Source organism: Pleurodeles waltl, chromosome 9, assembly GCF_031143425.1.
Source record: "Pleurodeles waltl isolate 20211129_DDA chromosome 9, aPleWal1.hap1.20221129, whole genome shotgun sequence".
Classification (NCBI taxonomy): Eukaryota; Metazoa; Chordata; class Amphibia; order Caudata; family Salamandridae; genus Pleurodeles; species Pleurodeles waltl.
Window position 1 is genome coordinate 1153446555 of NC_090448.1, and position 130595 is coordinate 1153577149.

At 45.0% G+C, this 130595-nt stretch overlaps 1 protein-coding gene across 2 annotated transcripts; it reads left to right on the forward strand.

Moving 5' to 3' along the window:
- Positions 1–18141: 18141 nt before the first annotated feature.
- Positions 18142–115781, forward strand: ARHGAP11A (Rho GTPase activating protein 11A). 2 transcript variants are annotated; one of them, XM_069209000.1, is made up of 12 exons: positions 18580–18845; positions 27835–27905; positions 59478–59574; positions 64924–65180; positions 74882–75045; positions 83724–83870; positions 84386–84460; positions 87120–87290; positions 101589–101724; positions 106637–106742; positions 110226–110358; positions 112389–115781. In XM_069209000.1, the coding sequence occupies exons 1-12, from the start codon at positions 18702–18704 to the stop codon at positions 113978–113980; spliced, it is 3093 nt and encodes a 1030-aa protein (XP_069065101.1). In that variant the 5' UTR covers positions 18580–18701; the 3' UTR covers positions 113981–115781. The 2 variants fall into 2 exon arrangements, with proteins under 2 accessions (XP_069065102.1, XP_069065101.1); XM_069209001.1 differs by lacking the exon at positions 84386–84460 and having other exon boundaries at positions 18142–18845.
- Positions 115782–130595: the final 14814 nt, after the last annotated feature.

Here is a 130595-nt window from a genome sequence, read left to right on the forward strand (position 1 = left end):
TGAGTGGCTCAAGAAGGCATTTCTCACCAGAACACCTCACTCTGGTCTGGATGATGACCCTCAGCTCTCTTGGCCCCTGCGCCGGACAACCCGGCCTTGACCCATACCCCCCATATCCTCACAGGGATGACAATGACTCCCCTGGGGACTCTAACAAGAAGACGGGCCCCTCCAGCCCTTGGCTCCCTTCCCCAAAGTCTACACACTTCTCCTCCCATGATGACCGAGAGGGCACATCGAATTTGCTAGATCCAAACGATCGTATGCACCCCAGATCGACAGAGTGGTCTCCTGCCCCTAAAGTCTCCAAGTATGTAGCTGACCACATTCGCAAGCCCCTTGACAAAGAGGTGCATGCTCACCTACGAGCTGAGTGCCTACGTCCTTCCCTGGCAGATAAGGTGGCTCTCACGCCAGATATGGATCCTAGGATGGCCACCTTCCTGGTCAAATACATCCGCGACCCTAAGAAGGGTGTTGATAGATCCTGGAGGTCCTGGCAGGACAAGCTTTTGGTTGTATTGGGCCCTTTAACTAAAACACTGGATATGACAGAGGAAGCTAAGACATCAGGTTCCCAGGTTTCACTGGAGTCCCTTTCCGGTTGGGCACAGCACCCCATAGTTTTTCTAGGGAGTGCGAACTGCGCGATCTGCACAGCGAGGAGATGTTCTCTTTCGATGAAGGTAGACCCCAAGCTGGGTGACTTAACCCCAACAAAAGCAGGACCGGTGGCCTGGGCAGGTTTGTTTCGGGACCCATTCATTAAGGAGCTAGGAAAGTTTGTTTCCATGTTTACCGCCCGACAAAGCCCAGGCCTCAAAGAAGAACATTTTTCACCCTTGAATTTTTGTTGAGGTCGATCATGGTAGAGGGCGCTCGACCGGCCGCTTCTACCAGCAAGCCCCTACCAGAGGACAAAGCTACCATAACAGCCAATGGCAGGACCAGCCCAGGATAAAGGGAGTTGTTCCCTTCCAAGAGAGGACAGAGAGGTTGACGCCAAGGGTCCTTCAGAGGCCAGGCGCATGGCACGCAAGCTGGTGAGTATTTGTCCTTCTACCCTGCAAATGGTGGGAGGTTGGGTAGGTTTATTCAGCCACAATTGGGAGAGGTTCACATTGGATGCCTGGGTCTTACAGACAGTTCAGGGGTTCCACATGAAGTTTAAGGGTTCCCCAGTACAGCACTGCTGCCCTCTGGTTTTCTCAGAGTCCCAGCTCACCCTCATAGGCCAGTTGGTGGTGGACTTCTTACGATAAGGGGCTATTGTACCATCGTCTTTCCATCCCAGAGGTTTTCTGAGCAATATCTTCATGGTGGAGAAACAAGATGGAGGTCAGCTCCCGGTGATCAATCTCTAGGAGTTCAATGAGTGGTTAGTTTACCACCATTTCAAGATGGAAGGCATCTATCTATTGCAAGACCTGTTGCAGCCAGGAGATTGGATGGCTCTCCTCGACCTCAAGGACACATACTTAACAGTCGATATCTTCGCGCCCCACTGCAGATTTCTACAATTCATATGAGAAGGGCAGGTTTTCGAGTTCCAGACTGCCATTTGCCTGTTGGACAAAAAGAAAAAAGGGAGCACACTGCCTCACACTCCAGCAAAAAGTTAGCCCCAATGCATCATGGTAAATGCAGTCACTTTGTTTTGTGTTGAAAAAGTAATCAAAAGTCTTTCACCTAAGTAGGTGCAGCAAGTGCTGTGTATCTCTGGACACGTGTTTCTAGGTTTAGCCCGTCATCAGCAGAGAGCAGCCAAAGTCTGTGGGGTTGCTTGAAATGCCACCAAAAGTCTTCTCAGGTTTATGTACCACTCACTGGCGCACAGGTGCCTCACCAGAGCTCGTTAGCTCAAGGGAGCAGTCATTGGACAAAAAGAAAAAAGGGAGCACACTGCCTCACACTCCAGCAAAAAGTTAGCCCCAATGCATCATGGTAAATGCAGTCACTTTGTTTTGTGTTGAAAAAGTAATCAAAAGTCTTTCACCTAAGTAGGTGCAGCAAGTGCTGTGTATCTCTGGACACGTGTTTCTAGGTTAAGCCCGTCATCAGCAGAGAGCAGCCAAAGTCTGTGGGGTTGCTTGAAATGCCGCCAAAAGTCTTCTCAGGTTTATGTACCACTCACTGGCGCACAGGTGCCTCACCAGAGCTCGTCAGCTCGTTAGCTCAAGGGAGCAGTCATTGGACAAAAAGAAAAAAGGGAGCACACTGCCTCACACTCCAGCAAAAAGTTAGCCCCAATGCATCATGGTAAATGCAGTCACTTTGTTTTGTGTTGAAAAAGTAATCAAAAGTCTTTCACCTAAGTAGGTGCAGCAAGTGCTGTGTATCTCTGGACACGTGTTTCTAGGTTTAGCCCGTCATCAGCAGAGAGCAGCCAAAGTCTGTGGGGTTGCTTGAAATGCCGCCAAAAGTCTTCTCAGGTTTATGTACCACTCATTGGCGCACAGGTGCCTCACCAGAGCTCGTCAGCTCGTTAGCTCAAGGGAGCAGTCATTGGACAAAAAGAAAAAAGGGAGCACACTGCCTCACACTCCAGCAAAACGTTAGCCCCAATGCATCATGGTAAATGCAGTCACTTTGTTTTGTGTTGAAAAAGTAATCAAAAGTCTTTCACCTAAATAGGTGCAGCAAGTGCTGTGTATCTCTGGACACGTGTTTCTAGGTTTAGCCCGTCATCAGCAGAGAGCAGCCAAAGTCTGTGGGGTTGCTTGAAATGCAGCCAAAAGTCTTCTCAGGTTTATGTACCACTCACTGGCGCACAGGTGCCTCACCAGAGCTCGTCAGCTCGTTAGCTCAAGGGAGCAGTCATTGGACAAAAAGAAAAAAGGGAGCACACTGCCTCACACTCCAGCAAAAAGTTAGCCCCAATGCATCATGGTAAATGCAGTCACTTTGTTTTGTGTTGAAAAAGTAATCAAAAGTCTTTCACCTAAGTAGGTGCAGCAAGTGCTGTGTATCTCTGGACACGTGTTTCTAGGTTTAGCCCGTCATCAGCAGAGAGCAGCCAAAGTCTTTGGGGTTGCTTGAAATGCCGCCAAAAGTCTTCTCAGGTTTATGTACCACTCACTGGCGCACAGGTGCCTCACCAGAGCTCGTCAGCTCGTTAGCTCAAGGGAGCAGTCATTGGACAAAAAGAAAAAAGGGAGCACACTGCCTCACACTCCAGCAAAAAGTTAGCCCCAATGCATCATGGTAAATGAAGTCACTTTGTTTTGTGTTGAAAAAGTAATCAAAAGTCTTTCACCTAAGTAGGTGCAGCAAGTGCTGTGTATCTCTGGACACGTGTTTCTAGGTTTAGCCCGTCATCAGCAGAGAGCAGCCAAAGTCTGTGGGGTTGCTTGAAATGCCACCAAAAGTCTTCTCAGGTTTATGTACCACTCACTGGCGCACAGGTGCCTCACCAGAGCTCGTTAGCTCAAGGGAGCAGTCATTGGACAAAAAGAAAAAAGGGAGCACACTGCCTCACACTCCAGCAAAAAGTTAGCCCCAATGCATCATGGTAAATGCAGTCACTTTGTTTTGTGTTGAAAAAGTAATCAAAAGTCTTTCACCTAAGTAGGTGCAGCAAGTGCTGTGTATCTCTGGACACGTGTTTCTAGGTTAAGCCCGTCATCAGCAGAGAGCAGCCAAAGTCTGTGGGGTTGCTTGAAATGCCGCCAAAAGTCTTCTCAGGTTTATGTACCACTCACTGGCGCACAGGTGCCTCACCAGAGCTCGTCAGCTCGTTCGCTCAAGGGAGCAGTCATTGGACAAAAAGAAAAAAGGGAGCACACTGCCTCACACTCCAGCAAAAAGTTAGCCCCAATGCATCATGGTAAATGCAGTCACTTTGTTTTGTGTTGAAAAAGTAATCAAAAGTCTTTCACCTAAGTAGGTGCAGCAAGTGCTGTGTATCTCTGGACACGTGTTTCTAGGTTTAGCCCGTCATCAGCAGAGAGCAGCCAAAGTCTGTGGGGTTGCTTGAAATGCCGCCAAAAGTCTTCTCAGGTTTATGTACCACTCACTGGCGCACAGGTGCCTCACCAGAGCTCGTCAGCTCGTTAGCTCAAGGGAGCAGTCATTGGACAAAAAGAAAAAAGGGAGCACACTGCCTCACACTCCAGCAAAAAGTTAGCCCCAATGCATCATGGTAAATGCAGTCACTTTGTTTTGTGTTGAAAAAGTAATCAAAAGTCTTTCACCTAAATAGGTGCAGCAAGTGCTGTGTATCTCTGGACACGTGTTTCTAGGTTTAGCCCGTCATCAGCAGAGAGCAGCCAAAGTCTGTGGGGTTGCTTGAAATGCCGCCAAAAGTCTTCCCAGGTTTATGTACCACTCACTGGCGCACAGGTGCCTCACCAGAGCTCGTCAGCTCGTTAGCTCAAGGGAGCAGTCATTGGACAAAAAGAAAAAAGGGAGCACACTGCCTCACACTCCAGCAAAAAGTTAGCCCCAATGCATCATGGTAAATGCAGTCACTTTGTTTTGTGTTGAAAAAGTAATCAAAAGTCTTTCACCTAAGTAGGTGTAGCAAGTGCTGTGTATCTCTGGACACGTGTTTCTAGGTTTAGCCCGTCATCATCAGAGAGCAGCCAAAGTCTGTGGAGTTGCTTGAAATGCCGCCAAAAGCCTTCTCAGGTTTATGTACCACTCACTGGCGCACAGGTGCCATTTGCCTGTTGTTGGCACTGTGGTGTTTCACTAAGGTGCTCAAGCACTACATTGAGGTCCTCTAAACTTAGGGTTTCCATTTGATAATCTACTTGTATGACCTCTTAATGAAACAATGCCCAGTACGGCTGCAGGAACACCTCCAGACAAGAATCCACTTGCTGGAAAGCTTGAGATTTGTCATAAACAAACAAAAGTCCCTGTTGATGGATGAGACAAGGTGCGTTTCAACTCCCTTCAGATCTTTGCCATTTTCCAGAGTCCTGTCTGTAGAATTGATGACAAACCCCAAGAGGGTTGCCTCTTGACCCTGTCCCAACAGACAAATTTCTTGGAGTTTGTCATCAATTCCGCAGACTGGACTCTGATCCTCCCCTCAAGGAAAATTACAATGATCCGAAGGGAGCTGAAAAGCACCTTTTCTCATCCATCAATGACTCTTCACCAAGTGGCTTGGTTCGTAGGCCTCCCATCGTCCTCCATTTAGGTGATCTTCCTCGGCCCCCTGCATTACAGAGCTCTTCAGAAACTCACAACATTTCACCTCCACAGGGGTCTGTAGTACTCTGAGCAAATTCCTCTGCTGGAGGAGGTTCGGGAAGAGCTGCAGTGGTGGCTCACGCATATGGAAGCGTAGAATGGCAGGACCATTTTTGTCTCGGATCTGGGTATCATCATAGAATCGGACAAAAGCAAGTCTGGATATGGGGCCCATTGTGGGGATTCCTTCACAGGAAGAAACTGGTCTGAATCGGAACAATGACAACTTCACATCAACGCTCTGGAATTAATGGCAGACTCCTTTGCAGTCCGGTGCTGGACCAAGGAGAAAGTGACCTGTTGCGTCCTCCTCAAGATGGACAATATGTCCACGGTCAGATATATCAACCATCTTGGGGGGTCCCAGGTCGAAGCTTCTGGCAGAATTAGCCAAGGAGTTTTGGATGTTTTGCCTATTCCACAGCATATCGGTCATGGCAGAATACTTTTCCAGGGTCTCCAACGAGGTAGCAGACTGATGTTCAAGGGACTGGTCAGACATGAGTTTGTGGCAATTGGACCCACAAGACTTCCTGTAGATCAGCAATCGGTGGGGTCCATTTACAGTGGATCTTTTTGGCTCACCCTTTGATCATAAGGTGGATCTATTCTTCAGTTGGAAGCCAGATCCTATAGCATCTGCGACAGGTGCTTTTCTACAAGGTTGGTCAAGGGAGAAGGGGTTTGCTTTCCTTCCCCTTTGTGATGATCATGAGGCTCTCCACTCAGGAGAGGCATCAGCAGGTGCGGGTAGTCATTGTGACGCCTCTTTGGAGGTCGTAAGTTTGTTTTCCGGTTGTTAATGGAACTTTCTGGGGATCTTCCAGTCCTTCTACCCCATGCTCGAGATCTCCGACATGATCCTCTAGGGAAATCTCACCCGTTAGCCCTGCAAGACCGCCTTCCCGTAACAGTGATAAACAACACAGGTCAGCGTGGTCGAGGTGGGTTCATTGGAGTGAACAAAAAGGTTGTGATCCCTTGGGGTTTGACATAGTCCAGATCATTAATTTCTTAGCATCCCTGGCTTTGCAAGGGATGGCCTACAGAACAGTAAATACCTTTAAGTCAGCTATCTCGTCGGGTCATGTCCCAATTCAGGTCTATCAAGTCGGAGAGCATCCGATGGCCTGTAAGTTGATGAGAGGCGTCCCCTTCTCTACCACTGGAACCAAGATATCCTGGCCCCGAAATTACTTTCCCTCTCATAAGCAGATTTTTGGCAAGCTAGTGATGCTCTTATGTCTTGTATCCTATCATAGGGTGTTGGATGTACGGGCGCTTGATCTGACGGGATGGGTTTTCACCACAGAGGGTGTGCCATTTCATATTTCCCCTTGGACTAAATCCAACTCACAAATGATTTCGTATCCAGCTTTTGATAAGGTACATAAGTTCTGTGTGGTAAAATGCTTAAAGGCCCATGAGAGCATGACAGAAAAAAGTATGCCTCCAGGAAAAAGGCAGTTGTTGACATCCCTTCAGAAAACTTTCAAAGTTGTGTCCTCTCCCACTAACTCAAGATGGATTCAATGGATCAAGCAAGAGGCTGGCATTGACGTGTTGAAATTTGGCGCACACTCGGTTAGAGGTGCCATGGCTTCCAAAGCATTTAATGTGGGTGATCATTTGGAAGATAGTTTTAATGGTGCTGATTGGTCTTCTGCACAGGAGGGGGTGTAAGGAGGAATGGAGCTTTATAATGAACTAAGGAGGCTGTGATAGCTTTAAAATGTGTAGTTCTTTCCCCTTCCCGTTGCCCCCCTGCCCCTCCCCTTGATATCTGCAGCAGCCGCCACTGACTAAGGCATTGGCAATGATGCCAGGAGATGTAGATTCAAAGCAGCACCTCATGAATAAGGCATGTCCACACCTATCGTAGAAGACCTGGCATCTTGACTGACAGTGGGGAAGCAGTCCTGAGTGAGAAAGAAATTACCATTATTCGCCTCAAGGGCATCTTTCTTGCAAATGAGGTTTAGCATTTTGAGAGGTGGGTTCCTTCCACCAGCCGGTCTTCCCAGTAGCTCAAGGCCAGAGATTAGATAATGTCTTGAGTTCATGACCCCTGTGCAGGGTGTGAGAAGCCTTGGGCATGAGGGCAGGGTAGAAAGCATTAGGTATGTGGTCAAACAGGTTGAGTAGCAAGGGCGTAGCTTCAGGGGGGTGTTTGGGGTGTTGTCCTATTAAATGTATTTTGTGATATTATGTTGTCAGTCTGGTATGGTGAGATGTCTGTTGGATTTCACCAAGAATTTTCATACATGCAGACAAAACGCACACATACTCTCCCCTTCCCTCTATTTGGAAGGACTTAAAAAATGTTTGCTATTTCACAAAATAATGTGTTTTCTCTCACTTCTTACCCCACCAATGTGCATTCCTCTCCCTTTCTACTGCCCCTCAAGCCCCTCTCATGCACCCTGCTTGTCGTATAGTGTATTTTAACATTATGTGCCAGCTTGATTGTTGGGAAATCTGAAGCTCACCACCCATCTCTCCCCCCCCCCCTTACTGGCCAAGCTACATCCCTGGTGAGTAGCTGGGGACAAATAAACCTACTCTGTCAGGAGCAAGTGTAAGCAACATGATACGTATGAGCAGTTGACCTTGGCCCACAAATAAGCTGTAGACATTTAAAAATAATTGAATGAAGAAACAAAAACATTTAAACATGACACCACAATTTTTAGGCTTTTGTAAGAAGGAGGCAGATCCATCTTCTTCATTTTTTTAAACAGGACCCGACCTGCATTTCTTCAGTATGGTTTGCCATATGTCATCTTTAACACTCTTCTTTCAGTATAGTGCTATTACGCTTGCCTCCTCAACAGAGTTCAGCACTTTTTAAATCTTTTTTTTTTGCTCAGTTGTGTTGTTTTTATCTTATAAACACAGAAACCAATAATAATATCCACGGACAGGTATTGTGGACCACTGGTGATTACTCAGGCTGCATCCCAGTCCATCGGCATTTTGCACACTATCCCACTTCAGTTTGGACCCAGCTATATCCAAATCAGTCTTAACCCTGCTCCAGTGGGAACAGTTCAACCTGAACTGCCAGGCTGGGCCCTCCCTAAACTGGAACACAAGCAACCAAGACCGTTTTCAACCTCACTAGGGTTTATCAGTCAGGTATAGCTTGGTTCCAATGACACTGTGCACGGGGCCCACGTTTGCACAGAATCGTCTCACTTAGGGCGACACACTAAAGTATACAAAAAGTGATGGATGAAATGCTTGAATTAATTTCAGCCACTGTTAATTACTCGGGTCACATCCCAGTCCATTGTTATTTCACTTTGCTTTTGATGCCCTGAGTGTGACGGGTATGCACAGACTCGGATCCCGTGCTCACTGCGCCACTGGAACCAAGCTAATCCTGGTTGATGAACCCTAATAAAGGCAAAACCGGTCCTGGGTTGCTCTTGTTCCGGTTCGGAGAGGATACTATGACATCACTTCACAGAATAAACTACAATTAAAAAGCTTTGAATTTTCTACTTTGTCCACCACAAAAATTATTTTGTGTGCATTGTGTCTTATGTGGAAGTTGGGAAAGCTCACCTGTTGTACTCATCTAAAGCTGACACACTTCATGGCCAACAGGGCCAGAAAAATAAATATTTGGGAAAAAATGGTATTTAAAAAAATCTAATTGTTTTGACATGCTATGAGCATTGTTAAGTGCCAGAACAAGCCTAAGTGAAATCAAGAATCAGCTGTTTTACTCCATTAAACATGCATGCAGTCCCGTGCTGTGCACTGCAGCACCATGAATCCTATTTTAAAAGAATATTCAGTTTCATTGTCAGAAATATTGGGTGTTACAACTCTGTCGTTCCATTTCCAGGGGACGCTGTAAGGGGACTGTCGGAAGCCTGGGAATCACCTTGAACACCTATCTAGAGTCCCTTGCTGACTCCTGTTTGTTTCTCTTTTCGCCATGGTATACTTGTGTAGTACTACATTTGCTTCCTGGGACTGCAACTCCCATAATGCACAGCCTGGTAGTCAGGAAAGGCCGGATTCTGTTTCCCATTGTTTTCTATGGGAGAAGTCCAGTTTCTCCTTTTCACTGGATCCTTTCCTCCAGGACTTGCAAGTGTCTGAAACTACACACACCTGAGACCTCTCCTGTGCAGCCCAGCTTGGAACTGCTTATAAGCAGCCCTTTCCTCAAGATCCCCGTTGTGCATTGGAGTTCGATTCCTTCGTGTTACAGACCCTTTGTCGGATGGTGTTCCAGTTTTGTTCCTGTTCTGTTCCAGCTTGATCCTGTTTCCTGTTTCTCTGCCCTGCTCCTGACTGTTCCAGCCAGAGTCTGCTCCCTATCTCTTAGCCTTGTACCTGTTTGTTTCTTCCAGAGCCTGCTCCCTGTTTCTCTGTCCTTCTCCTGCCTTTTTTCACCCTAAACCTTCTCTCTGTTTCCCAGTCCTGTTTACTGCTCATTTCCTACTCCCTGTATTCCAGCCCTGTCCTTGCCCGTTCCAGCCAGAGCCTGCTCTCAGTTTCCCAGTCCTGTCTCTGTTTGTCCCAGCCAGAAGTTTGCGCCCTGCTTTCAAGTCCTAGTCCCGCCTTTGCTTCAGCATGAGCCTGTTCCTAGTTCTTGCCTCTGCCTCTTAGTTTGTTCCCTTCTGTTTCTGTTTCTTCTTGGTTATGGTTATTTGTGTCTGGAAAGTGTTCTATCAGTCTTCACCAGTGTATAAGTGTCCTCCTTTGTTCTGGGGTTGGCTCCTGGTTTCCAGGAGGCAATTCCAGCCCCCATCCTTGTCCAGTATTATACGTTGTCTTTCGTGCCTAACAGTGACAGTGTGCTATTGCTGTTTTCTCAGGAATCGCCACTGTGTTTCCAGCTGGACCCACAAGAGCGTGTCTTGTGTATGTAAGTCCTTTCCTTGTTTGTGCTCTAGATTCCAGAGACAGAATCACTTCTGCTGCCTCCTTTCTATGGGGCTGGCAGGGTGACTATCTGTAAGAGCAAACTGCACAGAGGCACTGACATTCCCTGTCACTGTGGGAGGTTCTGCGCCTTACGCTGTGTACAACCCCAGCGTGTTTGTCCATTAGTAATCGGTTTCCTGTTTGTTCACACAAGGGTTGCTATGCTTTTAGTTTCCTGTGCCTGTCCATAGCTGTCCTTTCCGTGTATGCCTTTAGCTGCTCTTCTTCCCCAGTACACTACCTCTTTAGGATATTCGATGACCTCAAGGGGTGTCCCAACCAGAGTCCTGATCAGGCCCGCCCGAAAACGTGACATTGGGTCACCCTGCACTCAAGGTGCCTAATTCACAAAGATAAACATACACTTTGGGGTAAGTTTACTCTTTTCGGTATTCACAAAACTGCAATTTAGTTGTTAGTTTGAGTTGAAGCTATTGGCATTGTAAATGCATACCTGGACTTTTTGTCCACCTTATTTGGTCACCCCTGCTGTATATTTTGGTCCTTTCTGCCACATAATTTCAGTGGCCCTGCATATAACTAAAGGGCTCGTAGGACTACTGGAATATTTTTTAAAACAAGGTCCTTAAAAAACAAACTGAATGCCAAGAGTGAACAGAAAAATCAATTTATTTTACTTCTACTGTAATCAATCTTTGTAGGAAGCTGGCCTGGTGTGTGGTGAGTACCTATGGTATTATCACCTAATACCAGGTCTAGGTATCCCCTATTAGTGAGGTGTTGTCAGTGTCTAGGAAGACAGACTCTCTAGAGGTAGCTGTGGATGAGCAGCCAAGACTTATTTAGGAGACATGCAAAACGTATGCAATACCACTGTAGTCACACAGCATTTACAGACATGAAAGAACCACACAGTGTTACAAAAATAAAGGTACTTTGTTTTAGTGACACAAATACTAAAATACTAGATAGGCAATACTCCAATAGGAGGTAAGAAAACGCACCACTATATGTACAGTAGCAATCAGAAATTGGCATAAAAAGTAGTAGAAAACAGTGAAAAGCAATAGGCAATACTGAAGGCCTGGGGAGGACCAAACCATATACTAAGAAAGTGTAATGCGAAAGATGCCCCCTCCCCCCCAAGGAAGTGGAATCAGTAGATGGGAGCTGAAGGAACTAGGAAACCCAAAAGGTAAGTACCAGAGTGCCCCCCAGCGACCAGGAGAGAAGAGGTAAGTTACTGGTTCTACCCAAACCAACCCAAAGGACTTCAGAGAAGGATATTGCAAGACCCAGACAAGACTGCAAGAAACCAAAGGTGGATCCTGGAAGAGGAAGGCCTGGAAAAGAAGGGGACCAAGTCCAGTACACGTTGGAGTGTCCGGTGGTGGCAGGAGCCACTACCCACCTGTCCGTGGATGCAGGAGTTGGTTGACTTCGAGACGTAGACTGTAAGCAATGCAGCACTGGAGCAGATGACGAGTTCCTGGGTGATGCAGTCGACATCCCATGCAGGATGAAGAATTGCAGTCAGTCTGTGGTGTGGAAAAACCACCAACACGCCTTGGCAAAGGCAAATGTTGCGGTTGAGTCGCAGAGAGGCCCACGCAGCACACCTGAAGAGAGGTCCCACGTCGCAGAAGAAGCACGCAGAGAGCTGTACGTCGCAGTGAAGAGTGCTGGGGCTACAAGAAGCCTGAAGATCCCTTGGAGGAGATGCCAACAAGCATTGGTAGATGCAAGAGACGTGGTGCACGGTGGTACTGTCCTGCGTGGGAAGGCAAAGGCCTACCTTCACTAAAGTTGGACAGCTGGTAGAGAGGACCAACGGGACCACTCCAGACCACAACCCGTGATGCAGGATCCTCGCTGCTCAGGACAAAAGGAGATCCACGCAGCCAGTCGCCGTTGCAGTTGGTGCCTGCAGTTGCAGGGAAGTGACTCCTTCACTCCAAGGGAGATTCCTTCTTGCTTCTTGTGCAGAATAAAGACTTGTGCCCTCAGAGGATGCACATCTGGGGAAATGTTGCAGTTGCTGCAAGGAGCCGGAGAAAAAATGTTGCAGAGCAGAGTCATCGCTGTAGCTGCAGATTGTAGGTTCCTGTGGAGTCCAGTTGCGGTTCCAGTGGCCAGAGGTTGAGACAAACGTTGCAGAGGAGTCCTGCTGGAGTCTTGCACGTCGCATCTGAGGACCCACCCAAGAGGGAGACCCTGAATAACCCTGGAAGGGGGATTGGTTACCTATCCAGGTGACTACCTATCAGGAGGGGGCTGTGATATCACTTGCCTGCCCCGGCCACTCAGATGCTCCCAGAGGCCTCTCCCCACCTTGGATTTAAGATGGCAGAATCAAGGGGCCATCTGGAGAAGCTCTGGGCACCTCCCTTGGGGTGGTGATGGACAGGGGAGTGGTTACTCCCCGTTCAATTGTCAGATTTTGCTCAAGAGCAGGGACTGGAGGTCCCTGAATTGGTGCAGACTGGTTTATGCAAGGAGGGCAATCTGGCAGAAGAGGAAGGCGTGGTGCAATCCAATCCAAGCCAAGGAAGGGCAGGAGCCAGGCAGCTGAGAGAGGGCCCAGAGAGCCCACAAAGGCCAAATGTGACTAAAATAGTCTGATTTATAGCCTTGTGTATAGCTAAGCTAAACTGAGAGCAAGATTGCTCTGAGAAGCTTCCCTGGACACGAGCAGGAAATGAAGAAAAAAAAAGTCCCATAGTTACCAGATAAACCGGGCAAGGTGTAATTATACAGTAGGTGGTCCATGCTCCCAAAGAGAACAAGCATTTGCAATGCAAGAGGTCTTGCATTTGCTTGAGTTACAGCTATTGGCATTGTAAATTCATAATTGGACTTTTCTTGCCACATAAATTGGTCAACCCTGCCTCATAATTTTATCTTTTCCTGCTCTATAATTTCAGTGGCCCTGAATATAACTAAAGCACTTCCATTTACCTGCTTCCTCTATCTGCAGCAAAAAAATGAAAATGTTGGCATTTAGCATCCTAATTTAAATCTGCCATGCTAATTCCAATATAAAACCACATGGCCCCCACCCACTCCCAACATCAGAGTTGCTGGCTGGCTAACACAGTTCCTCAAAAAAAAGACACGAGACAGCCACAGAGGAGAAATAAACTAGAAGAGTCACCCAAACGTAGCAGAGTGTTCAAACAGTCATAGTGTAATAAGGATTTTAAGTTTGCCTGAATCATGGTCATAAATGTAATATGTAGATATTATTACATATGCAATTATTGTATGAACCTTTATCAGAAATAAACTTTTGGCATTAGAATGTAATGCTCAAAAGGGCCCCTAGTGGGCACCAGAACAAAAATATAATTTGTAAGAAACATGGTCTTATTGTTAACCCCTAAAGGGCATTTCTCCAGGAACAAAATACAGGAGAAAGTAATGAAGTGTAACCATATACTTAGCCCCCAGAGCGTGTTTTTAGGGCTAGCAGGCCTACTGCAATGATATTACGAACAAGGCCTTTAAAACAAAACTTCTCCCATCTGTAAAACAAAAGTTCTAGCCATGAGAAAGATTAAAATACACTGAGTGGTGGGAGGGGTTATTATTTTGGGGTCCCCACTATAACCTAGTGTGCCCAGGCATGATGTGTTTTGAAGGTTGTCCCATTGTCCTAGGACCACTACAGGCTGAGTTATGAGCAAAAATGTTTTGTAAAAGTAATGCCCTGCAAAGCATTATGGGGCGAGTTTCCCCGAGTGCAGTGAATGTTGTAGTATTGGCTCTCCCGCTGTGCCAGGAGAGCCGCTTTTGCTTTGAAGATTTGTTTCATGTAAAGCATTTACTAATTTCAACTGTTTTGGGGAGAGCCACAAGAATTTACTCTGATAAGTTAACTGTGAACAATGTGACCAGCGATCTAATACTGTCGACCGAGTTAACGCTGTTGTGCCTGTTCATGCTGTGAGCGCCAGGGCCACCTTGCAGCACAAAGGGGAGAGACAAAAGAAAAAAATAGTTTGTCCATGCTTAAGTATATCGGCAATCGTGCAATAATCCATGGAACAGGGGCCGTCTGTAAGGCGTGACAAAAACAGCCTCAAGCGGGTCAAATGTTAAGCATTTACCAATGACATCAAGTGATTTTTGAAAGACAAGCCCACGAACAAATGAAAGTGATGGGTGTTTGGTGGGCGTGGTTAAAAGCCCACAATACTTACAACAGGTCAAAGCGCATGCACGCTTACCATAAAAAGGAGGGACTAAGATGAATGACTGACCACTAGCAAGGAAGGATTTTTAAATGACACTGAAACAAGCAAATGAAATCGCTTTAAACCCCACAGTAAGTGTACTAAAGTATACAAGAGGCTGTAGGCTTAAGCTCGACCTAAAAAAGGGAAGGACATTGCTGAGAGTGGAAGCGGAGGGTGGAAATGCCCTTGAATTTTGATAGGACGTAGAGGAAATTTTTCCCAAAAGCGCCATGTTTCGTTCCATTTATTTTTGGAACTATTGCTTCTGGAAGTTCCACCATTAGGTTGTTGATCCTCCCAAGACTATTGTATTTTTTCACAGCACTGCCCATAACTGTATCCAAGAGCTTCTTTCAAGAACTGGACGGTTTACTCTTAGGGTTCATATGGGGTAAGGAAAGACATTGTATGGCACTATCAATTCTGCAACGCCCACTTAAGGCACCAAATTTTGAGCTTTACTATGCTGCAGCGCAACTGCAGTGGCCCTTCCACTGATTGAGCGCCTCTGCTGACGCAAACGTTGAATGGGTGGGGGCACACTTAGGAGCAGCCCCTACATACATATGACTCTCGGAACGCAGGCGATTACGAGTTGATGACAATATTCTAATGAAATCTGCCCATGCTTGTTGGCGCCGTTATGTGCAGGGTTGGTCTCCCTCCCCTCCGTACTCCCCTCTAATTCCTATTGACCAAATGCCACAAAGCACACACTTGAACAGGTCTCATGACCTTACTCCCTGGATAGAAGCGGGGATGGAGACAGTAGGAGACTACTTTGTTAATGACATCCTAATGTCATTTGAGGCCATCAGGGAACTCACTTCCCTGGTTTCGGGACATTTCCTGACGTACTGTGCTATCTACCGACTACTCAGAGCGGCTTGGGGGAATAATGGCATGGAACCTTCACACTCTACTATTCTTCACACACTATTATCAAGCAGTGGCTCAAAAAAAGTAATTATACTCCTGTACGGCGCATTATTGATATCTGATACTACACAACCGGACCTGGCACTCAACAGATGGAATAGAGTTCTTCTGCAGCCTATGTCGACCAAAACTTGGGCAGAGGCTCTCCAACAAGTAAGGAGGGTGTCCTGTAACCCCTGATTCCGGTACACACAGTTTAACTTCTTCCACAGACATATCTGTCTCCACACCATACTAAACGCATGTTCCCTGCCTTGAACCCTAGTTGTCCACGCTGTGGGACTATTGAGGCAGGCTTCTACCACATGGTATGGGAATGCCCCTGGTTGTTGAACATGTGGCAGGTAATTGTGGCAAACATATCTGACATAACAGATTGTGTATTTGACTGCACCTTAGAGTCCTGCGTATAAGGTATTCGTCTCCGACCCAAACAAGACAAACATCTCCACAGGTTTGCTGATCTGGCATTTACCATGTACAAAAGACAAGTTGCCATGAGATGGAAAGCACCCATGCCACCAGAGGTTATCGGTTGGTGCCGGCTGGCACTGAACTGGGCATGAACTGAGACGTGTATTGTAAGTCCTTTGTGACAGTGGTCAGCTATGCGCAGGCTAAGATACATGGGACAAGCTTATAATGAAACTTGAGGCTAAGAACGATATTCGTTCGCCCTGAAGAAGCCAGCAGCTCGTAGGACTCCTTGAGCACTCATATCTACTCTCCTTTTCCGGACTACCAGAATACCCACACTAACTGCTCCCAAATACACACACCTATAAAGCAGGACAATGTTGACTTGAAGTGAGTTCTATTGGAAGTGTAGACAGATGTGATCGCTGTTGAAATTGGTGGAGGAGCGATTTGAGCCCTAAGGGCTTGGTCTGGGAGAGTCATGGATGCATGGCGCTCAAGTAACATGTGCATCTGTAGTGACAATTGTTAATATCTGTATAACTTAATTTATTAGGGAATTATGACCACGAATGACATTGGTGCCTCTCTCAGATGATATTGTAGATGCTGTTCTTATTGTGTGATAAATCGTCATGTATGCATTCCCCCTTGACTATGTTTTTGACAATGTATTGCATGGCATATCCGACTCCGTAATTGTTAGTTGAAATGTTTTAAACTAATAAAACAGATTTTTTAAAAAAGTTCCACCGTTAGGTTTTATTTGCACTTTTGGTATTATCGTTCACGTGAATTTTATCTTTGTAAAAACACGGGATCACGAGGTAAGCTCCATTTGCATCGGGCGCCTAGTTATTCGTGTCTCTGTTTACTTTTACACTGTCACACGATGTGTGCTTCCTTTGAACAGCTTCTGTGTGTCTCTAACTCCTTCAATAAAGCTTCCCTTGTTGAAAAATAAAACATGGCGGCGCTCGCCTGGCCTTGGCTGCCCAATCAGCGCCGGGCTCCCCGCCTGACAGGCGCGGCTCGGGCACCTCTGTCGCCGTGGTGACAGCGGGGTCCTGAGATTTGAACCGCTGCTAGCCAATGGGAGCAGAGGACGGGTAGCTGCGCGGGGGGCTTGAAGCTGCTCTGACGAGAAGGAGCTGGGAGGGATCGGGGGACAAGAGCGAGGAGAGGGAAGGAGGGCGCCCGGGGGGCCGTAGGGGTAGGAGCCGCGACGGAGGTTGCCCATGGGCTGATGGGGGCTTGACCGCTGCAGGGGTGGGGGAAGCCTGTGAAAGTGGATTGAGGCAGGGCGAGGATTCTGGGATCGGGAAGCTCATGGGGTTGAGGTGTACCAGGGAGCAGCAGACAGACTGTCTGGGCAGACCAGGCCACACAATGGCAGGAGAGTGACGAGGTGGCTGGGAGGGATGATGGTGCTTGGACGGTGAACAGGGGTAACACGGCTGGGCAGAGGGGCCAAGTAAGTCAAGGGTTGGCAGGAAGTGGAGGTGACACTAGTGCCCAGGAGTGCACCAGGGGGTCTGGGCTGAGTAGGACAAGGGTTGGCAGGAAGTGAAGGGGGGTGACACAAGTGCCCAAGAGTACCCCTGGGGGAGGGGGCCTGTGCTTAGTAGGGCAGAGTTTGGCAGGAAGTGGAGGTGACACACGTTTCCAGAAGTACCCCAGTGGATCTGGGCTTAGTAGGTCAAGGATCGCCAGGAAGTGGAGGGGACGGACACAAGTGTCCAGAAGTACCCCAGGGGGATCTGGGCTTAGTACACAAGGGTTGTCAGGAATTGGAGGGGACGGACACAAGTGTCCAGAAGTACCCCAGTGGATCTGGGCTTAGTAGGTCAAGGATCGCCAGGAAGTGGAGGGGACGGACACAAGTGTCCAGAAGTACCCCAGGGGGATCTGGGCTTAGTACACAAGGGTTGTCAGGAATTGGAGGGGACGGACACAAGTGTCCAGAAGTACCCCAGTGGATCTGGGCTTAGTAGACAAGGGTTGTCGGGAAGTGGAGGGGGCGGAAACAAGTGTCCGAAAGTACCCCAGGGGGATCTGGGCTTAGTACACAAGGGTTGTCAGGAATTGGAGGGGACGGACACAAGTGTCCAGAAGTACCCCAGTGGATCTGGGCTTAGACAAGGGTCGCCAGGAAGTGGAGGGGACGGACACAAGTGTCCAGAAGTACCCCAGGGGGATCTGGGCTTAGTACACAAGGGTTGTCAGGAAGTGGAGGGGACGGACACAAGTGCTAGAAGTACCCCGAGGGGAACTGGGTTTAGTAGGTCAAGGATTGGCGGGAAGTTAGTGAGTGGGGGTAGAAGTGAGTAGATTGTTCAAGTAGTGTGCATGCGGTGTTAAGGAGTGAGAATGTGTTAAATTATTGGATGAAGGGTCGTAGAATGTGATGAGTAGTGTAAGAAGTACGTTTCTGGCTGTAAATAAGTGGCGACCGAAGGGGGCAGGCTGCTTAAAACGTAAGCGCTGGTAATTGAAGATTTGTGGTGCCCAAGGATATGCATAGTTTGTGAACAAGTAGCAAGATTGTGAGGCCGTGCGAGAAGTTGACTTTTAAAAGTAGGCCGAGTTTTAGAAATTGGACTTTGCTCTGAATCTAAGGTTGAAGGGAAAGCCTTGGTAGGTTGACTGTCACTAAGTTGTTCCGAAAAGTATTCAGGATGATCTGTAGGTTGGCGGGTAGTGAGTGAGTTTATCTATAGGTGGGTTGATAATGCATAGTCAGTGTGGATAAAGACTGTAAACAAACTGAAGTGTTAGAAAACACTCTCTTACTGAAGAAGAACCCAGTGTGAATTAGGGGTTCAGTTCATGTGCCATTTCCTGTTCGATTGCAATATTCGGAGTATCTGCACAGATCACAGGGCCTGTTTGACTCCTACGTTGTAGATGTTCTTTGGAGTGCTTCAGAGGCTAACCAGTAGATAAGTAATTTTCCTGTAAAAAAGGCGACCCAGCTTCCCCTTTAAGGTATCAAGTATGAAGCCTCTGACTGATTACAAGAGTCTTTTGCGCCTTGCAGTGGTGCAGCAACTGCGAGGCTATGGCATCAAAGTAAAGCATTGGAACAGCAAGCAGCGGCTGGCTCCCGAAGAAGTGAGATCTGTGGGGACCCCTGACAAAGTAAGTATACACACATTGCTCCGATGTTCGATTGGGCCGAGAATTTGTCAGTATGTCAGAGAGAATTTATTATATAAACCTTTGTCACACATGTGCCGATTAGTGTTGCTCTTAACAATTGTGTGCACTTTAATTTACCGATCTGCATATAGATTGCAGGCTGAGTTGCCCTTTTTAGGATTCACTCCCGTGACATGGAGATTATTCCCTGTATCTACAATGAGCCTCCAACTTACTACCCGCTCTCCTAGCTGATTAACTAAGCTACCCAGAGACAGCTGTAAAGGTGAAGATTGTTGTAAGGCAATTGTGAGGTTTTAACTGTCCTGTCATATGAAATGCCCCGTGACTGTCGTGTAATAAGTTTGTTGCAGTTAAAATGGAGCGAAGATTCATTCCTTAAAGGCTTTCTTATCAATTATTGAAGACGGCCAACTCCTCAGTCCTGCACGCCCCACTCCAAAGTAGCCCTCAGCTGTTGGGCGTCCCGGCCTGAGGAGTTGATTATCTTCAGTGAGTGCCTCTCTTGGTAATATATGCACAGCACTCCGTTACTACCCAGCTAGTCGTAATTTATAAACAACCCATCTCCGAATAGTTGCAGACGAGCCTTCCCCCTTAGTATAATACCTAGAACCTTATTCTGTGGTTGCCGAAATAAAATTAAACCCCTGAATCCTAGCAGTGCAGGCTGAACGGGTTGGAGGTGATTAAAGTTCATTTATTTCTATATTCTCACGTGGCCGGCGTGAACGAGTTCATTACACCTGTTATGGTTCTCACTGTGATGTGGTCACTTCGCCTAGAAAGCGCTATCTTAAACGGCTCACTTGTTGACTTTCACAGCCAAAAAGTGAGTAGCACTTCTTGCCCTAAAGAGCTTGACAATGTACTCAACACTCTTCACCTTTTGCTGTGTGGCAATCATCAACGTGGGTGAGGAATATAGGTGTAAAGTGCGGTGATGAACTGGCTGTTTCTCGTTAATGTTCTTTATGTAGTACACTGGCAAAAAATGCACTTTAAAAAACTTGGTAACTGAGTTTTGTAAGAGAACGCAAACTATTATGTTGTAAGAAGGTGGCTCAATCCATTGGATAATTTGGTATTTGAAAGATCAACCTCAGCAGCCTAATTAAATCCTAGATCATGTTGATGCAGGAGCCTGGTCCCAGCCCAAGTATCCCACGTGGCAGGCAAGATACCCAGCACTGCTTGAGTGGCATTGACTGAAGTAAATTCTGGACCTTTCACTTCTTATAAGAGAAGGATCTACCTTTGTACATGTGCAAAGTGTTCAGGTAGAAGCTCGTGTTTTTACAGCACACGCTCAAATAACATAGGGTGGAATTGTATGAGCTTAATGTTGGTTTATCAAAAGATCCAGCGAAAACATTGTATAATACACATGCAGATCAGTGCCGTACTACAGGTACGTTTCACTTGCCATGATCTGCTCTTTTGATGCAATTTGTTTTGAAGCACATGGTATGTTGTCTGGCTTTTGGCTGCGATATATTATTTTTCACAAATATATCTGTATCTCTGTATAAATATATCTAGGTATTATGGTGAGGTTATATACATTACATGCATATATGACATAATGTGTAGGTTGTTTGGTTTGAAGTCTTGAGGCGTTTCCTATAGGGCAGTTTTGCTTTTACTAAGATGTTTTAACTATTTTTGTGGACTTCTTTTGTGTTTGTACTTTTGATTGGTAGACAATCGCTTCAAATCTTGTCAATTTTTCCAATGTGCTAGAATACTTGACCCCCGATCTGGGAGTTCATGGGGACTTAGCAGCATTTAGAGTCCAGCTCCAACAGGCATGGCCACGTTTTGTTCAGGCTTTGGGGAGCACTGTTCTATCCACATTTCTTAGAAGCAGTGATTTCAAGCAATCCTATATGTTCATAAGAGATTTGGTTGGATTTTGAGGTCTTGTCAAGAGGTAGTAGAAGATGAGAAACGTTGAAAATGACATCTGGATGATTTTGTTGACGAGTTTTATTATGCTGTTAGAAAGTCCTGTGACTTCCTTGATCTGGTGCAGTAATGAGTACCATGGAAGAGGATTCCCAGGTAATCTGTATGGATGATGTTTTGTTCAGCATCCCTGATGGCGAGAAGGTACTGAATAGCTACTAGGTGGTTGCGCTTTGTAGATCCTATTATTATGAGATTCACCTTCCCATTGTGACTGACCTAGTTGTTGGCTATTAGCTGCTGGATCTAGGCGAAATTTGTAGCAATTCATTGGATATACCATGCACCATTCATAAGCATGTTGAGTAGTGTGGTAGGCTGTAATGAAGGATGAGGACAGAGTGAAGATGTCATGAAGTTTATAGTGCTGACAAACAGTCCAGCCAGCTCCAAACTGAAGCGCCTAGACCTTCAACATGGTTTGGAACAAGCACAGACTCGCACAGTGATGCACTGCTCCTTTAAAGATGCAAAATAAGGATAGGGGATAACTGAAGAACCAAGGGCCAGATGTAGGTAAGTACGGGATTGCGACTCGCAATTTGCGAGTCGCAATCCCATATATAGGATGGTGTCCCTGACACCAGCTGCGAATCGCAAGGGGGTCGCAAAGACCCACCTCATTAATATTAATGAGGTGGGTCCATAGGACCACTGCCTGCTCTGGAAAAAATATTTAGAGAGCCATTCACAAAGGGGGAGGGGTCCCATGGGGACCCCTTCCCTTTTGCAAATGTTAGCACCCACTTCACATAGGTGCTAACTGCGAATTGCTTTTCAACCACATTCGCGGTCACACAGCAATTCTGCATGGTGGTGCGAATCGCAAATAGGAAGGGGAATACCCCTTCCTATTTGCCAGTCGCATTCCCATTTGGGAATGTGCATCGCGATGCGTGTTTTGCATGGCGCAAACTGCGAACTTCGCAGTTTGCGCCATGCAAAACGTTTCCTACATCTGGCCCCAAGTATTCTTTCCACGACTCGTGAGGCGGTGTGTGGATTTTAAATAGGAGCGAGCTCTGGGGCAAAGTCATGGAGGACTCTGGGTCCGTCTGGTACAGGCTCCATTTCAGTATGTCAAATGGGATTGGTAAATGGTCATGGTGGCATCGAATCTGTTGGGCTGCTGCGTGTTTTAAAAAAAAAATTTTTTTTTATCTAGATTGGTAGTATGTGAATTTAACAACTAAAAGAAGAAATGGGTTTCCGTCTGCTGGAATTGTTGGTTCTATTGAAAGTTGTTTGAGGATAGATTTGCAGTAAGTGGTTACCTTTTGACCTGGTTGTGTGGTGCTGGTGTTCATCAGTTTGCAGGCTAGATCCACGTGGTCTAACTGCATAATAAGGTATGTAACCTACCTCCATATTAATGGAATCTATTAATACGTAATGTGAAAGTAGAGATACTCCTACTTTTAAATTAGTGCACACCAGTTAAAAACATGGTCTCGTCGCCCTGTAACTGTTCATGTGAGATAGTGATTTCTTATTAAAAAAAAAAAAAATGTAAATGTTTACATATTTTCTTCCTAGACTAGTGAGTTGCATCAGACACCTGCTAACATTTTTACATTGATCTGCGCTCTTTAGTGTTCAAAATTCCTGATCAACAGTCTTCTGTTTGATCTGGGGTTACTAGGCTCATTCAGTTTTACTCAACATTGTACTAGTTTCGAATCCAGGAGCAGCCCCTGGGCCATATGACTGATAAATTAGTTTTAATGTAAAGCTTTCCAAATAGTACAGCTATTTGTACTGCAAGGACATCCACTCTGCATAAGTGCTAAAAGCACGTTGCTGCACCTTTTTAATTTTGCATTCAAATTCTCGTTCTTGGTTAAAATAGTGATGGGCGTCTTTAAAAGTAATTAGTGAACGTTGAAGTGTGTGAAATGCGATTTTTGAACCTGGCCCGTCAATCTTTAGAGCCCTTTGAATCAAAACTGTGTTCCTGCAGCCGTTTCCTCCATGAGTCATTTCCCGGACACTAACTGGTCCTTTGTACAGTGGCGAGGGCCCCAGTTTTTGCACGTAGGAGAGGGCCGGTGCTGGGATTTCCTGAAATATTTGTGATGGGGAAATATGGCAGCGGTGCACTCTTTCCTGACCTGGCAGACGTGGTCAAGGGGTTGGGTTTAGCATTCATGGAACATCTTCACTGACAGTGAAGCTCCTTGTCTGGCTGTCTTAGCACCTCTAGGATGCTGCATTGGAAACAGCACTGAATGAAGCACACTTGGTCGGTTTCTCCAGAGTAGAGCTTGTGCTGCTTTCTATGATAGTATGTGCAGGTCTGTAACTTCATGCGAAGGTATTTGATAGTTAATGATTGCCAAATCTGGCCTAAAGCTATTTTTGAAACGCTGCTCACGTGCTTCTGGCTGTAGGATGTGAAACTGTCTCTTGAATGTGCTGCAGGATCTGAAATAGGATACAGTTAAATCTCTACATAAACTGTTAACTTCTATAATCCGTTTGGAACTCCTCTACAGCAGACTCTCACTTAGGAACAGGATTGTGTCCTTACAAGTCTATGGTGGCTGGGGAAAAAGCAGTCCTTAGTCTAACTTTTTCCTGTGTCTCCCAAGCCAGACATTCTATGCATGAATACATTTTTTGGTACCATCCATTTAAGGTGTGTAGAAAGCTAAAGAAAAAAACATAACTAAAACCAAAATCATGTTACACATTTCAAAACAGAAACCATTCTGTGTCCCTGATATTTGCATTTACTTGCTGTCTGCTCTGATGAGTTTGAGTCTATAACTAAGCAGTTCTGCTTGCTCTCGGCACTTACTCTCATCCCAGCCACCCCTTACATCGATTACCTCTCGCTCCCTGGCTCCTACACGGGCACTTGCTGCATAGCCGCACTCTTGCCGTCTGGCATTCTTAGTCCCATGCGTTGGTTTAGTTTCAAATCAATCTGTCCCTATGTGTAATGTCCTAAAAAACTGAGAGTTGCATTTTATGCAAAAATAAACACGCTGCTTCAGGGAAAATAATGAATTGGTGACTCGCCCTCCAGTGTAACGCATTTCTTTCTTTTTTCCTCTATTTTGTCAAGTTTAGTTTTCCTGAAAGTATATAGTGCTTCGCAGTGTCCAGTTGAGCACCTCAGACCACGAGGAAAGGAATGCATTAGACAGTTTGCCTTTCAAATGCTTTCGTGATGTAAATGCACAATTAAATAAACAATTTTTGCAACAGAGAAATTTCACACAAGGGCAGCCTGTCTGGATGGCAACTGAAGTTGAGCAGACTCAGTCGCTTGTTTTAGCTTTGGCCGCCATGCTTCGGACTATCCCTACCCAAGCCCCACACTATTGCTATTCCGTCTTTCAACTTTACTTTTTTTTTTCTTCAAATTGACGCTTTGTTACTTTTCTGGGCAGGACACAATCAAGCATTTTTTCCTTTGTGCTACTGATTCAACCATTGGTCTAAACAAAAAATCAGAAGTCACTGGCTTTGTTAGGTGCATTGGCTTTCAAACGCTGATTGGAGCATGGAAAATCCTCCTTGCAGCCTGGAGCACAGCAGAACATCATAGCCCCAAACAGATCTTCACCCACCCAATAAATCACCTTTGGAAATTGTATACATCATATCTCTAGCTATGTACCTTAGTTACCGACACCCTTTGGCCATCAAACCCTGAGCACAAACTTAATGTATTCTAAAATATGTGACTTAAAAAATAAATTAAAAAAAGTACCCATTATGCCCGTCAGGCTTAAAGTGAGCAGCAATGCCGGTGTGTTGCTGTATACCCATCATTTCCTGTCGCGCTGAAGCCCTTCCTACAGGCAGTCTTTGCTATACGTCATCCATTAATATCCCCATTAGAATGGGAAGACAGTGAAGTAATGCATCGAACTATTTTGATAAATTGTTTTATAAGAAAGGCATACACAATAACCTTGTAACCTGTATCGCACCTTGAATATATTCGCTTTTCCAAAATTAACTCTGCAGATGACTAGTTTAATACTACGGCCATATCTCTAAAACAAACACAATGATTTGTGCAGTGCAGATCTGGCAAGCAGCTTCTCTGGTGCCAGTCCTTGTTAAAGAGCATCATAGGTGGCCTGGCCCCAAAATGAAAATGTTTCTTGGAGGAGAGGTTGCTGGGTCACTGGTACGGACTTGGTGAAGCAATGCATATTGCCCCTGTGTCCAAGCGAGCTTTGGCATGCTCTTTTTTGCTTGTCCCATGCATCGGCTGAGAGTTTTGTGTGGGTCTCGAAAGGCCTCTGGAGTCACATTTGTCCCTAGTGTTAACTCGTTTTTTTATTTTGAAAAAAGATCACATTTATAATCGTGTGCAACCATTTGATTAATGTCTTATTGGTTCCTTCATGCATTGTCTGCATGGGTCGTTGGGTTACAAGTCTTCTAAACGTCGGTGTTTCTTGCAGTTTCAGTGCAGAAATTGTTTTTTTGGTTGCAATTTGCTGTAGTTTGCTGTCTGTAGAAGCGTTGCATTTCCTCTGTGTCCTTAATACAACCTATCGCTTTATTACCCTTTACTTTTCATCTTGCACCCATTACCTGTTTTTTTAAAAATGTTTACACATGCAACACAAGAACAATTTAGGCACAACACCGGAACATTTTTTTGCTACATCATGTTTTAAGAGTTAGGCACTGGTGAGGCTGTCGGGAGGCTAGCCAAGGGTCACCCAGGAGTGATTGTCGAAACCAGTTTAGCGTGCGTGAAAGGACTGTGCTAAGAAGTAAAAGAATGAACAGAAAATGGGTTCTATACGTGTGTTTAGTCGAGGTGAGCAACAAGTAAAGTAAGTGCAATTTTTGACAAAGGTAAAAATCACAGTAATAGTATCTGGAAGGGTGATGCCCCTGCGTTCATACTTGGCAGAAGTTAGGATTCCCTACTTCTACTACCTTAAACTATGCTAAAGCGCTTTATTGGTTTTTCTATAGGGTTTTATAACCATTAATGAACAGAATATTACTGCCTATACCACATTGCTAGAAGATCCTGTGCACATAGGAACACCTAATAACCTTGTGTGGGTTTGGCCTTGCTATGGTCCCTGGTCCCCTGATGATAAAAGGTGTGAAATAAACAACAAGAAAGTAAACTTCCCATTTGTTGTATTAAATTGCATTCCTTAGCCCAGCTGCCACTCCCTGACTGTAGCCGGACCAGATTTTTTACCTAAGGCTGCAGACCTTCCCTTGCACCATAGCAGAAGCGGCTTCAGTGCCCAGCTGTCACTTGTAGCTGTGCCCTTCAGATGTATATGTCCGCAGTGTGATTCTGCAGGTAGAAAGGACTAACACCAGAGACTGAGATGCTTCTGCGCATCTTCCTCTTCAAGTCCTTTGTTCTCCTCTGGGATAATCTTCTTGCACCACAGTGCAGCTGCACTATCCTCTCCTCTTACATATTTCCTGGTAGCAATGAGGCGATCATTGCCTGTGTTCGTCCTGGTTGGCCTTGGCTCTTGCCTCACCTTTGACTAGGAAGTCCAGTCGAGCTAATGAATCCATTGTAGAGCTCTGTCAAGTACCTGTGATGGTCATGTTTTATATCCCAGTGGTTCTGCTCCGTCTGATCCTTTTGCAGTTGATGAAGCGCAAATACCAGAGCTGATTGCTAATAAAACCTGCAGTTCATTCCTTGAGACGATTCAGTTCTCATTATGAGCTGTGTCATTAGTTGCTTTGGAGGACTGCTTTACTGAGCTGCAGACTGAACATTGAGGCCCTCATTACGAGTGTGGTGGTCTTAAGCCCGCCACACTCACGGTGGAGGTCTTACCGCCGCGGGCCCGGCGGTAAAGACTGCCGTATTTTGACTTCGGTGTTTTGGCCGAAGCCAAACCGCCACAATACCTCCAGGGTGGTCGGACTGCCAGGCCAGAGGTGAGGACCTCCGGCCTGGTGGCAGCCGTAACACCACCAGTGATATTACGAGTCAGCACACCGTCAGACTTTTCGTGGTGGTTGCACGGCCATGAAAACCCTGGCAATAACGCACCCGGTGACCGGAATCCCCATTGCTGTTGCCGATACACGCACGCCCACTCATCCATGCACTCGCTGACAAACACCCCACTCACTCGCACCCAAACATGCACATGAACACCCCCATTCGCTCACAAACATGCACTTGTACATATACCCTGACCCCTCTGCGTACAAGCACACAGACACCCCCATCCCCACTCATCCACACACTTGCAGACACCCCCACCCATCCACACACTTGCAAACACCTCCCCACACTTGCAGTCCCAACCGCATGCATATATCCAGACATCAACATACTACCTGACATAACCCCCAATCGCTCACAAGCACCCATACAGACACCCCTACTCGCATGCATCCCAATTCACACACCTACTCACTTGCACCCCAACACCCCCTACACTTCCATTCAGACACACACCCTCCACGCACACATACGTACACGCATGCGCACCTATCCCGCTACAATTACACATACACACCACACACATGCACACAACAACCAACACCTAACCCCCATTCGGATGTGGTCCACTTACCTGTCTTCGCGCAGTGGTCGTCCGGGAGGGGATGGATCTCAGCGTTGTCCAGCATCGCCGTTCAGGAAACCCCTGCGCCGTATTACGTATCGTAATATGGCGTGCGGAGTCCTGTTGTGGCGGTGGAAAACACCTCTCTTCCGCCATCGGCCAGGCCGACAATGTCTGATTTCCGCCCGTAAACGGGCGGAGATGCAACTTCACTCATAATATGGCGGTCTTCTGACCTCCAATACTGGCAGTCTTCTGGCGCCCACAACTATGGCAGTCTTGTGAAAAGACCGCGGAAGTAGTAATGAGGGCCTAAGTGTCTCATTCAAAGGTTGGTTAAATGTTGTTGTTGCTATGGACTTGAACTAACAATTCATTTCTTTGAAGTCCTTGTAGGATGGTATGTTGTCAGAGTAACCTAAGTGATTGAATAACATTAGTTCATTATTTTTCAATTTTAGGGTAAAACCTTCGGCACACCCCTTCATGAGCTGCCTCATGCCTTTGTGCAGGATTATGGGAACATTCCCAGGTAAGCAAGGTTCGCTGTTCACTATCTTCATAATGTGTGTGGTCTGATTTAAGGTCTCTCTTCTCTGAAGCAGTCAGAGCTCTGCCTCAGTAACTGATTGGCTTGTCCTCGGTGCTGTCGAAACAATAGGAATATGATTGTCCTTTGGCATAGCTGGCAAAATAGCTTTGCGTGTTAATGCGCCTGCTTTAGGAATCACAAGCTTGTATTTCTGATATTTTTAGCCATCTCATGATGATGATGAAATGAGTACTGTTGAGTTGGTGGGTTTATTCTCTGTTATTACCGTACTTGGGTAGTCCAGTAGGTTTGTCACTCTACAACTGTGAACATTATGTGCATAGTGAACATCTGCCAACATTTTCATTTAAGTTTGACTGCTGGTGTCAGAAACCTGACTATGGGATAGATTATTGAATCGGTCTGCTGTTAATTTGTTGAAATACCCCATATTTTGTGCGTCACCGTCTGCTTACATATCAAAGGGCGAGTGATTTTGTTTGTGTCCTTCAGTCAGGTCTTTTTCCTCACGGGGTTGTTGGAATGCACTCGGGTTCAGGGGTGATACTTCAGGACTTTTGAGCACAAATGTATACAGTCTTCTCTTGCTGTTGGTTTTAATTGTATTCCTTCTGAAGTGTGCTTGGTTTACAGTGTCCTCTAGATGTTCAAGACAGCAAACATTATTTTAGCAATGTGAGGGTTGTTGAAGTTCAAGCCTACAAACAATTTGAGCTTGTATCGTAGGTGCCCACTACCTTTCATATGGCCTACACGCTTGGTGCCTATCATTTGAAGGTTGAAAATGCTCAGCTCTATTATATTTAATGGCACTATGGAAAATGCATTGGTATGTATGTATGTTTAAAGAAAAGTACTACTCTTTTGAAAGTAGCTGGATGCTTCACATATCCTTGATTTTCATGAGTGTGCTCAAATGTTTTCCTTCGCTGTAAGCAATGTGGGGCAATAGTGACCCATGAAAATACATCCTTCAACGAAAGTAGCATCACAGCCCTTCCAGTCAGGGTCTAGGATTCAGTACGTTCTGGCTTCTAGCTCCCAGCATCTAATGCACCTTGCTGGTGATGCCCTACCTAATACTTGGTAGGACACCTGTCTGCACAGCATCCTCACTGTTGGTTCACGCTGTCATCAGTTGCTGTGTTTTCAGTTATATTCGACTGGTGTCCAGACAGGAACGAAGCTTTCATTGGTGTTAATATGATACAAACTGCTACGAATGACAAAATAATTCCTGCTGATGACTACATGGAACCTTACCTCTGTAAATGACAGAAGCTTGCACTTCTGATGCCCACGAGGTAGCGGTTCAGTGTTTAAGTGAAGATTTAGTAAACCTTTCTACTGTAAAAGACAAAAATATTAGGACTTGCAGATGCATTTAAGGTCTGGCTTGGTAAGTTAGTGGGCTGCTTACCAATAGTTTACATTCTACCTATAGTGGGGAGTATTCTTGTCTTGCCTCATGATATTGGCCATTTTGGTTCCACCTTCAAGAATCACTTCGATTGGAATGTTTAATTTCTTTATATCCTGTTTGCATAAGATACAGAAAGCATTCTATTTTTTTCTACTTTTTCCCCCAGTGTAGGTAAAGAGAATTGGCAGGCTTTGTGATCAGCAGCATTTGTGAATACCTGTTTTTACATGTGTTGGCATGGTCAAGCAAGAAGTCCTGCCTTAGCTAATGCTGTAGTAGATCTACTGTTTCCTATGTAGGCTGCACGATTAATCCATGCCTGTGAGGCTGCAGCTTGCTTGCCTCTCAAACCCACATTCTGTGCTTAGTCAAGCAATTCAGTGCTACATTTCCTGAAAGCTGATGAAGTTAGTCCTAACTCTTTCTTTGCTACACCGTTAAGCTTACTCTTTAAAGTAAATATGCTTATGTGAATGGTCGTTGCCAACAAATGGTGTTTGCTCCTCTGTATAGTGTGAAAATTGTGCTAACTCAACCTGTACGTCTTAATTTTTTGCATAGTCCCTATGAAGCATTTTTGGCCTAAATATGTTTTATTAATTTGTTCTACTTCAGATACACCCACCTACAACCACTGGTCAGTTAGAGAACATAGTGGATTATCATCATTTCATTATTTAATTAAGCATGACCGTTCCACCCCACCCATCCAAACCTCCCTCTCAGTTCCCTCCGTCACTTTCAAATGAGTAGATAGTTTGACACTCATAGTCATGTTTGGGAGTCTTTGTTATAGACCCTTTCACAGGGCCCAATATTTTTCTCATTACATAGTACTTAGAGGTGGTAGTAGCGTGTGGTCCGTAGTCTGAGACTGTGAGGCGGATCATTGCTAAGTATTTGGGGCATGTGATCTCTCTGAACTCCTGGAACAGGAAAGCTATGAATGTACTCCATTTGTTTCTCAAAATGGACTTTCCTTCCCTCCAAAATAGATGAAAGTTTCTTCTTAGCGGAACTTCCCATAGTCTTTTAAACCATGGTTCTAGGGCTGACTCTTATCCCATAGTGCTGTCATCACTTGTTTAGCTGTTTATAGGGCTAATGTGATGGCTTTGCCTCGTGCATAATGTAGTGGGTGTGTTTGACTGTTACATAAACCTAATTTGGATGTATGCTGGGATTTGGGGATATATTATTGTGAATAGTATTGACGCTGTCAGGTAGGCTTGAAGTATTTATAGAGAGACGTGGAGCCAGAGTACTCTCTGGATGGTGTGATGACACATTAAATGGAATCTGTTGCATTTGTCCAGAGTTCTGTGACTCTGAGTTTGTTTAAAGAATAACTTTTGTCACCTTCCTAAATATTTGGAGAGACATAGCTCTTTGTCATCAAGGCACCGTGTTTCCAGTCTTGGTCAGTCATTTGGCAACAGAATGCCTACAGGTAGTTGAAATCTTGGTTTGCTTCTAAACGCGCCTGCTAACATTGATTTCTAATGGAAAACCTTTACACTGCAAGCTGTTATTTCAACCTAGAGTTGTGTGACAATCCTACTGGCAGTGGTCAGGGGCATGGGTGGGTGACATCAGTGGGACAGACATCTGTTATGCCACTAGAATGAATTTGCTTACCTTTTGGGGTCCCATACAATGGTTGTGACTTTCCTCTGGGTTGATTATTGCACAGAAGTGACTTCTAAGCCAATCATCACTTTTAAATTGGTGCACAGTGCTTTTTGGAATGCAGGTGTATTGATTTGAAAGTGATTTCATAGGGGCCCGATCAGATACTACACAGCTGAGATGTGACTCTTCCCCCCCCCCCCCCCCCCCCCCCCCCCCAGTGCTTGCTCTTGGTGTTTGGGATTTACTAGAGAGCTCTGAACATTTCCTAGGGTTTGGGTGATGCCAGTGATGCTATTGGGTGAAATGCAGTGATCAAAGGGGCGAATATGTGGGCTTGCATGACTGATGTCTTGATGCACTTGAAGGAGCTGTACAGTTGTAGTTTTTGGAGTAGCTTAGGTAGCCAAAACCCAGGACAATTGTACATAAGATTTGTTTCAGGCCACGGTGCTCCCAACTGAAAATGATTGCAACAATAAATTACTTCATATTTCTAACTCGGACTGGTAGTGCAAAGTCTTAGCAATGTCTGTCCCACCACCTCCCCTCAGAAGAGTGAATGGAATCTGCTTGGGTAGGCTGGTATGTAGGACCAATTAGGAACTTTCCTCAGATGAAAGTAATGAAAGCTGACTTGCTCTCCTGCTGACCGTCTTGTGTCCCTGCATGTTATGACTGCACAGTGTCTTGTGGCTGGGACTGAGTACGTGGCAAAATAAGGGTGAGCAGTGTTGCACATGTGGTGATGGGATAGTTGAAGTATCTGGTAGAATGAACTGAATGTTCTAGGGTCATTTGCTTAATGTTAGGCTGGTAATTGCAATATTTTTGGAGTGTGTCTCTATCTAAGATTGTGTCTGCAGTGAATTCCCTGCTAGAAGATTGCAGAAGGACGAGCCCAGTGTAGATATCGGTGGGGTTGACTGGAGACGTGAAGTGTGTATTGTCAATAACCCTTAGAACTTGAGTGATTATTTCTAATGTGCTTGACAAGAAGGTACACTCCCTCAAGGGTTTTGATGTTGCTCATGTTGGGTTCTACTCACTCCTTCATGAATGGCGGCTAGGCAGATTGCCAACAATTGTACATTGACCGTCCCTTTGATATAGAGCCACGCTATTGTAAATAGTTTTAATGAATAGTGTCTTTGTTTGTTTTCATCTGTAGCTTCTTTTGTTACAACTGCATCTTACGTTTTAGTCTTGCACGCCATGGTATTGTATCCCAAAGCCCTAGTTCTTCCAGAATAGCACATTGATACACCTGTAGCTGGTTTGAATATGAAGACCGACATTTGATCTGTGTACTGCTAAATGGAAGCATAGCTTTCACAATTCCTGGAACAACAGGCTCCTTGAAATCTGCATAGTTCAGTATTGCACGTTTCCAATTGTTTTCTAACTGCTCTATAAAAAAATAAAGCTCCATGCAAATGAACTAAAATGCACTGTGTGGAAAAGTAAACTGACCTAGTTCAGAAAGCTGAGCAGTCCTGTAGGGAGTGTTAAAGATGTGGTATAGCATGCTCCCATCCTGTTAGTTGTTTAGAGTTCACACATTTTCTCTTGTCACATCTCCAAAAGAGTGTCTCTGTTGCACTCGATTGGATTGCAAACACATTGAAAGTTAGTTATGAACGGAATTCACCTCTGCAAATAGGTGTGGACTGTTTGCAGTTCTGTGCTCAAAATGCCTTCGAGGCACGTTCACTGATTGTATAGCAGTATCCAGGTAAACCTATCTAATTTGACCTTTTACTTGTGAATCTGGTTTGACTTCCTTAATCTTTGGCAATTTTCCATCTGTGTTGGTTGCGTGTAAAGAACTTAGCTTGTGGGATGCTCACTAATGCATGTGCTCTGTGTCCTGCTGAGATCTTTGTAAATGACTTCTAGGGCAATAATTTCACACCGTTAGTCTCACACAGCCCTTTAGTTTTTTAGTTGTGCACATTGTTAAACTACCAATTAAATACACTTTTTTATTTTTGTCTTGACTGTTCTTTGGTGTTATTAGCGGGACTCCTGCAGTGGTATTCAGTATAGCAGAAAATGGTCAAAAGCTTGGTATTTTGTGCACTGATAAACTAGTGCATGCATTTGCAGTCTGTCGTCTCTATATGCTTTTTGTTTGGAGGATGGATGAATGATTGCCTTCTCCCCATATTGAATTTGCCTCCTGTGGTGATTTGGTTTAGAATTGTGAACTAAGTAACCGTCTTGAAATGTTACTTTATTTATAGACTGCAACAGCAGCAAATTACAAGATGTGACGTTCTGGAACACAGCCCTTATCCTTTCAGTTGTAGAGGTACATACAGTGAATAACTCAGTCACCTGACAGTGTGATTCATGCACCTTACCTTAGCCTGTCTTTCCTAAAATGCCTTCTTCAGATGTATACGTAGGACTTCCTGCCATGGCATAGTCTCCCACTTACTGAGCTCTAAACAACCACAATCCCTGTTCACCAATATCACACATTCTTTCAGAGTCTGCTACCAACCTTCTTTACCTGCACACCTTTTTTAAAAAAAATATTTTTTATTAACATTTTATCATTCAATAAACAGTATTATGTTTACAGCACCATCTTGTTTGCTTCGTGTTAGTGCATAACAGTGTTAATATCACTACTGACTACATTGTTTGAATGTTCTACTTCATTAATTATTCGATAACCTTTATACTTTAAACGTATGCAAGAATAGAACATCAGTGGCGCTTCTTCTCGTATGGGTTGCCCAATTGGCCTAGTGTAGCAGAGTCATGTTTTTCTAGCTATTATACAACACCTTTAACTCGTTTCAAACATTAATTAACTTAAACTTAAACACGGTGGCAAAGTAGTGGGTGGAGGCTGCTAATGCAGGGGGATGCCATTTCTTGGCTTTTCCAGTATGTATGGTGTCATTACTCATAGACTTGTCTGGTTTCAGGTGGGTGGGGCGTCTACCGGGTCCAGCCTGTCTGTTAATCAATGTCATGGGCTCTGTCCCCTGTTGTCCGCCTTTTGTTTAATCTCGGCCTTATCGTGTCTTCCCTTATCATGTCCTAGAGGGCGAGGCAAAATTTCCTCCCTTCCTATGTTTATCCAGTCTCCACTCCTGTTTCGAGTGTCTGCGTCCGCTGTTCTCAATATATTGTCCCAGCTTGTCATTGCTACTTCCCATTTCTGTGCTATAGGGTGGCGACGCAGTCCCCTCCCCTCCTCGCTCTTCAGGACCTGGAGTTCGGCTCTAGCCCATGTTGTAACGTCTTGTCTCCACCCAACCCGGGGGGGCCGAAACTGTGCCTTCCAGTTCTTTGTGATCTGTCTCCTATATAATACCAATGCCAGATTCAGAAATCGTGTCTCCACTCTTCCCCGCGGCAACCCATTCCCAAAGCCCATCAAACATCTGTCAGGGGTCGGAGTCAGGTTCATATTAAGGAGTCTCGATAGGTCGGACATCACCTCTTCCCACCCCAGTTGGATCTCTGGACAGGTCCATACCATGTGGTCAAAATTTGCGTCTACATTTTTTACATCTGGGACACACCCTAGGAACTCCCCCATAGATTACTGTTAGCCGATGTGGGGTGAGGTACGTTCTGTGGAGGTAATTATATTGTATATATCTCAGGCGCGTGCTGCGAGCGACGGACCGGGGGTAAGCCAAAGCTCTGTTCCATTCCGCATCTGACGGTTCCCTCCCGACTGTCCTCCCCCATCTCTCTCTCAGTGGCCGCAGGGAATCTAGTGCATCCTCAACTTGAACTCGGTATAATTTAGATATCAGATGGGACTCATCTCCTGATGTCAATAGGAGATGCAGCACCCTGTGGGTGGCTGGTTCCGCGTTGACCGTGATCCAGTGCATTTTCAGCACATGTATCAGTTTATGATACATAAGGAACTGACCCGGGGAGACTCCACTGTCAACAAGATTAGTAAAGGACCTCAACACTCCCTCCTGAAACAGGTCTCCCACCGTTTCTATTCCTGCTCTCCTCCAGGTTCCGAGGCTCATGCCTCCCAGGTTCCTCTCACCAGCCTCGATCGTAAGTACCGCCAGGGGTAGGGCCGGAGAGTACGGGGGGACAGTGCCATCCCTTTTCACGCACCTCTTCCAACATGCTGACGCCACTTTTGTCATCGGGCTGTGCATGTGGGAATTAAGCTTCCTATTTGTCATTCGAGCAATGAACTGATTTATGTCCTCCACTACTTGGTCGGCGTACCTCTCCAGGTGACCCTTACCTGTGAGCCACCCGGCAACCCATTGCAGCTGGGATGCCAGGTAGTAGGCTTCAAAATCTGGTGCTCCTAGACCCCCCTTGTTAGTTGGCCTGCATAGTATCTGGAGCGAGGTGCGTCTACGGCCATCATCCCATATAAGTTCCCTGAGTAGGGTGTTTAGTTCACGAAACCACGCTGTTGGAATCGGAAGGGGCAGGTTAGCGAAGTAGTATAGAAGCCGGGGCAGCATTACCATTTTGGACAATGCTACTCTGGCCATTATCGTCAATTTCAGCGATCGCCAGAACCCCACCGAGGACTTCAGAGATCGTAGAGCTCTGCCCAGGTTACCCTCGCGCAAGTCTGCCCTGTCGTGAAACACCTGTATGCCCAAGTACTTAAAGGTTCGAGGGGCCCAAATCATATCCCCAGGGCATGTTGTCGGGCGTTCGCCGCCCGGAGCCATAGGGAACACGCATGTCTTGCTACGGTTGAGGCAAAGTCCAGATATGTTCCCTTAGTTCTCCAGCACTCCCAGCGCCCATGGGAGATCCTTCTCTCCGTCCCTAAGGTAGACAAGTATATCGTCAGCATATAGCGAGATGATATGTTCTTGGTGTCCCCATTCCACTCCTCTACCCACTCCCTCCCGCCGCATCTGGGACGCCAGCGGCTCGATGGCCAGGGCGAATAACAGTGGGGACAATGGGCAACCTTGTCTGGTTCCCCTGTGAATTGGGTAAGTTCCGGATACTGTTTTACCTGTTCTCACTCTTGCCAGCGGTGACGTGTACAACAAGTCCACCCATTTGACCCAATCTTCACCCATTCCCATACGGAGCATCACTGCTCTCAAGTAGTCCCATCTGATCGAGTCAAATGCCTTCTCAAAATCCACCGCGAGCAACACCCCTGCTGCAGGTTTCATGTCGCTAGGCATATTCAGGACCGCAAAGAGACGTCTCAGGTTTAAGGAGGTGCTGCGATTCGGGACGAAACCATTCTGGTCTACATATACCAGAGTTGGTACAAGAGGGAGTAAGCCAAGATCTTGCTTAGTATTTTAAAATCACTGTTTAGCATTGACAGGGGGCGGAAGTCAGTCACCGAGGGTTGCCTAGATTTTGTCTTAGGGAGTGGGACTACCATTGCCTCTCTCATGGTGCACGGCATTATCCCATTCTGTAGCGATTCTGTATACATCTCTACCAACTGGGGGGTCAGTTGCTTCTCGAATTTTTTATAAAAGTCCATGGGGAGGCCGTCTGTTCCCGGGGTCTTCCCTGAGGCTAATTGAGCTATAGCTTCACTGACCTCCGCCACTGTCACTGGGCCCCCCAGCCTATCCCTGTCTCCGGCCATCAGGCTCGTTATAGGTATATGTTGTAGGTAATTATCAAAGACCTCCGTACTGATTTCAGCCGGTTTTCCATATAAAAAGGTGTAATATTCCTTGAATGCATCATTTACAGGGCCTGGTCTACTTCTGCATGACCCTTCCTTATCCAGCACATTTGTGATGGGCTCAGCATCTCCACCCGGCTTCACCAACCAGGCTAACATTTTCCCAGACCTACCCTCTTCAGATTGTAGGGAGGCAAAGTATTTTTGTGTGCTGTGGCATCTAAGTTGTTCTTCGATCTGGGAATGGTCTCTCTTTGCCTGAGTATATTTCTCATTTACTAGTGTGCCAGTCCCCTGAGTAAGTTCTCCCTCATGTATTATCTTCTCTAGCGTAGTCAGCTCCCTTTCAAGTGTGCGTCTCACTCTGGCCGATTGTCCAAGACAAAAACCCCTTGTCACCACCTTGAGGGCCTCCCATTCCGTAGATCTAGAGGTGGTGGATCCACTGTTAAATTGAATATGGTCAGTCAGATGCCGTCTCAGGGCGTCTCTATATGCTGGGTCCTCAAGTGCTGTAGGGGACAATCTCCAGGTCGGAATGGGGGGCCTAATCTCTGCTGCCCTCCATGTTACCAATAGGGGGCTGTGGTCGGACAGTGTACGGCCCAGATATTCTGAGTGAACCATCCCACGTGCAAGGTCTGCCGTACACGCCACCCTGTCGATTCTGGTGTGGAGTCGGTGAAGGCCCGAATAATATGAGTAAACCCTGTCGTGTAAGTGTTGTTCCCGCCATATATCCACTAGCCCCCAGTAGCTCATCCATTCACTAAGTTTCCCAGCTATCTTACTTGACATTGCACCCTGTAGTGGGGGGGAGGATCTATCCAAGTCTACATCTAATATACTATTGAAGTCCCCTCCAACCAAAAGCTCTCCTCTCCTCTGGCGGGTGAGGTGGCTCGATAATCTCGTCAAAAAGGGGATCTGGTCCTGATTTGGGGCATACACGCAGCACAGGACAATTGGTGTGCCGCATAGCTGTCCCTCCAGAACCACGAACCTCCCCTCACGATCTATGTTGGAAGCTTCTATCTCTAGGGGAACCCCTGCACGGATCCAGATCATTACACCCCTTGCGTACGCTGAGTACTCTGTTGCGAACACCCGCCCCCTCCACCTACGTCTCAATCTCTCAGGTTCACCAGCCGCCAGGTGGGTCTCCTGTAGCATTGCTACCTGTATATTCCTCCTTTTTAAATAAGCCAGTATTTTGTGTCGCTTGGCCGGTGACCCCATCCCTCTAACGTTCCACGTTAAGAAATTGTATTCTGCCATGTTGGTGATTTTTAAATTTACATTGGCTACTCTTTGCTACTTTTACCATCTGCTGTCCCCTGATCCTTAGTGAAGCACTGTTGTTACGCAACCATTCACCACCCCTTGCCATCCTAACTAGTAACTGCTTATCCCAACTCCCCCTCCCCAGGGCACCTCTCAAACAGTAGGCTGCCCAAAAACAGAAAAAACACCCGTGCAACAGTGCAGCATGTTTCATCTTTTAGTTGCAGTTCTCGCCAGTCCACCTGTACAGGCGAGATTCCAGTAGGGGGGTGGCCCTGCACGGAGGGGCCATTAGTGCACCATTTGCGCCCGCCCCGGGGTATCCGGTAAGCCTCTGGGCCTCAGAGGTCATCTGCAGGGGGGGGGGGGCCTGCCCGGCGCCAGGGGCCTCGCAGGCACGCAGTGCGCTCTTTCCAGAGTGTAGAATGAAGTCAGCCGGCCCGGTGCCACCACTGTGCTCAACCATTTTTCCAGGAATTCTACCATATTTGATCCTTCTGCCCCCTCCGGGAGGCCCACCACTCGCACGTTATTCCGCCGGCTTCTCCCCTCTGCGTCCTCAGCTCTTCGCTCTAGTCGCATCACTCTATCTCTGAGATGCGACATTTCGGCCTGCAGGTCTTTTTGTTTTGGTGCGATGTCGGCCAGTGTGGTTTCTGTCTCTTTGACTCTGTCCGATAATTTGTGATGGTCAGCCCTCAAGAGGCCCAGTTCAACCGCGACCTGATTGATGTCGTGTTGCAGTGTTAACTTAGTGTCTTCTATCGCACCCAATATTTTGTCCAGGGTGTCCTGTACATCGACCTGCAATGGACGCCCGGGGGTCGCTGTGCCGTCCATGACTTTAGCCCTGTGGCGGTTCTTAGGGGACATCGATTACGTAGGAGATCGCCCCCCCCCCCCCCCAGTGGCGAATCCGACCACGGTGCGTTAGCTCAGGGGATCCCCCATCTAGGACTTCCGTCTCAAGCGCAGTTCAAGGCCCGCAGGGGCCGCCAGGTAGAATCCCATCAGCACCAGAGACCCGTGCTTTCTCGCTCAGGATCTCCGTGGACTCGGGGCGAGTTGCACCAGGACACGATGCACCACACCAGTTCGATCACAGTAGTCGCCACTTCAGGGGCCGGACCGGTCCGGTCAGGCAGGGCGGCCCTCCCGGGGCCCGGCCCGTTTCGCAGGAGTGTGCCGGTGCTCAAAGTGGGTGTCCGCTACACCAGAGGCCCCCTCCGCCAGACACAGCGTGCCGCACGCAGGGTCGGCGCCACAGCAAGGCTCCCGGCAGCCGGTCCCCCCGTCAGGCCCAGGGGCTCCGGTCGTTTCTCCTTACTTGCGAGGGTGGGGCCGGAGGGCCCGCACGCACCCCCGGTCGCCGTCACACCGTCCTCCGCGGTCTCGGGAACACAAGGCCCTCCACGAGCAGCCCTGCAGCAACCCCCAGGCAGGAGGGGGGCCGCCCCGTCTCCCCAGTCGCGGTCGGCTGGCTCCCCCTCAGACGGCGCGCGGTCCCACGCCCAGCCGCGTATCCGCTCACTCGCTCAGTCCGGCTCCCGACATTAACGCGGCGACAGGCCCAAGGCCGAGGGGCTCGCCGGCCGCCTCCGATGGGCTCCGCCAGGCTCGCTCTGGGCTCCACCGGTGCTCGGGTCGCCCACACGGGTCCCCGCACTCGCTCCCCGTCAATTTGCCCCGGGGGGAGGCCCAGGATAACAGAAGTTTAGGCCCCTCCGGAGCAGACGGATCAAGCGTGCGCCATCTTTGGCTTCGTGGCCACGCCCCTACCTGCACACCTTATATAGTACTTTTATACCTACCTCCTGGTCAACTAAAGTATTTTTTTCAAGAGTCTGGACACCTCAGTGAATGCTTGTGCAAACTCTTTCACGTATGACTTCCTCACCTCACCCATTAGGTACCTCCTCCTTCTCCAAGTCTTCTGCTGGTATGCACAAAATGTCCATACCCAATCAACTCAAGTGCTGCAAGGTACTGAACACAGTCCTTCTTTTTACCCCCCGGCTCTCCTTTAAACATTGTCCCCTCTCACTGAGATCACAATATGATACACCTCTACATCACCATCCCTTCTGCTGCCTTTCCCCTGCCTTACCACTTTTTACCAGGCACATCAACCAAAGTAAAAGCTTCACCTAACAGTTCACTCTCAATCTAAACAGTATTCACTACAATGCATCTTTCTCATTCCTTTGACTTGTTCAGCTATGTCCTTCCATCCGCACTTGACACATTGCATCCGGGGAACTTTGCGATGCCCATTCTTCTCTCGCTTTGAATGATCCCAGATATTTGCAGGTGGAGGTCCACCATAAGAACCAGGCACCACATACCTAGCAACCAAAGTGTTCCATCATATATTACTTTCTCACTTTCCTCATGACCTCCTTAATTTCCAAGATGTCACTTTTCTGCTCCCATATCACTACTTTGCGGTCCTCATTTCCCACTCTTGCACACAACATAGATCACCCACCTTCCCCTCCAACTTCTGAAATGATCTTACTCCCATCTAAGAGTAAGTAAACACATCTTGCTTTCCACCATTTCCTTTTTCCCCATATCTCATGAAGCCTCTGGGGTCTGTAACATACCCTCTTTGCCATGGATTTCAGTGATATTGCTTGTAGGATTTCAAGGGGCGTTTTAGGGTTTTCTTCTAATGCTGCAGGGGTTTGTACGGTGGTGAAGGCTTCCCAGAACTTAATATCCAATGCCTTTCATCTTTGGGTGCAACTGATGGGCTTTTTAACTGGTTGAACTGCTGTCTGTGAACACGGATGTGCTGTTCATGGGATGATCTGACCCAGGAGATGGTTTAGTGATCACACAGACTAGGGTGTTCCCAGCTGTGTGAGGTCGAGATAGAGATTAGTTGGGTGATCCCAAGGTGCTGATGGCTTTCACCTTCATAGGACTGTGGCTGCTGTAGTACTTCCACCTGCAAATGTAATATTCTTTTTCTTCTGTTTTTCTTTGCTGGACCTACGTTTGAAGAGAACCAGTACATTGGTTGCTAACCATGAATCGGATATGTAAAGAAAATGGTAGCCTTCCTCTTCAATTAAATCATTGACTTTGAGGGTATGTTTGTTTTTTAAAAGTGCATTTGATAGGTCAGTGGTGAATGTCTCCTGTGGGTCTAGTTGTTTTATTCTCAACAGTAGGTGGGTTTTGGAGGCTGTGTTGAGTGGGTAGGTGAGGATGTCGTGAGGCATTCATACATAGGCCAACAACCAGTTGGTGGAAGGTTTACCTGGCTTTGTTTTGAGGTGGTGGGCTGGTGGTATCTTAAGTTTGTATGTTGCAGAGTTTTGGCACATTGAGCTTGGCAGAAGCGACGTCTCATACTTTTGCAACGTTAGTTAGGGATCTTTTCCTCTTCTGTTTTTGGTTGACAGTATGTAGGTGTTGCATAGACATGCTTTCCTGGGAATGTTGATGATCATGTATTGTTGGGCGATTGGAACTGATCTGCCTAACAATTTTCTGCCAGCTTTCAGGAGTTTGAAGAGTCGAGCAAAGGCTGCAGCTTATGAAATACATGTCAAGGTCTTGCCTATCGCTTTGCTAACTCCTGTAGGTGTTTCTTGGAGGGAATGTTAACCTTTGCAAAGAATAGTAAGTGTCATGTGTTCGATATCCATGTTAGTTAAGTAGCAATACTTGTGAAGCAAGGTTTTAGGGGAACTGCAGCAGGCATGATATAGTCCACCTGACTTGTGGGTTTATTCACTGTGAAGATCCGCCGAAGATGTTGCTGAGAGATTGCAGTAGTATGGTGCAGGAGCTCCACAGTCTGCTAGTGCCCAGCTGAGTTAGACTAACTCTGCTAGTATAGCAACTGGGAGTGGCAGGCATTACTGGGTTTATCTCCTGGTGCAAGCCAAGGGCTACCTCTGATGGCAACAGCTAAAGTCAAGCAATTGTGTTAATCCGTGTACAGGCCCACTGTTTTATGCATGTTTCAATGACCATTCTAACAATTATAGTTGATTCAAACGTCCATTTCTTGTGAACTTGTTGATCTGGATTGCAGGGTTTTTATACTGCTCCTCTTTAAGTCATGTAAAACAACAACAAAAGTTATTGAAGATTCCATATTTGTCATTTATGCTACTGATAACCACTATCAACATTCAATGTTTGTCTCCATATACTGAGCCTTTGTAGCACTCGAAGTTTAGTCCCTTTCTCTGTACCAACAGGTTTCTCAGCTACTGTGAGATGTTACTATAACAATACAGGCTTAATAGGCTACTTGAGAATGCTACAGCCTTTGTGATCCGTGTAGTATGTAGAGGTTTATTTCTGGTATCTCTTCCTTCACTGTGTGTGTGGGGGGGGCGGTGCAGTGCAATAAAGGAAGGCATATCTACTTTAAGTGTCTGGTCCAACTTTCAGTGATCAGGGAGCAACCCAAACTGCATTTGCTAGGTGGATGGCCTTCTAATGTATAGTCCATGTGTGCTTGACGGCATCCATCACCTCTGTTGGTACAGTCAGATCACCTCCTGACATCCCCATTACCTCTCTAACTGCATCTGTAATATCATGCCGAGGCAAAATGTTTCCTCATTTCCCTGGAGCCATGCCTTTGAAGTTGCCCCGGCGCACATGTAGTCCTGATGAGATTGACAGTGTAAGTAATGTCACTGCTCACAAAGAGGACAAAACGCAGACGTGGAAAAGAATCTTGTTTGTTTAGTTGCAGTGCTACAGAGCCTGGTGCACTTAAGACCAGCAACTCAGCTGAATTAAACATGCACACGAAATATATATATATATATATATATATATATATATATATATATATATCACAGTGTTTGCTCACATCCTTGAAAGGATGGATGTACATGTTCCTGGCAGATGTAGCACTTTAGGACTTCATCATTTTAGACTTCTTGTCTTTCCCCCATTAGTTTCAAACACAAATTTAGAAAAGGCCTAACCAGAGACTTTCAAGGGTAAAAACACTCAACTCAGCGGAGTGTCCGGCAGACGGAGGCCCTGCAGGGCTGCCCGTTTCTTCATGTCCAACTACTTCCATTGACAGTATGCTGGAGCGAGCAATGGGTAATATCTCAAACAAGATTGTATTGACTGGAACATGATCGTAATAATGAGCCTCCTCTGAGGCTATGTCATTTAGGGAGACTCAGCTAAGTTCCCATATCAAGTCGTTGGATTGCACACATCCCCAGGTTCAGGTGGTGGTTTCGGATTTAGCCAGCAGTGGTATAGATAAAGCTCTGTTTTTGTTGTAAATGCAGCCAGGAGTTGCTCAGAAACAGAACCTGTAGTGAAGCGAAGGAAGCCCCAAGGGAGAAACCCCACATGGGGCACTAAATGTCGTGCACAGCGCCAGGGTCGGCTATCCTCCTGGGGTTTCAAGCAGTATAATACTCTGGTGACGCAGACTGAGTTTGAAGAACCTTTGGTCAAGAGCATGCCCGATCTTGATTCCCTTTGTGAGAGATATTGGCCAGTGTACAGAGGGGACTGGCTGGCTCTTTTAAGAGGGGAACGGGTTGGCCCCAGTGAGCAAGGCAATCGTGGACCCAACCTTGAACCAAGCAGAGATCGTTTAGACTTACCACCTGCTTTTTTCTGTGCTGTGGTACTGGCTGGGATTCCCCCTCTTAAGGCCTCTCAAACTGAAACCTGGCTGGAACTCTGTAATAAGTGTGCAGCTTGGCTCGTTAAACATAAGTGTTTCAATTTAAATAATATCAATGAGATAATAATGGCCCTGAGAGGTAGGTTGGTCCAAAAAAAGTTATAGCCGGGGATTGCATTATAGTAAACTTTAGGAAGCTCTCTTGTGCAAAAAAGAAATGTTAAAATTGTTGGAAGAGTTTAGTCCTAATGAAACGGGGATCAGTGCTCTCCCTCTTGGATATTGTTATAGACCTGATATGGTGGTAAACTGTTTGGGTAGTAGTAGCAGACCCTGCAACCTGACTTTGATAATAGGTTCTCTCCTTTGAATGATATTGATGATCAGGATTGACTGGTGGGAAGTGCTGTTGTTGACACACTAGCTGCACCAGTAACCCCAGCTTCAAATATAGGTTAATTACAACCTGATACGATTGGTTTTCCCAAGACTTCCCTGAGTTCCAATGATACATTATTTAGGATATTGAGCTGGAACGTAGGCGGTCTTTACTCTACGATTACAGTACTATTTTCAGTACAGTATCTTTTATAACATGTAATTATGTTACTGGAGACTTGGGCAATGCATGATTTGTCAATCGATGGGTTTGAGTGTTTTAGTATAAAATCCACCCCCTCCCGTTCAGGACGTGCTGTGGTTGGCTTGTCAGTTTGGGTGGGCCTTTCTGCTGGGGGGGTGTTCAAAAGCTATCGATACTAAAAATGAGTTTTCAGGTTGTTAAATATGAGAGGAGTGACATTTTATTTAATTTTTATAATAATGATTTTAGTAATATTCCGAACTCTAAATTCTTAAGTTTATTTATTTTTTCCCCATCCTTGCAAAATAAGTTTGGTACTGAGGGGAAATCGGCAGGCTATTGTCTTGCGGGTGTTTTCAGTGCTAAACTGGGCATCCATACCAACCCCATGAAAGGTCACGCAGAAATAGTTAATGACCCTATGGTGTCTGTAGGAGCTGTAGATACTCGAGCGGAGCTGTCAGGTTATCTGGCAGCCTATGAATTTCATAGTGTGATGGATATGGCCCTGTTTGATGTGCTCCTGTTACTAACTTGGGGCCATGGATGCTCTTCGATAATTGATTACTTATTTATGCCATTGAATTTAGAAGATCTACTGTTGTATGGCAGGGTTGTTCCCTCCAAATTTGGGGATCATAAGCCGTTAGAAGTGGCTTTTAAATTATCTCCTAGACCCAGTTATTGACAGGCGTGCATAATTACTAGAATCCAGCTATCCACCGACGCTCTGTACCTTGTCTGGAGGGTGCCATATCCCTGGCGACTTCTTAAGGACAAAGTAGGGGAGAATTTTAATCAGGTTGAGGTTTGTTTGTCCGAACATGGAGCCAAAGTAAATATTATTAGTGCCTTCTCTAAGTTGTGTGGGTGTGTTAGAGCAAAGTTAATACGTGCTGTACGTGCAGTAGATACTGTGCCTGGGTGGTTAGACCAGGAATGTAGAAGGGCTAATGGTTATCTCGTATGGCATTGACACACCAACCCTGGAATTGGGTAGAGGTGACCTTCAGGCAGAAGGCTTATTAGCAGGCAGCTAAAAGAGGAAGTCGATAGTACTCCGATCTCATTGCGGCCCACTCGCCTCATCAGCATAAAAAAAGGATAGTAAGCTATTTTTGGGCAGCTGTGAGGAACATGAAGGGTTTGTCAGGTTGCACCGTCAGTTAGCTGTCCTGTTTCTAGTGGGGCATGGGAGTCTCATTTTGCTAAAATGTTTGCTGCTCCCCAAGCCTCTAGTGGATTTATGATTGCACTTAATTTGGGAGGTCCTGAAGTAAGCCAGGACGAGGTCCATGAGGCAATTGCCCAGGGTTTAGGAGGTAAGGCCCCCGGGCCTGACGGTGGCACAGTCAGCTTGATAAAGCTTATCCCTGAGTCTGGAACCCTCTGTTAATAAACGTTAACCGTTTCACTCACAACCCCTTACCAAGCTCTTGGACAACTTCTATAATAATCCCAGTTTTGAAAAAGCGGGGTCATTCACAACTGAGCTGCTATAGGCCCATCTCCCTGATTGATACAACAGTTAAGATCTTGGATAGCGTTTTGCTTAATAGGATAAGGGAGTGGACTGAAGAAAAGTCTATATTGTACACCTGCCAGTAAGGTTATAGGAGTCATGTTGGGACTACGGAGCAGTGTTTAAACCTGTCCTTGGTGATTGAGGGAAGTACACAGTTGCCAAATGTTCCCCTTTGTTTCTGGCTTTTTTGGATTTGACCTCAGCATTTGATTGTGTAGACCATTCCAAGCTGTGGCCAAATCTCTTAATTTGTGGTCTGAACGAAGCATTGGTCCAAATTTTGGCCTACCTGCATATGGAGGCCAGGGTCAATATGAATGGTGACGTCACAAATGATATAGAGGTTCACAGTGGTGCGAGGCAAGGATGTTTTCTTGCCCTGCTTTTATTTATTTCATATATAAATAATCTTTATCCTTTAAAAAAATAAAAAAGTAGCCCCTGATGTTCCAGTTATTAATGGTTGCCGTTGCCTTGATCGCTCATACTCGCAGAGCACGCCGCCTTCTACTTAATGGATTTGTTGATTTCATGGGAGATTTATTAACTAATTCTAACAAGTCCTGTATCATGACTTGTGTTTTTAAGAAGCGTCATCTGCTCACTATGACGGTTGGCTCCAGCACCTTGAAATGCACCAGCATTTTTCCTTCTCTAGCGGCATTATTTGCAAATGCGGGTAGCTGGACACCGCATATCGCACATTGTAGGGCGAAGCTAGCAAAGGCAATTTCCTTCCTGTTCAGCTTACCTCAGTCCAGGGGAGGAGGTGCTCTCGTCCCTCTTTTAGAAACTTATAACACGCAATGCTTAGCATTTGTGATGTATGGAGCAGGGGTGTGGGGTCTTCTGAAATGTGAGGCATTAACTTGAGGAGAATAGGTTTTGCAGGAGGGTTATGGCTGCCCCAATTTCCTCCCCCAATGTGATTTGCCACAGAGAACTGGGCCTTCATTTTGTGGAGGATTATATTGCCACTCATCCGCCCCTGTTATGGCGGGCAGTTTGGAGGATCAAAGCTGCAAGTCTTACAGAGGACATTATAATAATTGTCTTAGCTGTGATAAGGGCATGGGGATTCCCTGGTTCTTATGTGGCGTCAGGTTTGCGTAAGTTGGGCTTTTATGATGTTTATAAGCACCACGAGGTTGCATTTAATATTAACAAAAAGCATTTATATCGGGCATTATTCAATCTGAGGAAGGCCGACCTCATAGAAGAAAAAGCCTAAAGTGGCTACTGATATTGACTCCTTTATGCCAAATCAGTTAACATTGTACATGAAAAAAGACTGATGGGCCACTGAGAGCGGAGCCTGTTATGATTTAGGGCAGGGATGATAAAATATTTGTTATGCTTCCCCTTGGATTACAATGCCGGTCTTGGATCGTACACCTTGCCTGTGTGATGGGAGGTCTGGACAAACTATGATGCACTTTACGTTTAAATACAATTCTATATATTCCAGGCTTTTAATGATTCCCCCTTGTTAAGAGACGTGAGATTTATTATTTTAGGGTAGCTTTTAAGACTCTCTTTGAGCTGGCTGATGAGTAATCGCTGACGTTGGAGCTTTTAGATAGCAGAAGCAGCGTCACGTGACTGTCGCTCTGACACGGACTAAGGGTTTCTGTAGTATTACATTTGTATAGTAATTAATTGTTTGCTATTTTAAATTGTCTATTGTACACTGTGACCTATTTTTAACGATATTTATTGTGTTGTATTTTTGATACTTTTATGGATACGTTTTGTTTTCGAATAAAGTTCAATCAAATATGTGGAACACAAAAACTGGCTCCATAACAGGTTTGCTTGATTGTTTCCTCTGTGCTTACCCAGAAGACCCTTCAGTTTATATAACTGTTTTGGTTGTTTTATCTATTCGAGTGTAGTCCTTAGTTTCTGTTGTGTTTCCTGTAGTATTCTACTTTATCAGTCTCCCGACATCGTCAACCAACTTTTTTAATGGCTATTTTCCCCTTGTTAGTCAAAATAACATTTCCTAGAAGCCGGTAGTATTTGGTTTCAATAAAAGGGGACTCTGATTTTCTGTATCATTGGCACCATTTTGTTCTTGTTGGTAAGAAGCAGCCACCGTTTTGTGAGGTAGGATTTGGAATGAACGAGTTTCAGGTAACACACACAGTGAAAGTCCTGTAATTTTGTATTGTATTAATTGCCTTTTTGTTTCTTTTCACATGGACGTTTTGAGGTGAGCATCAGGTTAAAAAAAAAAAAACGCTTTGTACAAGCAAGACAATCAGTCTTTCCCATGGGGAGCCATTTTCTTTGTTCTGGAGAGCAGCTATTTATCTACACTTTTACAACACAGGAAAAGCAATAAGGAGGTGCTGATTAAGCTGTTGGCATGCTGATTTCAGTGCAAATTGGGTGAAAACTCACAGGTGTGTCAAATGATTTAATAACGCATACATGTTTACATGAGTGTGATGTTGGCCTAATACGGAAGCTTTTTTAGCGACCAGTCCTGAGACATGATTTTTAACCTGGGAGTGCTGTCTATGCTTATATGCTTAAGTTTATGTATGCTGCGTTGCTTGCTAATGGTGCTGGTTTGCACGTGATTGCAGTATTTGGCATTTATAGACCGGTACAGTTTCATTTCTTTTTCTGAAGTCCGTACACTATCCTCTTTAATCACACTTTTTTTTTGTCAGCTTTTATGTTCTCATTTCTTTTTAATTGATTATTTTCTTCACTGCATGACTAGTCCTAGAGAGCACTATAACGTGGTAAGTGGTTTCAGAAGCATGACACACAGCAGCACTTTTTGGAAGCTCTTGGCAGGCGGTGTCCATCTGAGCTTTGGGTCAGAAGACTGTTCTTGGATGATGGAGGTCAAACAAGAAGACATATCCATCCTTGCATTTGGACTCTTCAGTGCCTTCTTGTTCATGCTGAATAAATGCAGGAAGGTTTTCTCATCTGTAGCGATGTAATTGAACACATGCCACTATAGGGCATTGGTGGGATTTTTAGCCTATCCGCCTCCTAACTCCCTCCCCCCTGACTCAGTAAGATTACCAATAAAAACTGGACTTTGACCACATTTCCAGAGTCTGGTATAACAGTGTCCTCCAGCTTCACATACACAATCATACCATTGCTTCAACCAGTTATTATGGCCAGCCTGTCATCCACAGCCAACTGGATACATTCCTTGATAACCTGATTCATATTTTCCACAAACTTGCTGGATTGAGAATGGAATGGAGATGTACATTATTAGTGATAGCCCGAGCAAAACTGCATACCATTATTTGAAAGTTTGGTTTGGTTTCCCCACTCCTTTAAACCTCTCATCTAAAATTATAATAATCACTTTGGGGTTTCTTCATTCCTAAACTAGTATTTAAAACCAATAGCTAGATCTGACAACAAACGTATTCACTCTACTCCTTTTTAAAAGGCCCTATTTTGCTCAGGGCTATGTTTTTCTAAACCTTTTAATTGGGACAGCCATAAGTTGTAAACACAGTACCATAGATTTCAGTGGTTTGTCACTCGTGCCTCACAATAGAAGTCTTCGACCACCACCTTAAGTTCACCTTTTCACACGCCATTCTACAACTAAGTTCTTCTGCACACTTAAGAAAACCTTTTCCTCCATCTCATCTCTGATCTGTGATCAACATCTACTCCTACGTGTTCATCTTCCTGTTGTTGTTTTTTTTTTTTTATATACAACCGTTTCACTTCTTTACCCATTACAAACACAGCTCCATCATGCAGAGCAATAACAGAGCTGCCTCTTCACATCAGTTACCCAACCTGCATCTTACTCATCCAGAGGAAATAATGAAAAACAATCTGGCACTGTTTATTTCTTCTTTTTTTTTTTTTTCTTCCCAAGAACACATACAAACTCTTAGTTGAATTATTTGAACTTTTCAAACTCTGTCATGCGTGATGTAACTTTTTCTTTGACCATTTTGGCCAATAAATATACAAAGTACGTGTAATCAGGCTTAGTTACTTTAGGAACAGCCCATGCTCAAAACTTACATCTTTTGGGAGCCCACCAACATACCATTGAGTCTCTAAACCGGTCTTGCTTCTTACTTAGCACTACACCCCACCCCTTCTCATTTTCACCCACCATTCAATCAATCAATCATTCGCATTTATAAAGCGCGCTACTCACCCATTAAGGGTCTCACTCAAGGCGCTGGGGGGGGGGGGGGGGGGGGGTGTCAGTCCTCAAAGAGCCAGGTCTTGAGCTGCCTTCTGAAGGAGAGGTGATCAGGTATGGCGCGAAGGTGGCTGGGCAGAGAGTTCCAGGTCTTTGCTGCCATGAAAGAGAAGGATCTTCCTCCGGCGGTGGCTTTGCGGATGCGGGGGACGGCTGCCAGGGCTTGTCCGGTCGAGCGTAGCGTGCGCGGAGGAGTGTAGAAGGAGACGCGGTTGTTGATGAGTTTGGGTCCGAGGTTGGGCAATGCTTTGTGTGCGTGCGTGGGTGAGGAGTCTGAAGGTGATCCTCTTGTTGACTGGGAGCCAGTGGAGTTTCTTCAGGTGTCCGGAGATGTGGTGGTGGCGGGGTATGTCCAGGATGAGTCGTGCGGCCGTGTTCTGGATCCGTTGAAGTTTCTTCTGCAGCTTGATGGTGATGCCGGCGTACAGAGTGTTCCCGTAGTCCAAGCGGCTGGTGACGAGGGCGTGGGTGACGGTCTTCCTGGTGTCGATGGGGATCCAGCGGAAGATCTTGCGGAGCATGCGGAGGGTGTTGAAGCATGCTGAGGTCACTGAGTTGACCTGTCTGGTCATGGAGAGGGATGAGTCCAGGATGAAGCCGAGGTTGCGTGCGTGGTTGGTGGGCTGGGGAGTGCTGCCTAGGGCAGGAGGCCACCAGGAGTCTTCCCAGGCGGTGGGAGTAGGGCAGAGGATGAGGACCTCCGTTTTCTCTGTGTTCAGTTTCAGCCGGCTGTCTGTCATCCAGTTCGCTACTTCCTTCATACCGTCGTGTAGTCTGGTCCTTGCTGAGGTGGGGTTGTTGGTGAGGGATAAGATGAGCTGGGTGTCGTCGGCATAGGATATGAGGTCGAGTCCGTGTTTGCGTGCGATGTTCGCTAGGGGGGTCATGTAGACGTTGAAGAGAGTGGGGCTGAGGGAGGATCCTTGGGGTACGCCGCAGATGATCTCCGTGGCTGTAGATCTGAAGGGGGGGAGGCGGACTCTCTGGGTTCTTCCGGAGAGGAAGGAGATGATCCATTCCAGGGCCTTGCCTCTGATGCCGGCGTTGCTGAGGTGGCGTATTAGGGTACGGTGGCAGACAGTGTCGAAGGCTGCAGAGAGGTCCAGGAGTATGAGGGCCACGGTTTCTCCCTTGTCGGTCAGGGATCTGATGTCATCCGTGGCTGCGATGAGGGCGGTTTCGGTGCTGTGGGTAGCTCTGAAGCCGAACTGTGTGGGGTCGTAGGAGTCGGCTTCCAGGGCGGTGGTGAGTTGGGCGTTGACGATTTTCTCAATCACTTTGGCTGGGAACGGTAGGAGAGAGATTGGCCGGAAGTTTTTGAGTTCGGTGGGGTCTGCTGTAGGTTTCTTTAAGAGGGCGTTGAGCTCTGCGTGCTTCCAGCTCTCTGGGAAGGTGGCGGAGGTGAGAGATGTGTTGATGACGTCCCGGAGGTGGGGGGCGATGATGTTGTCGGCTTTGTTGTAGATGTGGTGTGGGCAGGGGTCGGATGAAGATCCAGAGTGGATCGAGTTCATGACACGGGTGGTTTCATCGGTGGTGGTTGGGGTCCAGGTGAGGATGGTGGCGTCGTTGGTGGTGGGTTCCACTGGAGGGTTCGTGTTGTTTGTGGTGAAGCTGTTGTAGATGTCGGTGATCTTGTGGTGGAAGAAGGCTGCGAGGGAGTCGCAGAGGTCTTGTGAGGGAGGGATGGAGTTGTTTTCTGTGTCGGGGTTGGAGAGCTCTTTGACGATTCCAAATAGTTCTTTGCTGTTGTGGGCGTTGTTGTCGAGTCTGTTCTGGTAGGCTGTTTTTCGTGCGGCGCGGAGGCGTTGGTGGTGTTGGTGGGTGGCGTCCTTAAGGGCTGACATGTTCTCTTCGTTCTGGTTGAGGCGCCATGTCTTCTCGCGGGTGCGTCATTCTTTCTTGGAGTCCTTGAGGTCAGGGGTGAACCAGGAGTTTTTTTTGTGGTTGTTGGTGTTAGCTTGGGTCTTCAGGGGGGCCAGGTGGGTGGCGCAGTCGGAGATCCAGCTCGTGAGGTTGTTGGCGGCTTCGTTGGGGTCTGTGGTGCTGGTGGGTTGTTTCTGAGCGAGGGTCGATGTGAGTTGTTCCGTGGTGGTTCGATTCCATTGTCTTCTTGGTGGTTGCTGGGTGTGGTGGTGCACGGTGGTCTTCTTGAAGTTGAAGTGGACACAGCTGTGGTCCGACCAGGTGAGTCCGGTGGTGTGGCTGAAGGAGATGTGTTTGCTGGAGGAGGAGATGGGGTCGAGCGTATGTCCGGCGTAGTGGGTGGGGGTGTTGACTAGCTGTTTCAGTCCCAGGTTGGCGAGGTTGTCCAGTAAGGCCGTGGTGTTGTTGTCGGTGTGGTTCTCCAGGTGAAAGTTGAGGTCCCCTAGGAGGATGTAGTCGGTGGATGATAGTGCGTGAGGGTTGACAAAGTCTGCGATGTCTTCGCTGAACTTGGTCCGTGGTCCCAGTGGTCTGTACATGAGGGTGCCTCTGAGGGTGGTCTTGGGGTCGCTGTGGATCGCGAAGTGGAGGTGTTCGGCGTCGGGGAGTGAGTTGTCGGTGTATGTCGAGATACGGATGGAGCTTTTGTGTGCGATGGCGATGCCTCCTCCGGTGCGGTTGGTGCGGTCTTTCTTGATGATTTTGTAGCCGTCGGGGATGGCTATGGCAATGTCGGGTGCCGAGGAGGGGTTCATCCAGGTCTCGGTGAGGAAGGCGATGTCCGGGTTCGTTGAGTTGATGAGGTTCCACAGTTCGATGGCGTGCCTGTGGACGGATCGGGTGTTGACCAGGATGCAGTGGAGATTGCTTCCGGGGGAGTCGATTTTGACGGGAGCGGTGTGAGTCCGTAGACAGTTGAAGCGGCAGTTGCTGCAGGTAAAAGGGCCGTGGGTTCGTTTCGGGGAGGCGTGGTAGCAGCCCGGTGTGCGGCCGGGGTTGAGGCTGGCGAGGGTGGTGGAGTCGTAGGTTTGGCAGGGGTTGCGGGGGCCAGGGGTTTGGGCACGGTCCGGGCGCGGACGGGCGCAGACGGGCTTGCCTTAGGCGTGCCCGCTGCGCGGCTGCCATTTAAGGGGGTAGCCTGGGAGGAGGGGTCAGCTGGGAGGCGGGAGAGATTCAGAAAATCTCTGCACTGGCCTCAAAGCTAGCTAATACCGCTGTTGTTTTCTCTTGTTGGTTATGCTGAAGTCCGTGAATAGAACCTTTTCTATTGCTCTTTGACTTCCAAATCCTCTCCATGTTGTATGCTAAGATGGTACAGTGAGGGAGCAACACATCTTAAGCGATGGCAGTGTCAACTGTGTTCTGTCTCCATCTTCAGTCAAGTATCAGCAATTTGTTCCTTCTGTGTGGATGGTTTGAAAAGGGTTTAGTAGATGGAGCTAAATGAATAGGTTTGTAATTGTCCAGCAGCCCAGACAGTGGTCGATCCTTTTGGTTATTGTCTGCCTCCACTTCCAGATAAGTGTTTGTCCTTTTCAGTTTGTGTACATTGTAAGTGACTCTCTTAAGCATAACACTTGACCCATGCTGCAAGGATGAATAATGCACCAGAGAAGAAAGCATCCTGTTGCTCTTGGGCTACAAAGAGAATTGCACTCCACAGGGAATACAGTATTGTCAACTATGCCTGAAAATGCTTTGTTGACATATTGGTACACATCCTGTGAATAAATAAATTATTATTTTTATTAACTCAACAGCATACTAGAGAGTGGGAATCTACAGTTGTCTGTGAAGTTAATCCCAGGATGCCCTTTCAGCTGACTATGTTTTTCTGATTGGAATTGTTGAACTGCTTGAAATGTTAGCTTATGACTCTGGTAACTCTGGACAGTTGTTTGGGGCTTTTTTTCATCAGCTTGTCCAGATGCAGCTAATCTGCCTGTTTGCTATAGTTGGGATGCAAATCAAATTGAAGTGCATGCAGGCATTGTTGGTCTATGTGTGACTGCAGTTGGCTGACTCTTTATACTACATTTTTTAAAATAGGTTTAGCAAGAGGTTTGCAACTGGTAAAAGTTAGTAAATGCCAAAATGTTTGCATTTTTACCCTTTCTCAGAAGTGGGACAAATGTTTTTCTTTTATTTTTTTGGACCAGTGATAGTATTAACTGCTCTGAGAGGGCTACATTTATGGTTTTTGGAAGGGCACATAGTGCACGACCTAGAGTGCAGCTAATCGACGTGATGAGATTCCATTTGCAGGTATGAACACTCAGATCCATGGCTGCAACTCAGATTTGCGTTTGAGCGTTGTGGCGAGGACTTGCTACAAGCGCATTTTGAAGCTCTACTAGAGAGCTGGAATGTTGAGGGCTTTATTGAAGACTATGTAGTGCTGCGAGCCGACAGTGGCGGGTATGGTCTTCCCGCTCCAGCATTCTAATGGTTGTTTTTCTGTTTCTCTCTCTTTCCTTTTGAACGTTCTACTTTCAATAAATGGAGTGTTCTAATAACATTATAGCCCTTCTGCCTCAGGGTGTACAGTTGTTAAAAGCCACCTCCCTCGTTAGGAGTCCTTCTCTGTGGCTCAGACCTATTATTTTGATTCAGGACCTTTTAATAACCAGCATAACAAAGTATCCCCTGCCATACACTACAAAAATATTGCAAGTCCCCGAGTTCCGTGACCATATAGAGGAACTAGGCCAGAAACGACTTGCAAAATGCTTTTAACCTTCAACAGAGGACATTTTGTTCCTTGTAAAACAGTTACCTCGCACCTTTCTCACAAATCACTTAAACCCTTAGTGTCTTGTTCTTTCATATGAAAGAGCGAGTGTTTTGCAGTTAGAGAATCTTTAGTGCAAAATTAAATGCACCAAAATGCAGTTAGCACTGTGTTGCCACAGGATATTAGAGTAAGATTAATGCAAGTCAGATTTTTAAAAATGCTGTTACTAGGAATGTGTAATGAGCGTGGCCTATAGGTAGAAAATAAACTTCTTGCAGTAGCTATGTTCATTTGATTGACATCATTTTTCGTTGTGTAAACTGCATCTGGAATTATGGTCTTTGATCAGCTTTTTTTCCTTAGCTTGCTGACTTTGCCAGTCGGCATGATGTCACAACTCGACTCTAATAACCTGTTAAACTCAAACAGCCCCATCATTTCTTTATTACAGATGCAATGACTAAACTGTAATAAGGAAATAAGACTGACTTTTTTATACAGGGGTTTCAGTCTTCCTTGGGTTATGCTATATTTAGCATCTTGTGAATGAACCCATCAGCAGATCTACTCCTTTGCATATTTTGGAAATGGCCTAATCTAGTGAAGTGCAAGCATTTGTATATTAAGCAGGTGTTTAAGAATTACTCCAGGAAAAGATTACTTCAGGTGTCAATTTACAGGAGAATAAAAAAAAAAATGTTTATAAGATCCCCTTCTATTCAGAATGAATCTTATAGAAAACCTGAATGCTACGATGAGTACATGCATAAAGTCATCTATGGACAGCTTTTAGCTCTGTTCTTGAAAGAACGTTTCTGGACCCTACCAAAAGCTTGAGAGATCTTGGAGCTAGCCATTGTTTACCAAATATTCTTTCTTCTCACGCTTATTTGCTTGTTTGCTTTTTCGTAAACTCTTCCTGTTTTTGCCAAACAGCGTAGCTTCTTTATCCCTTTTTATTTTGGATGTCTTGTGCCATTCTGCTGCTCGCATTCAGGGAACTACTTTTTATCTAAGCATTCTGAAAGCGTGTGTTTACTTGTTCTCTCCTGCGTGGCTGCTCCCCATGCCAGTATCTACCCCTCTCTCCCCGACATGCTCCGTGTTGCTTTGTCCCCTCCCAGCTTATTTCATCCATCGGGATATAAATTTCTTTTTTTTTTTTTTTTCTGTTTCCCTGTGTACCCCATTCCTTGAACTGTTCCTCCATTGCTCCTTGTTCACTCCAGTTTGCTACCCACACCCGAGAAGGGTACACAGGGGTAGACTGTCTACTCGCTGTTTTTTCTAAGTCTACCCTGTCAAGAAGCTGGGCCTCACAGAAATATGCTGAACTAATCCCAGTGTCATTTTCAGACATGAGGCACATTCAGCAGCATCTGCATGTTGTCTGCTTTCGTTTCGAACAGCAATGTGTGGGCAAGGGAGCTTTGTTATTTTAAATTCCAACTGGGCCCAAAAGAAAGGCCCAATTTAAGGGGCCATCAGTACTCCTTTTGTTGGATTGCCCTGGCTGGGAGTTACCTGGAGCCTCACAGCTAGATGCAAATGCAATTGAAGGGAAACAAAGGCACACAGTTTATTAATTCACTAGTACTTGAGAGAGACCTCTTTTGACTGTTTTCAGTCCTTGTATAACAGAATTTGCATGCACTATAAGAGTGTTAGATGTGTTGGTACGTCCCAGTATTTACACAAATTACAATTGAAATGCCTCAATTTTACTTCATTTCTTTCATACCTCTGCTCATCCCAGTTCAGGGTGCCTGAGGGTCTTACATTGCACATATACATTATACATAGACAATGAATCGTGTGAAAATCAATGTGCAAGTTGTGTTACATAAAACAATTAGGGTTACACGTTGTAGGAGTCACATGTACTCTGGATAGAGAGCAGCCACCTGAAACTGAACTCAGACAAGACTGAGATCCTCATCCTCGGCTCCAACCTCTCCGCATGGGATTACTCCTGGTGGCAGGCCACCCTAGGAACCGCACAGACGCCCACCAACCATGCACGCAACTTAGGATTCATCCTAGACTCATCGCTCACCATGACCCAGCAAGTCAACACCGTCTCATCTTCCTGCTTCAACACCCTCCGCAAGATCTTCAGGTGGATCCCCACCGAAACCAGAAGGGTGGTCACCCAGGCCCTTGTCAGCAGCAGACTGGACTACGGCAACGCGCTCTACGCGGGAACCACGGCCAAGCTCCAGAAAAAACTGCAACGTATACAGAACGCCTCCGTGCGCCTCATCCTCGACATCCCACACCACAACCACATTTCAGCCCACCTGAGAGATATACACTGGTCCCGTCAATAAGAGGATCACCTTCAAACTCCTCACCCACGCTCGCAAAGCCCTCTACAACGCCAGCCCTGCTTACCTCAACGAGCGACTCTCCTTCTACACTCCCAACCATCAACTCAGCTCTGCCAACCTCGCCCTTGCCACCGTTCCTCCCGTTCCTCGCGTCCACCGAACTACAGCCAGCGGCAGATCGTGCTCACACATCGCCACCAAGACCTGGAACTCCCTCCATGTCCACTTAAGACAGACCCAGGACCTGCTGACCTTCAGGAAACGCCTCAAGACCTGGCTGTTCGAGCAGTAGCACCTCATCTGATGTCACTTCTTGTGATGTCACTTTGTGTGGCCATGGATTGTTATGCATCTTGCTGTGATGTCAAGTGCGATGTCACATGCTGTGATATCCCACGCCATGCGGTCCCTTGCATAGTGCTTAACTTGGTCAGTCACACCCCCTCTACCCCTGCGCTGACACATCCGCAAACGCTTTTTGTTTCTCTTCATTTTTTTTGCTGGATTGGCAGCTGCCTTTTGCTGGTCACCAATCAGTTTACAAAAAGCACTTTAGTAAAAGGAGATTAAAAAAAAATTATATATATATATATATATATATATATATATATATATATATATATATATATATATATATATATATATATATATATATATATATATATATATATATTTTTTTTTTCAGTTCACATAGCATTCACCACATTGATACGGTCATCAAAAAAATAAGATGGTGCTCGTGTAACCCAGTATGCATGATCCCTGCACTCCCCCCCCCCAGTGCAGTATAGTGTATGCCAATAAGACTGCATAATAAGGTCAGCTCTACTTGAGGACAGTGTTGGTAGGTACAAATAGCTGTGAGATTAAAGATTTCGAGTGTAGACGGTGAACAAGATGGCATGCTATATTAAACTTTAGGTTGCATGAATATTATGACGTAAGGGGGGAGTGAGAGTATGGGGAGGGATTGGAAATGTGTAAGGGATGTAAGTAGTTCCTCACTGACGAAGGTGAGCTTTGAAGTAGTCTTAATGGCAGATGGCATGGAAACGATACTAGGGTAGAGAAGCAGGGTGTTGGATGGGAGAACGAAGATCAAACGGGTAGTAAGTGACCGCAGAAGGGGGTTCTTCACAGAAAGAAGTTGAAAGCTAGCAGTTCTCAGAGAATCGGAGGAACACGTTTTAGGAGTGAGTTTCAGTTCAGTGAAATGGAGATGGTTTGTGGATGGACTTAACTTTTAAAGAAGAGGAATCTGCAAGTGGTGCTGCTGGAAGGAGGCCACTAACATAGAATCTTAGCGCTGATTGTAAAAAGCAAACATGTTCAATCTTACCATGGCGGTTTGCATTTCAACCTGCTCATTCGCATTCTTGATATGAAAGCAGCTCTTATTTTCTAAGGCTGCACCAATGGGGCTTCAAAAAGAGCTATTCTGGCTGTCTGCTCTAGAAGCAAAATATTTCACTCTTTGATAAGTGAACTTATGTTGTACAGATCTAAGCTATGCAGTCTTAGCCGCATGGATATTCAACAGACTTTTTTCCTAGTCTTAATGTGCAGCAAACCTGATCATCCTACAGATCCACCAGATGGAATCCATGTGGGAGCTGTTAGCCTTTCTTCCTTCTGGAGACTTTTGAAATGCATACAGTAGATATCGCCAGTGCTGGTACCTGATGCAAAGCTGTAGAACAGGAACTCTGTATATCTAATATTATCTGAATTATGCAGAAATTAGAAGACTGGTAAGCAAAAGGTATTTTTAACTTCCTCATAACGGCACCTGTGATTATTTTGCCCTTCGGCTGCATTGACTTCAGGCATGAGTGTATAATCCAAAGCAGCCGAACTGTTACTCATTCACCTCTGTCCAAGCCACTCCACCCTTGGATCCTTCAGATACAGTAGGAAGTAGAAGGGAGTTGCCAAAGCCTGCAACATCCCTGTGCTCAGATGAGGCTTTTAGCCCCAAGGAAGCCTTTGAAGTAGTATATTCTCTGAATCAGCCACCAGTGAGTGGAGTTCTTAGACTTACAAAGCACTTGTAGCCATGGGTGGGTGCCAGTGCAATATACTTCTTTACGTAATACGACATAAAAATTCTAGGTAGAATTTTGCATTGTGAATTGCATGTGTGCGAGAAGAGTAATATTTGGCTTCTTGCTTACAGATGGCCTAATAGGATAATTTATGCCATTCACTCCTGCAGCTGAGACCAGGGAGATTATTTTTGTAAATCGCCTTAAACTCTGACACTAGCACAGTAAAGGTTCTTCACAGTTCTGTGCTGCATCAAAACTCGAAGTAGAACTCTTGCTGCATCAGGAGCTATCCCAAAACTATAAACTCTGCCCCTGGCACCGATCTGCCACAGTGGTTTGGTCTTTCTAAACAGCTTGTCATCTATGCTCCCCCTTGGCTGTTTGTAATGTCTCAGTACGTGGTAGTAGGCATTGTTTATCTGTTGTCTATTCCGACATGGTCATCAGTCTGTATATCGTGTCTTTAATTCATCTTCGGCCATCTATAGAAAGCTCTGGCCTGTGCAATGGATGTGCGGATTTTGTATGAACCAGCAACTAATATGGACATGGTGTCTCCTGACAAATGTAACCACTATGTTCTTCTCTTTAGCTTTGTTGTTGCAGCCTGCAAACATTTGGAACTGCATGCCAGCACAGAGGGACTTTTCAGAAAATCTGGTTCTGTTGTTCGGCTGAAGGCATTGAAGGTATGTAGAAGAGGGGTAAATCCACTGGCTTATGTGTCCTGAATCTGTATTCAAGATTTTCCTTCGGTATGGTCTCTGAAGCCAATATCCAGGTACTCCATTGTGAAGGGCACAGTTGCAAAAACAGAATACTCCTTGTCATTGTAAATTTCATTATGTGATTTGTGATGCTGCAGCATTTTTATTTGGGGGGATATCCAGACTTTTTTAAATATAAAATCTGAATACATTAATGTTTGATTATGAAAACCAACATAGCATACTGTAATTTGGTTAAACTGGTTTTGCGTGCTCAACCTCCTGCTGGAGCCAACCATTTTTCAGTTAGGCATTTGGTCAGATTGCCTTTTTCTGGCGGCCCACATTTTCCTCTGTAGGCCATGTGGAACGGCAGGGTCTTCGCAGGGTTTATTTCTATTAGCAGAGTCCTTCTTTTGCACTTCTCCACAGTATCCGCATGTAAAGACCCAGTGAGATGCCTTTATCTTTCCTTGTTCTTCTCACTGAGTGCTCATGAAAAGAATGAGCTATTCCAAGCTAATGAGCATGGTAAAGACAAATGAGCTCTTCCCAGCTAGTGAGCATGGTAAAGACACGCATGTTGTAGCTTTGTACCTCGATGTGTCCCCGTTCTTCAGTTGTCTATATTTTTAATGTTTGAATTTCCGTTTTTTTAAGCCTGTTCTCATTCCTTCAGAAGTCATGAATATCGGATTCTATGAAGCATTTGTAAGGAAAGAAAGTGTGTGTTGTAAATCCACATCTAAACTGCTGTGGCAAGTCTTTCGAAACTTTGAGGCTGTCATTTCAAATGCATGCTTCTTCCAGAGCAAGCATCTTCCACTAGTTTTTTCAATGTGATCCTGAAGATGTTATTGCAGTTTGGCCACTTATTTTATGCTTTTAAAAAAAAAAAATTATTTGCAGTTTTAAATACAGTGGACAATGGCTGGCGGTTGCCAGAGTATTATTCATAACAACAAAACATAAGAAAATTGAGGACTATGTAAGATATGTGAGGAGATTGGGTGTATGATATGGTGTGGTTGTCTCCTCACTGTGTAATGCACTGCCAATCCCTTTAGGACCAGTCTGGTTTCATTTGTTAAACCTTAACTCTTTCCTAATCTGTTGCTCTGAAAATCAGGCTTATACCAAGGAGCAACTATAAGGCATTTGAACCGCGGCATAACAATTGAAGAAAGGAACTCGACACTCAAGAGATCCAACACCAATTTATAACAATAAGTTCCATGTCTATAACGCCAAAACCAAAGATCCACCAGAGAGTTCCGGAGATATAAAATTTACAAGAAACGATAAATCGGGACCTTTCACTTACCTATGAACAAGCATTTGTAAATTCAACGAATTTGACACATAGAAACTTTTTCAAGTAAACCTTTAAGATGGAATGTGGTTACTTAGTTACTTTGGCCGACCAGCTCAGTCAGAGAGCCAGTCAAGGGTACCAACAAGGTCATAAGAAACTGTTACTTTGCCAAGAAAAGCAGTCTCCAGTCAAGTTCCAGCATCAGTGACTCCTTGCTGTTGACTTATATGGAGTGGTCCTAACGCAAGGGATACAGAATGCTAAAGGTGCTTTGCAGTTGACAACAGCATTTCCTGGGCTGCTACACTGCCCAGGGTCCTGGTGAGATCATTCTGGTAACAGGTGTCGCCGTCCCTCTGAGTCCTCCCAACATCAGAAGTCCTATGGCCACTAGGCTACCAGTCGCTTGGCACAGCAAAATCGGCTATTTCCTTCTTTTAGCGGTAAGTCTTTTTCTAGATGACCAAACTGCACTCCAGTGACTCTCCCGGGTCCAGCAGACTCTGGCACAACTTCTGAGCCTCTGGTCCTGGTCTTTTAGGCTGCACTATGTTAAGGAGCTGGTGATCTTGACCACCAACTCACCAGGCAGGCTACTTTAGCTTTTGTGGCCCTGTGCTGTGATACGCAAGTCAGCCAACTGACTGTTGGAGGATCTGCTTCTAGCTGCATTTGGGGGAGGATTGCTCCATGAACAGGACACAGCAGGCACAGTCCTTTCCTTCGCAAGCCCAAGGAGCAGCAGATGTAGTCCAACTCAAGTGCTGCTGCTTCTTTGCCGGTTCCAGGGTTAGCAAAGCAGTGCTCATTCCATCCTCTTCTCCAGTCAAGCAAGCTCGGAGTTCAGGGGGCAGGTGTGCCTCTTTTATGCCCAGAAACTGTCCTCGGGGTAGGGCGCGGTCACTAGCCAATAGACTTCTTGGATTCCTGCTGCATGATGACAACTTCTGGTGAAGTGAAGAATCTAGCTATCCTAGAGTGCTCTATTTTGCCCACTCCCAAAATGTAAGGACCCCTCCCTTGGTGTGTGGAGCTTGGTAGCCCACCCTAGAGTTTGTGACTGCTGTGGGAAAACCGGTATGAAACAGTTTCCTCTCTGCCACCCTGTCTACTTAAGCAATAGTTGCTCCCCACACCTCTGTGCACTACGTGCCCTTCAAAGGTGGCTTCCATTTTGAAGCTCATCTTTTGACCCACTGTAGCTTCCTGGAGGACATGTTAACAGCACATCCTTCAGTGACTGGCCTCTCGTGTAACTTTTCCTGGGAGTCATTCACACGTCTCCCCAGTAGGGCAAGGGGATGTCTCCTGACAAACCTCAGCAAATGGAAAACTGGTGCTCAGTGCCAACTTCCTAAAAGTTGCATGTGGCAACGAGCTAGAGTAATTTTGGCTTGGGCATCGAGTTAGGCTTAATGTAACGAGTTGTTTGGTTCCCTGAAGTACCAACTGTGGTAGTTCCATTCAGAAGTTAGCAGGCTGTAACACTGTACTTGCAATGGGGCTACTAGCCTCTTACAGTAAAACTTTTTTTTACTGTCAGAACCTGTAAAATGCAGGTTCTGCTTTGTAATGTAATACACCCTGTCTTTGGGACTCTAGAGGCCTGCTGTAGAGATGACCTAAATATATTATAAAAGTGAAGTTTGGGCTTTGTCATTGCCTTAAATGGCATAATCGAGGTAGCAGTTAAAAACTGCAGGTGCAGAGCAGCAAGCTCTACTTTACGTATTCCGGTGAGTAGTTTCCCTAGCCTAGTCCAACAAAACCAAAGAGGGCACCACTAATCTGAGGCCTTGTACTGGAATGTGAAGGGTTATCCCCCGCGGACGTTGGAATTGGGCATTCCCATCCTTATTGTTTGTGTATTTGTGGAAGATGAATCTCTTATTAAGACTGATGGCTAGGGATTGAGGGCACTTACTGCTCAAGATTCTAGCTATTTTTGACCCAGCATGTTAAAATGGAGTTGAGAATGCACTGAACAGGCAATCGATGCCAATGCAATCATTTAGGGTTTTAAGTAGTATTGTGTAGTTTGTGTAGTAAAAGACCACAGACACATCTGAGAATCTGCAACAGATGTCACCGTTGTTAAAGCTGATAAACATAGATTTCCTTCATGCTTCTTGTTACATCTGCACTCTAAGCTTAATCAGGCTGTGAGAGGTAAATGTCTGAGTGTGACCTACTTGCAAGTTGCATGAAGTGCCTAGGTCTAGACCAGATATGCCTGGACCTTTCGTTCATTTGCTAATAAATTTCCCAGAGCTATTGGAAAGAGAAATCAAGCTTCTTTATTTGAATAATCCATGAATGGCTACACGTATGAAATTGTGGACTTTCTTGTAAGCCTCGAAATTCTCAATGCCACTTAAAGAAGCTTTGGAGGAAGAAGCATAAGATTGATGTTCTACCTACTCCGTCCTCCAGAATACAAGGTAAGATTCTGTTCTCCCGCTCCACTTTGTTCTCCCTCGTCATCCAGAAAACGTGTGAGGCCTTGACAAGCCCAAATCTAACCCAGTTTTATTGATGTTCTCCTATTCCTCCTTCCATTCTATGAAGGTGGAAACCTTTTGTCATTGTTTTCTGATATGAGTCCAAAGCAGAAATCTCAATATAATATCTGATAGTGACTGTCTCATTCCAGGAAAGCTGTAGGTCTTTTTCTGTATTGCACTGTTTGTTGATTCTGAGCTTATGAAGCAGTTTTTCGATGCCGCCTCTAATGTGTATAATGTCTTTGGCTGAGACCACTAAAAATGGCTTTGGCTGTGACCCTTCAAGCCACTGACCAGGGACCTCTTCTGTCCCCTACTTTGAAATCGGCAAACTTTTGTGTGGCATAGATTTTAACAAGAAGGCTCCGATCTAGGACTTTATTGCAAGATGTTGTCCCCTCTGCAGTTAGAGATTTGAGGTACTCTTTGGTTGAGCTGCCTTCCGCATCCCAGCACCCTGTTTTATGAAATCCCCAAATAGGCTCTTTCAACATTTGACAGCTGGGTCAGTGGTGTAAGTTGGGGTTCTGATGCTTGCTATTTGTCTGGTGGCCACACAGTTGTCCTTCCTTTTTCCAGTTAATTGTAATGGCGGGCTGTGTGATGGGCAAGGGTTGCTTCGGTTGTATGACCATCCAGCAACTTTGAGTACAAGTTCATTGTACTTGTACACCCTTAAAGCCTCTTCACTTATGTGCCTGGCTTTCCCACTCTTTCAGTAAGAGGCAATTTCTTTTTTCTTTTCTTTTCGTGAGCTGGTTTTCTTTTCTCTCTCGTACTGTGTAGCAGGGTAATTGGGCAGAACTGCAGGATTCCATTTTGGCTCTCCATAGGTGAACTGAATAAAACACTTAAAGGTTCAGTCCTATTCCCTAGGAAATATTCCTAGGTGAGTTTTCTAATAGCAAGTGAAGGAACCATCAAAACACGTTATGAAAGGTAAGTAACCTGTTAATCTCTATTCAGTCCCTGTTTCTTTCACCTCTATATTCTTATCAATTATTGTTCCATTTACACTGACTTCTTTAATTTACACCTTTCCCTCTCGCCTGCCATTTTCCTCTTCAAGTCTAGTTTTCACCCTTCAGTCTATCCAGCTCCATAATCCAGTCTTTACAAATACCTTTGTGTTTTCACACTGTTCCTCGTTTTCCGTTTGTTCGTCTTTATTTCTAGGCTGACGCTTTACCATCTTTATTCTTTACCATCTTTCTTTTTTACCACCTTGTTTTGAGTCCGTTCTTTTGGGAATGTCATGTCTATCAGAGGCCATTCTGTGTCCTGGGTTGTCACTTGTCCTTGTGGGCCATAGTGGTATCTTACTTGGATTGTTTGTGTGTACCTGAGGTTACTTTTGGAGCATGGAATATAGTATGTTCAGTCCTTTGCAATACTGATGTTGACTCTTAGTGAAATGTTATTGAAATAGTATTGTCCATATTTGCTACTTTTTACTTTCTGTCCTTGGAGCAGAAAGGTAAATTAATTTTATTTTAAAACTCGTTTCTTCAGAACCAGTTGGATGTTGGGGATGCCTGTTTGGCTGCAGCTCCACCCTGTGATGTTGCAGGGCTCCTCAAGCAGTTTTTTCGGGAGCTTCCTGAGCCCATTCTACGACCTGATTTACATGAGTCCTTCTTCAAAGCCCAGCAACTGGCCAGTGAAGAGGAGAGGACTGCTGCCACACTGCTCCTTTCCTGCCTGATGTCAGACAGAACCATTGATACATTGCGGTTTTTCTTTGGATTCCTCCAAAGGGTATCTCTGAAGTAAGTAAAAATGTCAGTCTCTTTTGAAGCTCCTGTGAAGTTTCTTGATTGTGCAATGTCTTTGAAGAGCAGCTTTGAAATGTAAATTTTAACTTAAAATAATGCAAATAATTTTAGAATTTGTACTGGGCGATGCACTTTTTTTTTTTTGTATACATTTTCCTCTTCCTGAAATTTCACTTGAGTTTCTTACAAAGACTGTATTCCCATAGAGGAGTCCTGAGACATCTGGTGTCTGTCACCAGAGGCACTCACGGTAGAAGGGGCCTGCACAAAGAGACTGTAGGTGGTGTTGGGAATTCCACAGTTGGCAAATTAAAGGTGGGCTTCGGTTCTGGAGGGCCTGGGGGCACGCTGGCACTGTTGCCCGTTCTTCTCCGGCTGGGGGCACTGCTGCAGTGGTGCTTTCCGGTGTCTGATTTTTTTTTGCCGGTCTGGAGTCCTCAGCTCTTCTGGGTGCCTACAAGATATAGGGGAGCAGCTCCGCTAGGAGTTCCTGGGTCTGGAGTGAAGGTTGGAAATCCTCCAAGGCTTTTGGAGGGACAGGCAGCTGCAGGATGAATCGCCTTTGGCGCAGTTGGCGAAGGCAGCTGGCAGGGTTGGTGCTTAATCAGTTGTTGGTCTGTTCTCTTTGCTTTTGCGAATCTTCAGTGTCCGTCTTATTCTTATAGGTCAGCAGGATCTGACTTCCTTGTGCCAAGAGCTCCCCTAAATACTAGATTTAGAGGCGTGTAGAGTAGTAGCCAATGGGCTACTTACCCCTGGGGTCACAATACTCCCTGTATGACCACTTTCTGTGGGAAGTGGGCATTCCGTTGTCCCAGAGTTACTAATTCTGCCATCATTAAGATGGCATTTTCAAATTTTGCATCCACATCAGGTAGAGCTCCTGAGGGGTGTAACTAGCCGAAGGTGGACACGCCTCCCTGACTACTAATTCTCCCACCTGTACAGATGCCAAATAGCCCAGGACAGGGGGGAGATGGTATCCCCTCGCTTCTGAGGGTTCCAGATTTGCACACTAAAGGTGGTGAGCTCTTTGAAGCTCCCCTGCCTTGGAATGCTAATTTACAGTCATTCTGTTGAAAGGGGTGTATAACACCCTAGTACCAGAGAAGGCTTTGTTCCTGACCACCCGAGAGTGTGGGCTTTCACCCTTGGGGGGTCAGAAACTTGTCTGTGGTGGTAGGCTAGTTAGAACCAGTCAGTCACTAATAGTTGGTAGGTTTTCAGGGGCACCTCTAAGGTGTCCCCTGGGTGCATGCATTATTAAAGCCATCACTGGAATCATTGTGGGTCTATCAATGCAAGATATTTGATACAAAACATCTTTGGTTTCAGTGAAGCCATCATTTAGCAAGGAAACTCCTTCTTTTTTTTTTTTTTTTTTTTTTTTTAACCAGTGTCCAGCACATGTATTCAAAATGGCTTCCCTGGTCACTTGTACTGGCAATAATTGAGCTGACCAGCACTGAGGCTTTATATCTGCTTGTGCAGTTATGTCCACACATATAGTATAGTGCACCCTGCCTTAGGGCTGTAAGCCCTGCTTCAGGGGTGGCTTACCTATAGTGCATGTAGTGTCTGCAGGCAGGGCACGCAGTGATGTGTGCCCTGCTGTGTTTTCACTTTAGTCTGCACCAAGGCATGCAGCTTGCAGTGGCAGTCTGCATGAGTTATGTGAGGGCCCCTTAGAGTGGCATAGTACATGCTGCGCCCCTTGGGGATCCTCTGTAGTACCCGTGCCCTAGGTACCAGTGGTGCCATTTGCTAGGGACTTAAATGCATGCCAAAGGTATTGCCAATTGAGGGAATTGTACAGTTTAGGAAAGGAAATGCTGGCACTGAGACCTGGATAGCAGGAACCCAGTGTTCTTTCTGTCAAAATTGCATTGAATACCAGGTTACAGTGGGGGTGACCATGTGAAAAGGGGCACTTTCCTACACTAACCACCTTAATCTCAATGATTTGCTTGTAAAAACAGAATGGTGGAATTTATCTGATAGAGACTTATAGCTGCAGATTCCTTACCTTTGAATTTCCTGGCGTCAGCTTGGAGTCTGGAATTTTAGCTGAGCAATACCTTGCGCGTGCCATAGGGTGGTGTCGTTCGGATATGTGTGGCGTTGTTGGAGCCATTTGACACATCACGGTCTCCTATAAAGGCACTACCCAGGCGTGCGTACATCAGTTCTTTTCCTTCCGCGCTGGTTAAGCGCAGGTCTGGATGCGAGCTACCCTCTGCCTTTTTTGCAGGCTTTTTTTGACGGATTGGTCAAGTATTTTTCGAAGTCTGTGCAAGGTCTCATCGAGGAAGACTGGGTTTAAGCCAGGTGGTGCATGCCATCATGCCATGTCGATGAAGGACCCACCTCCCCCACCAATTATGCATCTAGTGCCTTGACTGAGACCACAACTCTTAAGTCGTGCTCTGACTGCCGGGCCATGGCCCCAAAAAGCTTTGAGAGTGCGGTCTCTGAAGCTCACGGTGGCCCGGCAGTCGACTTCGGTTGGCGCAACTCCTAGGAGGTCACGGTCCCGATGGAGGAGGAGGCCGTGGGACCGCTCCAGGAGCCCCAGGTCCTCTTCACACTCTAGGTTCTCTGGGCACTCAGAAGAGGCACAAGAAGAAGTCCAAGCGAAGTGTGACTTCGCCCTGACCGACGTGGCGACTCGTGAACGTCGACGTTCCACGCACGGTTCCGTGGAACTGATACTAGGGCCGACTTCAAGGAGTTCTACGAAGCTATGCACCTTGTATTTGAGTAGGCTGTCCCTGCTGGTGCGCCACTGGGCCCTGCGGGGTTGACTGGGGCCCCATCGTATTCCTCACCGGCGGCTTCGGCACTGTTGGGGTCTTGTGGAGCCGATATCTGATCTGAGACTATGCCGAGTACACACAGTCTACCTCCTCTGGCATCGTCCCCGACGTAAATGCTCCCCGCACTACCGGCACCCACCAGTGGTGCAAGCCCCATCCTCATTCCTGATGACCCGGAACGGTGTCCTACGACGCCGATTCCGCCTTCAGCGGTGCCGACAGGGGGTCAGATCATTGCTTGAGACTTATTATGAGCAGCCAGGCACAGGTGAGGCATGGGAAGGGTCTCGGGACCCTTTAGAATATGATTTGGAGCAAAGTGACTGTTACGAGGAACTAGGGGAAGCCAGCGGACTGGATACCTCTCCAGATACTGGCATGCTCTCACCTCCTAATGTGGCTATAGAGAAGGGAGCCTCATTTGCTGCTGTGGTGCGTAGGGCAGCTGAGGTCTTGGACCTGGATTTGACTGATGTGCCGGTAAGGGCTAACCTCCTGACTGAGGTGCTTCAGCCGGGGGTTTCCACATTGGAACCGATGTTGCCCTTTAACAAAGCCCTCACTGATGTCCTGCTGGGGATGTGGTCCAAACCCAGCACAGGGGCTACTGTAAATAGGACAGGTGGCCGCCGCCATCAACCAGCTCCTAATGATCCTAGTTTCCTCACCCAACACCCCACCCCGGACAGCTTGGTGGTCCAGGCCTCCACTTCCCATGGTGCAGTCCATCCGTGCACCCTGATAGGGAATCCAAGAGGCTGGATCAGCTTGGTAAGAAAATGTTTTCTCCCTCCAGCCTGGCATTGAGGTCTGGGATACAGTGGCACAGGTGCTGCCCCAAGTTCCGGAGGGCATGCGGGACACATTCTCACAAGCTGTTAAAGATGGTAGAGATGCAGCAAAATTTACAATACGGTTTCCTTTGGACACGACCGACTTGCTGGGTAGGGGGATTTCATCGACAGTAGACCTTCGCCACGCCTGGCTCGGTACGTCTGGCTTTTCGGGGTATGTCTAGGCAAACCTTATGGTCATGCTCTTGGATGGCTCGCTTATATTTGGAGAAAAGGCATACTTGGTGCTTGAGCGGTACAGGGACTCTCAGGCTACGGCCAGATCCATGGGCCTTTCGGTGCCACCTCGTCAGCAGTCTGCCTTAAGAGGCTTCTGAAGGGGTGTGGTGCTGCGCCACCCACAAATCAGCCACTGTCCTCCGACAACTCAACATCCTATGCAAGAACAAGGTCGTGGTACCTTCAGACACAGAGGGTCTAGCCAGAGGTCGGCCACCACACAGACCCCTTCCTCCACAGCACCCAAGTCCTCAAAGTATGGGTGTGCAAGACCACACACGTCCAGTTGGAGGTAAGATTAAATTTCATCTCCCGCACTGGCGGTCCATAACATCTGACAAATGGGTCTTGCAGATCAAACAGAAGGGGTATTCCCTCCCCTTCCAGTCTTTCCCACCCTCTATGCCTCCATTAAAAGAATGGGTGATGAAGGATCAGTTAATCTTGCTCTGCGAGGAAGTTATGACTCTCTTGGCCAAGGGAACCATAGAAAGGGTCCCAATGTCCGAAGTAGGCAGTGGTTGTTATTCCCACTAATTTCCGATTCCCAAAACGAACAAGGTCCTTCGCCTCCATTCTGGATTTGCGGAACATCAATCTCTTCCTCAAAAAGGATAAATTCATGATGCTCACTCTTGCTAGGGTCTTGTCTACCCTAGACCAAAGAGACTGGATGGTAGCGCTGGACTTGCAGGATGCGTATTTTCACATCCCCCATCCTGCCTGCCCACAGGCGTTACTTGCGGTTCAAGGTGGGCCACGAGTACTTTCAGTTTACTGTGCTTCCGTTTGGTCTCACAAGTGCCCCTCAGGTGTTCACAAAAGTGGCTTTGGTAGCAGCTTATCTGCTCAGGTTAGGGATTTCAATCTTGGCCCTACCTCGACAACCGGCTGTTGGAGGCTCCTATGCCCCAGGCTCACGTCGCCCACTTTCAGACTACGGCGAACCTCCTGCATTCGCTGGGGTTCACTATAAATGTACCGAAGTCACACCTGACTTACTCTCAGAATCTCCCTTTTATTGGGGATGTTTTGTATACCTTACAGTTTCTGGCTTATCCTCGAGAGCAGCGAGTCCACCATATTCAGGTTATGATAACGATGTTTCGGCCACTCTTGGATTTTGGGGAGACAGATTCAGAGGCTGCTGGGCCTCATGGTCTCCTGCATCCTGTTAGTCAAACATGCCAGAGGCCTATGCAGTGGGACCTGAAGTTCCAGTGGGCACAGCATCAGGGGAATCTCACCGATACGGTTCAGATCTCGGAGGGAACTGCAAAAGACCTGCAGTGGTGGCTGGTGAACTGCTATTGGGTCAGAGGCAGACTCCTCTCCCTTCCCCCAACCAGATCTCACAGTAGTGACTGATGCATCTCTTATGGGATGGGGCAGCCATCTGGAAGAGGTGGAGATCAGAGACCTCTGGTCTCTGTCAGAGTCTGGACTCCATTTCAATTTACTGGAGCTTAGGGCGATCCGACTGGCATTGAAAGCATTTCTTCCTGTTATAAAAGGGGATATGGTGCAGGTGTTCACGGCCAACACCATCTCAGTGTGGTACAGCAACAAGCTGGGCGGTGTGTGGTCGTGGACCCTTTGTCAAGAGACCCTGCGTCTCTGGACATGGCTGGAACAGATGGGCATAACCCTGGTGGTTCAACACCTGGCAGGTTCTCTGAACACTGAGGCGGACAAACCCAGCCGTCGATTCCTAGTGGATCAGAAGTGGTGTATCCACCCGGAGGTGGCACAAGGACCTTTCAGCAGTGGGTAGAGCCTTGGTTAGATCGGTTTGCCTCGGTAGAGAACTTGCAGTTTCAGCAAAGTTGTGCATTGGAGTTTCCAAGGTGGCAATCGCTCGGCAACGCTTTTAGTCAGGAGTGGAGTTCAGGCCTCCTGTGCGCCTTTCCGCTCCTACCACTTCTGTCCAGAGTTCTCAAGAAAATCAAGAACGACCGGGCCCAAGTAATATTGGTGGCTCTGAATTGGGCACGGAGAATTTGGTATCCCGAGCTTCTGAAAATAAACACTGATCCTCCGATCAGGCTGCCCCTTCGGGAGGATCTTCTGTCGCAGCAGCAGGGGAAAGTTCTCCACCCAAACCTGTCAACTCTGCACCTTCATGTGTGAAGATTGAGCGGTGGCAGTTGATGGCTTTTGACCATCTTCCTGAAGTCTGTAAAATTATTTTGGCATTTAGGCGTCCCTCCACTAAAACGGTATACGCCTGCCAATGGAAACACTTTGTATATTATTGTGCAGAAAGATCTATTGATCCTCTTTCTGCTTCTCTTTGATATCCTTCTCTTTATACTATTTCTTGCCAAGCAGTGTTCTGCCTTGGGTACGTACTCTCAAGGGCTGTCTTTCTGCCTTATCAGCATTTCTCCAGCTGCCTAAGCAGCCTTCACTTTTCAAGAATCCTACAGGGCTTGTACATATGTTTCTCCCTACACCCTTTGTTATGCCTCAATGGGACTTAAATCTTGTCCTCACATTTCCCATGTGTGATCGCTATGGGCCCTTGCACAACTGTCCCCTTCGGCTGCTCACCATCAAGACAGCCTTCTTAGTGGCAATAGCATCTGCCAGGAGGGTAGTGAGATGCAGGCTCTTTCATCTAAGCCACTGTATCTCATTGTGCTTCCAAACAAGGTGGTTCTCAGAACACGTTTTTACTCTAGAAGAAAAGGTCCAAATGTCCTTCCTATGTGAATGCCCTATAGAAGGTATTTGGTGGTGGGAACTCAAATAAGGGGTATGGACCGAATTCCCCCGCAGAGAATGAGAATCCAAGACTGGTTGAAAATGAGAACCCACGTGAGTAGTTCTTAGGAGGAGAGTAATTCTTGATGCTGATTATTTTTTTTAAATAATTAAGTAATTATGTGGTCCATATATTAGTTGGCAGAAAATTAAGAAGAAACTTGATGAGTAACGGAATGATCAGTCTTCATTCATTTGGTTCATAGATACATTTGAAGAAGATTGGCGAATGTAGATTAAAACACAGCAGACACATGTTTCGCCCTCTATGGTGAGTCCACCTAGGGCTTTCTCAAGGCATTACAATGTTCATAATTGTGCAGCACATCTTGTAATATATGGTCCAAATACCAGAAAATTATTCAGTGGAGAGAGAAACGGCAACAGTTGGCCGTGTTCGTGTCTTAGTCGGTCGCCATCTTGAAATAGTGCCTCTTTCCTTCTTAAGGTGGTGACCCCATTTCTCCTGGGTCGGAACCTCACCCTACCCACCTTCTTTGCTCCACCGCATCCATCTAAGGAAGAGGAGTGACTCCACTGACTGGACCCAAAAAGAGCATTGTCGTTCTACCTTGACGGCACAAAAGAGTTAAGGGTGGATGACCAACTCTTTGTGTGGGGTACGTGGGAGTAAAGGAAGGTTGGGCAGTGCAGAAGCGAACCATTTCGCACTGGGTCTTTCTCTGCTTTACGCATTGGCCAAGAAGCAGCCTCCTGAGGGCTCATTCTACCAGGGGCAAGGATGCTACCACTGCGTTACCAAAGGGTATTCCAGCCCTGGATAACTGTGAGGCAGCAGCATGGGCGTCCTTGCACACGTTTGCAAAACACTACTGCCTGGACAATCTGGTGCGGAGAGATGGACATTTTGCACGTTCGGTCCTACAGGACTTTTTAGTGTAAGTAGATTTATCCGCAGCCCACCACCAGGAGGTTATAGCTTGTGTAGCTATTCAAAGTTAAGGAATCTGCAGCTAGAATTCTCTATCAGATGAACAAGTAACTTACCTTTTAGTAGCGCATTATCTGGTAGAGACTCTAGCTGCAGATTCCTTACAGCGGCCCATGCCTCCCTGCTCTGCGGATATGTCTAATAAGGTCTGGGATTGTCCCTTTCAGGGCCCTAGTTTTTTGCACAGATGAACTGTTAGTTCTATCCATGGCTCTGCGCTTCTGGCGTGGAAGTTCGTGGAAAAAGAACTGACGTACACACGGGTGGGTGGTGCCTTTATAGGCAGCCATGACATCATGGGCGGCTCCAATGACGCCACGCGAATCGGAATGACGCCACCTGATGGCGTGTGCAGGGTATTGCTCAGCAAAAATTCTGGATTCCAAGCGGACGCCAGGAAATTCAGGTAAGGAATCTGCAGCTAGATAGTCTCTACCAGATAATGCGTTACCAAAAAAGTAACTTGTTAGTTATGTACACTGCATCCTTTTTTTTTTTTTTTTTTTTTTTTTTTTTTTTTTTAAATAAAATATGGAACATTTTTCTATTGCCAACCAAATACATGTTTGGGGAGGATTTGCAGGTACTGGCCAGACTCTTGTGATTCATGTGCATAGTTGCAAAGAAGTCATTTCTCTCTTGGTGTCAGTGAGGTCAAAATTTGTTCTAAAACTTTTCTTTTATGCTGGTGTATTATCATGCTCTGTGGCACACTTCTTAATAATTCACAGTGAAACAATAAGTGCAGGTTTTTCGGACAACGCACTCAAATCCATTGTGTTAAACTGAGCATTTGCTGTTTTGAGCCATACTATTTATTTCCCAAATTTGCATTTGCCGGCTGGTTAAATGTATGAAGAAAATGCACAGTGAACGTTTTGTGCTTTTTGTAATTTAGTTTTGCATTTTCCAGTGTAAATAAGGACTTTACATTGAATGTAAATACTGGCTTAGCCAAAGCAATTGTGTGGCATGCCGACACTCGGCAGACTGACTTCTGCGTGCCATGTTAACATGGTCTGAAGCACAAATCCAGAGATGTTGCAGGGTGGTTGCTACCTTGAGGTGACATGGGTGGAGTACACTGTCCATTGTGGTATCTGCTGGGTAGGGATGCTGAAGAACAGGAGTTGCTGAGTGCAGTTTTATTTCTGGCCTGGTGCAGATATTGACATCCAGACACTCCAAGGAGAGCTGGCAGCTAGTGCTTGGTTGACCACAGGACCATCTTGATTTAAAATCTAACTAAGTAGATTCTGTCCCTCTATGGTAGTCCTTAACCTACATGAGACACCTCAGTTGAAGGCGAGATATACAGATTGTGGACCCCTTTGCTCCTACAGAAATAAGGTCTCTGTGCCATTTTGTGGAAACATGATCTATAGTTGGTTTACAACTTTACAGTTGCTCTGTAAGTATGAGTAGTGTAAATTGGATGTTTGAGTGTCACCTTTTCTTGTCCCAATGACTTGTGTAAAGTGTGTGTTGCTAAGAAAGTATAGTATTGAATAGGATAAGAAAGAGGTAATTTAAGGGCTCACTGTGGGTAGGAAAAAAGTAGTGCATAGGCTGCTCAATCCACTTGCATGGCAAGTATTTTCTGTTGATTAAGTTGGGACACACTGTAAGGATCATTGAGGATGATCCTTTTAGTACGTTACCTTGAGTTTCCCCTATGAACGGGAACTGGAGCAACCCCACACTAACCAAAATAGCCTGAATCCAGTTTGGTCATGCATGTGCTTTGGTTCAGAAAGAACCTGGCCTGACCAGTAGTTTGAGCTACATTTTGTTCCTTTTGGTGCAGGGCCAAGGCTGATTTGCACTTGGCTGTTACCCATCCGAGAGGGCATGAGAGTAAAAGAAAAAAAAAAAAAGATGGACAACAATGCAACTCGGCAATTATCAGTGACTGAGATTTATTCAGATATTCCATTCACCACATTTTTTTGTATTCCCCCTATCTCAAATCTTGGAAGTAGCGTATGCTAAATTCTTTTTCCAATTTTTTTTCGAGAGGAGTCATTTTTCGGAGTGAGTATTGTAAAATGTTTAACATAAAATGTGTATTTTTTTCCTCATATTAAGGTCCAATGAGAACAAGATGGACAGCAGCAACTTGGCTGTAATCTTTGCCCCCAACCTTTTACAGTCAAGCGACTGGAGTGAAAAGATGTCCGCAAGCACCGAAAAGAAGCTACGTTTGCAAGCTGCTGTTGTGCGCAGGCTGATTGATCATGCACCAGATATCGGTGAGCACCTCAAAGTTGTTTTTTTTTTTTTTTTTTTTTTTTAAATAATGCAATGTTCATATATCCCTGCATGAATCCTAATCATCCTAGGGGAGTCTGAAATGGTGTGTACGAGTTATGTCATATTTTGCTAGTGTTGGAATACATGTCCTTTGCAATAATTAGTTTTATGATTGCTCAATTTGTGGATTGACTATTGCACTTGGCTTGGTATCTAAAGCACCTGCATGACAATACTTTTGCGTGAAGATCCCTGGGAATGGTGTGTGGGTGTTTGAGTTTAGTAAAATTGCAGGCAGGCAGTAATTTTTTGAGGCGGGGCAACTGGTAAGTTGCTTATATCACAGAAACCGAAAACTTTTATACACCATGTCACAGAGGTCAAGCTTACATGACTGCACACGGTTTATAATATATATGTTCGATGGCATGTGTAGCTGCAGATACACATGCTGTGCATTATCCTACCATCTAGTGTTGGGCTCGGAGTGTTACAAGTTGGTTTTTCTTCAAAGAAGTCTTTTCAAGTCACGAGACCGAGGGACTCCTCCCCTTTCGGCTCCATTGCGCATGGGCGTCGACTCATCTTAGATTGTTTTTTTTTACCGTCATCGGGTTCGGACGTGTTCCTCTTCGCTCCGTATTTCGGTTCGGAAAAGTTAGTTAATAAACGGAAAATTCGACGGTATTGTTTGCGATCGGTATCGGGTTAGACATAGCACAGCGAAGAAAAGAAGAGCTCCGGCAGCCCTTCGGGGCTTCCACTCCTCGACTGGGCCTGATCGGCCCGACCGCGTGCATCTTCAAGGCTCATGGAACAGACCCAATTCCGCTTCTGCCCCAAATGCCACGCTAATTATCCTTATACAGACCAACATTTGGTCTGTAATCCGTGTTTGTCCCCCGAACACAAAGAGGATACGTGCGAGGCCTGTCTGGCATTTCGGTCCAAGAAGACGCTGCGCGACCGGAGAGCTCGAAGGCTTCAAATGGTGTCGACACCGGCCGGACACCCCGACGTCTAAGAGGAGACATTCTCCATCCCAGATCCGGACTCAGATGAGCCCGAGAGTGAGCAGCCGACGAGGCAACAAACCGTGAGTAAAGCAGCCCCGGCCAAAACTCACTCGAAAATCATGAAGGCCCAGGGGACGCCACCGCCGACAGGCCATGGCTTTACCCGAAAGCACGGTGACCAAGCATCGGCACCGAAAAAGGGCACACAGCAGCCGAAGACATCAGACTCCGGTCGAGATACCGGCTCAGAATATACTCTGCACCGAGATACCTGCTCCGACCAAACTCGGCACCGAGACATCGGCACCCCAAAATCAAAAAAGGTTTCTTCGGAGCGTAAAAAGACTGCTGAGAAGGTTTCGGTGCCGAAACACCAAGCCTCGGAGCCGAAACAAAGCTCCTATACGGACGAACAGGGCCTTTCCTCACAGCTACAAGGCCACAAGCTTGAACAAGAACTAGAGATGGGAGAGCCAGACCACACAAAGAGAAGGCTCCATATACAAAAAGACACAGGGGAAAATAAGAACTCTTCCCCCAATTAAAATGAAGCGGAAGCTCGCGTTCCATGAAACGGAAATGCAGCCAAAAGCAAAGGTGGCTAAAGAAAAAACACCACCACATTTTTCTCCACAGCCATCGCCACCGCCCTCACCACATCTGTCCCCAATAGCAACACCCCCAATGATGCAGTCACCAACGCACACACGGATGAGCCAAGATGACCCAGATGCATGGGATCTGTACGATGCACCAGTCTCTGATAATAGTCCGGACTGTTACCCGGCAAGGGCATCACCACCAGAGGACAGTACAGTACAGTGGTTTCCAGGGCAGCTACTTTCCATAACTTAGCATTACATTCCAAACCTATAGAAGATGATTTTTCATTCAATACCCTGTCATCAACACATAGCCAATACCAAAGCTTGCCAATGTTACCAGGCATGTTAAAACATGCCAAACAGGTGTTTTAAGACCCGGTGAAGAGCAGAGCCATCACAACTAGGTTGGAGAAGAAATATAAACCTCCCCCTACGGACCCTGTTTACATTACACAACAACTAACTCCTGATTCAGTAGTAGTAGGAGCAGCCCGGAAAAGGGCAAACTCACAAACTTCTGGGGACGCACCACCACCCGACAAAGAAAGTCGGAAATTCGATGTAGCAGGCAAAAGGGTGGCAGGACAGGCAGCCAATCAATGGCGAATTGCCAATTCGCTAGCTCTGCTGGCAAGATACGACAGGGCACATTGGGACGAAATGCAACATTTCATTGAACACCTTCCCAAAGAATTTCAGAAGCGTGCCCAACAGGTTGTAGAGTAGGGCCAAAGTATCTCCAACAACCAAATAAGATCGGCTATAGACTCAGCAGACACAGCCACCAGAACAGTAAACACGGCGGTCACCATTCGGAGACACGCATGGCTACGCACCTCCGGATTTAAGCCAGAGATCCAGCAGGCTGTGCTGAATATGCCTTTTAACGGACAACAGTTGTTTGGGCCGGAGTTGAATACAGCTATAGACAAACTAAAGAGACACTGGCACGGCCACAGCCATGGGCGCGCTCTACTCCCCACAGAACAGAGGCACTTTTAGAAAGCCACACTTTAGAGGGGGGTTTTGGGCCTAAGCCACAGAACCTTCCACCTCACAGGCCAGACCCACATACCAGAGTCAATACCAAAGAGGAAGTTTTCGGGGACAATATAGGGGTGGACAGTTCCCTAAACCAAGAGGGAAATTACAAAGCTCAAAAACCCCACAAACTAAACAGTGACTCCAACGTCACAAACCCACAACACCTGTGGGGGGGAGACTCACAGATTATTACCAAAATTGGCAAGACTTAACTACGGACTCGTGGGCCCTAGCCATTATCCAACATGGTTATTGCATAGAATTCCGACACTGTTACAAATAGAAGTCCAAGGTGAGCAAATCATAAGTAATTTGTAAACAAACCTGCTCAGTCAACATCCTTGCAGGATCAATAGTTCAGTAAAATCAAGTAAGAGCAAGGCGAAACTTAGTGTGAAAGACTTTGGGTCTAGTAAAGAGTTTTGCGATGAGAAGTAGGGCAAGAAGGCAGATCACGACTAGGTTTGATGGCAAGGAGGAAGAATAAAAATGTACAAGTTCAGTAAGAGCTTGGGCAATTAAAATAGCATGGAGGAGGCATTAAAGGGCAGAAGTGCAGTGAGAGATTTAGTTCTGAGGTAGCTCTGCCGTGGCATGTATCGCAGGAGGTGAGGATTGAAAATTAAACTGCAGTAGAAATGGTGGTGAAACAGGAGGAATTTTGCCTCGATTTATGAATGCTACATATCAAGTAGTGATGCAAGGAGGCGGAGAGGGTGACTCTCTCACTGAAGGATAGGAAGAGTTTGCACTGCATAGTCACTGTTGCTCTTCAAAGATTTTAAATTTTTATCCAGGTAGATGGTTTTAGATGGCTGTAGGGATTTGTGGGTGATGCAAGCCTACTTTAAGCTGGGCTCTATCTTAGTTGGAAAGATATCCAATTTTGTAAATAGACGTATGATGTGGTTAGATATCTTGAAACAAAACAAGTTACAGCATGGGATACTGCTCTCAGATGCTGAGAAACGTTTGGTAAGCTAGTGACTGTAAGTTTCCATCGTCCAGTCGAGATAGAACCAGGCTTGTACTAATGTCTTAAGTTCATGTTCAGAAGTGAACTGTTTGATAACCCATCACAAAATAAGTTAGAGTGCATTTTTGGCGATGGCATTCATTTAAGATTGTAGATTGAGTCATTATACTTCATATATACATGTAGCCATTACAAATTATCTGAAAGACTACCCTTGAGTGACAAAAGGGACCTAGGAGCATTGAGTAATTACAGGCAGGCTTTGGAGGTAAAAAAAATTTGACCCAGGGATGATGAAAGAGCAATCTACAGGCTTGCACTGGAGAAGGCAGCCATGGTGGAAGTCTTTTAATGGCCTCTCAACTGAGGAGGAAGCTCTCACTAACCCACATTCGTACACCGGAGACAGCCATAGTAAATTGTGATTAAAGCTGTAGTGGATCCTATTTAGCTATATTGGGAACCAGGAGGTAGCTTAACCTTCTGGCTTTTAGACCTGTGCCCCCCCCCCCCCACCTAGTGACTTTTAACCTACGTAGCTTGCTCTATTTTAGATCATTTATTTAATTATTTCTTCAGATGGTGGCAATGTTTATAGTTAGAAAGATGTTTTGATTTCACGTCATCAGTGCCACTCTCTGAAGGCGTTACTATCAGCGTCAATGACAAGTGATATACACTTACGTGTGACAGGAACATAATGCACTTTTGGAGAGAATTGTTTATATAATTGCCACCCCAAGCACGCCTTATTTATTATTTGGGAACATACCTGCGTTGGCGGTCCTACAAGGTCTGTATAAATACATCTTGCGCAAGACAAGGTTATCAGAGGAATTCCTACCAGATGCCATCAACGCTATCTATGCTACATGTCGCCATGATGCAGACCCAGCCTTCGTGTCCCCATGGAGTCTGATCTAGAGACCTCATTCCAAAGTAATGAGTGTTGGGGGACACCTCTCATGGACCTGGTACCGGCAGATTAGATTAAACACATGTAGCGCTCTTTAGTTTAGAGATTAGGTTAATCATGCTAGGGTATGGGGGCCTATTTCGTATCCCATGTTATTGCAAGATGGTGGGGTCTTTATATTCATGAGACTCATCTTTACTATTCTGTCTCATTATCATTGCAGCCCATGCAATTTACAGCAGATTGCAGTCTTGTAAATAAAACCTATTGATAAGCTTACTGCATCTCTTTAATTGCCTGTATGTGACTGAGACTTGTTGCTCATGTGAGAAAAGGATAATCTCCGTTTAGCCATGACTCCCCTGAGATGCCGCACTCTAGAATCCATGCGTAAAGGCTGCCACAAATCACCTTTTACTGTTTGGGTATTTGGTGGGGTACTCCTTGTGAGCCGTGAGGATTGGCCTGACATTTGACTTGTTGTAGGATTGACCTACTCGCCTACAAACAAAAAAGCTGTCATCCCTAAACCAGCAGTCTTTCCTAGAGCAAGAGTAACTACGACACAGCCATCCCATAGCCAAGAGAGGGCTACATTTGGGCACGCTGTGGATACCGGCAGCAATGGTAGACGCCACATAGAGGAGTAGTGAATTGAAGGAGAGAAGAGGTATGGAGGTGGGTAGGTTGGAAAGAGGCCAAGAAGCAAAGGTTCTGATCCAAGGCCCTTTGCTGGCCCAAAGAGGGGGAAACACCCTTACCACTACACAGCACATTAAGCTTTCTAAGGGTTCCAACCCAAAGCAGCAATGGTGATAATGACAGAAGAGGGTGCTCTTAAGCAGCTAGCCAAGAAATGCAATAAACGGTAACCCTGCTGGAGGAAATAGTTAGATTTTAGAGGATGAGCAGAGGGCCTAGGGAGGTAGGGATAGGGAATGAAAAGGGCAGTGGTTTTGACTCATTCGTTCCTGACCCGAATGGGGCTACACAGGGAAGACTATACACAGAAAAACTTAACTATTTTGGCCTTTGCCTAGATGAGTGTGCTGGATGCTTTGGGTGAGAGGGAAAGATTTAGGAGGGGGATGCAACTTGCTAGTCTCCAAAAGGGCTGTTATCTGTGTTGGCCCAGGCCAGTGACTTGTCTTTTTGGTAGCCACGAGGGGTGCAAAAGGAAAGCACTGGTAAGAAATATCTACAGTTCAAGAATAATGCCAGTGCAAAAACCAACATAAAAGCAGCAATATGAAATGTAATGCCTTAATAAAATAATAGGTGTGAATAAGCCCCTCCACAGAATATTGGCCGTGTGCTCCTTAAGACCGACAGGGTTCAAAGTGGCAAACTCTTAGTTTAAATCTGTTATTACCTGCTTATGAAGAGCACCTTGCATACTGATTCACAAAAGATTCCAAGTGGCTTTCTATCCTGGGATGTTTCTTACACAGCTGTCTTAATTTGCTATTAAGGTGATTGTAACTCTATATAGTTCTTACAGGATTCAAGTGTTTACAAACGTCTTGCTTGATTTGCTAATCCTCCCTTTACAGTTTTTTCTTCTTTTGCCATCTTGAGAGGCACATTTTCCATTTCCTGTTTAAACTCCGAATGCCCCAGTAGTATGTATGACAGTTACTACTACTTTGTTTGAGTCCCCCAATGATTGAGGCACCCTTTCTTACCTAAGGTGATTACAAAATGTCTTAACAGAATAAAGGCCAGTGTGTGTTTTTCTACGTAATCTTCATAGCCCAGCCGACTCCCACATGGGTCATAGAGTTAGTGACGAGGTTTTGGGCTGGTGTCGTACGAATTCAGCTTTCAGGTAGAAATTTTGGGAGCTTAGATGCAATTGTTAATGTTTTTGTGTCTGGGTCTTTGTCACTGAAAGCAGTAACGTGAACGTGGCAGGTAATGTGTGGCAGCACAGGAGAAAGTTGCCGATTGTTTGACTTGCAGACAAGTGTAGCCATGATGATGGTGTTGAGTCAACCAGTGTACTTTGGGCTCTGAATTCATTGCTCGGTATGGAGAGGGAGGAATGTTTATATCTCTGAGAGTATGAGGTCACTCTTGTATTTGGATGTTATGCAGGAGAATGTCTTAGACGTGCCAGTAGATGGAAAGAAAATATTGTGTGTTGAAGATTACTGTATGGTGTTGGAAATCTAAGCAATCCTGGGAGGTTAGAAGATGTTTGTTTTTGTAGCTACTTTAAGCCTTCTATACCGCCCAACAAATACTGCAGTGTTTCACATGGGACAGTCTTTTTGGAGGCAGTGCTAAATATTGAATCTTTCTGGGGACCGAGCGCACACTAAACATGACAGTAGCTTTGAAACTTGTGGATCACGAAAGCTGTTTTAATGAGGATTTGACACCAGTGGGTGCATAGAATTCCTCTTCGAACGAAAAAGAATGTCCGATCAATGGGTCCTTCAGTTAGTACGAAAAGGTTGTAGTTTTTCAGGCGTATTTTCTTTTTTATCAATCAGCCCTCCACCCCAGAGTCACAAACGGAAGCACACAGAGGCAAATATTTGGAGGTGGTGTCAGATGCTTCTAGCTTATGCCCCCCATGTGACTGTCAAACTTGTGTTACTCAGCTGAGTTAACTTCAGCTATGCGAGCTTGCAAGAGTTTAGCCAGACGATGCCACCATCCAAGCGACCAGTTGGTTTAGAAGCATGATTTGTGCAAATAAAAGCAACTAGTTGTTGAGTCCAGGTCAAGTTATTCTCACCACAGGTTCATTACATCCAGATATCTAGTGAAAAGTTTTTAACATCCGTAAAAAATAAAAATCAGGGGTTCAATCTCCAAGGTTTCTTTGTCAATCTCCGTGTTCCTATCTCAATTCCCTTAACCCCCCCCCGATAAGATCTCTAATCGTTGCCCCATAGTTGCATTTCTTTCACTGACTGAGACTAACTTTTTGAAACCTCTACCTGCGGGTACAAGTTGTGCTTCATTTTTCTCCTGCTACTGTGCAGCAGATTGATGGGCTTTCTTCATGGTTCTCCAGCTGCCTTTGAACCCTTGCTGCTATTCCGGCTGACTCAGACTCTTGTCCAGTCAGTCCTATAAAATGTGTGGTTCAGGTAGTTACACCTCCTTTTTATGACACTGTGCAGTTCCTCCTTTTGTCTGATGGCTGGAAGGGTGTTCGAATTGTCCCATTGTTTAAAAAAAAAATAATAATAATAAAAAAAAAAAAAACTAAGCGCTGACCCTGTCATTTCATCTAATTGTATGCCCCTTTTTTTTTTTTTTTACTTCCACTGGCAGCTAAACTCACCGAACATGTTGTCAATTTTCTGTGAACCTTTAAGTCAACAACTTTTTACTTTAAAAAAAAAAAAAAAAAAAAAAATGGGGGATTTTAAGTCTGTGACAAAGGCCCTGCAGTCCTACATCTGAAAAAACTGAAGTTGTTAAACATTTTTTTTTTCAGGGAGGAGACAATCCAAATTGTAATAGTCACAAAGCTGTATAATGCAGAATATAAGTCTTCTTATTTTTGCAAATCCTAAAAAACAGATGCTATAGTACAATCTTTCAGTTTCATTGATCTATAATTACCGAAGGATGTATGTAGATATATTAGGTTGTGCAGGTAAGTTTTGCAAAGTACAGCCTTTGAGGTTTAATTGATGCAGCCTATTTTAGCAAATCCTATAAAAACATATGCTAAAGTACAGTCTTTTATCCATAATTGCATCCATAATTACAGAAGAATCCAGATAGGAGTATAATATAGTGTTTTCCAGGTAAGTACCACAGAGCACAGCCTTTGGATTTTGATTTGCGTAACCAACACACGTTTCGCAGCACCCCCTCTTCTTCAGGGCTTCAATAGTAATCTTTATATCATATACAAGTTCCTAATCCTAGTAGTTCAGTTTCAAATCATTTATCAACCATGTCCTAAGATTATCCTCCTATTAAGTTTCCAATATATAGGACAGCCATGTTGGTACGACCATCAGCCAGAGTGGCTGCAGCCTGTCACCAGCATAGTTGGTCAAAAGAAGGAAAGGTCACCATCAGTTCCCTCAGTTAAATTTTATACCCAAAGCTTAGAGTTTTTGAAATACTTGTTCTCTTGGTTATGCAGGGCGTATTCCAGATTCCATCTTGGAGAAGATCCCTGCTATGCTTGGAGTTGATGCTGGCTGTCCTATGTCCTTCCTGGAGAACTATGATGATGGTGAATTGGAGTCTCCGGGTGAGCGCAAGAGGAGAAGACGTCGCAGTGTGGGAGGTGAGGATGATATTCATACATGTATCTAAAAAAATGAGTATCGAGAAAGGGTATTTTTGAGGTTTTTCCACAAACCCTATGTAAAATGAAACATAGCTGGTGCAGGTGCTGACAAATTCTGGTTTAAGCGCCTGGTACATGCAGTATTTTACAAATTCTTACTTTGTATGTGTAAACTTGTTTCCACATCACCTTCCACTCTGGGGGGGAAAATCCCTGATCACCGGATGGACCTCTTCTGAGTGCACTATGACAGGAGTTTCCTCATCCGTAACCCAGTCCCCTCTTTGCATATGACATTACATTACAGTCGCCATCTACTGCACATAAAAAAAAAGCAGTAGGGAATCTGAGCACTATGCAATGTTTATTATCTTCACTACCATGCTTTAGGTCCAGGACTCCACTTGTACAGTGGTACAACCACACAATAAGTTATGTACTCCTAGTTGTAGAAAAGCAAGATGAAGATCTGATTTTTAAGTTGCATTAGCTTTGTGTATCTTGCATTTCAGATATTGTTAGTGGAGCGTTGAACAAACTTAAAACTAATCGCACACCCACCACTACTCCCCAGACAGACCGAAACGGTAGGTACATGTAATGCTGCACGTGGTATACCAGCTCCAGCATCCCTAATGAAGTGTTTTGTAACACCTTATGATTTAAAAAATAATAATAATTTAATTGAGCTTTTAATTATTCACTAATGGGGCCGCCAGTTGAACAAATTTCCACTTGCTGGTACTTACTGAGCAACATTTCAGAGGGATATTGGACTTGATTCAGAAGCAGCTACAGTAATTGCTTGTTGTGGACTTTGCTTCTCCATGGTTGACGTCGGAGCTGCTGCTTGTAGATTACCTTTTCCTGGCTGTAGAAGTAGTATTTGTTCTCTGCTACTCTTCCCCATAATGTTTATTACTAAAGAAATGCTTTGGCTTTGAAATATATCTCCCCTAACAAAATATCTTTATTTTAAAAGTTAACTCCCTCCTTCTGCATTGAATGGCAAACATTAACATTCCTGCTTCAGTCTTGATCTTCGTATTTACATTTTTTTATATTCTGTTGGAGAGTTGTATACATTGTGATTCTTCTGCAGTGGATTCAATCGTACTGCTTCTAAGAGCTGCGTTCAGGACAATTTTCAGAAACCTGTGTCAACCAGCCTGTTTGGATTATTATTTTTTATGATAAAGATCTGTTAAAGACTCTTATTTCAAGGTGGCTGTGTTTTTACACAATATTCACTGAAATGTGTAATCTAAAATGCGATGACATCAAATGATTTAAACTACAGAAAACACATTTCCCATTTCTCTCCTAATTGCTATTAAGCTGTACCCTTTCTTTCCACAAAAGGTTTGTACGTTGCTTTGGTAGTGGCGAAAATGCGTCATCACTTCGAGTAAGATGAGTTTGTATGACCATGCTTTCACTGTTAAGTGCAACTTGTCTTTGCTTGCTCAATCAGTATTTCATCATAAGTCCCTGGAGCAGTTTTATGCTACAAAGGTTTGTGACCTTGAAGCTAAAGCATCACTGAATTGAAATATAAGTGTCTATTTTAAAGTGCTAACACTTGTAGGTGAAGAAGCTCATTTTCTAAAACTTGCACAGTGACATCTATGTTTTTGATCGGTGTTGGTGTCTATAGAAAATATGGAAGGAGGAGCTTCCCAAGTCTGAGCATACTTAGTGTATCACCACTGAGTCTATGTGGGACGTGTGTTTCTTTTGACTGGATGCTGGTGTTACACCGTATTTTCTTGGGAGCCCCTAACCTCATGTCAAACCCACACTATCTAGTAGAAAGTAGGACTATTCATGAAACATTGCTGTTATTCATCATGGAACCTACTACTTCTGTCAGATAATTCTAGTCTCGGATTCCTCGCCTTTAAATATCCCCGGACATCAGACTGGATCTGGAGAGTTTCCTAGAAATGCTCCCACATGTTGTATGGGTGCTGCTGTGTGGTTTTGAGGTGATTGTGTCCCACCACAGAAGTGATGGAGCAGAACAGCATACAAGCACCATATCTTGTGCTGATGTCGGTTTCTAAATCTCTCTCATTCTGTCCTCAAAAGTGGATCACTTCAAACAAATTGCAGGTGAGAGTGCCAAAATCGAACTTGGAATTGATGTTCAGGGGTTCACTCCACAAAATGGGAAGGTGGAGGGCATTAAGTAATCTGTGGTTAGAGTATCCACCAGAAAGAGCGTTTCCAGGGGTAAGTAACTTGATCTTCTGATTAATTTAACCCAGTGATCACCAGCTTTTTCTGCAGTAATAGCTACTTTAGATCATTGAACGTTTTCCTGAGCCTCAGTCCAACATAAGGATACTGAAAAGGTACACAACATAAACAGTGACTCGAGTACCCCCGTTTATATTCCAGTTAGCATTAAAGCATGAATAAAGAGAGAATCGGGAAAAGAGAGAATTAAAAAGAAAGAGGAAAAAGAAATAGAGGGAAAACAAGAAATAACCAAAGTGTGGTGAGTAAAATGTGAGGAAGAAATGAAAACAATGAATAAGTGAAGGAATGGGCTAGAAAAAAAGTAAAAGAAATAATAACTAGAAAGAAACTGAAATAAGGAATAAAAAGAAATGAGACAGAGGAAGAAGAAAGAATAGTAGGCAAAAAGCAGAAAAGAATGAAAGACATTGGAAGAGAGTGAGCAAGGAGGGAGAATGAGGGAAGAAACAGTGAATCAAAATGAGAAAAAAAAAGTAGAAAAAAAAGAACAGGATACCCTGCACTCTGAGGTTCCCAGGCCTCTCATAATGGGTTGCACGTTATTTCAAAGTGCTGCCTTTGCAAAAGGGCAGCTGCATGTTTTGAAATCGGCTGATAGGCAGTAAAGTCGGAGTTACCGAGAGGGAGGTAGAGGGCTACTGGTAGCTCGCTATCGACCTGTTGGAGATCTCTATTATAACCCCTCCCCACCCCTCCCTGCCAACCTCAAATTCTCACTTACCCCCTGTTCCCCCTCCTTAGGCAATACCACATCAGTACCTCCCGAGATGGTGGCTCTAGGAAGGGACTAAGACCAAAACATTTTGTATCCAGTCTGGCTCCTGAGACTTTTCTGACAAGAAGGAATCTGTGGCTGGATAGAATATCACCAGAAATAACATTAATTTGATTTTCTTGTCTCCAGTCACCTGTGTTCAAGGGCTGCTGTGATAAATGCTGTTGTTCCCAACTGTGCTTCAAAATGTTACGTTTTTTGTTTAGTTTTGTCTTCAATGGTGACTCCTGTGATCCTTACTCCAAGTACAAAGCGCAAACTCCCGGTGGACTCTGGTACGGGCTTTTCCAACAAGAAAAGGAGGTCGTTGAAACATAACCTGGGTTTTGATCTTCTGCCCAGCAGCCTTTTCAGCAGTGGTTTTACTCCATCATCAGGTGAGTGGTTTGAGTAACAAATATTAGAAAGGGTGCTGCTGGGAAACACACAAGGGTACAATCCCTAAATACCATTGGAAAAATCCCAAGAAAACTGTGTCAAGGTAAGGAATTGTGAGTGGGAATGAGAGCCACTGGGTCTACATAATTGTGGGGGGGGGGTGAAGAGAGACTTTATAGGGCGAATGTCCTCACCCACTGGCCAGGTGGCATGCTTAATCATCAGGCTCCTCACTCCTATAATACAACCCCGCTTAGAAGGGAAATTCTTGGAATGTTCATGTACGGGTCCTAGGATGAGGGCCCTGGGGGGTGGCTGAAAGGGAGAAAAATGGGCCATCTTGTTAGTACATACAGAGATCCAAGTGAGATAATAAAATACTTCTCCAGTTGGAGTTATCACCTTTATTTCTGTACCCTGATGGGTATGATTAAAAGTAGGGGAATACTGCAACTCTTTGACAGGTCAACATGTTTCAGCCCACCTTGTTGTCCCTTTAGTCTGCTGTAGGTGGGCTTTCTTCAGGGATGTGAAGTGGAAGTAGTTACTCTGTATTAATGTTTCTTCAATTGGCTATATTACTTGATAAATACCTGATTCTTATGTCTTCAGAGACCCTAATGTCGTCTTGTGGAATCCTCTCTAGGTAGAGGCACTGTTGAATGAGAATTATAAAAACCTCATTCATCACAGCTATCTGTTTTATATCACAGACACACATGATCATGGTGCAACATTGCCTACTTGTGACAAACCAATTTGTTGTCAGTGCATGCATCGCACAGTGAATTACAAAGATCATACTCCTAATAACCTTATGCACGTATGATCTTTCATGTGGAGCCTCTGCTCTGGGGATAGCATGTTAAGTGGCCAACTATTGTTAGGGTGGCCTTAAATGTATAGGAGACCAGTGGTTCTCTTATTTCCACTCACAATTCCTTACCTATGGAGGGTACTTTGGGGTCTTTTGGGTTTTTAGTAGCAAATTTCTATTTTTTATCCTTGATGGTGTTAAACAATTTATTTTATGTTGGTTTGAAGTGAACAGTTGCCACTTATTACACTTTTGTCTGTAATATATTATAATATTACTTAAATGCATGGGGGGGAACTAATTGCATTAATCAACACTGCAACTTCAAATGGCCACTTCTGCACCCAGTATGAGCTTTACCTGGCCTTTTTCAAGAGCACAGGCAATACCATAATGTCCTGGTAATCACAGCCATGCTTCTGGTACGTGAGTTGGAATGTTATAGCTTTTTCATTTATATATTAATTTACCATAATTTTTCAAAATAATTGTTTGATGTATAGTTAGTTCAAATGTATCAACTTCGGCAGACTCTTTACTTGAACCACCTTAAATATCCGATCAGATCCAGAAACCTTTCTTTAGCTATCTTCCAGCATCTGTGCCACATGACAACAGCATTTTGCAGCTCCATGTAAGTAGACAGTGACATTAGAATGTTTTTCTAACCCCTACAAGGCACCATATGTGACTTTGACATTGTTTTACTTTTCTCTGCTTCCAGTGGATACTGGATCTGGAGCTGTTTTCTCAATGGGTGTTTGACCCATGTCATCTTTTCGAAACTAATTGAAAAGTGTTTTTTTTTTTTTTTGTTTTTTTTTACATCATGCCTTCTTGTAAGCCCTAGCTTCAAGCTATTTAGTAGTTTTAGACGACTGTTGGTTACTGGTCCTTGTGTTGCCTGTATTTGATGCTTGAGCGAGGAGTGTGACACATTGTTTTAAGACTTGAGGCAAAAACTGCACCCATTTACATTGAGAGTTGTAGGAAGTTGGCTCTGTATGCACTATTTCAAAGTGAGGAATAGTATGCACAGAGTCCAAGGGTTCCCCTTAGAGGTAAGATAGTGGCAAAAAGAGATAATACTAATGCTCTATTTTGTGGTAGTGTGGTCGAGCAGTAGGCTTATCCAAGGAGTAGTGTTAAGCATTTGTTGTACATACACATAGACAATAAATGAGGTACACACACTCAGAGACAAATCCAGCCAATAGGTTTTGTTATAGAAAAATATCTTTTCTTAGTTTATTTTAAGAACCACAGGTTCAAATTCTACATGTAATATCGTATTCGAAAGGTATTGCAGGTAAGTACTTTAGGAACTTCAAATCATCAAAATTGCATGTATACTTTTCAAGTTATTCACAAATAGCTGTTTTAAAAGTGGACACTTAGTGCAATTTTCACAGTTCCTAGGGGAGGTAAGTATTTGTTAGGTTAACCAGGTAAGTAAGACACTTACAGGGCTTAGTTCTTGGTCCAAGGTAGCCCACCGTTGGGGGTTCAGAGCAACCCCAAAGTCACCACACCAGCAGCTCAGGGCCGGTCAGGTGCAGAGTTCAAAGTGGTGCCCAAAACACATAGGCTAGAATGGAGAGAAGGGGGTGCCCCGGTTCCGGTCTGCTTGCAGGTAAGTACCCGCGTCTTCGGAGGGCAGACCAGGGGGGTTTTGTAGGGCACCGGGGGGGACACAAGCCCACACAGAAAGTTCACCCTCAGCGGCGCGGGGGCGGCCGGGTGCAGTGTAGAAACAAGCGTCGGGTTCGCAATGTTAGTCTATGAGAGATCTCGGGATCTCTTCAGCGCTGCAGGCAGGCAAGGGGGTGGTTCCTCGGGGAAACCTCCACTTGGGCAAGGGAGAGGGACTCCTGGGGGTCACTTCTCCAGTGAAAGTCCGGTCCTTCAGGTCCTGGGGGCTGCGGGTGCAGGGTCTCTCCCAGGCGTCGGGACTTTGGATTCAAAGAGTCGCGGTCAGGGGAAGCCTCGGGATTCCCTCTGCAGGCGGCGCTGTGGGGGCTCAGGGGGGACAGGTTTTGGTACTCACAGTATCAGAGTAGTCCTGGGGTCCCTCCTGAGGTGTCGGGTCTCCACCAGCCGAGTCGGGGTCGCCGGGTGCAGTGTTGCAAGTCTCACGCTTCTTGCGGGGAGCTTGCAGGGTTCTTTAAAGCTGCTGGAAACAAAGTTGCAGCCTTTCTTGGAGCAGGTCCGCTGTCCTCGGGAGTTTCTTGTCTTTTCGAAGCAGGGGCAGTCCTCAGAGGATGTCGAGGTCGCTGGTCCCTTCGGAAGGCGTCGCTGGAGCAGGATCTTTGGAAGGCAGGAGACAGGCCGGTGAGTTTCTGGAGCCAAGGCAGTTGTCGTCTTCTGGTCTTCCTCTGCAGGGGTTTTCAGCTGGGCAGTCCTTCTTCTTGTAGTTGCAGGAATCTAATTTTCTAGGGTTCAGGGTAGCCCTTAAATACTAAATTTAAGGGCGTGTTTAGGTCTGGGTGGTTAGTAGCCAATGGCTACTAGCCCTGAGGGTGGGTACACCCTCTTTGTGCCTCCTCCCAAGGGGAGGGGGTCACAATCCTAACCCTATTGGGGGAATCCTCCATCTGCAAGATGGAGAATTTCTAAAAGTTAGTCACTTCAGCTCAGGACACCTTAGGGGCTGTCCTGACTGGCCAGTGACTCCTCCTTGTTTTTCTCATTATTTTCTCCGGCCTTGCCGCCAAAAGTGGGGCCTGGCCGGAGGGGGCGGGCAACTCCACTAGCTGGAGTGTCCTGCTGGGTTGGTACAAAGGAGGTGAGCCTTTGAGGCTCACCGCCAGGTGTGACAATTCCTGCCTGGGGGAGGTGTTAGCATCTCCACCCAGTGCAGGCTTTGTTACTGGCCTCAGAGTGACAAAGGCACTCTCCCCATGGGGCCAGCAACATGTCTCGGTTTGTGGCAGGCTGCTAAAACTAGTCAGCCTACACAGATAGTCGGTTAAGTTTCAGGGGGCACCTCTAAGGTGCCCTCTGGGGTGTATTTGACAATAAAATGTACACTGGCATCAGTGTGCATTTATTGTGCTGAGAAGTTTGATACCAAACTTCCCAGTTTTCAGTGTAGCCATTATGGTGCTGTGGAGTTCGTGTTTGACAAACTCCCAGACCATATACTCTTATGGCTACCCTGCACTTACAATGTCTAAGGTTTTGTTTAGACACTGTAGGGGTACCATGCTCATGCACTGGTACCCTCACCTATGGTATAGTGCACCCTGCCTTAGGGCTGTAAGGCCTGCTAGAGGGGTGTCTTACCTATACTGCATAGGCAGTGAGAGGCTGGCATGGCACCCTGAGGGGAGTGCCATGTCGACTTACTCGTTTTGTCCTCACTAGCACACACAAGCTGGCAAGCAGGGTGTCTGTGCTGAGTGAGAGGTCTCCAGGGTGGCATAAGACATGCTGCAGCCCTTAGAGACCTTCCTTGGCATCAGGGCCCTTGGTACTAGAAGTACCAGTTACAAGGGACTTATCTGGATGCCAGGGTCTGCCAATTGTGGATACAAAAGTACAGGTTAGGGAAAGAACACTGGTGCTGGGGCCTGGTTAGCAGGCCTCAGCACACTTTCAATTGTAAACATAGCATCAGCAAAGGCAAAAAGTCAGGGGGCAACCATGCCAAGGAGGCATTTCCTTACAAGAGTAAAATGAGTCAAACTTTAAATGCTTTTGATGATGGAAAAATCTAGACCTCCATCATTGTTTTGGACCAGATCCAAATCTCCGATGAATAAGAGACCAGAATATTTCTCCCGTCCCAGAAAGAACACATAGGCTGGATCTGAAAACTGCCCTGCAACTAGTCTCACAGGTGCGCTTCCCTATGCCAGACATTTTGCACCTAAGTTTGAGACCTTTAAGAATCTTTAAGCCGGCTCCTTGGAGCCAGATGGCACAGCTATAATGCTGCTAAGTTCGGCCCCGGTTCCTTTATCGTATCCTAAACATTTAGTCTTATCTGAATTGAAGTTGCTTTTGAAGCCTGCCTGTGAGCCATTTATGGCTCTGCTCTTGGCACATATATCAGATTTGGTGGTTCTGTTATCACTTTAGGCTGACACTGGTGTCAAAAGTACATTTGAAAAATCACATCTTAGAATTTTCATGTGACAGGAGTGTCCACAGGAGAAGACCTTTCTTCAGATTCTAAAGGTGACAACGGAGGCGTCTGATAACCAATGCAGGATTAGTTTGAATCAAACTCTGATGCCTTAGTGTCATTCACAACAGGATACAGAAATGTTTATGTGCACTTTGGACTCTGATGCTACTTTACCTGCAGATACCAGGAATGTTGGTGTTTTAGACAAATTTGCCAGAAGAAACTGCTTTGGCAAAAGGCATGCTAAGCAACTGTAGTAAAGCAGCCTCCATGTTGAATAAAGACCTGTATTAGCCGATGCAAAAGGTTTCCTTGTTCGCAAATTCTTACAGGTTAGCAGGCGTCTGAAGAGTTTCTCCAGTTTAGTGTGACTTACCGATGTTTAGCTCATCTATCACCACACGCGTGTCCGTTCAGCGAGTTTCTGCGGGTCGGGATGGCACCGTCAAGTCAGACCTACTTGGACACAGGGTTCTTCTGTCTTTTTACATGATCTTTCCAACTTTCCTGTAACGTCAAAAGAAATGAGGAGAGCAGGTTCGTTCGTACAGGAAACTTACATATGCAAAACAAACAAATGAGGTTTGTTTTGCAGATGGACGTTTTCTGTACAAAGTGAAGCTTGTGCTCCCTTCTTGTTTACTAGACCAGGAGCGGTGAGTTTAGGGCACACCCTTACTTTGTTGGTTGGTTTCCTGTGGCAGCATGCCTGGATGAGGACCACAGTTTTTCTTACATACAGGCACAATTCAGAGCTAGTGATTTGATCAGTCGTGCAACTGCTAGAAGTCCAGGTTTGGCTTTGTATTCAAGAAAAGTTCAGTCACTGCAGAACGTTTTGGGCTTCTGACCACCATTTGGGAAAGACAGCAGCCACTGGTAAGGTTTGTGGTGGTCAACCTCCTCAACTACTCTGTAGCAAAACTGATTTCTCACCAGGTTTTGTTCACTTGTCATGTTGTGGATTGGTGGTAGGATTTCTTTAGAAATAAAATGAGATATCAGACCAATGTGTGTCTTACAGATAATCAGAAGTGCTTTCTAAGAAACCTCAACATGTTCTGCCTTCTTTGTAGGCAAACTTCTTGATGGAGTTTTCGGTTCTGTCAGAAGCGTGCCATAGAGGTGGTTGCACCTTCTCAGCAGAAAAAGGTCCTTTCTTCTTGGTACAATTTCTAATTCCAAAGAAGGGAGGATTTAGTATATTTTGTATCTTCCCTTCCTAAACAAATTTGTAAGGAGAGAAGTTCAAGATGTGGACTTTGCGACAAATGCTGGCTTTTCAGGAACAAGAGTGGATTGTGTACCTGAAATTTCAGTGATCCTATTTTTCATCTGTATACATCCGGAGCACTGGAGGTTTCTTAGCAATGCAGTAAGGGGATCATCTCTTCCATTTCAAAGTAATATCCTTTGGCCTTTCATGAGCATCAGGTGTCCTTACCACAGCTATGGCTATCGTAGCAGCTCATTTCAGAAGGACTTCAATTGTACTTATCCAGGATGTGTCCTCTCCTTCCCTTGTGATGGTAGTTTGGCCTTTGCAACTAATCTTTTTGGTAAGAGATGAGTTTGCAAATTGTAAGAGGCCTTTTCCATCCCCTCCTTCCAAAAAGTGTAATTCTGAATTCCTGTATTAAATTGGTGTTTCTTCCTTCAGAGAGGGGTTCCAGCATTAAAATGATACTGTTATTTGGAAAAAAAGCCAATTTTAACAATCAAGGGGTTATTTGAATCTTCTGGGTTTGTTGCCTTGTGTAAAGGCCAGATTGGTATTGTTATATCTGCAGTGGGACATACATCTTCAATGGACCCTGTTTCAATGGCAGCATCTTGGTCCTCAGATTCTGGATGGGTTGTTTTGCTGGAAGTGCAACAGGACCGCACATTCAGGACTATTTGGTTGTAAATTTGAGGGCTGACTGACTAGCCTTGTAGGCGTTACTTGCATTCCTCTTTGAGAGACCAGTGCAGATTCTAAAACACGAAGGTGTGATGCCTTTGAACAAACAAGGGGTGTGGTAGGCTTTTGCCCATGTGCATGGTGGATCTAATGGATCTAAACCTTTGGCAGTGGGTGTCAGACAGGACTATTTTGTAAGCAGATATCTAGCGTGACAAGGAGAATAAGACAGTAAGTTTCCTGAGCAGACTGTCCTTGACAAATCATCTTGGTGGCAACTGTTAGAGCAAACACCCTTAGGATGAATCTTTGAGGGAATTCAGTGTATGGCCTGGGCTTGTTCTCCATTATGTTTCTGCCTCCATCCTGGATGCAAATGGTGACTTGCAAGATTTTGCTTCACATGACTTGTATTGCTTTCAACATTCTTAACTAGCGTGCCATCCTTGGTAACAGGATGTTTTCACCTTGAAAAGAGACTCCTGCATGGCTTCTTCCTTAGAGTGAAAATGTGTTCATGCAGTGTGGGGTTAAGTAGTTTCACTCAAATTTAATGGACGTTTAGATCTTTTTCTTTATTTCTCTCAGCTGGCTATATTAGACACTATTTTTGCATCTTGTAGGTCATCACCCAGAGCTATTTATTCAGCAGATTGACTGCATTTCCAAGGTCGACCCGCTGCAGGCTCAGATAGTTCATATTTTTCGATTCGCTTTTTTCCACCAACTCACAAGGATTTCTAGAGGTGTATGGGGTAGGTTATTTGTAGGCTTTCCTGTGAGTTAACTGTGAATTCAGGTCGGGGTTTTCTGCGTTTCCCAATGTCTTCAAAAGTTTTGACAAGTCTTTGGCTATCGGTGTTTTGTTTTTTTTTCTATGTCTATAATCACTGGAATGGTATTTTTCCATTGCTTATAACGATTTCCTCTCTTACCCATTCCTACTGTCACATTCCTTCAGTCGTACTTGCTCTTAACGCCTTTCTTTGAATTTGCCCATTTCATTTCATGAATTTGTAACTTTTATCAGCATCCTCCCTAAAATTTGAAAAGTCATGCTGTTTAGGCAGTTGCAATGTAAACCTAAGATCAGGAGTGATGCATTTTTAGGGGATGACATTGATTATGGAGGCATCCATATGCACAGTGTTATTTGTTGCTACAGTCCTAATACCTGCGAAAGTAAAGCTGTTTCCCTCTTTTAATAAAGGAGGATGGAATCATGGCAGCACTCATTATCCTGGACTGAGAAACTGCTTGTTGTGCAGCAACAAATCTGCTGGCCTCTACACAGCTACACTCGGTGAACAGTGAGCTCAAGCTATAAGATGTGTGCCATGCTTCCAAAACTGGACTGAGAGTAGGGTCTAGGGCCTCGGGGATTTTGCAGATGTCCACAATGGCATATTAAGTTGCTTAGCATGGCCCACGTGGGTCGTCGTGGTAGCATCCATCACCGAAAAGTGTTCATATGTAGGTGCTGCACTTGTACTGTTTGACACTTAACAACAGAAAAGCTGTAAACCATGTTGCAAAATCTGGTGTTTTCCGGTATCTAAAAAAAAAAATAATAATCTGTTCGGTGGTGCTTTTATTGGTTATAATTAGTTTTAAATAAAAACCAGAAAATATACTTATTGGCATCTATTTTTGACTGTTTGTCATTTAAATTTCCAGTTGTAAATCGGCTTCTGAGAGGCTTGTTAAACGAGTTCAATGAGGCCTTTTCTCATCCAGTCTTGAGATCTTAATTTTACATTCCTAGTAGGCCCGCCATTTGAACCATGCATTTTTGTTATTTAAAGTTAATTTCTTGGAAGCTGTTTTTTTTTTTTTAATGGCTATAACTTCAGCTCTGAGGGTGAGATGCCACCTTGTTTTTCATCCTTTCACAATTTTTTTTCAAGTTAAGCTTTCTTTTTTTTAACAAAACGAATTGGATTTTGATATCCCTCAGGCTCAGTCAGATGTTTATCCTTCACCTGATCCCTTCAAAGTGGTGTTACAACCCTCATGTAAATAGCTGTGTTTATGAATGCAAAGAATTTACAAAGTCTGACCTTGCACTCATGAATCCTTTTACATGTATGTAATATTACTCCAGGATAGTGTAATGCCGCACCACAAGTAAACCTCTACACAGGTTGAGTGGTTTTGCATGGTGAGTTGAGACAACCCACAAAATCTATAGCGAGTAACTTCTCTCAGACTCGTTTCCACTCTGGAAATAGATGTATTTGTGCCAAGTAAATGTGTAAATCTCCACTGAGTATGGTAAAGAGAAACACCTCATTTGGTAGGGGCTGTGAGGTAAGGGCTTTCTTCAAATCTTTTTTTTATTTAAAGTTCACTTGCAGTGTTTAAAAAAAAAAAAAAAAAGCGTCATTTCACAAAGCTGGATTGGCTTTCAGCTTGTGCAATTGTACAACAAACATTTCCTGAAGTATGCCTGACACCCTTCTACTGGCACAGCCTAGACTTCTTGTCACATTGCAACATGGGAAATGATGGCCTGCATGAGTGAATGAAATACGTAAGTGCTAGCATACATCATGGATACATCTTCGTTTTAGGAGAAAGAAGAGAAGGAGCCTCGCCCTACAGAGTATTCTGAGCTGACCCTGAGTCCTGTGGTGCTGCTTCTGAGCTGGCTTATCATTCATACTACAAAAGAGTGACTGTTCTTATAGCACTCTAACTGAATTGGCTACAAGTTTTCTACAGAAAAAAGTACTTTTGCAGTTCTCATATTCGATTTCGTCTTGATTATGCCAAGGAATCATTGAGCTGGGTTGAAATGTCTTCTTATTAAAAGTGTAACGAGCATTGAGAAAGCCAATAGGTCTTTCCTTTTGGATTTTTGGCTTTGACAGTGGCTTTTAGCCATGCTGCACGTCATAGCTAAAGGGGAAACAAAAAATAGATAAGTGTCTGCCCCCCTCAGTTTGAAAATGTGTGCGCCTACAAAGTGACACGGGCATTTCTTCTTTTTTTTTATTCACTGTTCCGAGTTGGATCAGTAATAATTTTTTTTTAGCAAGAACATCATTTTAATGGAACGCAAATGGAGGGTAGGCAACATGGAGGGGTCTGCTCAGGAATGATGGAGCAGACGTAACAATGGGGTGGAAGCAACACAAGGATGCATGTGGGGGAATCAATATGGAGTTGGGGTGGGAACCCCATACAAGCTGACAAAAAAAGCAAGGGAGTGACAGTCAACCAGTGGTATGCAATGAGAGGAGCTCTAAATCCACTGTATGCAGACACTAAGTGTAGAGAGCTGGCTTCTGGATGCAGTGTCCCCCAACACACACACAACCCACACACACAACCCACACACACAACCCACACACACAACCCACACACACAACCCACACACACAACCCACACACACAACCCACACACACAACCCACACACACAACCCACACACACAACCCACACACACACACACAACCCACACACACACACACACACACACCAGCCCCCCCCCCCTTTCCTGGTTTTTAGATGCAACTTTGACTGAAGTGCCCTGGGTTCCTGCTAACCAGGTCCCCAGTGTTCCTTCCCCAAAACAAGACACCTAGTCACTCGATCCATAGATACGTTTCTGATGTCCTGTGGTGAGAGCCTACTCTCTTGGAGACCAGGAACAAAGCCTGCTCTGGGTGAAGGTGTTGACACCTCAAAACAGGATGTGCATTTCCGTGCAAAGACAAAGCCACCTTTGTTATGCTACCCAGGTTTCTCCATATGGTGGAGATGCCCCCCCCCCCCCCCCTGTCCTGACCCCACTTCTTGGTGGCAAGACAGGTGGGGATATTAGTAACATTAGGAGGTGTGCACACATCATGCGGTCCCACCCCTATGGTGGACTAACTGATGTAGACACCACTTTTCATATTCCTCCATCTTGTTCTGGGCGGAATTAGCATTCTAGGGTCAGGGTTATGCCCACTTCCCATGGGAAGTGGTCAAATAGAGGGTGTAGTCACCCTAAAGGTAAGCAAGCCATTGGCTGCTACCTGGCAATCCCTTTAATGCCCCTAAATTGAGTTTTTATGTGGCACCCCTGAACCCAAGAATTGGGTTTTGATGGACCAAAGAAGGATGAATAGGAGTCACTACGTGGCGAGAACAGCAAAAGAGCTGTGAACTTTTGGTGCAAAACCCTGCCTGCTCTCAACAATCGCAACAGAGTGACTCGTCCTGCAAGCTGGAGAACTACCAATTCCTCTGGTAGCCTGCCAGCACTTAGAAAATCGCCGCAGTCTTCCTTGGAGTACAGGAGCTACTTCCCTGCAGACACCAAAAAGCAGATTCAGATTCACCGTCTTGCAGCTCCCCTGCCTGACTGATGCCTTAGATGACCAGGCGAAGGTACTTGTGTTCTGGAGGACCACATTTATCTTCCCACCAATTGTGAAGACACCAGGACCAACCGGAGCCGTGCAGCACCAACACCCAGGGTACCAGTTGAGGGATGTCTGCACCACTGAGACCCCACTTTGTGAGTGGCCTAGTTGTCCTGATTTTGCCCCTGCCAGCTGTTGACCCCTAACCGCAAGAAGTATCTTTTCGCACCAGCCCCCTTACCACTCTGTACTTGATCCGCCCAGCCTAGGTAACGAAGAACCAGTTGTGCCCTCTTGTTCGAAGACCCCTTGCGACCCGCGTCCCTGTTTGGGCACACTCGCACTTTTTTCCCAGTCTCCCTCTGTAACCTGTTTTCAGGTGCCCTCCGCTCCCATACCACAACAGCACACCCAGCTACAACCTCGTCAGCACCCTGCACCCGGTGAAACCTGGGTGCCTCCTGAAGACCTGCTGGTAGTACTGTGGGCCTTGGACCACTACAACTCCAAGTTCAAAAGGTGAACCCCTGAAACTAACTATCTTTTTTTCATCACTGACTTTTCCTCCGATAGGTTTGCATTGTGCGTAAAAGTGTACATAATTGAATGTTTTGCTTACCTGTGAAAATTGATAACAAAAACAGTGCCTACTTGTGATCAAAGTTCTTGCTTTCAAAACATATTTTAAAAGTGTTATTTTTCTAATTTAGTCTAGGATTTATTCTTTGTGTGTCATTTATTGCCTCTTTGAGTACAGCAAAAACTTAGCACTGCCCTCTGATAAGCATAGCTGCTTGCCCAAACTACCATAAAGGAGAGTTAGTATTATCTGTGTTTGCCTCTGTAATCCAATTGAGGATCCACTGGACTCTCTGCACGGTGTACTTCTTTTTAGTGCACCATATAGAGAGCCAGCTTCCTACAATAGGTGTTTGCGTGACCTGTTTGGTAGAAAAGACCTAATAAAAACCAAGACTGCTGGGGCCTTTTAAGACAAATTTGTTGGCTACAGTTCTTATTAACTAATATCTTGTGACTTGCTTTCCTCAACGAAGCTCAATGTTACTTCTGATAACTCTTTTCCGCCTCTCATAGGAACGTGCTAAACACTTTGTGCTCTGCCTACATCTTAGGTCACTTCTGGCAAACTGTTTTTTTTTTTAACACAATATTGTATTTATTCGATACATGTTCATCTTTATTGATTTTTATTTTTTGTTTTTTTTAAAAAAAAATTCCGGTGTGTGACTGATTGTCAATTGCTATTCATTTATATGCTGCACTACTATGAAGAAACATCCTCTGTATGCTGACACAGCTTTCTAGGCTTATCAGAAAACTGAGACTTTCTAAAGATCTTACATATGTGCCCAAGGAAGGGTGCAATTTTGCGTGTAGATTTGACACTTCTTTTATAAATCTGAACCTGCTGTATACAACTTGATTCTATATCAACTAGACACAGTGACCACATTCAAAATGAACCATTGTACATTTCATTGCTCTGCCATCACTAAACTGAGTTAAAACTACAGTGACGCTACTCTTATAATTCCTGCTTGTATTGAGTCACACTTTTCTACTTCACATTGCCTTGAGGAGTTATTCCATCGATGTACCTGAAAGGATAATGTTATAGATGCAAGTGAGTGTAGCAGTGCAAAATATTGTATTTTTTTTTTTAAACTTACAGATTCTTTTTTTAGGTCGAAGCCTACCAGACAGCAAAGCTGTCTGGTTGCAAAAAGACTTCTTGTGGGCATTCTGAAAGCTTCCCCGGGAATGCATTCCACCCATTGCTTACCATTGGCTTTGTGCGTGTAACTCACATTTTCTGACTTTCCATCTGGCTTTGTTTTAGGGATGTCTTCATCCTTCATGTGGCGCCATGCTTATGCGCAATCACTCCTTGTATTCTTCCACATGTCCTCCTTTCTGCAAACATGCCTTTAAATTTTGTTCTTATCTTGTCACATTTGCTGTGCATTTAAAGACCGAGGTCAAATGCCAGGCTCAATTATCTGAGGGAGCTTTGTGTTTATTAAATTTCTTTAAATGAACTGTGCAGCTATCTCAGAATATATCAGAATTACAAAAGCACAAATGATGCAAATTTTTTGTAATTCGGAAGTGGGGTGGAATCTAATATTTGAATACCATCAGAACAAATTGGTACACTAGTTGATGCCATTTCCATACATTATCGTTTGTGCGCTGTATATAGTTTTTTCTGTAAAACTTTGTGCAGATGTAATGTTTTTTTTCGATCGAAAATGTTTTGTCGGTAATGACAATGTGCTACCATGCGTATGCCACTCCACTCTACGCCCGACACGCCCTGCCACTCCATGTCCGAATTGTCATTTCAATGTAAAATGTGTTCTCTGTAATAGTAGTGCACTACCACGCCATGTATTAGCCACATTACGCCATTCAGTTCTATACCACTGCCCGTCCACCCTGTGCCAGCGTGTCACTCCAACCTACTCCACCCTACCCTACAACACTACCTATGGCACTGTACGCCACTGTGTGCCGATCCACTTTACGCCGCACTTCTCTACAGCACTAACTTTTAGCCATGCTGAACAGCAGCCACTCTGGTGCACAACATGGCTTAAACACATTGGCAAAGCCAATAGCTCCTGCATATGCGAGACCTATTGGCTTTGCCAGTGCTATTTTCATTTAAGGTGTCGAAATGACAGGCTCAGCACTACAATACAGCCTACCCACACAGAAACCAAATGTTAATTTATTTTCACAATAATAGTGTATAGGAATTAAGTTTGAATGGCCTATTTTCAATTGATCATTGCTGAACAGACGTGGCTAGGTTCTGTCTTGATAATGCAAGTGAATCCAGACTTTTTTGATCCATCAGAGTTATCACACTTCCACGTGTTTGGCTGACAAATCAGTACAGTATTTTTGTTGCAGGAACAAATGTATATTGAAATTACCCTCAGCCAATGTTGTGATTAGCCGTATTAATCCTGCTTCTTACTTTGTGAATTCTTGTACATTTGTCATTTGTTGTGCTTGAACTTTTAACCCTTTCTTTGATTTGTATTCCTTTTGCTTTGCAGCTCAGTCTGATGCAAGTCCCAGTGTTTCTTTTGAGACCTCTCAGAACTCTCTCTCCCCCTTCGTTATCAGTGCAAAGCACCTCTCTGGTTCAGGAAATCTGAGGAGCAAAAAATATGAAAACAAGAAGATACATAGGTAAATTTACCCCCTGAATCTTTCCCACTGAACGCTCCTACTTTTGTCTTATGCTTTAAATTTGTAAGACTATGCAGTTCTATATTCAGTACTGTCCTAATTAGATATTCCCAGTGCCTTTCACATCATATCTTTGTTTGGGTAATCTTTCAAATGTGGGCATATCCTCTCCCACCTACTCTGCTACTCTTTTAGGCTTGGGCTGCCCTAAATCAAATAGAAAAGTCCCTATTCTTTGCGTCAGTAGTCTAGCTGTTCTCTACACTGCGCTGACCGTTTGTCCATCACTCATTCAATCATGCTTATAGCTTTTTTTTTTTTTTTAGCTCCACTTAAAAAAAATTTGGTCTTCTGTTTACTTAACTTTATTATTGGTGTGTAAAGCTGTGCTATACACCCTGTGCTTTTTTTAATATACAGATGTTAATTTTGCAATGCTGTGGAGCACAGGCAGGCTTATATCTTCCAAACAAAGTTTCTCCACGTAACCATGTGTTTTTTAACTTCAGTTTCATGTTTTTTTTTGCCAATCGATGTAATAGTAATCCTACTCTAAACGTCTTTCTCACACCTCGGTTTGACCACTGATGTACTTTTCACAGAAAAAGGACCTAGAGGAACCTTTTCTGGCAGCCTGCCTTATCCAGCAACTGTCTGAGGACAGAGTACGTATGTGAGAAAAGAAAGGTGGTGTAGATACGGAAACTGCTGTAAGATGGAAAAACTGAGCATTTATTTATGAGATTGTTTGAATATTTGGCCTGGATTCAGGAAACTAGGGACAATTGTTCTCCACATATATTCAAGGTTACTCCATTGCTTCAAGTAATCCCAAACTGAAAGGTGTTCCTCAGTGATTGCAGTACCTCCTAAAAAGGTGGAGGGAGGGGGGTGTCTGTGGAGTAGACTTGCTTGAGTAAATCCTACAGGCCGTAGTGGGCCAAAAGTCCCTCCCATTGGACCCGAGAGTCAAGGCAGTAATGTCTTGTGAAGGTGTGGATAGACACCCAAATAGCCGCCTGGTGGATATCCACCATTGGAAACCTCTCACCAGTAGTGTCATGAAGACCGTGACTCTGGTGAAATGTACCCAAGAGCCGTCAGGAAGACTCTTTTTGGCTGGATGTGAGCATACCTTCATTCATAGGTCAATCCTCCATGACAGGGTCTTGTTGGGGATAAGAATGGAAAGACAATCCAGAAGCACACCCTAACATGCTCATAGTCACCCAGCGCTCTTTCGTGTGCACACTCTGAAAACCATTAGCTTTTCTAAGGTCTAGTCGGTGAAGTCATCTCATCCCTGGAAAGGAGATGGAAATGATGATTGTGATTTAAACAGTCACCTAGCCCAAGTTCATCTCCTCCATCTCAATCGGTCTCTTACCCCTAAAAGGCTTTCAGCCTCCTGCAACGCTTATTCAGATTTGGAGCCTTCACCATAGACATTGTACCCAGGGTTCAAACTATGCTGATGGTTGAGTGTAGCCATCACTCCATCATTCTCAACCTTCAGTCATGACAGAAGATAGGATTTCCTTAGAAACCTTTATTGACAAGTATCGGAGACTGGTGTTAGTGTGATTCTTCATAACTGATCACAACTCCGACCAGTAAAGCCTGTACACCTGCTCTCACTGAAGCAAAGGGTGTGATGTCTGATCCACAGGGTTGTCCGGTCATGCATGCACCATTACAAACCTCCTTGAAAGCTAATGTCTGCAGCAGATAAAAGTTTCACTTGCACTCTACATCTGGATATGATAGTCAAAACCTTTTGCTCACACAACTTTTCGACTAGGAACAGTCTAACCCAATGTCATGGCTACAGCCAAGACTGTTTTGGTTTCTCAAAAAGAAAAAATAATCGTTCTATTATTCTAACTTTGGAAATCAATCAGAAGGTAGCAGGACTGAGGTTGGTGGAACCTCAGTCTCACAAAACTGTCCTATATTGAATAAAGATGGGGAATCCTTTTGAATGGGTGAATGCGAACACAGGCACGCTAATATTTCTTTTGGCCTTAACTAGGAAGTGTTTTCTAAAGTAAACTTGCATGTTTAAATATGGTTTGACTCCTGTGACTGGTCTTGTGGATTGACTCTAACTGGTCTTGCGTTTTCAACTGGGAGTCCAGGTAACGATGCTTGACATGCCCTTTTGGATGAACACACTGTGGTTATAAGTATCATTCAGAAGAATAGGTTACTTAATAAGGTACGAAAGGTGTGCATCCTACTGAGACTAAGATGACTGAATGTTGGCAAAGGACGTTCTCCAGATGAGCCTACTAAGCATTCAGAGTTCCAACACTTGATGTTCTTAGATAGCCGGGGGCACTCGCTGTGAAATGAACAAACTTTCTCCATGCAACTAAGTTTTCTTATCCGCTTTTCAGCACTGTGATATGAGCACTTGTATGGCCAAAACTCTAAAATACAATAATGCTAAGGGGCATGGCTAAATGAATTGCATAAGATGTTTCTGTCCAAGGTAGCTGGACAGTGGCCACAAGTCTCAGCCAGGGAGGCGAAGCTAAGGGTGCAGAGGACAAGGGCAGTTGCCTGTTTGGGACTAAGGCCAGAAATGCCGCATTTTTTGCTATTCACCAGCAACCACCTCAAGGCATCCACAAGCATAGTAACACTCAGCAAATGCACATAGGCACGTACCACAAATGAACGCTATGCACATTACAATACCTCAACAACCACTAAACCACCCCCCCAAACCACACCTATACATCCTTCTACCCCAACTTCTACACTGTGGCATCTTCATTTTCACACAAAACACCACTCTGTGCTGTAACACTAACAAATCCACACATCACCAGCACAACACAAAGCCACATTGTACATAACTTTAATGCATCCTTACAAACACAGTAGACCACAAAGTGGTTGCTGCACTACTTCTTTTGGACTTCTCAGCTGCCTTTGACACAGTTAACCATGATACCCTAATACAAAGACTGTACGAAGCTGGTGTAGAGGGACTGCTCTTGAGGAAAAGATAACATAAAAAGAAAACAAATAAAAACATTGTTATAAAAAATACTCCGATAAATTACCTTAAAGTACTGCAGCACTGACACAACTTTAAATCTCAATATATATAGTCTTCCTTATACATGCATACCCTTTCCATGTAGTCATATATCTATATATTTATTTACTTTACTTCTGATGTAGGAGAGAAAGAAAAAAACTTTCACTCTCCAATGCACTACTGTCTCACCCTATACCTCTCTAAATCTGTCCCCTATCTCCACTCTCTGACGCATCCCAAACCCTTTTCTAGACTCTTCCCTCCTATTTCCCTCCTGGCTCACCCCCAGATCTCCTTTTACTACTATGTTCTCCCAAACAACGCTTCTACATTCTTCCCTCGTGTATGTCTCCTTTGACTCATCCCAAACCTCTTTTTACCACTATGATCTCCCTATTCCCTTTCTACACACTCTTCCCTCTTCCATCCCTCCTTTCACTCATCTCCAACCTCATCTTACTACCATGATCTCCCAATCAACACTTCTTTATTCTTTCCTCTTCTTATCCCTCCATTAGTTTAATCAGTCCAACTAACAGACTTGCATGCCCACCTCACACATTAGCCCCTATTTTTTATTAATAATCCTTTTGGGTTCCAGAGCAGCACGCTACTCATAAAAAAGCGCCTTGACGCCTCGTTAGGGGTAGTAAGCGGTATATAAATACAATACATTGCTTCCATCTTGAGATTAATTAGACCATATTGGAACTCTAAAACCTCTGTGTATTCTTATTCACATGGTTCTTGTTTGCGTCACCCAGTCTACCTTGAAAGACGTACAGAAATCTGTCAAGGGTCCAAAATTCACCATGACTATAATTAATCTGCAAAGAAATTGCCAAATGGCCAGCTGTGTACTGCTGTGAATCAGTCAAACAGAAACACCCCCCACCTTGTCACCCTCACCCTCACCCTGCAAGATCTCTCTTCCAGGGAATACATCAATGGATTCCAAACCTGGTGATGCAAGCTGTGCCACCTTCCTCACGTGTTATAGAGAAACTGACAACACTGACATATCCATAGTGCACTGATATTCTCTCAACTTGCAAATCCATGACATAGGAAACACACCACGGCTTATCATGCATGCTACTAAAATATTTAGCAATCACATTTGTGAAGCCATGGCTAAACTCTGGCACCTTCAGAATGTGGTCCTGTTTGCTGCCTTTGGTGAACAATTGTTTTATATGCTAAAGTATGTAAAACCATACTCGTTGTAGTGTGTGATGTATATTAATCACAAAACTGTTAACACCTGTTCTCTGCAGAAGGCAGGTTTGCAAATGTTTACAATGCTTCCTTGCCATTTATGACTTTTTTTTTATTCTTTGGTGAAAAAAGTGATGAATGGAATGCTTGAATGAATCTCAGTCACTGGTAATTCTCGGAGCCACATCAAAATCTATTGTTTTATTTTGCCCACCACGCCACTTCAGATTAGATCCAACCACATGCAAATCCTCCCTGGTCCTTCTTCGGGTAGGACTAAGTCTGATTTAGATAAGGTTGGTCTCTGTCTAGATTGGCACAGTGGGCAAAAAACAATGTCTGGAATGTTTCCCTGAGCGATTACCAGTGGCTGAGATTAATTCAAGCATTCCTTCTATCACCTTGTTTTGCAGCTTTTTTCTACCAAGCATGTGACATGTATACCCACACTGCAGAGACGCCTTACAGGTAAGTAAGCTTCTTGCTATTATAGTAACGTGTGTCAAAATCCTGAAATATCATGCAACTATTAAAACAGATTTGCATGCTATGCTTCATTACATTTTACAGATTAGTATTGTACTCTGGTCCTTTGGACCAGAAATGAAGTGACTTGTACCAAAAATTGCATTTGTTTTCCAGGGTTGAATCCGGAAAAACAGGATGCTTCTCTCCTAAAATTAGTCGTAAAGAGATGGTTCGCCGTTCACTTCGCTTAAAGTTCAGCCTGGGAAAAAGCAGCAGAGAGGTATATAGGAAATAACTTTTAAAATATATAGATCAAAGCTGTTAGTAAATGTTCATATGTTACAATCGTGTTCATGCACTTGTGTTGATCTCTTCATAAGCTTTTTGCTGCTGTATCTTCTTGGTTGCTGTCTTCTCAGCTGTCTGTCATCTAGCTCCCCTAGGAAATGAGGCACAGAAATAGCTACTTCAGTTCCAATGACTGGCCTTCTTCACCCACTTCAGCTTCTAGCATTGCATGCACTGTTTGTAACAAGGCAGCCTTATTGCTGGAACATGCAACATTGCCTACCTCGTGAATGGTTACTCCTGCATCTGAAGCCCATGTTGTGCTTTTGGAAGGCGCACTACAGTGGTATTTTGTTTTATCTCTGCCCAACACTAGCTTCCAAACTTTGGCTCTTTGTGGGCAAGAGAAGCAGTACTCACAAGTGGGTGAAAATGGTTGGAGAAGGAGGAAAGATACCCTGTCAACACAACTTTCCCAAACACCACATATTCTCAGATGTCTCCAGCTGTGTCAGAAAGCCAAAATTGACCTTTCGTTAGGACCTATGTGACTTGAATTCCGCAAGGCCTTTTGGTTTACCCCATCTTCCAGGCAATGTTTGTGCACAGGATTACTGCATATGCTGTTTGGTGTTCTGCAATGTTGGACTCGCATAGCTTCTACTGTTGATGCCAGGAAAGGCTATTGGTTACTGTGGGTTGTCTAGACATTTAGGTAAACATTGAACAGTAAGGATGCTCTTTCCACCTTGCCCCATAAGGCTTGAGGGGATTGAGGTGGTATGGGCTCTGCTGTGAGGAGTAGAAATGTGTTCAGGTCTAATTTGAGCAGAGATGGATTGATGTGGGGATCGATTCCTCCACTTTTCTCCCCTCAGGGTTTGAGTTTGACCTTGTTACCTTGTGAATTTGTCCTTTTAAGGTGTGTACAGCTTTAAAGTTTTGGAAAACAAATCAAGTGTTAAAAAGTGATCAAAAAGCTTTAACCTCTTAGAAAGGGGTATTTGTGACTTCTGATTTGAAATGTTCACATATCTCCCATCAACCTCTATTAGTGGAAGAATTGTGGCAAGGGGGAACAGCCAACTTATTGTGCTATTTGTATCGCCTCAAACGCCTTGTAAGATAACATTGCGAGTAAAGTTTTGCTTGGCTTGTGCTTGGTAGAAAGAGTAGATTTCTAGTGTGGCTTGTGTGTGAATAATTTTGAGTTGTGTATGAAGTTCTGATGGTGTCTTCAAACTTCAAGGATTTGTTTGTGTGCGTAGACCTGGACTGGAGTGGAGCACAGAGATGTAGGAGTTGTGCCTTTGGATATTCTTTGAGAAAAGGCCACAGCATGGGGGCACAATCCGCTCCTGGAGCCCATTAATAAACAACTGTACACCCCAGCTACATGAAACCAATGGAAATGTCCTTTGGCACTCACTCCCGAGAACATAATGCTCAATTGAGATCTAAAATTATATCTTTTAGTGACTGCTCAGAAAATGTAATAATATTAACACATTAATAACGTGTCTAAAAATAAAGTGGCTAAATGTACAGTTGAAAATTTTAAAACGTACGGTAAATGTCAAGAAATTAGTATCCTCAGATTGATTCATGGGAGCACTACCGGTGCATTAAACCAAATATAGTATGGACAATGTGTGGTTTCAATTGAATTTATAAAAGTTCCAACCTTCCTATTAAAATAACATGTTTTATTCTTATTTGTTTGCAAATTAAATCAAATGTTATCATTTGTGTGTTTGATGGAATGCTTGTGTGTGTGTATGTGTGTGTGTGTGTGTATATATATATATATATATATATATATATATATATATATATATATATATATATATTTTTTTTTGTGTGTGTATTTTACGGTTCATATCATCGACCGTGTTTTGGCCGGGGTCCTGAGTAATGACTCGGTGGAAGGTCCTCGGATTCCAATAATGATCCAGTGGGGGTCCCCGCGTTCCAATAATGATTAAGTGTGGGTTCGCAGAAGCCAAAAGGTTAAGAACCACTGGTCTAAATTTGCTATGTAAATGCACTTAACATAACAGTTTTTTGTGCATAGTTGGAGTAGGCTCATGTTATGGCCTCTGAGGGAAGAATTTGGTGTTGAGTGAGGTTCACAGGGGTGTCCTAAAGATGTAGTGGTTATTGTGTTTTTGTTCTTACATCTGTGCTTTATGCCATGCATTGAGTGGCTTTTGCCATACCTGCTTTATGGAGCTGTATTGGTAAACAGCTACCTTTTTGTTTCTCTATTTGGTTGGTAGTGTGAAGATATGTAGCCTGATCTGCTTCAATATTTCCTCGATTCATTACTCAATACTTTAATCTCTGCTTAGTAGAATATACGGAATGATTGTATTTTGCTGGCCTTCTTGTGTGTTCTAGTATAGGCAAATGTGGCGCATTTCTGTATGACTTGTTAGACATATTTAATCTTAATGCTTAACTTGAAAACTCTGCACTAGGTAGGGTCTTCTCCCCAAGTGCGCTATTTTGGTTGCGGCAGTATGTTTCAATTAGTTCCCAGAGAGCATTAATGGAGGAGACAGTGAGTTATGGTGTGTTGAAATTGACCCATTTATTCCTTTTCTGTCCTGGTACGCTACCCAGCCCATCCTCATTTCCTTGTGGTCATCTTTGGTCTCAGTCCTTTTCTCCCTTCCATTAGCTTGTTAATTTCTGTTCTATTTCTGTAACACCAACTTTTGATTACTCTTGGGAATCCCAGAGAGTGTTTTAAGGTGACTGACTTAGGTCTTGCTCCCCCTGCTAACCCTCACCCAGTTCTTGCTGATTTTTATTCGTCCTCATAGTTGGCACATACCGCTTGCATTTGCCTCTCACCCGCACACTTGGCTGCAGTCCCAGCAGTTAAAAAAGTGGATACATGGACACACAAACAGTTGCCACGAGGAGGCAAGCAGTATTTGCATTGCTTCATTTGTCTGTTAAACAGAACTCCCTCTCCTGTACAATTCAACAGCACCAATTATATTTGTTTCCTTTGGTTAACACAGTCTTTTGACTGTAGCATTTCAGATACTGCAAAGTTTTACTACCACCTGTTTGCGTTCAGAGAGTGTGTCTATCATGAAAAATGTGATGCTAGATTCAAGGGAAACCATCAAAATTTGACTTCTACCTCAAGTCGTCTTACAAATACTTTTCCATCCCTGATGGGCAAACAAACTTGGCAGCCCCAAAGGGCAGGTGACTGCCCACTGATCGTGCTTCTCTTGTGAGCTCTTGCTTGAATCCCAAATCACATGGCTTCCATAATGGAGTTCCTGTGCCCTGACTCTTTCGGACATGAAAGCACACAGTACTCATTAGCATGACATGCACACATGCTTGATTTCCATGTTCTAGTACTATATAGACTCCATCTTTTATTGGAACTTGGGCTTTTCTCTCGCATGGTGTACTTAACAGTGTTTTCCTCTTTTTCCACCTGCTGAAGAATCTGGTAAACAGTTACCCATCAACCAATGGATCTGAAAGCATCGGTTGGCGCCTTGCAACCCAACAGGAATCAGAACAAAAGGTTGAATTGCCCAAGGCAGCTTTCTCCCCTGTGAAGGCTACTAAGAGGGGTAAGAGATGTAGCATAAAATGAGACTTTGTGAATTAATTAGAATTTAGTCACTGTCATTGCCACTTGGGATTATGATTCTGTTGTCATTATTTCAATGAATAATGCGTATATTGAAGGCTTCGTATTGTGTATTCTTGCGATGGAGGGGATAGTACTGCGTTAAAACTCAGAAGTCTCTATAATGGTAAATCTCTTGACATTACAGTCACATACATTACAACACTAGACCCTCCTTTTCATAACGCTGTGCTTGCCCAAGTAAAGTTTACTCTATCACTCTATAAACTGCTTTATAAAGAAGTGTTTCAGGGGTGCAAATCCTGAGGCTGAAACACTCTCCCTTGATGTTCAGGCCCCAGGCTAGATGTCTTGTTCGGATATTGGTAACTTGAATGAGCATGTAAGTGGTTCCTCCTTGACTTTTCCGCCGTTACGGCTTCTGACAACGTTTTTTCGCATTTGAATGATGACGCTGGTTTTCAGATTGATGACTAATTTACTAAGAACTATGAAAATATAACTACTTCTAGCCATCTGCTTGTCATCTTTCCCCACACCATTATTCTGACCACAAGCATGTGGGAACATTTCAACATGTTATATAGCCCTAGTAAGTAAACAGATGGAAATTCTTCTTTTTTTTTTTTTTTTCTACTTTTGATGGAGCAGTGCTAACAGTTGCTGATAAATGTTCTCCAGCATTGAATCTCCCATAGATTCACATGCTTGCATCATTTCTCATTGTCAGGTGGGAATCACGACTGTTGAAACAACAGTACTGACACACATGCATGCATTTATTAGTTAGTAGAAGTAGCCCATGTACCTTATTGTGGTTGGTCTAAACTACAGTCTTTGAGGTTGTGTTCTGAATTCCACCTGCTTAAAGGCCACTATTGCTCAGATTTTCTGTTGTGCAGGATGTACCATACAAACTTCGTTACAAAAGAAGACTGCACATGAATCTAAAAAGCTCAACACTGATGTACTTTTACAGGCAGACCCACTTGAATTATGTGACAGTGTAGGGCCAAATTTACGGCAAGGTTCACTAAATTCTGCTGCAAGAAAAGCCAAAATAGTAACTTTTGAGCTAGAAACATATTTGTGATGCTAAAATTGACAGATTATGCAGCAGTGGAATTATATGGCAATTGGTGTAAATTCATAATTATGCGGGAAAACGCAGTGACCACAATATCACATAATTCCAGTTGCCCTGGTTATAGGTAATTAAGTTAAATCTTCAGCAAAAAGAGCATTACAGAAGGTAAACAACTTATTCTTCTGCATGAGGAATGGCATCCCCAAATGCTGTGCCTTAACCAGGAAAGGGCACCACTGGGACATCTGTAGAACAGCATTATAGAGGAACTACCATTTCGTAGCCACACAATAGTGTGTGGATGTTCGAAGAAGTAATCAATCCAGGGTTGGGTACAAGCAGCGCTTTGTAACCTATTTAAATAAGGTGATTCTCTTCCTGGCGTGTTAGTCAAGCATGTGTATCCATGGAAGATCCAGTGGAGAAGAAAGTTAATTAGCATCAACTGCAGTTTGTCAGAGTTTCAGATTCACATCCAACCCTACCTTCTTTAATGAGGTGCACGGTGTGGCATGCATACTTGTTGGACGATGTGACATATGATGCCTTCAAAGGGGTGTGGATTTCAGAGACTGCACATCTACCCCTTGACCACCCATTTGAGTCCTGACTTAAAACATGAGGTTTGTGTGCTGCTTACATTGCTGTATTGTTTGTGTGCAAGTTTATACTGTTAAAAAACAGAAGTTCCAAAGATTCCCAGTTATATGGGCTTGCAGTAAGATTGGACAGGATCTTACTTTGTGAATTTCATGCCTTTTCGAGTTGTGTGATGAAGCCACTGCTGACATGTTGTTCGCTTCATGGCTGCTTTAACTGTATTTTCCCGATGAATTTCTCTAAACTATCAGGACCCACACTGTTTAAATATCTAAAAAGATGATAATACTAAATTAATAATCGAATCCTTTACTGTCTTTAAGGTGCAAAAATTATCTGCAAATCAGAAGAAAACCTACTGACTCCAAAGTGTTCAGATAGCACGAATTACCGAATGTCTTGGACTGGACCTGGTCAGTCGGAACCCCCACTCAGGGATCCTGAAGGGACTCCAGTTATGGGAACTATTAACCCAATTAGTTTTTATTCGGAGCCCTTGCTGGTTGTAGGGAAGCCCCCTGCTTTCCCCTGTGAGCCGAGGCCTGGACCTGTAAGTTGTAAACCTGACCAAATGCTGATGGACTCGCCGCTCAGTGGGGAGGAGAAACACATCGCAGAAAAAACGCTGGTGATGATCAAGAAGGCTTTTTCAGAATCTGGGAGTGATCTTCATGGCCTCATCATGGGTTCTCGATCTTCACTGGACAGGGAAGAAAGGCCGGCTGAGACTCTCGCTGAGTCTGCAGTTGGAGTGGCTACCACTGTATTGCAAACCATCCTGGACATTACAGGTGTAACTGACCATGTCACTCCGCATGCTAACAATCCCGGGCAGGAAAAGGACTCAAGTGATGTGAAAGAAAATGGCTTTTCTGCAAAAGCAGACCCTAACATGGAAAAATGTGTCACAGAAGAGCCACTAGGGAGTCCTTCGTTAAACAGTAACGAGAAACCATTATCAATGGCCCCTCCTTGCCAGGGGTGCTCATCGGAAGATCAAGCTAGTGAAGCAATCAAAGCAACAACTTTTCAACAGTCTGAAGTTCATGATGATGCAAATGATGGTGCACAGTTGACACCCTGCACATTGGAGAGAAACAGTATGGTTTCCAATGTTCCTGTGATTGCAGCACCTCTGAACTCTCCATCTGGAGCACAGGAGTCTGAGGATGCGCACCCTGCCAAGCTGTGCCAGTTAACATCGACTGCCAGTGACGCAACATCCAAGTCTCTATTGCCATCTAAACATGTGAGGGTTTCAGATCACATACAGCGGTTCAACAAGCTCTCTTTAGATGATCACCAGTCTAAAAAAGTGAAGTCCCCGCTCCAGTTCCAGCGCACACCTGTCCGTCAGTCCGTTCGCCGAATCAACTCGCTTTCTGAGATTAAAAAACAGGAAGCATCCAGCATATTGGTGAAATCTGGCACCCTTGGTGCACCTTTGCATAAATCAGCAAGTTGTGACCATACTTTCTTCTCCCGTGTGGAGGAATTAGTAAAGAATTCTGCACCACCCAAGCCTTGTCCTGTAGCTGTAAGAGTACGACCAGCATCTGCTTCTCTTTTGCAAAAAAGTACAAGTGTCAGGTCTCAGAAATCTGATTCCAAAGCAGCTTCCAAGCCAGCAGCAGATACTTTGTTGAGAAGTCGTTACACTGGCGAGCCAAAGGTGGGGCTGGTCACCCAATCTAAGACTGTTTTGGAAGATCTTACTAATCATGACACTACAAAAGTAGCTGGGAGGGACACATTGGACAAGAAACCAAGGGCATGCAAAGCTTCTGCACCAGCTCCAGATACTGGTCTGGCTCGTAAACTTTCTGGGAAAGAGAAGAGCCGGTTCAAAGGCTCACCAAAGAATCCAATCACCAAGGCCCAACTGCTTCCTTCTTCGAGGCCTCTGGAGTTGTGAGCTGCTGCACATGTGCGAACTGATCCCCTTTTAAGAGCATCCAATCTCCTTACCTCTGCAGTATGTACATATAAAATAGGATCACACTCTGCAGAAGATGTTTTGCTTTTAAATATTTTTATTTTTTTTAAATTTCTTTTTTTAATACAATCGAATATTCCAAAAATAAACGGTACAAAAAGTAGAAGTGACTTGCCATTCTAAATCAAGTGAACTCAACTTGAATATCTAATGTACTGATTGTGAAACCCGAATATGGATAGGTGGTTGTCTTATTGTGGAACTTACAGATGCTATTGCTTTACTTCAGCCACGTTTGTGCATAGTTGACAAGGTGACTTTGCTTTCTTACTTAGGCTGCTGTAAGAAGGCTTCTGATGTCTGTACATACTGTATGAAACTTTGACTAAGTACCTGTTGTGCAGTGGTAATGCACATTACTTATCACAAAGGATGGTTTTTGTAGTGGGAGCTACCTATTTCTATGGTTTTTTAAATGGTTACCAGGCGTGAGAAGTGAGATTATATTATACGATTGACTGCCATGTGTGTGCAGTCTTGTTTCTGCATAAAGAAGACTTGTCACAACTCCCACCTCTCGCCTTGGCGTGTCATCTAAGCTGCTTGAACGGCGGATGGTCATCAGGATTCATAGGCTATCCATCCCCTTTGTGGGTTAGTAAGTGGTTGGTCAAATGAAAAGTTGAAAACCTGCCAGGCTGAGCTGGACTCTTGTGAGCCTGGGAAGATGCTCTCATCACTGGGTTTTCGACCTCCAATATTGGCCGCCACTCGATGCTGCAAGACTGTGGTCAATTTGCACTTCTGTGGGTATTGCTTCCTATGTGAAGCAACCGATGGTGTGGTTACATGGGAATGATGAGTGAGGCAGTAGTGTGCATGTGTGCCAACGCTTGTTATGATGTCTTAAATGTTAAAACAGTAAACAACAAATGTTGTTCTTAGTTGATGTCAAGCTGTGTATGTGAAAGGAAATTTTAGCTTTTCACAACGGTCAATCGCTCATGCACATCAGCGTAGTTCCCTTTCTTCATGAAGTTTTTTTTTTTTTGCATTATTGATGTCTTAAAATGGGAGCTGCGTTTATTTGTTTTGCTTTTTTTTTCTTTGTATTTTTGTAATAGAACCATTGAAACTGAGGCTGAATGTAAAACAAAAAAAATTACTCTGTCACAGGGCAGATGTTTACATTTTTGTATGTTACTGTTGGGTGATTTCTTAAACTATTACAAATCGTCTTGTGTTTTTTCGATAATTGCTTATTTTTTTCAGATTGCATGTTGGTTAATCATTTGCTGGTTTCCTTTTCTGTGTAAATATTTAATATTTATTCTTTAGTGATTCCTAGCAAGAATCAGTCTTGCTACAATTAAAAAAAACTTTGATTGCAACAGCATTGCAGGGAATAGTGATTGAGTAGGGGGTTGACCTCCTACACTGTCAAATTAAAGGGCAGCTACAGACTTTAATCTGATATGGACTGGTGTTTAAAAACGCCTTGGCATATTCGGGTGAGAAATGTTGGCCTTTGTTAGTGAGGTATCTATTTTTGCATGTGTAGATCAGTTCTTTTGGTCTGTCTGCTTTATCAAATTTAATATGTTTGCATACGAGTTTTGCAAGTGTTGGAATGTGGGCGTAGGATTGGTTTATCGTGAGGAACAGCACAGTAAGTATCACAGTTTACTTGGATATAAATTGTGACAATCTGAAGAGCTATCAACATTTCAAATTATATCCATCATGTAAAGCAAAAAAAATAAAGCATTGATAATTTTAATACTTTGGTTTTTCATCTCATTGATAGCTATTGTATCCTACCTTAATATTGCTTTTGTTGCGAGAAACCTTGTCGTTTTTCCTGATTCATCTAAGCCTTCAATATGTTTTGCCTTGTGGATCGCTTTTTTTTTTGTGTGTCCTTGTTCCCTCAAACCTGTGAGGTGGATTCTGTCTCATTTGGCAATATTAAAGGACAGGGCCTGTTCACAGATAAGCTTCTGTGTGTCTGAGAGTCAAGTGTGCGAGCAAACCAGCTCCTTGCTCCTATGTTCTCATGCCCTTTGCCCTATGGACTGGGAGGGCACTGTTTCTCCATGGAAACTCTTCTGAGGAGGGATTTGTCTTGGCTTGGGATAGCTTTACATTTCACTGGTCCTTTTGATTTCTTTCTCTTTACTAGGGCCTTCAGCTGTGATTTAAGTATTAATCTTACTGTTTTAAAGCCTTTTCAGTTACTGTTGCCCCTAACATCTCCACTCTTGTATCCCTTGCAGTGTGTAAAGTGTTCAGAAATCTCTCAAGGCAGGTGGTGCAGTTCATGATGTACCTTTTTTGGCATCATGGTGCAGAATTGTTTCTGCAGAACTGGATATATATATATATATATATATATATTTTTTTTTTTTTTTTATGCGAAGCTTTTTTTCAGTATTCAGTGCTATCACTATGGATCCTATCTGTTACTTTTTTTTATAAGGCTGCCTGTCGCGCAGTCAAGTGGTGTGGGTTTCTTAGAGCCTACCCTCTAGTGAAAAGGTTGTTCTTTTGATGCAGACATGAGCTCCTGTTCCCGTTACAGAGGCCTCTATCAGCATGCAATGCACTGCCCTGGGTGGAAAATTCATCAGTCTGACTTCTAGGGTTTCTTTGTCCTAAGAAGAGGGTGGAGGTAGAGTTGAAAATGTGGGGCTAGAAAAAAGAAGAAATGAGAAATCAAGCTTGGGGGGCGGGCTGGGTAATGAAGGGAGCGGTGTGGATGGGGTGAATTTCACCAAAATGTTGTCTTGGTCGACAGAGCGATAGCACTGAAGGTCATTGGCCATAGGTATCAGACAGTAGGTAGGACGGAGAAAAAAAGAAAATTGGAAAAGGGGCGAAAAAAAAAAAAAATGTGGCCCCATTCCCCAGAGCATCCTTCCTTTTTAGCTTGCAAGAGACCAAACACCAACTAACTGCATCTCTAGTAGCAGTGAACTTATCATACAGCAAGCCAGTAGTACAGGGGTTCCTTGGTAATATGAAGATGACTTAGACCACAGGGCCCGACCCCTCTTCTTTACACCCGATTTCCGACCCCCGAAAAAAAGAAAACCCCGTAAGTGGTCATCAAATAATTCACCGACTAGGCTTCAAATAAGTGCCATTGCCCTAGTAGCGTCTTTCAACCGAAAAAGGTGAAGAGGTAGTGCTGGGTCAGCCAAAAGATAGCTCATTTGGTATGTTTTACATGCATAAAGTTTTCCCATCTTTAACTGGGCCAATTTTCAGTTTGTGCTGGTCCCTAATATATCTCTGTTAACCTGCTGAACAGTCCTCCTCATTATTATGAACCCCTTTGATGTTGTGGGCTGTCGAAGAAGACGAGATGGCCGTAGTGGTGCTCCAATACTTGTCTATCAACTTATATGGGATTAACAGAAACACTACAGTAGTAGATTTTCAGAGGACAAGCCTCAAGGGGCTCGCATCTAGTTTGCAGAAGGCAACGTAATCTCATATCTGGTTAGCTGCTTGGCCTCTAGGTTGCTTGTACTGCCATTTTAGTTGCTCGCATTCATTATAATTCACAGTTAACTAGAGTGGTTTAAACTCTGCCGTTAATTTGGAGGTTCAGGCCAAGAACATGGACACTACGGAGAAGGCACATACCTGTTGGTGAAAGAAGTGAACAAGACTTGGTAACTCCCAATAACTTTGTCTTTAAGCACAAAATGTCCTTCCTTTATGCCTACCAACCCAGCCTTACTAATTAGTGTCTTTAATTTCCTTCTACCTTAATTTGGAGATTGCATCTGTTTTATCTTGCAGCTGCTAGTGAACACAGGAACGGTTCTGAATTCCCTTCTTTATCGTTTTAATAGAGCCTAAGTAGGAAGAAATGTGTTATCATTTTACACATTGTTTCGCTGAAAGTCCATGAAATAATTCCACTGCCCTCCAGGGTCTAGCTGGGACCCAACCATCTCAAGTTCCTGAAACAAGGGTGCACAATATCGGGATGCAGGTGGGTGTTGGAATTGTATAGTTTTTTTTTTTCTTTGTGTAAATAATCAGTTTATCTAATCTAATGGAGGAAGAAAGTCAAGCAGGGCCAACCTGGAGATGAGATCAATGTAGGGATCCATGTTGGATTTATGTGCCAGATGGGAGCCTGTTGCACATGCTAATGCTGGAGTTCAAAACCTCAGTAGTAAAAGAGCATCAAGGGAAATAATTTTTTAGGCATTGGGTGGATTAGATATATTGGTTAGGCTGATGATGTTTATGCTTGGACATAGTCATTGGAAATGTATAGCGGGTCAAAGTCCAAAGTTACATTAGAGTAGGGATCCACAAGTTCAGCTTGGCTTCAGGTGACCCCAGTTTTCAACTTTTACAAGAAAATAAAAACACTAAGTGGGATGTGATGGTAAAGCCATCCAAGCTGGTGCCTTGGCCAGATAGATGCTACTGCTTAAAGCAGGTCTGTTTGTAATTTGTGTTAAAATGCTTTTTTTTATCCTGCAAATTAGGCAAGAGTTTTTCATTTTGTTTTCAAACTAAATGTAGTTCTTGAAGATTAGTTAATTATGACAGCATCTGGACTGGCATCAAAGTTCCCAGAATTCTTGAAATTACTTGCAGGACTCTTACCACAAAGTCTACTGCCTTCTCCCAGCAAGATGTCCATGATGGGCACTACAGTCTGTATAGTAACTTCTTTCCGCAGTATGTGGGCAGCTGTCCTCATCAAGGGTTGTTTCGGATAGATCTGTGGACCATACTATCCTAAACTTCTTTCCCAGTTTTTGAGTCTGGCCATATATAGCAGAGATTCAGACAGTGGTAGTAACATCCCTCCCTGAGTACTCTGGCAAGCAAGCAGGGTGTCATTTGAGCATGGGATGCATCCTCATTTCAGATTGACAGTGTGCCACACATGAGATTCTTAAAAGGGAGCTACCATATCAGCGGGTGATCCAATTCAGTTCTTTAATACTTGCCACTCTACCCTCCTAATTTTGATAGTGTTGCGTTTCCTGTTCTGAGTGTGCTAAGTGGCACAGTCGTCCCCTGCCCCCCCCCCCCCAAAAAAAAAAATTGCTTGCATTTTGAGGTCCAATCTGATTCAGGACATGATTGTAGCAGAAGAGCTTCCTTCTTTGCTTTCAACAATCTTCCCCCTCTCAAATTATTCCCCAAACAGTTGCCTTGTAAGGTATTCCAGCATATACTAATGCTAATTTCCGTGGACGTTTTACGGATCAGTAGAGTCAGTGCGCAGTGTTTCCCGAAAGAAGCTTGGTGATATGAGCAACATTAACAAATGTGCAGGCAGGGAGAGTGGTCGGCACCTTCCCTCTGCATTTCCCCACCCCAGAACCCACTTACTCATCTCCTGCTATTCTGTGCATTTCTTTTGGATTTGCATGGGTACATGGCATGTGGCTTGGGCATGGTTAAAAGATGTTAACGGTATGAAGGCCTGAAGTCTGGTTTGTGGGCTACTTTATTTTGCATGAGCTCGCTCAAGGACCCAATGATCCATATCTTATAAGTACCAAAATCTGGTTGTAATTGGGGATTTTCTGATGGATACTTCTAACTGCAAATTCCTCACCTTTAGATTATTCCCCAGGTACCAGACTGAATCTGGCTTTTCTCATAGCAGTGATCCTGCAAACTGCAAGGGGGAAGTCATGCGACTGTTGGTTGACTTAGTTTGTCCCGGAACTGACAGAGCAGCATGTAAGTGCTACACCGGTGCGCCCATGTCAGTTCCTTTCTGCACCTTTGAACTATGATCTGTAACTTTGCTCCCTCCTTTGTCGCTATTTGACGATTTTCAAATCGAAATCTGGTGCGTAAGGGAACAATGACTAGCCTCAAACTACAGTGTGCCTTGATTGTAGAAAACAGATTTTAGTAGTGGACCTGCATGAAATGCGGCTTTGGTGTTTGTGCTGTGGGCACAACTCCTAGGCGTGCGATAAGTGTGTCCTTATGCACATAAAGGCGATCAGGGACGTAAAGTGAAGCAGCAAGTCACCAAACATTAGAAGTAGTCACTTACCTCATGTAGGCCCTGCTCTAAGTTGAGGGTGCCGACCTTCTCCAGCTCTCAAGGCCTATATTGCACTGGGTATTCTTAGCAGTTGAAATCATCTGGAAAGTCACTGTATCTAAAAATAATTTGCAAGGTGTCTAGGTACCAATCGATATTACACTTGTTTCAAGATTGAAGAGGTGATTCCGCAACTGATGCATATGGCACCCAGAGTTTCCTGGGCTATTGGCAATGGAGGAGCAGATTGAGGCCTTTAAGGGAGGCCAGGCTGTTTATTTTTGACACACTCCCAGTTCACTCTGACATGCCTTCGGGCCCTAGTATCCTCAGAGGCCTCCAGTCAGGATCCATCCTCTGTGTCTGAGCCCCTAGAATCTGTGTCTGGTTCCATACCAACTCTAGTGCCAACTTCTATTCCGACTCAAAGATCTGCACTGGTCCCTCCTTTTGTTGACACTAGTCTCAATGTCAATGGCGCCGGAGAGGGATGCAGTGAGGACTCGGATATCACAGCTGAATCTGTATCGACTTGCTCCAGTGCACCCATGTCCCATATAGCCTGATTCAGACAATACAGTCCCACTACCTCAGACCCGTCCTCTGAAGCGCCATTCCCCTTTTTGGTATCGAGTCTGACCAGAGATTAGCACCACCCAGTGATGGTTACAGGGTGATTTGCACCCACATTATGATGACAGTTTGTACATTGTTTTTCAGGAGGCCGGTGGGATGGATACTTCCCCGATACAGGGTTTATTTCCCCTGTGTGCTGCCAAAAGACTAGTTCCTTAGAACGGTTTGAAGAAAGTAGGGCTATGGTGTGTTATTTTGGACTCTGGATCCCTGTCAGACCGTTTCCCCATCAGTTTCTGTCTTTTTCAGGCTACTCCAGAGGTTTGGCTTACAGGCAACGCCATGGTCCCTGTTCCTGCTGCAGTCACCCCAGTGCTTTTATAGAGGGTAATCGGACTGGCAGCGCCCAGGTCAGAGTGGGGCATTAATCTTCCAGTTCCCCTCCCCTGCTTCATCAGCAAACAATCTGCTTTAGTTCACTTTTTTAGCTGCGCACACCCCCGCCATGTGGGAGGCAGGAACCAGCACTTGCTGACATCAGGTAGATGGGTGATCCAGACCATCAAGCAGTTCTGTGTCCTTCTATTTCTTTCCATTACACCACAACTTCCTTCCACATCCGAGCAGCTCTCGGAGTAGCACCTTTCTTTTACTGCAAGATGTGTAAGCACTTCTCTCTGAATTCAGAGCGTTCTCTGTTGCTAAAATAGGAACTGATTGTTATTCCTGCTATTTCCTTGTACCTAAGAAGGATGGAGGACTTTGTTCTAACTTAGCTGTTCACCCACAGAATGCCTTCCTCTGGATGGGCTAATTCAAAATGCCATTGTTGCCTAGGTTCCATCTAACCTGAATTCGGGCAACTGGATTGCAGTCTTGAACTTGCAGGATCCATACTTTCAGGTACCCGTATTTTGGTCTCAGGTGTTATTTGCTGGTCAAGGGCGGGGTAGAGCGTACTCCTCCCCTAAACCCTTTCCTCACCACAGTCCGATACCACCTCAGGATGACAGCACACCTCCCGTTGTCATTTTGGGTTCTTGATCAACAAGCTGAAGCTAACCTGACTTCTTTGTAGAGTCTTCCTATCTGACAAGTTACTTACCTTCGGTAATCTGGTATAGACAATATCTATTTGCAGATTCCTTACCTTAGAATGCCCCCCTGGCCTCAGTCTAGATCCAGAGATTTTTCTTGAGCAGTACCCCTGTGCACAGTTATGTGGAGTCGATGGGCACTGCGTCCATAGCTGGCATAGTTTGCACCGGATATGACGTTTCGGGTCCTATATATGTGCCACACTGACGTCAATTTATTTTCACGTCTTTCCACGCCAGAAGCGCATAGCCATGACGAACACGGACCACTGGTGCATCAAAACTAAGTCCCTGAAAGGGGAGTCCCTGTTGCTAGAAATCAGTTTCCAGAGCAGGGGAGGATGGATGAGTTGGTAAGAAACTGCAAGTAGATATTGTCTCCACCAGAAAAGGCATTACCCAAGGTAAGTAACTTGTCCACCTGATAAAGACATCCAGTTGCAGATTCATTACCTTAGAATAGATACCCAAGCAGTACCATCACCGGAGATGGGTCTATCAACCAAGATCATTTGAGGAAGTTCTGCAGGACTAAATAGGCAAGGTACCCGTCCCTTCAGACCTGACTGTCTAAGCAGTAGTGTTTGGTGAACATGTGCAAGGATGCCCGCGTTGCCGCCTGACAGATGTCAAGGACTGGAACTCTGTGTGCTAACGCAGTAGTTATAGTTGCCCCTCTGGTAGAGCCCTTCAGGTGGTTGCTTCTTGCCCAGCGCGTAGCAGATTTTAATGTGGAGTAAGACCCATCAAGAGATGGTTCTCTTTTGCACTGCCTGACCTTACTTTGCACCCACATAACCAACAAAGAGTTGATCATCTACCCGAAACTCTTTGGTACAATCAAGATAGAACGCCAGTGCTCTTTGGGTCCAGGTGTTGAATCCTCTACTCTTTCTTTGAAGGATGTTTGCGGGGGGAGGGAGGAGGGTGTAAAAAGTAGGCAAGATAATGGATTGGCCTACTTGAACAGATGTGACCACTTTTGGCAAAAAGGAAGCCTTAGTGTGAAGCACAACTTTGTCAGGGTAGATGGAAAGGTAAGGGTGGCTTAGGTGACAATGCCTGGAGCTCACTCACCCTGGGGGCAGATATAATAATCACGAGAAAAAGCTGTCTTTAATGTTAGAAGCCTTAGAGGAGAATTGTGGAAAGGCTCAAAAGGAGCGCAAATTAGGCATGTCCGAACCAAATTCAAATCCCATTGGCCCATAATGAATGGGGATGGAGGAAACATATGAGTAAGACCTTTAAGAAGCCTATTAACAATAGGAGACTTAAACAAAGAAGGTTGATCAGGCAACCTCGAAAAAGCAGAGATAGCAGATAACCTTTGAGAGTGCCCATAGTAGAATGTTGGGCCAGAGAAAGGATAAACAATAGGACCTTAAAGGGAGTAAACAGACTTGTCTGTGCACCATGCCACAAATTTATTACAATGACAGTCGTATACTGTTTTGGTGAAGGGATGCCTGGCTGTCAAGATTTTGTTTGACTTCTGGCTGAAGGTCAAAAGCTGTCATCTGTCGCTGCTCAATCTCCACACAAGAATGCAGAGGCTGGACATGTTTGGATGAGGAACCCTCCTCTGCTGCTCCGACAGAAGATCCTCCCGAAGGGGCAGTCTTTTTGGAGGATCGATGGTCATGCTCATTAGTTTGGGATACCAGAGTCTCCGTGCCCAATCTGGAGCCGCAAGAATGACCTTAGCCTGGACCTGTTCTTCTTGAGACCTCTGGGAAGAAGTAGTATAGGCAGAAAGGTGTACTGGAGGCCTGAGTTAGACTCGAGATGAAAAGGGTCCCTGAGCAATTGCTGTTTTTTAAACTGCAACGCTCAGTATTGCAGACATTACACGTTCTTTGTAGAGATTAACAGATCTAACAAAGGCTCTCCACACTGCTTAAAGAGACCTTGCGCCACCTCTGAAAGGAGACACCATTTGTGATTGATCAACTAAGCATTGTCTGCTGAGTTTGTCTGCTCTGGCATTCAGAGAGCTCGCCAGATATTGAACCACCAGTTGTTTCACCCATGTCCAGAGTCGCAGAGCCTCCTGACAAAGGGTCCACAACCCTGTAGGAAGCTGGCTCGTTATATGGTATACCAAAATGGGGTATAGCGTCCAAATCATCCAGGGATTCCCTTTTTAGTGGACAGGGCTTGCTCTAGCAATCCCAAGGTGCTCTTTTTAAGGGCAAGTGTGGCTGAGCAGCCTTAGGCTTATCAGAGAGTGTTAGAGATCTGCAAATACAAGCTCTCAATAAATGAGACAAACGACTCATTAAGGAGAGCCACAGCAATTTACAAAAATAACAAGTATTTTTATACGTGTTTTGGCACCAAAATCAATGCAATCAGGTAAGTGTTTTGCAGCAGAAATCTTTTAGAGTGTAGAAAAGTTGACAGTGCAATTCTTGAAAGCTGCAATGTGATCCTATGGAGGGAAAACAAATATGGCAAACAGGCATAGTACAGCGACTTACAGGACCAATCTCCTGGAAGTAAGGTAAGTATTGAGCAAGGGTCAAGGCCACACCAACAGGTCACGCTGGGTGGCACTGGGGCTGCCAGGTGCAGGGGTGCAATACAGTGCAGGTTACCCAGTGTTAGTCATTGGAGATCAGTTTGGTTAAAAAAAGGCTGCGTTAGGACTGGAAGTTGAGTCAGGGTGAGCCACCAAGTGGGCTCAGGTCTTGCAATGCTCGGCAACTCAGGGACACCAGTGGTTCTCTTCTCCTTGGTCCCAAGGTGTTTGGGTGCAAGGGTTCTTGGACAGTCACCGGTGGCAGTTGCTGTGGAGGGGGCCCACAGAATCTGGCTGCAGGCGTGGAATGGAGGGGGGAACCAGTCTAGGTGAACTAACAAGTGGGCTCAAGTCTCATGAGCCTGTGGGATGCAGATATGCCAGGGGTCCTTTTCTCTTCGGTCTGAGGCATCCCGGTGCAGAGATGCAGTGGGCAGTCTGATTGCTGTCACTGGAGGCGGTCACGGTTGAGGGGACCCTGCACAAAGTGGCTGCAGGCGTCGGAATGAATGTCACAGTGGGGATAACCACAATGGACTTCGTCTCAGGAGATGCTGGGGACCATGCGGGCAGTGGTGGCCCACTTCAATATGGGCTGGGAGGCTCTGGTGCAGTGGTGCTGTCCAGTGTCTGGTTTTGGCAGTCCAGAGTACTTTTAAGCGGTCCATTGGGGGGGGCTGCAAGGATGCAGGGGGAGAAGCTCTGGTACTCAACAAGAGTTCCCTTGCGCTTGGTTGAAGACTGGCAGTCTTCCCGGGCTTTTGGAAGTTTCCGCAGCTGGAGGATGGGGCAGCATTGGCACCATTGTTGAAGTTAGCAGGCAGGCCGGAAGGGTTGGCGCAGAGCACTGTCACTGGTCTTCAGTTCTTGCTTTTCTGTCTCTGGAGTGTCCAAGTCAGCGTGAACTGATTTCCTGGTGACGTGGGCTCCCCTAAAAATTTAATTTAGGGCCAATTAAGGGAGTGTAGGGTAGTAGTCAATGGTCTGCTTACCCCTGGGGTCACTACACCCCCATATGACCACTTCCTGTGTGAAGTGGGCATAATCCTGACCCAGAGTTCCTAATTCTGCCAACACCAAAATGGCAGTTTTCCAAATGTGTTCCCATCAGGCAGCTCACCTTAGGGGTGGGACTGGCCTGAGGGGCAGGCAGCATTGGGCTACATCCTCTCCTTTCAGGGAAGCCACATGTACATATCAAGGGCACTGGGCTTCTTTGAAACCCCTCGCCTTGAATGCCGATTCACAAGTCATCCTGTTGGAAGGGGTATGCTAACATCCCTGTTAGAGCAGACTTTGTTTCTGTCTGCCTGAGAGGAAAGGCTCTCACCTTGGTTGGGATGGGTGGGGGGGTTAGGATGCGTGGGTGGGAGGGCAGGGGGAAGTGTGTGTCAAAAATGTGTCTGGTGGTGGCAGGCCAGTTATAACTGGTCAGCCAGCACACTGGTAACTGGTAGGTTTTTCAGGGTGCACTTCTAAGGTGCCCTCTAAGTGCATGTACAAATAAATCCATCACTGTCATATGTGATGATTAATATGAGCATTTTCAGTGACGCCATCGTATAGCTGGGGAGCACGTACTGACCAGTGTCCAGCACGTGTATTCGAAATGGGTTCCCTGTCCGCTCACTATGTCTGAGAATCTAAAAGATATAGCAGTGATATAAGATATGTCTTCATATGTAATATAACACACCCTGCCTTAGGGCTGTAAGACCTGCTGTAGGAGTGACTTCCATGTATTGCATGCAGTGTTGGGGAGACATGGCCCACAGCCTGTGTGCCATGTCGTGTTTTCACTTTTAGCTATACCAAGACACGCAGCCCCAGTCTGCAATGGCAGTCTGCATGTGCTTGGTGAGGGGTACCATTTACTAGGACTTACAGGGATGCCAAAGCATTAGCCAACTGGGGAACAATTGCACAGTTTTACAGGGGTGTGGAATTCCTATAGCCACTCCCAGGACATATAGTTTGCGGTCTAGGACAACAAGTATTAATGTTTATTTTGTCCTTGGGACAAGTAGGCCCAACCCCCAGCAGCACAAAGCCTTTGGCTGCCAGTTTACAGTACCACATTATGGATCAAGGAAGGGTGCGGTCTGCAGTTCAGGTAATATTTGTGCCCATAAGTTAATTTAACTTTAGAACATGTATTTATGGTTCATTAATGCAAAGCCTTTATTATTAGGTTGAGTGCTCTTAGGAAAGGTTATAAGCTCAAACTGCAACGCTGACAGTGGTCCCAGTACAAAAATGTTTTCACACGTTTGCAAAGTTTACCAATCTGAGGCTATGTATAATGCTCCCAGAATGCTCTCTGATTAGATGCAAATATTTACAGAAGCTTGAAAGTAAGATTGGCGAGTCTTTGCTTTCAAGTTAAATGTTCACAAAAAATGCAACTAGGAAAAAAGATTTTTGCTAAACTACTGTGAAATTTAAGGTATTTATTTAAAGGATTATCCACTAAACTGTGTTGATGTATGCTAGTATTTTCCAAAAACTGTTCATGATGGAAAATCAATGCAACCAGTTTCAACAAGATTATGGGAAACATGAAAATAAACCATTATTGGCAAAATCAAAAGGTCTGACATAGGTGGTCAGCCTCTTAGTTTTGTCAATTTGTGTCTAGTTTTGATATGGTTTTTTGTAAAACTTTGTCGTGGCAACTTCCAGGCTCTCCCCATTATAACAAACATTGGCAAAAAAACAATAATATTTTTTGGTCTCAAAAAAGGCACACATTGTCAGTCTCTAGCACTGAACAAAACTACTTTGTGTGCCGATATGCTTCTTGTGAAAGAGCAGAATGGCTTCACTGTGAGGGACAGCATTCTATAGATAGACCGAATCTTGATAAAAACAAAAGGTCTTGGCTAGCTAAAGATGTAATTTTGGGCCCCAATTTTAAATAGTCACAAAACGGCACCCAAGATGTATGCTTTTGCATTCGTGCGGATTTACAGCTCATGTATTCACATTAATGTACAGCTATAGGCCAGGAAATCGATCTCCTAGGAAATATTTGTGAACTGCATTTCAGCACGAGCAAATGTGCAGGTATAGATTTGCTCATCCAAAAAATCTGAGTGTTTAATTTGCTTCTCCCCCAACCACTTTTTTCCCCAGCCTTGGAAGAACTTTTATTTCTGACCCTGTCAAGAGTAAATGTCCAACCTTTCTCAGTATAGGAAAAGATTAGAGAAAAGCTAGCGAAAACCCCTAAAACATGCAAGTTAGTAGGTTTGCACAGACTCCGGAGTGCATTCCAACCCTTGATCTAGTGCTTAGCACCCCCTCCAGCCCAAGTATGTAGGTGTATGGAAAAATACGTGAATTGCTAGAATTCAAATGCTACTATAGTAGGGGTTTGAATTTTAGCATTATCCGAATTCTGGCATAATCAGAGAGGCTATTACCATAGCTCCTACATAATGAGATTGCTGCCTAAATTTATCACCGCACTACGTGGCAACAAAGGGACAAGTGGAAGTCCTTTTTTATTTTTTTATTTTTATAAACAGGACAAGTTGATTTGTAAGGCAGCCTGTTCCATAGACAAGTAGATATTTTGTTAAATTCCACACCCCTGGTTTTAGGAAAAGAGATCTGGCACTGGGGACCTGTTTAGCAGAAACCCAGTGCACGTTCAGTTGAAATTGCATCAACTACATAATGGTTTCGCCAAACGTGGTTATGTTTGATACCAAACATGTTTAAATTGTGCAGCTACACCGGTTTCAGTGCTAGTTGCATGATACTGTGTTTTGGGGGTTCCTGAGAAGATCACCAATGTCTGCCTCTTCAGGCTTACAGGGTCTGCGTGCACGTCAGTGCTGTCACCGACCCAACACTGTTCTGCCCTTCTGCTGCTGAACTTAACTCTGGCAAGGAAAGGCAGAGCAAAAGATTTCTGGTAGCAGAGATGTGTAACCACCTCTCCTTTAGAGAGAGGCGTCTCCGGGCTAGGGTGGGGGTGCTCCTGAGCACCACCAGACTTCTTTGAAGGGCACATTTGGTATCCTTCTCACCAAATCGGTTTTCTGCAGTACAGGAGTCTCCAGGCTGAGAGCAGCTAACTGGTCAGTTCAGTAGCGTCTCTCTCCACCCCTGATAGGTGGGTCACCGCAGTAGTCGTCCAACACCCTTTCTGGGTTACTTAAGGGATCCCCTGAAGGTGGGACCCCAGATTCGACAAGATTTTGTCTAGATAAGTCTTCAAGACCATGGAGACTGGATTCTGCTGCTGGATTTCGGCAGGAACCAAGATAAGAACACAACTGGTAGGAGGGCTGTAGTCCGACAGATTACTCAAAGCTCTAAAACACAGGTGGTGGTTCTGTGACCTTCTAGAGGTCTGACCTGTCTTCTTTGCAACTGGGAAGATGGTGGTCCCTCGTTGGAGCTGCTGGGACAGAACCTCTGTGCACCGCGTCTGTTGTCGTCTACCTTCAGTCCGAAGACCTCCTAGCTCCAAGAAGCCCCAACCTCAAGCATCACACAGCTCCAAGAATGACACCCTCCCTACAACCTTTTAGACGTGGGCATCCATCTTCTTTGTGCTGAGGAGGCCTCCTCACAACTCCCTGTGCCTGCTGCCAGGGGCTCCTTCTGGGGTCTCTGCTGACTCCTGCTGGCTCTCCTCACTGCTGAGGGCCAGGCCTGACTTACCTGCAAAGATTGAGTTCCTTGGACCTTGCTGGTCCCCACAACTGCAACTCTTCTTTCAATACCCCCCTGTTGCTCTTATCAAGGCTTGTTGGTGGTCCTGCTGGCCACTGACCCCCCTCTGCATTCGACAACCGTTGTGGGACAGCCCATGGATGACTCCTGGGATCCTTAAGCATTTCCTGGACGTTGCAGCTGCAAATTGACAAAGGCAGAGCAGCTCGAGGCTTCTTGCCGTGTTTGTCTCATGCATCCTGCTTGTCTGTGCTGGGTGAGATCTGCAGGATCTGCAGTGGGATTTGCAGTTATTGGACCAAGCACTAGGGAAACCTATTTTGTCCAGTTTTGGGAGGAAATGGCATAAGAGCTGCACTGGCTGCTCGACTGCAACCTGCGCAGCAGCAGGTCCTCTGCCTTCTACGCGCAAAGCTGGCGGATGCATTACTGCTGCGTTAGGGAGGTTATCTGGGATAGGTGGAGATAAGAGGACCATTGTCTCCAGCGGAAATGCAGGTCCATATCAATCTGGTGGAATTGCAGGCTATTCATCTGGCATTTAAGGCCTTTCTTACATCCATCAATGAGAAACAAGTACAGGTTATCAAGGACTGCACCACTGCCATGTGGAACTGCAACAAGCAGGGTGGAGAGGAGTCCTGGGTCCTGTGCCCATGAGGCTTTGCACTTTTGAAGGTGGTTGAAACATCAGGGCATCTCCCCAATTAAGTACCACCTGTTGGGGTCCATGGATACCAGGGTGAACAAGCTCAGCCAGTGAGTTCTGGTAGGTCACGCATGACGATTGCACCCTGTTATGGCACAGGTCATCTTCTGATATTGGGGAGAACACAGACTAGATTTCTTCACCACCATCAAACGTGCTGTGTCCAAACATTTGCACATTGGAGGTCCAGTAAAGGCTCTCCCTTTGAGATGCAATTCTGTTGGAGTGGAACAAGGGACATCCCTTATGCCTTCCTGCCTCTTTTGCCAAGCGTTCTGAAGAAAATCCGCAACGACCGGGCCCAGATCATCCTGTTGTTGCCGGGTTGGGCCCGTAGAGTATGATACCTCAATCCCTTGAGCAGACTACCACTTCGGGAGAATCTTATGTAACCGCACAAAGCATGTTTCTTCCCCAGAACCTGAGCAATCTACAACCAATGTGTGGAGGTTGAGATGGACAGTTGACTGCATTTGATTTGCAAACGTGAGCTGCTGATGTTATTCTGGCTACCAACGCACTTCCTCATAGTCTATTTATGCAGGGTGCCTGGACAAATGTGTGGCCTGGTGTGGACTAAGAAGAAACAGACCCTTTCCAGCTCATACTGTCAGATATTTTGTTTTTGTTTTTTGGCCCAGGAGTGCCTTGGGTGGGGGATTAGTCAATGTTATTTAGTAGTCCTTTCAGCCATTATGCATTTACTGGACCAAACAACTGTGTTTGAATTGCCTGTTGTAATGCATTTTTCTTAGTTTTGATACACATTTTCCCTCCCAGACTATTTGTGACGCCACACTAGACCCTAATTTTGTCCTGACATTTCTCATATGTACTCCCTTTGAGCCAACACACAGCTGCTCCTTGTATCGTCTGACTCTGAAAACTGTCTTGCTTGTTGCGATCGCTTTCTTGAGTGTGTGAGCTCCTATCTCTTGGTGCAGCTGCCATAC

Excerpts from the sequence above, each read along its gene's own strand:
- ARHGAP11A (XM_069209000.1), top strand. The coding sequence starts at position 18,702 with ATGAAGCCTCTGACTGATTACAAGAGTCTTTTGCGCCTTGCAGTGGTG. Across the intron at positions 59,575-64,923 it reads TTCGGCTGAAGGCATTGAAG|AACCAGTTGGATGTTGGGGA; the intron begins GTATGTAGAAGA and ends TCGTTTCTTCAG. Across the intron at positions 83,871-84,385 it reads AAGACGTCGCAGTGTGGGAG|ATATTGTTAGTGGAGCGTTG; the intron begins GTGAGGATGATA and ends CTTGCATTTCAG.